Here is a 126,470-nt window from a genome sequence, read left to right as displayed (position 1 = left end):
GGTTATGCTGACACTAATTTGCTCTTTGAGAATTCACTGTAACTTCAGTGCAAACACTCAAGGAATAAAGCAGTTCTCAGTATGAATAGAGTTTGAAAATCTGCTCTAGCATGGGTACTTCTCAGAATAGTAAAAATGCTATATGAGAACTCCATTTCAGAAACCATCAATTTTTTAAAATATTCAATTTTTAAAAAAAAAATAATACCTAAATTAATTTCCTTTTGCTCACCTTTGGAGAAAACACTGGGAAGATTGTTATTTTCTTGGTTTTCAAAGGCAAATAACTGAAAAAGAAACTTCTAAATTTAATTTTCAATGAATGCCTGCACTGATCAACAAATAATGCCAATCTTGAAACTTAAATTGGACCGAATTATCCATTTTTTAATTCTTCAGAGAAGGCAATGGAATGAAGACAGAGAAATTCCATGGATATCTTCTGCAGTTTCATCTTGTTGGCTTTCCTTTCCCCTCTGAAAATTTATTTGTAATTCATTCACTGGCTGAATCTCTTCTGGAATAAACTGATGTAGCTCCAATTAAATGGAATTGGGTCACTTTACTCCAGCTGTGTATTTAGTATTTTACAGTTTTGAACATAGGAAGGTGTTGGTTGATGTTAACTTAGTTGCCTGTTAGAAAGTCTCTGGAAAAACAACTTCCCTTGAACTGATTGTTAGCAAACCCTCTAATTGAGGACTTCTACTACAAACCACAAAGAACCATAAGTACAATCTAGTAAATTATTCAAGCACTCCTATTCATTTTCCCAGAATTTCTGGACACTGTGACACAAGAGAATGAAAAATTGTCTTCCTCTTGATTTAAAGATTGATTTAAGATCTTTCCTACAGCAAATAAAACTACTTAGATTCATATATCTGTGAGTTTTCTGAAGTGAATGTTAACTTTACCACTCCATTCTTTACTTGTGCACTTCTAAATATATGCAGATGTAGCACAGCAAGGTGTAATAAATATGTGCATTTGAGCATATATTTTTAAACTCCTAATTAATTATACAAATATTTTATACCAGTTGTGTCCCTGGTCCAGCTATCACAGACATCTACACTTCAGTGCAGGTGCCAGTGGCTGCCACACCACACAGAGCCACAGCAGAAGAGCCTATTAACACAGCCAAGACTCAACACAAGATTTTTATGTTTATAAAGCTCAACTATCTTTCTTAGTGTAATTATTATTTATAAGCATTAAATATTTCTTTCAAATCTGCCTATGTTTAGCCTCTCCAGACAGCTTCTGGGCTTTCTGTAGCAGCAGAGTGCTTGAACAGATCATGGCAGTGCCACTGCTGAACTTTGAGTTCAATGATGCTATCATGTTAGGTAGGAGTGGTGATACTAAATAATTCAATGTCTTTCTGGAAGGTTGCAGCCCTATAACTTTCAGCTCTCCTCACCAGCCAATCTACAAAGAAATGTTCCTAGGAAAAACTATGGAGGAGTGTGGGAACACCTCATCTTCCAGGCATAAAAGTAACTGCTGGTATCAGCAAAGGAAAATTAAAATATGAAACATACATCTGTAAAAGAAAATATGCTCTACATGAAAGCACATCAGCAGTTCCATCTGTAAGTTTCTACTCACTCAACATGTTGGAAAAAGTATAGAAAAAGATAAAAGTGCATGTACAAAGACTTAGGCAATGTCTGAAGAGAGGGTAACAAATGTTCTGTCTTAATGAAGCATGGAAAAGAAACCAATCTCACAGTAAGTTTGAAAAGCCAGGCCACTCACCTGGGAAACAAGAGAAAAAGGCAAACCAAGAAAATAGGCTATCAGCCTGAGCCTCACGAAGCATTCACAAAATATAAGTACCATAGACTTGTAAGTTAGTGGTTAATGGGCTCTAAAATTATAGAAGTGCCTATAGCACACATGGAACCACAGGTGTGTGAGCCAGCCTTGTCACTGAAGATTACTGGAGCAGCAGGTTCAAAGCACATTGAAACGAACACCATTACAGGAGTTTCTAGATACCCTTCTCTGACTCCAAGGAGCAGTTTGGCAATGAGTTTGAAACAGCCTTTCCATCCTGAAGTTACAACAAGTAAGATTTCATTGCCATTTAATGGGTAGAATTCCTCATGCAGGAACAGTTAGACCTGTGCACAGTTGTTGTAGTGTGTTCATTAAGTTCATTTAATTCCTCCCCCATTTTATGTATCTGCTACCCCCATTTTGTGTAAAATGGTTCTGTCCTCCTCAGTTTTCCCGCCACAGCTCTCCTTACAGTTATGTTACTATGGTTACCCCTTCCCCCCTCGGTTGTCAATCTCTTAAGTTATGTAACTTCCCCTCCCCTCTCCTACCTTATAAGTAAGTTTTTCCTCCTCCCTGGGCCCAGTCAATCATCCCCCCACTCCTCCCTGCTTTCGAGAACTTTCTTCTCTCTGGGGGTTGTGGTTGGCTGGTGTCCCGGGGCCCCTCCTTTACTTTGCATTTATTGGATATGTTCATCTGTCAGTTGTGTTATGTACCTCCCAATATGTTCTCCCATTGGTTAGCTGGGTTTCCCCTCCCTTGTCCACCCCTTCCCTTCAAAACTCTGTCTCCCCCCCCCCCCGTGTTCGGGGCCATTTTTCTGGGCAGTGCCCTCCCTCCCTCCCTTTCCTCATCTCGTCCAGCGCGTATAATCCAGTCCGCGGTTCAGCTCAGCCCGAGGCCACGACGCCAAGGGGGGCTGATCTCAGGTGCAGCGGAGGCGTCGGCCGTTTATCCTCCAGCTAGCCGGACCTAGGGCCGCGTACGCCCCCACGCACACAGTTCTTTAAAATGGACCTGGACTGAGATGATGAACCTCCAGCTATAAGCAATAAGGTGCAAGACCACAACCAAAGGCAAGAGGAAGATTGTGAATCAAGGAGTGTGATTCCTCAGAAACAGTGGGAAGACCATCCCTGAATCAGGCTTGGGCTGCCTGCCACAAAAGGTGGCACAAGGTGTGAGGAGAAGGCTTGTGCCAGCTATATGGCAGTGCAAGTTCAGAGAAGCAGGCAGGTTTTTCATGAGGGTATTCCCTGACCCTAAGAGATCAGGGGAGTCTATTTTGCTAAAAAGCATGAGACACACAAGATGCTGACAAGAGTTTCAGATTGATCTGGAGAGCCGGAAGGGATGATGGACTTCTCAGGGAAGGAGTTGTTCGATTTCTCATCACAGCACTTTGCCCTCACTGTCACTCATTTCGCTCTAGAGCCTTATAAGATCTTTAACCCAAAACAGGTGGTTTTGTCCGACTAATGAGACTTAATTGGAAACCTATTGTTTTTACAGGGAGACTCTTAGGTCGTCTCAATAGGCAGATCGAAATAACATGAGGGAAAAAGGGATTTAAACTGAAAGACACGAGTGACATTTTGTCCGTGTTATTACCTCAGTATTAAGTAATTTATTTTTGTCTCTCTGTCTTGGGGAAAAATGGTTTGGGTTTGCCTTTGAATATGAAAGGTGATAGAGAGGTTTTAAACAGTTTAGATAAATAAATGGCAAAAATTACTCTGGAAACAAATGAGAATAATTTGAAGCTACACAATAAAAAAGATAGAGATATATAGAAGATTCTACTTTTCCGTTTTGAAATCCATTTAATATACTTCAGATTAGAAGGCTGGAAAAAGGTTTCTACTTCAGTCTCTTATCTGAAGCCAGGAGCAAGTGTACAATGCAGGAAAAAAGGAACCAAGGAAAACTTTTTTTTTTTTTCTCTTTGATGCCTTCACAGATCCATCAGAATAGAAGAGAGCTTCAGATACTTTATTTTTTTTAGTCTTGAAGAACTTCTGGAATAACTCAGAATTTTATATATTCTTTTTTTTTCCAGTTAACTTTTCTTTTTTATCTAGAAAATTTAATTTAACATCTCCCACCATCTCTAGCTTGTCTCTTGCTTTGTCGCATTGTAGACCCAGTGACTGTCTCAAAGTCAAATGAGGGCAACAATACTCCTCAGATGGCTTTTTGCTCTCTGAAAAAGCCCATCCTGCAGTTCTCTAAACTTTTCATTTATATACCTTACTTTTTGGGGGTTTCAGTCATCCTTTAGGTGCTGCTGCCTCCTCCTGTGGGGCTCTGACTATTCCTCTGTGACAGAGGTTTGGACACTGACCTTGCTCTCCCCTTCCCTCATTTGGGACCTCACACAAGATGTGGGAGGCTCTGGCTTCCCAGACTGCTCACAAAACTGGTCTTGTGTTCACCACAGGCATTGCTAACAAATGAGTAAGCAAAAAAAACCCCAAACTCAAAAACCCAAGCAAAGAACCCCAGAAAGACCAAAGCAGAGTTGCCTTCCATGAGTGTGTGCTGTGTTGATCAACAGGGATGTAAACAGCTGCCACAGAGATGCCAAAAGGCAAAAAACCCCAACCTCACCTCAGCATTATAGCACAAGGGATAAATGGAAAAGGAGTAATAACAAATATATCAGAAGAGAGCGCAAAGACCTGATTTATATGCTGGTGGTAATTCACGTGCTGTGGTGGGAGGAAGGTGCTTTCTAAGCAGGGGTGTGAGGAGAGAGTAGAATACTGACTTATGATCTCCACTCCTACAAATACATTACTGTTGGACTGTAAAGTACCAGAGACAGCACTGCTTGAGGTGTATCTGCTTGAAGGAGGTTAACAGGAATGCCATCTCTCCTCACATTTCTGTTTCTCCTTCTATTTCATCAGGTAAGATCTCTCTAGCAGCAATTTATCATAACCTCATTAGCAACCACTGACAACTGTGTTCTCTCCAGCTTTGTTTTCTCTCAATTCTTATGATCAAGAAATACACAGTTTTCTCTTCCCTGATTTTCTTCAGGTTTTTTTTTTTTTTTTTTTTTTTTTTTTTTTTTTTAAATGAAAGCCTGCAGTATGTAATGAAGGATTGCTGCCAGGAGCACATTGCACAGTGTCTATGTGATGATTATGTGAGTGGTTCACAGTCTTTCACATTCCATGGTATAGAAGTGAGCCTTTGGGGCAACTCAAAAAGTTTTAAAACACTTGATTTCATTCAGGGAAGAATCAAAGAGTTTCACTAGAAGAAATTGTCTTTACACATAGAAAAAATGAAGGTTTCTAAAGGGATCTTTTGGTTAGATGACAGAAAACCTGCATTTTGTAATACCGCAGGGGTTCTTTTAATAAGTCACTGAAAAGTTTCATTTGACAAGTCAAACCTTGAATTTTTTTTTCATACTTATTATAGCCAAGGAGGTGCTAACCTAATACAATGGGCAAAGGAGTGTCATCACAATACAATAGACCAGACAGAGTTAGTACAATGCTGGGCAATAAGGGATCTCACTATAATGAGTTGGAGGAGCAGTGTCTGCAGCATAAGAAGCATGCTTCAGAAAAGAGAAAAAAAAAAAGTGTTTGGTTTGTTACTGGTCATTTTATAGCTGCAATTGTAACCCAATGCAATGACGTGTAGATGCTTAAGAGTCTTTAAAAAGCAGAATGATCATTTCAAAGGTTCACAGGCCAAAAGAAACCATTATGGTACCTAACTGGGGGCCTCAGTAATACAGGCTTATAGATTTCTGCACAATGTTGTCTCTGTCTGACTTGATAATTCAGTTACATCAGCGGTGTTAGGCTGAGGCCCAGTTTGGCCCTCTTTATTGCTCTCATTGATGCACTGTGAGAGCTACAGAAGTATTAGAGGATGAGATGAGAGTGTTTTCTCTTGACTTCCATTTAATTACAAAAAAAAAAAAAAAGCATAAATTAAGTCAGAAATCTCTTCTTTTCCTGTACTTTTTTCGGTATCGGTTTCCAAAATATTTATTATATTTTTGGCCCTTAAATCACTTTATTACATTTATACTCACTTCCCAGCTCATATTCAAATTTCAAGGTGCTCTAGCTCTGGCATCAGGACAATCCTATAGCAAGTATGCAACGTGTTTGGCTAGAAAAACATTCCCACTCACCACATCTTTCTAAAGCACAACACGGGCAAAGGATGCTCAGAACAAATCCATACAATATGCTGTATGTAAATCTCCACAGGTTTTCAGCAAACTACACTCTGCAAATTTATGTGACCTACTTTTTCAGATTGCTTGGTGCATAATAGCATCCTTGCTGTCAATCACATGGCAACTGGAAGTATAATATATGCCCTTGATGTGGAGAGAAGAGAATGAGGTATAACTTGAATAAAACTTGGGCAAGATGTAGAAGAAAATGACGTAGGTATGAGTTCAAATTTACAGCACAACAATACAAATGCTTGGTGGGAGAAAAAGTGCTGCTCATTCTCTGGAGACCAGAATGAAATATATGGTGTAGAATGGAGTAATTGTAGTATACAGAGACACAGTTTGGATCACTTGGATATGCATGTGACAGACATCTGAAAGTCCAAGCAGCACCTTTCCTGATTACCCAGAAGCTCTAATGCAAAGCTTCATAAAAAAGAGTGACATTACAGAATCACAGAATAAGCTGAGTTGAAAGTGTGCCCAAGAGTGTTGTCCAAAAGCTTCTTGAACTCTGTCAGGCTGGTGCTGGGACCACTTCCCTGGGGAGCTTGTTCCAGTGCCCAGCCACCTTCTGGGTAAGGAAACTTTCCCTGACATCCAGTCTAAACTTTTCTGATGCAGATTTGAAGAGGGAGAACTCCAACAATATGTTGGAGTTACTTGGTGTAGTATAGGTTAAGGAGGAGTGCATTTCTGGACCTAATTTTTTAAACATTTTTAATAGTTTTATTACTAATGAAAAATGGCATTCTTATTTAGCACAGAAAAGCTGTAGTGGTGTATAAGCTTTAATTCAAACATGGCAAAACATAGGCAAGCTGGAAACATCACTAGAACACTTTTGACTTCAGTAAGACCCAATTTACAGCTACTAAGAAAAAGAAACTATGAAATATTTCTGAGTTCCAATTACTAAATGGCCTTCAGGAGTCAGAAAACTTGGTTTTGTGGTTCAAGCAGTAGATAAAGCCTGAGGGGAACTGGTTTCAATTTATGGATCCGTGTTGGTCTTGGAGCAAATCACACTTAATAGAAAATGTGGATAGTATGTCATGCCTGTTGCACTATAAACGTTTTAAGGCAGGGAAAATCTCTCACCAGGTGAAGACTGCATCTACCTCAAAGAAATATCTATCTTGACTGAGAGGATGAGGTATTCCTATATTAGAAATACTGATCAATAACAAAAACAAATATTGCTGTCTTTTCCCAACCTCCCCTGGTTGCTGAAGCTTATCTCAGATGTGAGATTGGGTACACAGATTTTCTTCTGCACTTAGCTTTGTTGGGGGCAGGCAGTTCCTGCTTGCTGATAAAGATCAAGAAGGCTGGCAGAGAAGAAAATTAACAAGAATTGTGAGGGAAAACAGAAAGAAGGAGGACCTGATGGAGGAAAATATACTGGTGGAGATATTTTGGTCTGCAGATGGTGAAGGACTTATCCCAAGTGCTTTCCACTTCACCATCTGGCACTAGCTAGAACAGAATGTTCTCAGAGAATTAGAAAAGGTTGCTTTCACCTAAAAAATAACCCAAATATAGGGCTAATGATTAAGGGGGAAAAAATGGTTATGTAGCCAAGTATCCAGAGTTCAGAAAGCGGGGAGAAAGCATAAGCAAATGAGGATGAGAGCTCTAAACCTAATTTTTTTTTCCTAGCCAACATTCAGGACAAAGACTAACCCTTGCTCTGAATTCTCTTCACCTTGTTCCTGTGTTTGATGTTTCATGCAGTCCTCACCATCCTACTTCTCTCATCCTTTCCTTTCAAAAATCCCTGCATCTGCAATATCGCTGTGATTTGCTTCTAGGCCATAACCTGGCATGTGGGATGAGGGTTAATGGTTTCAGTAGATATATATGCTTTTTGTTCTCAAGGGAGATGGCATAGGTTAGAAAATGAACTGCCCCCTTTCTATCAGTGTTATATTCTTGCTTCTCTAAGGAACATTTGGGATATAATGTGGTGGGAAGACATGTTACAGATGGATAAAACGTGGTGAGAAGTTGGTTTTATCTGCCTCAAATTAGACATGGAGACAGAAAGGACAGCAGTTTCTGGACATTAGGAGGAAGGTTTGCTTGGCAGGGTTTTTGAAACTCGGTCACATATTTTTTGTTTAACAACTTACAAGATAGTGTATTATAAGACTGAGTGAGTGTTTATGATCTGTGTTGGAAAAGGACTATGGGATGTAAGTTGCTGGTGAATGTTTTCAGCTTATGTCTGAAAGGCTGGCAAGGATGAAGGAGGCACTGTTTAGGGCCCTGAACCCTGGAGAAATGGATGCTGACCACCCCACATCTGCTCCAAGGCTCCTCCTGGGGAGGAACAGCAGTTGCTGCCATTCCATGGGGGGATTTCAGCACACAGTGATTACTTCACTCTGGTGTTTTTGGAGGAGCAAGTTCATACTAAAGTGTAGATATAAACTTCCTTCAGTTTATACCTACACTTGCATTTATTGCTAAGGGAATCTAGCTTCCCATTAAGTGCCTCTGAACTCAAATAGTTCCAAATTGGGCCTTCATTTTTGTGAAAGCATGTAAGGAAAGACCTATACTACCAAAGGCAGCTCTGCTTCTTATTCTTTAAAGGCTTTGCCAAATGTTCTTATTTTTATGTAGTAGCTGTATCTTTTCATAAGCTAATAGTTGTAAAGCACTGTCTACTTTGCTTAATGATACTACTTTCCCAATATAAAACAGGTCTAATGGGTGTCAAATGTGAAGGCAATATTCCTGCAATTTATCACTTAAGCCTTCTTTCACTCTTTTGGGGTGAATTGTTGTATTTTTAAAAGGAAATTGATTGCCTTGAGTGAATTCTTTTGTTCTTCTACATTAACAATTCATGAATGAAGCCAATAGCTGCAACACAATCTTCAGTTCCTTGTCCCACCAATAACCTCAGCTGTATCCTGGAGGGTAAACTCACACTGCATCAATCAGCTGTCCCCGTGCTCTGCAGCACAGCCATGTGAACTGTGCCTTACACTATGTTCTCCTTTGCTCCCTTGACTTTTGGCAGTAGGGAACTCCACAAAAATGAATTAACTGCTACAAAGTTTTCTGGTGTGCTGTACTTTATATGATTGGAAAGCTACGTTACTAGGAAGAATACAGGCATTTACTCTGAAGTTCAGAACCAAATGCCAATGGTCAAATGATCCTGTGAACCTTTCTTCTCTGCCCTGCTCTTTTCACTATATTTGTTAAGAATTGGGCCAGTCCAGTTAAAAAGATTCTGGGAGACTAAAGAGGTGTTTGTTAGGAAACATTTTGGACTAATTTTTTTTTTTAATAACCCAATGACAGAAGAATAACCCCAAACCAGCCCTATAAAAATGAGCTGGGAAAGGCAAAGAGGGTAGCAGTTTAAGAATACATTAAGATTGCACCTGCAAATGAGTTCATTCAGTTCTTTCCATGAGCAAACCCTGTGCTTCTATTCCCAAATGAGAAATAAACACCCAGGGCTGGTCAGGCAGACATCCAAATGCCCAGGCTCAGAGTAGCTGTGTGCCCACAAAACTCATATGGAGAAAATGGAAGCTGTGAATGTGGACTTCAGCCTAACTTGCAAAGCTGGAGCTCTTGTGCAGGAAAACTCATCAAAGTCTGCTGTCCTGGCTGGCCTTCAGTCACTAATAAAGTTTCTCTCTTGTGTGTCCCTCTCCTCACTGCTGCTGACTCCTCCCTTGGAAGACACCTGCTCTTAAGCACATTTTCCTCCTCTACCTCCTCCTTATTTTGGCTCAGTCTCCACATAAGCAAAAGGTATACATGTGCCTTTTGCTGCTTTAGTTCCTCTCCAGCCACATTTGCTGTCTCTGTGCAGCAGCCTGTACCCACACAGAGCTCTGCACACCCCAGGTTGGACAAGAGCAGGTTTCGCCCAGGAGTAACATCTTGGCGTTCCTGGACACACTTATTTCCACCTCAGTTTCATCATGGTACTTGGTGAGGCTGGCTATAAAAATTTGTAGTACAACAACCACCAAAAAACCACTGCTGGCTTACAGAAACCCAGCCAACCAACCAACCAACCAATATCGACAAAAGCCATCTATTGTGACCAAAACCCAATAAAACCTAGCAAACAGCTACTTTACTTCCTCGGGAAAACAATAAATTGATATGCAAACAGGTAGATCCCCCTTTGTCATTGAAACTATATTTAAGAGAAGCTCCTCTGGCCTAGTTGCTTCAGCATTTGACATCAGTGAGATAGAGGAGATACAAAAGATTATTTGTTGGCAGATTGCAAGATAACAAGCAGTACATCTGAAAATATAAACCTGAGATAACTCTTCTTATAAATGATCCTGGGAGAAGATGAACAAGTAAAAAAAAAAAAAAAAAGAGGCAGAGAAAGGAATGACAGACCTGCTGTAGGTAGTATGAATAAAGATTTAAGAAAAGACCAGTGACAATAATTAATTTTTCTGATTCACCACTTAAATTTCTTGAGAGTCCCCAAGAAATCTGATGTCCACATGAACCTAATTTTTTCCCCTATAATTATCCACATTTGAAACAAATATTGCCTGGGATTAAGTAAAAATGTTTATTCTAGCTGATGTTTTTTTTTAAAACTTTGATTTGATGTCTTCTCAGAGAATTTAGAAAATAAAATAAGTACTTGAAAATAAAGGGATTGACTCATAGAGATCACTGCTAAAACAGAAGAAAGAGAAGAACAAGTAATGATGGCACCTTTCACAAAATGGACCAGAAACAAAATCTGGGTTTTGGAATACCCAGGCTTAGATTTCACCTCCACCAAAACTGCAGTGCAGACAGAAATCCACCTTTCCTCTCCTATGCTCATGCCATTCATTCAGACAAACATTCAATAAGAGTTCATTTATGTGTTCATTATTCAACATGATATAAAATTATACCTATACACCCAAGTTCCAATCGGGGTCCCACGCACACCAGGAAGAATTAATGAGGTGACCTCAAATGGTGGAGACAGAAGATCTGCATCCTGTTCATAAGCTGTGGCAAGACACACAAATGCTAAAAGTCTCCTTGTTTGTCCAAAGCAGTCTGCGGAAAATGGGATCAGAAATTCCAAGTCCTGGTACAGTGATTTTTCTGAAAAATGTTCCCCAAGACACACTATGTAGACCCTCTCTAATGTCCCTGCACCCCTTTGCTCCCTGATCTGGTTGTGCTGAGACTCCAGGAGAGCTCTGACCAGATAACCTTGATCGACAGAACATTTTACAAAGACAAGGGCAAGGTAAACTTCCCTGGACTAGTCTGCAGTGTCATAAATGTTTGCAGAATTGACTGTTCCCTCCAGAGGCAGCCCCATGCTTCACTGTCCCTGCTGCATACAAATGAAGTCACTGCACAGCACAACCAAGTGCATGTGCTGTGGTGTGACCTTCTGTTTGGTGACATCCATCAGTGAATTGCTCTGTGCTAGCGGCTGTCTGAAAATCAGCTGGTACATGAATTTCTCCTCTGATTTCACTAAAACCCAATCAATAAGGGCACATAGCTTTAGTGTTCTCATATGCCTCCTCTGTGAATAAAGTAAATGAAATATTTGCACAGACTTTTGTGATTCTTTTCAAAGGGCCTGACCAGAAATTGGAAGATGTCAGGAGCTCTGAGAAGGGGACTAGAGACAAGCAGCATTGTATGCACAGGAACTGCAAAGTCCTCTCTTCTAGTTGGAGGAAAAGGAAAATCAAACCAGATATGAATAAACACTTACAAAAAATCCTGAAAGATTAATTTAGCATAAGTTAGTATTGCTAACTCTCTGATGCTGGACCTTGTGAACGGGTAATCCTGATGCAACTAAAGAAGCATTATAGATAACTGCTCAAATGCAAGCACATATCCCAGCTATATCTATATTTGCATAGAAATTTGTAAAATAAAGTGCTATTGACATGATGATTATAAGGATATTATGGGGGAATTTTGTTTTTCTGGTAAAAAAAACCCCAAACATTAACCAACACAATTATTTTGCAATTACGGAAAGATTAGGTAGGAAGTGGAAACAATGGCTCACCTTGCATTCTAATAAGAAAATTGGGGCAAAACAAACAAAAGTGCAAACAGCAGTTTCAGAAAAAAAGGAGATTCCTCTGTTCTGAGTGTGTCACTAAGCACAACATGCCCCAGCTATTGAAAAATATCCATGACTAATTGGAAATCTTCTGAAACAAATTGCTACTAAAGCTCAAACAGAGCTATCCCACTTGGACCAAAAAAGACTCAATGCCCCTGGTGGCAACACTGAGAAAATATAAATACTTGTTATTTTCTGAAGTTCATTCTTAGGTATTGTCTTTTGGTTGCAGACAGTACGTGTGGCTCTGAGAGTGAGAGCAGCAGAGCCAGCGTGAGACAAGGGGGTTATTATTCCTAAATGTTATGTTATTGTTCTTAAAACATTCTTCTCCTAAGAAACAGTGCAGCAAGATAAAAACAATGGTATTATACCCAGGAGAAAAAAAAAACCAATGGCTTTGGAAAAAACAACTCTGGGAAATGGAGAGGAGGCTTTGCAAAAGAGCTCTTGTTTTGCTTTTCAAGGCTTTACATGGGACTGAGCACACATAATGGCTAAGAGCAGAGACCAGAGCATTTAAATGAGCTTTTCAGAAGTCTGCTTAATAGATACATGTTTTACATCAGGGACAGATGATAGCAACTTTCCTTGCTCTGGGTTTTTGATTCTGATAAAGGTGTGGAAAAGAGATAAACATATCTGCTCATGTTTATTACTGCTCTAGTGAGAGAAAGAAATTTGATTAAAACTGTCATTTACTTTACAGCCACAGAAGTTATAAGCTAGTCTTTGGTGTTCAATAAGTGTTTGTTATGTCATCTCAAGCATTTAAACTGGTTGGTGCCCTGTCTTAAAATCCTTCACCCTCTTGCCAGTCCTCTTAATTTTTGTTCTTATTCCCTAACCCCTTTTCCAGCTGTCCACAATTATGAAAGTAAATGATTTCAATATGATGCAAAAGAGTAAACAAACCCTTACCCTGCAATTGTTCTAGGCACTGTGAAAGAACAAATAATCATTTTGACAGGTAGACAGGAGACAGGTCAAAGTGATCTGCTGAAAATCTGCCTTCAAGAAAGGGCAGCAATGCAAAGCTTCTTTCCTTTTCTTTTCTTCTACCTTTGTTTTTTTCCTTCCCCTCACTCTCCTAAATTTCAGGGTGACCCAACAGCATTCATAGATAATGACAGTGACTTTGTTCACAGCAAACTATAAGGCAGACACAGCAGAAATACGTGATCTTTTCTGCATTTTTAAAGTAGTACCATGAGATTCCTTTGCTTTTGCATAATGATATAGAGCCATTGCCATTTTCTCAATCTATTACAATAAAATACACTCTGAACATTAACTACTTAGAGAAATGGTAATAAGAAACTTTCTTTCAAGAGCAAAAGTTTGGACACAGGAATGGGAAGGGTACAGCTCAGAAACTTTTAATTTCTACTTGTCACTGCTGGAAGAAGAATTCCCATCCAGTTCAAACAAGCTGGGTTTGAAATAATAATTTGGAACCCTAAATTATGGACCTTCAAAAAATCATGCAAATTCTGCAAAATATTTCTAGAGAATCTATATATATGTATTGCACATCTATCTTTATGCGAGTAATAAATTTTAAAACTCTTTTTAAGGACCTCCTGTGTCTTTTTCTGAAAATCCATTCATGTTCTCCAGTTTTGGCCATCCCCCAGGCTATCGAGCTTAGATTTTTCTCCCCCTAATGGAAGCTAGCACCAATCATCACTTTGCAGCAGCTACTCTGGCAGGATGTGGACAGCCTTATCCTGATCTGGGGACAAAGGGCAGCTGGGACACCTGCCCTGGCCCTGTGGCCTGCTGTGACTCAGGGGATGCAGCTGAGGCTGGGGAGAGGCAGGTCCTGGCCACGGTGTCCTGGCAGCAGAGGGGGGCTGGAGGTGCTGGTGGCTCTGTGAGCAGGGCTGCCCGTGGCTCTGGAGGTGACAGAGGTGAACCCAGGGCTGGTGACACAGAATCACAGAATTTCTAGGTTGGAAGAGACCTTTAGGATCATTGAGTCCAACCCATGTTCTAACGCCCCAACTAGATCGTGGCACCAAGTGCCACATCCAGTCTTTTTTAAACACATCGAGGGATGGTGACTCCACCACCTCCCTGGGTAGATGATTCCAGTATTTGACCACTCTTTCTGTGAAAAACTTCCTCCTTGATTCTAGTCTGTATCTCCCTTGGCGCAGCTTGAGACTGTGTCCTCTTGTTCTGTCTGTTGTTGCCCAGAGAAAGAGACCGACCCCCAGCTCACCATAGCCACCCTTCAGGAAGTTGAAGAGAGTGACAAGGTCACCTCCGAGTCTCCTTTTCTCCAGGCTGAACAACCCCAGCTCCCGGGCTGCTCCTGCCTGTGCAGGGCTCCAGGAGGCACCACCAGCCCACACTGGAGGCCTTTGTGTGCTGGTAGCTCTCAGCTACACATTTGCTTGTGTTATTACTTCTCATGCTGGCAGGCTTAAACCACCAAGGGTAATCCTGGGACAAGCTACAATTACAACTTCTTTCTGTTGTGGAGACATGACCTTTGACTGTTTGATTGCAGCTGGCTTTGGATCAGGGCCTGCAGCCAAAGCTGTGTCGCTAGCATAACATGCAACACTCTCTGCAGAGCCCCTAAGTGTAAGCCATCACTTCTCTGATCTAAAATACACATAATTGCAATGAGCTGTGAGATCCTCCAGCATTTCACAGCATATACAAGAGATTTATTAACAAAGATTTTCTGTTTCCAGATAAAGAATTATGCAGAATGCCAAATTTTTAGCTTTCATGAAAAAAATGAAGCCCAGAGTGTGAAGAAGGGGTGAATTCTGGGGGATGTGTGTGTCCCCATGGGAAAAGGGACATACCTTTTCCATGTACCACTTGGTAGTTCTATGAGAACAGATCTTCAAAGGAGACAGGAAAATGTGACAGAATTGTTGCAGCTTTACAGTGTTTAGGTTAAAACACAACTACTAAAAAAAATTTGGGTTGTGCCATTTACATACTGTGATGGTAAATTCTTATTAGTAATCCGTATACACAACAGAATTATACTCTTGAAAGAACTGTGGTTAAGCCTAGCTCAGCAGTCAGACTGCTGCAAAGGTTGTGTGACCATCCCAGCTTTAGGCACAGACAGGGCTGTCTGGAGCAGGGGCACTCTGCCTGCAGCTCCCCTATGCTGTGCAGGCTGGCACCAGCCTACTCTGCCTCTGACAGCAAAGCAGGCCTGTGAGAGGAGCACTGCAGCCACCAGTGCCCTGAATTTCACTGAAGGTTCCAGCACCAAAAAACAACCCTAAAAAAGCAACTGCCCTGTCAACCTCTACATAATCCAGTTTATCTGTAACACATGCTTTGTAAGAGCATCAGCCTATTAAATTCAACAGAGTCGACTTCAAACTTGCTAAAAAGGGAACAGGACACCATGGATATATTTTGGTCAGGCACAGTACAATATTTATGGTCTTTCTTCCCCACTACAGTTATGCTACAGATGCATTTTATGTGAGTAGATCTTGTTAGACAAGCAGGCGTTTCCAAAATGTTACAAATGCAACGAACGATAATGAGTACACACATAATGAGAGGATATTCTGCTGTGCTGCTGGCCTTGATTGGGCAGCTTGTTTAAACATCAGGTTAAATCCTTTTTAAAGCGAAGTGCCTTATAGAGGTTTTGCAGCAGTGCTCTTAATGACTGCAAAAAAAAAAAAAAAAAAAAAAAGAAAAAAGAATAAAAAAGAAAAAAGGAAGAAAAAAGAAAAAAGGAAAAAGGGAAAAAATAAAAAAAAGAAAAAAAAAGAAAATAAGGGGAAAAAAAGGGAAAAAAAGAAAAAAAAAGAGTCAGAATAGGATCAATTCACATTTTCTTTCAGCTAACTACTCCAACAAACCTATCCCTAATTTTTTTCCACACACATGAATTTTGCATGGAATTGGAGGGAATACGTATTTTCTTCTTCCTCCCCAGCCAAGCATCATCCCGATGCTACCCCACCTGCCTTGCTCCTGCCCTAAACCTGACGCCCCTCGTTCTCGGGCTGTTTTGCGCCGGGCGGTGCCAGCGGTTCCAGCTGTGCGGTTCCAGCTGTGCGGTCCCGGCAGGTGGCACTCGGGCTCCGCGCCTCGGGGCTGCGGCCGCGCTCGGCTGCGCGGCACCGGGCGGAGCGCAGCGGCGCTTTCTGGCCTTCAATCGCGACAGCAGCGTCTGTCGCGAGTGTCCCCGGCTTTCCAGGGACACAATTTCCCGGTGTGAAGCGGCCCCGGTGTTGGGGGAGGTCGCACCGCGCTGCCGGGACAGCCCGCGGCGGGGGCGCCCTTAGCGGCTCAGGGCTGAGCATCCCTGCAAACCATCGTGGAAGGAGAATTTAAAGCACAGTTATTATCCCCAGGGGAAATGCCTGCATCAGGAGAGGAATGTATGTATGCATACTGTAACTCCTACTAGTGTTAATAGGAATTATATGTGTAAATCCCCAAATTTCAGTGCACAAAGATGAGAGTGTCCCTGTAAGGGTCTGAATTTATGCATTTGAATTAGATCTGGCTGTTGGGAAACTCATAATGCTGTGGCTCTTATTATAAATTTATACTTAGTAGGACTAAGTTTCACCTGAAACAACAGAGCCTGAAGTGTTATTTGTTCCAGTGCATTATTTTGTTAGATGTGATAATCAGCTCACAGCAGGACTGTGAGAGGCTACTCAGCTTGTTGACAATTCTGGGTCCCATTCAGCTTCTGAAGCAGCTCTGAAGGCTGCAGAGGGGGATCCCAAACCTGGCTCCTCAGTGAGACATGGCCTGAACCTTGCTGACTGTCCACAGTCCCTTCCCAGGACATCCCTTTCCTGGGGAAGTTACCTGTTCTATTTTGTGTGAACTCCCACCCCAAAGCCAAGACTACAGGTGAGGCTCAGCAGAGCTGCTGCTGTTTCCAGCCCCCAGTATTTTGCCAGGTGGATGAGATTTTTTTTCTTATGAGCTAAGTGCCTAAAAAAGCAGTCTGAGGTGGAGGAAGAGCTTCAAATCAGTTCTCCTTGATTAAGTGGGCTACTTTGTAGATTATTTCAGGAATTATGTGACCTAAGGGTATGACTTCCACTGGCATTACCTTTGAATTAGGAAGGTGCCTTTCACAGGAGCTTTTGTCCCACATTTATCATCTCAGCCTCAGATCTCTTTTAATCCCAAGGCATCCCTTCTCTCAAGGCTGCACGTTTTCTGTCTGGTCTGAAAGGAAGGAAATCCTGTTCTGACCCTCATGTGTCAGCAGCTGGATTTGGTGAGTAGCCATGGTGCTGCAGGAGGGATGCCATGGAACTGGGAGAGTTCCTAATAGGGAAACATGCCTAAAGAAGCCATGTCCTTCAGCCTGCCCTGTTTTACCTTCATCACCTTATTGTCTGGCCCAGCACCTACAGGGAGGAAAACAGAGAAACACACAGGACAGCTGTGGAGGCCTGGGGCAGCAGTGCATGTGTGGAGGGCCTGAGGCAGCAGTGCATGTGTGGGGGGCCTGAGGCAGCAGTGCATGTGTGGAGGGCCCAGGGCAGCAGTGCATATGTGGAGGCCTGGGGCAGCAGTGCATGTGGGGAGGGCCTGGGGCAGCAGTGCATGTGGGGAGGGCCTGGGGCAGCAGTGCATGTGTGGAGGGCCTGAGGCAGCAGTGCATGTGTGGGGGGCCTGAGGCAGCAGTGCATGTGTGGAGGGCCCAGGGCAGCAGTGCATATGTGGGGGGGCCTGAGGCAGCAGTGCATGTGTGGAGGGCCTGGGGCAGTAGTGCATGTGGGGAGGGCCTGGGGCAGCAGTGCATGTGTGGAGGGCCTGAGGCAGCAGTGCATGTGTGGGGGGCCTGAGGCAGCAGTGCATGTGTGGAGGGCCCAGGGCAGCAGTGCATATGTGGGGGGGCCTGAGGCAGCAGTGCATGTGTGGAGGGCCTGGGGCAGCAGTGCATGTGTGGAGGGCCTGAGGCAGCAGTGCATGTGTGGGGGGCCTGAGGCAGCAGTGCAGGTGTGGAGGGCCTGGGGCAGCAGTGCATGTGGGGAGGCCTGGGGCAGCAGTGCATGTGTGGAGGGCCTGAGGCAGCACTGCATGTGGGGAAGGCCTGAGGCAGCAGTGCAGGTGTTGAGGGCCTGGGGCAGCAGTGCATATGTGGAGGGCCTGAGGCAGCAGTGCATGTGTGGGGGGCCTGAGGCAGCAGTGCATGTGTGGCAGGGAGGGTCCCCTTTCCAGGGCTGTGCAGCTTGTGTGCCTCAGGGATGCAACAGTGCTGGGTGCCAGCATGAGCTCCTGGGCCACTGCAAACAGGGATGGCCACAAGCATGGTGCAAAACAGCTGCCAGACTGCCCCTCACCCCTCCCATGTGGTCATATTTTCTCCTCCTGCCTGTCTCTTTCTGTTCAGTGCTCAGACACTTCATTCCTCTCAGCTACGCCATGCGCGAGCAGCCGTGCGTGCCCTCTAATCCTGTGCAGTCCCAAGCTTAGGCTGAAGCAGACCAGCACTTAATGCCACCCTAGATTTAAATACCAATCATAGAGGCAAGGAATTGCTTTATTGTGAATGAATCCCTAATCTATCGAGTTATTTGGAACAGCACAGTTAATTATTTTTAAACCTTCCTCTCCTACCTTAAGCCTGGGTGTGCCTCCAACAAATTCACTTTCAAATCTTGTAATGGAATAGAGGTATTGCCAGTCCTCATTAGAAACACCACAAAAGCCACAGCAGCAGTGCTGTGTTCCTTGTAATGATTTGTTTTACTGATAGATCAAGCAGCCTGTTGACAATGGTTGACTGCAACTGACAGCCTCATCTAATAAGATAAAGAAGCTGTACATTTTATTGATTATAAAGCAAATTGGGTTTTTGTCTCTTTAAATTTTTTATTGGATAAAATTGGAGAACTTAGGCCTTTGAAACTGCAGCTTGCCATGACATTACAATGAATTATAATCCTAACCTATTCATGCTTCCTCAAAGGCCTGACCCGTTTGCCTGCCTTGCAAGCATGTTGTAAAATGCCCCACATTTACATACATATTTTCAGGAGCTTTTTATTCAAGAACTGCGGCAGACTGGAGAAAGAGAAAGAAGCTGAATGGGCAAGAGTTCTCAAGATCCTGGAATTTTAAGACTCTTGCAATATTTTGTCACAAGCAGAGAGCTTGAGGCAGACATTTTCAGATAAGGTTCTTAGTTTTTCATTACATAGGAGTGGAAATTTTTAATCCTTTCTGTCTCTGAAGATCTATGTTCCTGAATATCCTGGGGATGGAGCTCCTATTGCTGAAATAAATCTAACATTTTCTAGAACAATTTTTAGGGTCAGATCTTACCAAAGCTTAAGGCAAATCAAGATTTTTAGACCAACTCCCAATATCAGGGCCCCCAAATCTGCTCTCAGCACTTTCTTGCAACCCCAGATGTCTCCCTGCCTGAATCCAAGCTGTGCAGGCACCTTCAGCTCTGCCTGTGCACTTGCTCAGAGAGGAGCAGGTAGGTGGGGATGTGTTACTGAGGGGCACCCAAGTCCCCTGCCTGACACGGTTTGAAGGGGGAGGCCAGTGAACACCTGTGACCATCAGCACAGAGTGCCTCAAAAACATCACAGTGCCAACTTTACTCTTCTAGCAGAAAGAGAAAGGGAGGGAGAAGGATTGCTTGTGCCTTCCCTGACACATCTTTGTGGCTAAGAAAGCTGGAGCACCTGGCTGTCAGTGAAGCTGAGACAGCAGCAAGAAGCAGCCCTGACTCCTGGTCCCCAGTCTCAGGGCTGTTTTTGTTCTGTCGCTCTTCCTGCTCTTTTCCTGCTCACCCATAGCAGAGATAAAAGAGGAGATGGTGGTGGGGTGGGGGAAGTTTTGGAAGGAGCTGTCAGAGCACAGGCTTCCACCTACTGTCTTAGGTAGCTCCAAAGGGAGAGACATTTGGGCATCTCTTGGGCCCATGATTTCTTGCTTCAGCAGCTGAGATTTGTCAGGAAAGCACACCCCCACTGTGCTGAGTAGCAGCTCATGAGCAGGTTTCTGGCAAACACTCCCAAAAAGTCAGAGATTAAGATTTGAATCCTTACAGGAGCTGGAGCACATGCTACCTGGACCCACTGCTCTGGGTTAGGAGGCACTTCAGGATAAGTGGATCAGTGTCACCATTGCAGTGTGCTATGAATCAAGAGTGCAAAAAACAACCCTTGCTGTGTTATTATGCAACTGGATGTAGGTTAGCTCTCCCAGAAATGCTGAATCTAGCACACAATGATAACAATTGCCTTCCTTATCACATCTTTTTTAAAAGGACTGACTATTCCTGTGCTCCTCTTTTTATAAACTAGTTCATATATATGAGAAAAAAAAAATACAACATGTCAGGCACCACACCATCCTAAAAACATCACTCTGGACTGAGCATTTTGGCCATATGACCCTTTCCATGTTCTCAGCCTCAACCTCTTTCAGTAAGGAGGAAACAGACAGACAGACAGGCACACACACAGAGTCCACAGCAAGGGACGAGGGAAAAGTGAAACTCAGTTTCCAGTTGCTTTATGGTGGGCAATGTGAGTTGCTGCCCACAAAGTGATGAGGCACCTCAAACCCCTGCTAGTGGTCTGCAACCAGTGTGGCATTTTCACCTCTGATGGAGCTCTGCCTCCGTGTAAGGAACAGCTCCTAGATCTGCACATCTGCCCTGCCAGCCTGGGAACTGGATCTGAAACCCAACTCTTCCAACTGGCAATACATCCACAAATGGTGACCTACTGATTACACACACACTTTGGCACTTATCTTATTTTTTAATTATTATCTGAAGTGGTTTAGTGACTCCATCATTGATTTCAGTGGGGTGCTTGGGCTTAGGAGACTGGTTTGAAAATTTTGTCCCAAGTGTATGAGTTACTTGCAGGTAACATCCATTCACTCCCAAGGAGGATCAGTTAAAAGCAGCTTGCAGTGCAGCAGTTTGTGCTACTTCTGTCCTACAGGGATGAAAAGTCTTTGGTTTCCTATTTGTTGATCGGGTGCTTTCTCCGGTGCTCAAGTCAGTCAAAGGAAGAAAAAAAAAAATTAACAGAGCTTTATAGAAATATTACATTCTTCCCGGAGTGGAGGCAAAACAAACAGAAGTTTAAAGTAAACAATCTCTACCAGCAGATCTTTTCCCCTTTTATTGCATGAATTACAATGCCCTTCAGCCAGCAAAAGGCAGAGAAAGTTCTGCCAGGAAAGAGAGTTATTTGAAAAAGTTTACTTTAAACTTTCGTTTACTTTGCTGCACACACACATAAAAAAAAAAAAAGAAGAAAAGAAAAGAGAACCTTTCTTTTCCCACTTTAGTGCTAGGTAGAAAGAAAATGGATTTCTCTTTATCGACTGGCATGTGATTGGCAGAAGTAAAGGCAAGTTTCCTCATGGTCATGCCTCTGTGCTCAACCATGACCTGGAAGAACACTGTGAGAAATAAAGCAAGACTGTCCTGTTCAACAAGGACATGAAGAGCAGTGGAAAAAACAAAATATGAGTGCCTCTGATCAATCCACTTATATAAACAAGCACAAAGCTACCAAAGCCAAACAGCACAATTTTATTCTAATATTACTGCTCAATGAATCTTTTTCTTCTAAATCTCTGTCCCTTTTGTAATGAGGACAAAAATTGCAGTGTTTTCATTCTCACTCTTGTAAATCTGGAGTAACTGGGAAAGAGATAAAAAAGCTCTTTGTTGGCTAGGACAAAAATTCTGACTAAAAAGTAGATTGTTCTCAAAACAAAAACCATCACCTTTTGTGAAAAACGTTCCCATTTCTGATCGGTTCTAATGTTTTCATTTGAAACAGACTTCTTGATCAGAAGCTAATAAAAGTGTGTTGTGAAATACTCAGAGCATTTTATAAAATGTATAACAAAAATAAGTGGTTTCGTGAAGACTTTGTAATAGACAGAATAAGAAAAAGAGACAAAGGAAGATAAAAGGAGATTTCTAGCAATGTATAAGCAGAGGGGGATAAAGCTGAATAGCAGTTGGATTAGTGCAGCATGAGTTTGTTTTGAAAGTACATCCCTTTTCTGCACTTCCACCCTCTCCTGTTTGCCCCACAACCCTGACCTTGTTCCTCCCCATTTCAAAAGAGCCGTCCCTTCTTATTTCCCTTCTGACCTGCATTCCTCACTGCTGGCTGTAATGTGGCGATAAAGGCACCAGTAAACCCCGCCAGCTTGCCTAAGATCAGACGATATGGAGGGCGATGTTAGCAAATTAACTGATTGGTATAAAACAAAGGGGGGAAAAAAAGTCGTCAGGAAGCTGGAAACTTTTGAACCCATTTAAACAAATACGTGGCAGAGGAGCAGGCTTGTCTGTTACAGGAATAGCGTCTGCAAGAGCCAAGCCAGAGCTTGGAAACCACAATCAGATGCAGCTCAGAGAGCAGCCCCTGGTAGGGGAACAAAGCTGTTTAAGAAAGGGGAGTTCCTGCCTTGCAGAAGGTGGGACACAATGGGATGCTCCTTTCTGCCCTTGCAGAAGGTGGGACACGATGGGATGCTCCTTTCTGCCCTTGCAGACCTGTGCTCCATCCCCTCCACTCTGCAGCCCCTGCAGAGACAGCCAAGGCTCTTTGTGCACTCCCCCTGTGACTGTGTGTTCAAGGGCCTGGGCTGGCAAAGAAAGCTGCTCTACTGAAAAGAATTGCAGTTAAGGCTTTGAGACACACAGAGATTCACTTATTTACTACTTTAGGCTTTCCTGCTTCTCCACCAGCACCAAGAGGGTTAATACCTTCCTCCTGGGCTGGCCTCCAGAGATACTGCTCTCTGTGGCTCCAGCTGGCTTTTCAGAGGTTCTTGAAATGATAGCTCTCAACTATCTCTTTATAGCAGAATTTATTCATTTATTCGTTTATCTTCCCTCCTCTTTAAAAATGTTACATATTAGGGTTAGGAGGCATTCATGCCTCTGTTTTGCTACTCGCCAAGTGTCACTGTTTCTACCTTTGTTTCCCTATTGCAGCACGGCTATCCCTTGCTCACTCCAGAGCCAAATGTTGCATTCCAGCCTTCTCCACTTCACTGGGGGCTGGAAGATCTCAACTCAGCTCTCATCTGTTCTGGGAACTGCAGGTCAGCTCTGGGAGCTGGGTGCACCACAGAGGGAGGGTCTCTGGGTGGTGTGTCCCCAGCAGGACCTGCCAGGGAAGGGGGACACCTGGTCCTGCCCCATCCACTGAGAGAGTGAGTAAATGCAGCACTGCTTCTGAGAATGAGTCGTCAAACCCCAGAGTCTTTAGGAGTTGTATTATAGGTATTAAGTGTCAATCATAATGAAGACAAAGCAGAGCTGAGGATCAGAAGGGAGATTATCCTTCAGTAGGACACGCACTGTAATTTCAGCGAGGATATACTTTACTTTTTTCTGCTTCAATGCGACCCACCTGCCAGAGAGGAGTGCAGGCTGCCTCTCCCTAAGCTGGCATCTCTACTAAATGGGTTACAGCTGCTACTCACTTCATTTAGGGCCTAACCCCTTGACAACAGCAGCCATGACTTGTGCACAGGATTTTGATGAGTCCTAGCTGGGTATTTGCAATTGGTATTTCTGCAGATCTCTTACACAGCATGGAGCATATTTTCAGCTTAAGAAGTGTGACCTGATCTTTTATCTTGAGCATAAATGAGCTCATACTAACATGGTTAAGGTGGGCTACTTGTAAATGGAGAGAAAAACCCCACATATGTTAAGTGACAGGGACAAAATCAAAAATGTCTGAGGACTGGTATTCACAACAACTTGAAGTTCACAAAATAAAAAAAAGAAAAGGTTCATAAACATCATGGAATGAAAACCAGCTAAATTAATTCCACTGCTGATAATGAGCAGGAAGCCCAGTGCTTGGGATCATGAGTTTATGCAAATCTGTTATTACTGCAAATTGGCATCCTAAGACCCTGATCATACAACACTTGCACATATGCTTAACTTTATGCACATGAGCAGCCTCATTAACGCCAAAGACTTAGTCGTGCATAAAACTGAGCAAATACATGAGTGTTTGTAAGATTGGGATTTAAACACAAGGGAGAGAAAACAAATTTACTGTATCATCAACAATTATTTCTGAAACCCAGCAGAAGCCAAGGTGATGCCAAGAAGTCTGCATAGTGCAGAAACATTCAAAGAGAGAGAGGAATGGGATTTTGAAGATTGTTGCCTTTAACTCAATCCATTAGACCAAATAATGGTGGGCCAGACACAGGAGGAAAACATCCCTGCCCAGAATAAATATAACTTATTTTAACAAAGTAAACTGGATTGTCTCTTAGAAACATAGTTTTCAAACATAGTTATTATAAAGAAGAACAGTTTATAATCAACTTGGATTTGACTAAATTAGCACTGTCTCACAAAAGTCTTACAAAATTAATATAAATGGTGTTAGGTTTATGTGGATACAGAGCTGACTGCAGCATTTATATAAATAGTTACAATAAATACAAAGGCTTACATTGCAGAGAGGTGCCTATTGCACTGCAGTGAAGGCTGATGGTCAGTCTTGGAGCTAGTTTTAATTAGAATAATCAGCAATGCTTTGAGAAACAGAGGAGCTTCCCCTATGTTTGTTGAAAATACACTTTTTCCTTGTGAATCCAGAGGAGAAAAATACAATAAAATATGAGCACTTACCAGCAATGCAAGGAAAAACCCAAGGACCTGCCAAACAACAGCTGTAGAAGTAAAGCTTCTGCCAAATTTAAAGGGATAGTTCTGGAAAAGGAATTCTGGGAAAAATGCAACCCTGCATTGGGAAGATGTCAAATAGGACCTCTACAAAACATAATTGTTAAAGATGTAAAATAAGGCCTCTACAAAACATGAATATTACAATAAATAGAATCAGTAATAACTTATGTTTCATGATAATTTCAGTGTGCTTTTTTAAGCATTTTTTTGTTCCACTTGGGAAAAAAAGTACGTTCTCAAAAGCCAGTTTTACTGTTAGTTTTTGGTGTGTATAGAATTTTTTTCATACTTTCTGTTCTTCTGAGCCAGTAGGACTGCTGCTGTCAATATTGCAGTGCAGCAGTAAAGTTGGTGGAATTACTGTATTTCATATCAGTCACATCTTGCATCTTTGAAGTCGCGGTTCCAGGGCCTCCAGGTTCTGTGCCTGGCCATGGAACTGACTCCTGGCAAAGTCTGGGTGTGTCGAGGGCTCTTGGTTCTCCACAAGGTTTGTTCAGGAGCGTTGTCATGGAGATGCAGAGTCTGAGAGCAGCAGTCCTGTCCTTCTGTGGCTGCAGCTCCACGGACAGGCTGCCCACGGCGCCGGCCGGCCGTGGGGGCTGAGCTGGCAGGGAGCCAGGCAGCTTGTGAAAATGCTTCAGCACATTTGCACTTGACAGTTTGGCTGTTTTTAACTGGACTATCAGGGCGTTGCTGATCAGCTGTTTTCAAGTCTGCATCCATCTTAAAGGCTTAATTTTATATAAAAATTGCATGGGGATGACTTTGGTGAGGTGGCACCGTGCCTTCCGTAATCTCAGAGCACTCAGCACCGGATGTATGAGAACCAAGGGAAAAGAGTAACACAGGCTGGAGGAAGCTGTTGGCCAGTGGCTCTCTTCCTACCACCTCTTTTCCCAGAGCAAAGGAAGTTTTAACTTCATGGGTTTTGGCTTTTTTATCTAGTCTATAGATATTTCAAAGAAGGAGGTAGGACTTCTCCTGGGCTTAATTGGCACATGGCAAGAGTGTGATTATGAACAGGCCTTTAAGGAACTATGACGATAAATATATAAAAAGTGAAATTATTGATGAGAAAAGTGATGCTGGAAGTGTAGCAGCTGGAGGAAATCAGCCCTGAAAATATTTGTTCTGCTTCCCATAATCATAAGCAGCACTGCTTTATCTGTGTGGTCAACAAGGGGCTCAAGTCCTGGCTTTGGAGCATCCCCATGTTCTGAGCTGAAGGCCTGTGACTGCTGGGGAGTGGAGAGAAGTCTGAAATAAATTTGCACTGTATTTGTCTTGTTTTGAATGACTACCTGCTTCATTCCAATAGGTTAAGAGCACAGAAGTTCTGTTTATTAGCACAGCTCCAGCAGACTGAATCACCCAATGGCTATGGTGATAATATTTTTGCAATTTCTTTGAAATACTATTCTAATTCTTTGAGGGAATATTTATTTCAGAATAGATGAGTCTTTACCTTATTTATTGTATTCTGAAACACTGAACCTTGAAATGCAACACTGAACACAAATTTCTGTTTGGTTTAATGGAAAAAATTTCTTCATCAAGCATTTACTTTCAGAGGGAAACCTTAATATTTTACTTTTCATGTATCTGGTCAATCACTGATTTGTTTTTACTTTGTTATTTTTCCTGTTGGCCCCACTGGACATGTGGCAGGCCTCTAAAATGTGTAATCTTAAAAAGTGCTAAACAAAATTCTTAGTTTTCAAACCAGTCAGCTAGTTGATCTGATAAATAGATTACATGAATTTACTTTTGGAAAAACAGTTTGCTTAGCACTTGAGTGCAAGTTTGCATAACAAAATTGTAACTAATGCCTGATTATTATTTTTCTCATTTGATACCATAGACTAATAGAACAATCCAGGCTGGAAGGGATCTCAGAGGGTCATCTCATCCACCCTCCTGCTCAGAGCAGGGTCAGGTTGGGATCAGATTGCTGGAACTTTATGCAGTCTTAAAAACCTCCAAAGATTTTAACACAGTTGTATGAACTCTCTGAGCAATCCTTTCCAACACGTGACAGTCCTCATGGTGAAAAGGATTTTCCTCATATCTTGTTGAAACCTCTCTTTTTTCAGTTTACGTCCAATGTCAGCCCTTCTCTCTCTGCTGGATTTGGGTTCATGTAACTAAGGGCTGTGGCAAATAAACCTTTTAATTGTAGTACATCTGCATGTGCTAGGAAGGACAGTTGCAATATCCTTCAGGGTCTGAGGCAGGGAATCTAAAAAAAATGTATCTGCTCTTTATGTGCTGTATTAAAAGATGAAAACTCATCCTTGTATGTAAGGAAAACAGGGTTTCAATGAAGATCTGACCCAGAGACAGGAGAACAGTTTTCTTATAAAAGATGTTCTTTCATTACAAAGACTATTGTAAGCTAAACATTTATGATATATTTTCTTTCCAAGGAACTTTTTCAATCTCCCTGAGCATGCTGAAGTCATTATATAGTTACTAGAGATGCTTTGTCCAGATCAGCTTACCATAGGTTACAGTTCTGCAGGAGATTAAAAATGATGGGCTGGTAGATATCCTTCTAAAAATACTCTTTTAAGTAATATGTATCTGCATGTCCCAACCTCAGAAGAACATAGACAACAGCAAAGGAAATACAGCAAATAATTGAGGGCAAATGATATGTTACAATGTGAACTTTTACCACTGTATTTATTTAAATGAATGGAAATGTCAAAATGTGAAAGCAAAGCACTCCAGTTTATTCACATATTTTACATTCAAAGGACCAGGAGATTTCTTTAGGTTTTTTTTGAAAAATAGACTACTCTTTTTTCAAAAAGACTTGACACAGGCATGGAACATACCTAATGAAGCCTATCATTGCAGTGCATACAATGAAAACCTTGTGTGTAAGGAAAAAAGGATAAAAACCAAAGTTGACTAATACTAAAAAAAGATTTCCTTTAATATAAATAAAATTCAGACTAGTGCTTTATTTTAACAGACAACACAACAGTGGGATTTATTAACAACTACATATTTACAGTGCCTCACTGGCAAAAATACTGGGCTTCATCTGAGATCCTAGGACACTTCCTGAGAAGGCAATGTGGACAGGAAATTGCTCAGCACTTCACATAATTTGGGTGCTAAATGGGTGAAATTAAAGCATATTTTTCAAATAAGTCAGATGCCATGGTGGAATGGTTGATGCGTTGTGTTTATGCCCTGATCTGCCAAACTTGCACCTTGGCACCTTTGATTTTAGTGGTTCTATTCACACTCCTAAGGTTAAGTGCAGGATTGATTCAAACCCAGGAGCCTCAGAGGAAGACAACTGCTTGACTCAAAGATGCTGTGAGAAAACTGCTGTAATTTGAATTTTACATGGTACAGAGCCACATTACCTTGAATTTAAATCTGTCTTCTTCTGCATGGGTGATTTCTACCACTTTAATTTGATCTTACAAAGTCTGGATTCCAACCATCTATGAAGTGGCAAACCTGTGAAAGCATCTTCTTCCCACAGCCTCCAAAATCATAGTGCCAGTTAAGCAGATCTCAGTCTTTTTGGCAATTAAATAAAACGAGAACCAGATATTTTTCAAAGTATTCACAAAATAATCTTTCAGTTATAAAAGGACTGTCCCACCATTCTTGTATCAGATCTGACCTCAGCTCTTTAGATCTAAACAGTTCTTTAGAAGTTATAAAAATAAAGGATTGATTAATATACAAATATATATTTCAGAGTGATAAGAGAATAATATTAAACAAATTCCTTTTTTAATCTACTTTAAATTAAAAGAAATGTTTTCAAAAGTCTAGGCCGAAGCAGATCTTTATCTATTGACTCTTTAATGGAACCCATTCCCCTCAGATGGTCACGCACAACTTAATGTATGAAGTTTTTTACTAGAAAAGGATGGTGAATATGTTTCCACTAGCAAAGCACTTCATAAAATCTGCTGTGCCAGTTGGTTTTTGGTATCTTGCTTTCAAGAACTGCAGATATTTTTAATATTAGAAACAAAACCTCAGTCATGAGGTCTTGAGATTCTTTAGAAATTTCTTTCCCTTTTCTTTATTAATATTTGTTTTGCAATGATCCAGTTTGTTTTGTATACTGTTAATATACAGAATAATACAGATGTTCTGCACGAATGCACATGTATGTACAAAACCAGTAATTTAGTTAAGAGATATGCCTGCTCACTGAGTCATTTCAAACTTTCAAAATACCATATTTTGCAGTAATATCCATAACAACACCATGTAAGTTTCTTCTTTCTTCTGCTGAGATGCTTTTGAGTGTTTTCCTTCCATTTATCTCAAACAGCCGAAACAGCAAGGAACATTTTTGAACAATCTATAATACTCCTCCTGAATCTGAAATAAAAATATTGAATTCAATTATGCAATAGATTTATTAATAGGTCTATATGTCTTTGAATTAATTTTGTACTGCTCCTGTCACTAGATATTTTAAGGTGGGGCTGACATTTATGTTAGGACAGACCACTGAAGAAAGTATCATCCCAGGCTAGTGTGGGTGAATCTTGCTGCTAATTGAAAATACTGGAAGTTTTATTGCACTCATTGTATTATTCTGTCAGGTTAATGACACTGTAACCAGTTTTACAGTTAAAAACCCACATTTTCCCATGTTTCATACTTCAGTTTTTAAACTGAAGAAAATATGTGAGAACATAAAAACTGGACAGAGGTTCTGCCTCCACTGAAAGCAGAAGCTCAACTTCAGGGCTGGACACCTGGACAGTGCAGGGACATGAGACTGCGTCACTTCCCACAAGGAATAGGATGCTTACCTTCCTAGACAGCACACAAAGAAATATGAAGATGAACATCCCCTGGAATGCATTGAAGATTGTAAAGAGATAGGCAGTAACCACAGACCCTTGGACCACATGGAGGACCCCGAAAATCCAGGTAGCCCCAAGGAGGAACAGGAGAGCCAGGGCACCACGGGCACAGGATCTGGACAGGGAGAGAACATTGTGAGCAACACACAGGCACATGCTACTCTCCTTTCCCTCCCCTTTGGGTGGTGAGTGCTGCCTTGGAAATTCTTTCACAGCTGCCAAGGCCTGAGAAGTGCAAGTGCAGGGGCTGCTCTTCAGGGTGTGCTGTAGCACTGTAGCACGAACAAAGTCACACAACCACTTTGGAAGAGCAAAGGAGTAAAACTGGAGGGCCTTAAAACACTGGCTTCTTTAATCTTCAGCTATGTTTTCTCTGGTGTACTGCAGCACCATATGATTTGATTTAAATCTACTGTTAGTGTAATTCCCCAAGGAAAAACATATGTCTGTTATGAAGCATTCCCCCACTTTTCCTCCTCCCCCCTATCTTCCTCAAAAAAAAATAACCCAGAAAAATGTTCAGTATGCTCTTAGGTCAGTGCATGTGCATGACATCAAAGGATTCCCAGGCTGCCTCTCAGGTTCACTGCAGAGGACGGTGCCAGTTATAAAACCAGGCTCTTTTTAAAATTCTGTCTCTTAAAAATGGAAAAAAATTTGTTTTTAGAACACAAGTACCCTCAAATAGTTCCTGGGTCAGCATATTGATGCCTTAAAATTGTAGAAACTGATTGGCTAAATTTTTTTTTCCAAGATGCTGTAGAGCCCTGGTCACAGACTTGCACAAATTACAGCATGTTGTCTTGGAAATGAAGCCACTGATTACTTTCTTATTCATTTTCAGCTCAGTCATTGCAGGACTTCCTTTGAACAGCAGAAATTTTTAGCACTGTTCCCCTGAAAATTGATAATTTTCAACTCCATTAGAAACAGGTCACCACATGAAGCTATGAAAGGTGAGGAATAAGAGAAAGTAATCAATCAAACGATTGCTAAATCCTAACTATAAATCTAGTGCAATGCATTGAAACTGCAGGAGTGTTCCTAAGCAACACAAACAGTAAGTTGTTTTCAATGTTCCCTGTAGTACACTTCAGCTTTTCCTGCACAAACGGTTTTCAAGGTCCCTATAAATCAGTTTTAAGGAGAGTGAGTTGATGGAAAAATCATAGCAGCATGCAAAGTAAAGAATCTGCTCCATCCCCCAGTGCCACAGAAGCACAATGTCCTACTGCAGACTTTTCCCAAATAACATGAATGGCTCCAATCTCTTATCACTTGCTACTTCAAGGCAAATATTTTGGTCCCATTTCAGGCATAGATTTGAATTCGGCTTTGCCTTGCATAGAGGCTGTGGAAAGTACTTAAGAAAAAAGGACAATTACTTCTTTAACTTTGCCATCAGTCTTTATCTCTGGTTGATATGGGCCACTTGTTTTCTTTGTGCATCTTTCACACACACCCTATCATACAAGGTATGACTCAGTGGGAATAATGACTGCAAAATTTATGTCCAAATATATATAAGGGTAATAACAGAAAAAAGAAAATATTTTTCTACAAATCTCAGGATATTGAACTGTTACTTTTGAATACTCATTATCATCTCTGCCTGTATTTAAACCTACAGAAAGAAAGTAGCATTTGTACTAAATGGAAAACTTACCTTATGTTTTCATAACAACTGACTTCTGGCTTTAACATTGCAGTGTGTCGAAATACTTTATAAATAATCACTCCAAAAGCCAACAAATTAACCTGGGGGGAGTGAACAGAAAAACTTTTAGTTTAAACCAGGATACCTTGGAATGCCAATAACTGTTAAACATTTAAATGAAACAAGTCAGATAAAATTTTTGTGTATCTGAAATCTACAGAATCCCATGCCTGGAGGGGAAAAAATCCACCCTGTTCTGATTCACTTCTATTAAAAAAATATTAGCCCTGAAAAAAATATTGATCAAACAGGGATGTAACCCTACCTTATCTCAACAGTATCACTACCAACAGTCTGCAAATGTTTATTGATTTTATTGGTAAATCTCTTCGATTTCCTGCTGAGATTATTTTTCCTGAGTAGAGATGAAGGAAAGCAAAAGAAGGAAAGGAAAGGAAAGGAAAGGAAAGGAAAGGAAAGGAAAGGAAAGGAAAGGAAAGGAAAGGAAAGGAAAGGAATGGAATTTAAAAAAAGGAATGAGAAATTTAGAAACTCCTAAAAAACCCTCTACCCTATGGGTTTTCTATTGTACTGTATCATATTGATCTCAAAATATGTGTGTCTTTTATTGCTAAATAACATTAATAGCATCATACATTTTGAGGTCTTTGGGGTGTGAAAACTTTCAAGTGGCAGAAAAATCTTAGAGGCTTTCACAAATAATTTTAAAAATCTAGCTTTTACTGAAAGGTGTATTGCTGTATATCTTCTCTTTTATGTTTTTTTTTTTTCATAGATGAATAGTTTTAGTATTTTTTCCTTGATTTTTTACAATGGCATCGCTTGACTTGAGTTTGAAACAAAGAAAAGCAACTAAAATAAGCAATATTGCAAATGATGCTCAGTTGTGATTCTGATGCTTTCTTGCCTTGGCTAGGCTTCACTGATCTTTCAGTTAAATTTATACTGCATTCCTTTAAAAAGGTGGAAGGTTGCCTTCTTACTTTGCAGCATTTAACATCAGAATGTATTTAAAATATTAGTAAATTATCCAAATTTTAGCTGTGTGTCATTCAGGTACTATTTGTAAGTCTTTGGCTGCAATCCCTTGGTCAGTTCCTGTGGGGTTCCAGCTGTAGAATGAATAGAATTAATGCCTTCCCCAAACTGTTTCTCCAGAAAGACTGTATAGTTTTCCCCTGCTTCTTTTTCTTTAAAAAAAACCAAACCAAACCAAAAACCCAACCCAAACAAAAAAGAAAGTCTCTGGAATAAAAAACAAACAGCTGTTGGAGCACAGTACCACTTGAAAAGGAATCGTTTTCATTTGTTAACACTCATAAAGTATGTCCTTAGAACACTTTTCTTGTGTCAAAGGGAAAGTATCTAATATTAAAGCAGTCTCTGCTTTAATTAGCTGCGTGCTCATAGTTTAATGCAGCATAATATATTTACAATTTGATAAGACAGGAGATAGAGCTGATGAGCAGTTTTGGGAATTATTCCTTCACTGAATACCTTGTACTAGTGCTGATCATGAGAGCTATTCTGAAGCTCCTTATATTTAAAATTGTAATCTATGATATCTCCTAAACCAGCAATTTTTCAAAGTTAATTATGAGTCAGTCAGCAGTTGTGGATAATTATATGCAGATTTACTTTTTATTTTATATTTGTTGGCGAATAAGATATCAAATAACTTCATGCATGTGGGATCTCAATCTCTCAGAACTGGGGTGCAGGGTGAACGAGACCACCCCTGGGGGGCTCGGGAGTCCTGGAATGTTGCCAGAAATGTCTGGTGGCTGGACTTTGATCCCACATGGGAGATGACATCAGTATGAGGACGGGAGGATTTCACTGGGGTGAATGGTGAAGGGACAAGTTAATTGGAGTGTGAGATACAGGGTTTAAGATCCCTGTACAGGGGGGTCTAGAGAGGCAAGATGGAGGAATTGGGGCGTGCCCTTCTCCTTCTTCTTCTTCCTCTAGGCCTCCATCTTCTGTGGTGGTGTTGGCACTCTGGGATTGGACCTTACTAGGGGAACACTGGTTAATAAGGGTAGAGGGTATTGGAGAAAAATGATAAATATTGTATACGTAACTCCGGGTATAAAGATAGGTGACCGCCCCAGGGGCTTTCAGTGTGTGCCCATGGCTGACTGCTGAGCAGAACTCTGTCAGGCCAAGAGAAAATCTTTTAGATAAGCAATTAATAAACACCGAGACCGAGAAAAAATCTGAAGTTTCTTCTCGTCCTTTGGAACGCGGGCGACCCAAGGCCATCTTGGGCTTTTCCCAGACCATCTAAACAGCCCCCAAAATCCGACACATGCATACACTGTAATCTTCATAACTCACATAATGTACTTATTAATTTGAAAAAGGTAGCGGGCAATGTGATCAAGGTACCAGAGGTATGGAGAACACACTGCAACTTCTTTAAAAACTGCCAGAAATAGGTTCTGTGAGAAGCTCCATGGGCCAACCCCCCTTTCTCACAAAAGCAGCTGCAGAAGTGGCGAGGTTTTGCTGAGCAAGGATGGGGTGGGCAGCAGGCTCCATTTCTCCTTGTCCCAGTGGGGCTCCTTTGCACAAATACTATTTGCACTGTCCGTTTCACAGGATAATAGGATTTGGCCTCCTGCATTAAAGTAATTCCCATTAACTCTGATCTTTTCATTCACCAGCCCATTTGAATGGGAATAATCTGTATGTATCAGGGGAGCGGGAGAGGTTAACACCAGCTTCTTGGAGTCAGCTGCCAGAACACAATTATTGTACAATATGTCTCAGGTAGCCTCACAGGAGGTAGTGTTACAGGGTAATGAGGGTGAACTTAACTTCTGAAACACTTGGTCATTTTCAAGATTTATTAAAGTCTTAAGTTGGTCTTTGCCCCATTTTAAAGCACTCCATTAATAAAAATTTCTATAGCTAAGTGAAAGCACATATACAATGCTTCAACCTAAGTTAGAAACCTCTGGAACTGCATTTTTTCCTTTGAGGGGGGATGAAATGGATAGCAACAAAGGTTTAGTAACTACCCTGCGACACAGAAATGAAGCAAAACATGAGGGAAAACAATAGCATGAACTAATGGGTAAATCCAGGAGGAAAAAACCACCTAATGTAAACAATGTGTCAAGTGTGGCCTTTGGAGAAAACTGGTAATCCAATAGATATCCCAAAAGGTATCCTAAACTTAATGCATCCTGCTTCAACCTGATACTCTGCACGTTCTTTGCTATGAAAACGCCAATGGCCTCTATTTCTGGGAAATGTAAAGTAAAAAGTTCATATTGGATGACAGGACTGAGTATGAACACTAATAAGTTGAACTTATTAGGACTAAAGGGGAAATGGAACTGATATCCCCAAAGAGCCTTATGTGTTCCAACAAATGGAATAAGAAGTCAAATCACTTAAAATGCCCAGCCAAAGGTACAAGCACTTCAGACATTTGAATTTGTGTCCAAAACTGAGTTTCAAACAAGCAGAAATTGAGGTAGTAGGCTGCAGAAGTTATCTAAAATACAGATGTACACAAGAAGTCCTGGATCCCCAAATTTTCTGTCTGAGGGAGAGAGGCCTCTGCATGAGAGACTCTGAAACATCTAAAAAGTTTCGATCGCTCCTTACAGCCAAATATTGTTTTATACTTATTTTGGTTGTAATCATGTGTTTTCATTTTTGTAATTAAACCACAGTCTTAAGATCTTATTGACTAAACCTTCACTGGCACTATAATTAAGACTGCCTTAAGGTGACAGGCCAGGTGACTGAGAAGGAAATGGCAAACATAAGGCATGGTGTCCCCGGAGAGGGAGAGGCTGAGCAGAGCAGGATGTGCAGGCAGCTGTGACACCAGCTCAGGACAGGCTGTGCACAGGGCCAGCCTGGGGACAGCTCACCTGAATAATGAGCACAGTGAGTCTGCAGCTGGGGGCAAAGCCAGGGTGTGAGGGGCTGGGCACGGCCGCGGTTTTATGGAGTGAATAACGATGTCACAGTGTGACACGGTGGCTCCGGTGCCTTTGTTTGCAGTGCTATTACATGGCTGAGCAGGCAGAGAAACTGCTGTGTCCTGCGAGGGGCTGCTCGGCAAGGCTAATAGACTAGAGGGGAATTGCATTGGTTCCAGGCCCTGAACTGAATAATTTTTTTTGTATTTTATTTATTTAACAAACCACCCCAAACTGCTATTGGGCAAACAGTGCGCTCAGTCCTTACCATTTTACAAAGAAAACCTCTGACTTTCCCCCTACCAGGGCAATTCTCTGAAGTGCTGAGCATCCTCAGCTCTGCCTCCTCTGCAATTCAGTGAGAATCATGTTTCACTCATCATTGCTCAGGTGCACTACAGGACTAATTTTAATAATTAATCTATTCATTTTTTTTCTTTTTTTAAGTGGTTAATCAAAGTCAAGGACTGATACAGAAAAAGCCTCCACTCACAGCATCTTCAGGGAATCAAGTCTCCCTAAAGATATTTGTAAAAGTATTTTTAGCATTCTTAAATTCTAGAAATGTTGTGGTATATTTATGAACAAATGAAAATCTTAAAATATATTTGTGAGAAATAGGAAATGAACAAGAGCAATTATTAGGATGCCCATGAAATCAGGATTCTGTAGATATGGGCAACTACATTTATGTAGCTGTATAACCCTGGATAATGTCTAAGGAGACACAAACCTGCAGGAACTGGGTTGTGTTGTACACCTGAGATGGAGTTTAAAGGAAAGATGAAGTGTTATATCCCTCTCTGGGACATCACATATGAAAAGGGTCAGAAGGATTTAGGGTTTTAGAGGGAATTCTGGCCCCATTAAGCTAATATGCAGAATGCCAGTTAAATAGTAAAACTCCTATTTCCACCAGCATTGTCAAGGCTTTATCACTGCACACCACAGAGAATGCAGTCCCAAGACATTCACAGGAAACAGTGGGCACTGCTGCAGGTTTTAGCACTTAGAAGAGTCATGGATGCACACTGTGGTAAAGAGCAGGACAGTGAACTTTTCCTGCTGCTGTTTTGGGGATCTCCATGCTACAGTTGCCATGTTCAGAACTGTGATGTTGCTGGGGTAGGTACAACAGGCACACAAGGAAGAGTCCAGAGCAATCTGGAGTGGTACAACTCCTAGGATCAGATCTGACCCACAGCACTGATCTGGATAATGTCCTCTTGCAGGAGAGAGAAAGCAATTTAGAATTCAAAGAAATTTACTGGTGCTCTCCTAATCATCTGGTCAGCAACAGGGAGGCTTTGCCAAAGGAATTAGCCCAGGGATCTCTGTTCAATCAGTCATATGTATTTTAGAATAGGATGGGAAAAGAATGGAGCTAACCTACCTCCACCTGCATCTAGGATATCCCTGAAAGTCTGCTTGCAGGTGAGCATCCCTCCCTCTGTCTCCCTGCTACCTGAGCAGGTGCATCTGCAAGGAAGGAAAGCTGGGCATGGACAGATCAAGATGCTGCTGCTCTGGCTGCCACTCCTGTCAGGTCTGGGACTGCCCCAGCAGAGAGCACTGAGGAACAATCTCACCTATTTTCTAAGCGAATCACCAACCCTCTCTGTGGATTGCTAGTATTTGAGAAACTAAATAATAATATAAGAACGAGCATGTAGGTCCTAAAATCCTAAGTGTTCCAGGCTGCTGGAGTTCTGCTAATAGCACATTGCCTAGCAACAGCTATATTTAAAATAGGTCTTTAATTCCACTCTGAAATACACCTATTTTACATACTGGAAGAGTATTATAGTGTTCTGTCCTCAAGTAAATATGATGTTAGTGCTTCACACTGCATGAAACTCTCCCTGTGTAGACACAGAATGGTATTTTTTGTTAGTTGAACACTGAATAGGATGAGCTACACAAAATTTAATAAAACTTGCAAATAAAAATATTTGCACTCATGTTGAAGAGCTGTAATTTCTTTCATAATTAATTACAATTAAATTGTAAGACACTGAGTGAAGTGTTCTATCATCATTTTGCCCCATCAAGGTAGCTGAAAGCTGTCAGATTTGACAACTAAGACATCTTTTTCCTTCTTCCCCCCCTTCCTTTTTTAAAGCAAGACAAAGAGCACTTGAAAGCTCAGAGGGGAATGGTCTGTCTTTCATGGCAGTGGCTCAGTTAGCACCTGGACTTGTGGTGAAATTAAATGGATCAGGACAGGGCATTCAAAAAAATTTCATCCAAGACTTTTTTTCTTGAAAAATGTCAGTTCATTAGCACTAAAAGACATTTACTGTTTTAGACTGTGTTTTCACCAGGAAACGCTTCCTGACCAGGATGGCTTTTCTGAATAAAACCAGAAAGGACACTCCTGAACAATGAAAATCCCTGTGGACAGCACATTTATACAGGATGTTGGAGACATGGGGCACAATTTTCTGTTTTACTTAATATTCAGACTTGGCTATGACCCTTGGTTTCTTCAGCTCTGTGTAGTTATTCACTGCTACTGCTACTGCTGGATCTATTCCATGCCATATAAATAATTAAATATTCACTGGAGCAGAAAGACCTGGATTTCCCTCGACCCCCAGTTCCTCATCCAGGATTATCTAAATAGTTTTGTTTTTTAAACACTGCTACAATTGTTTAATATGAGGCTGAGGTTTTGAGAGTATTTCCAATGCACATTATTTATAGAATGAAAAAGGAATCAGTAATTTCATGTATGATATCTTTGTGTAAAAAGATACACCCCAGCCTTTCAAAAGTTATTAAAACATTTCAAATACCAGCCTTTAAAGGCTCTCTAGTGTTACAAAGAAGAGAAGGTATAAGAAAGAAGCAGCTAATTCTAAAGACTCAGACATACTAGTTCTGATTCAGTCTGAGCACTTTAAATTCAAACTTCAAAAATGAAACCCCCAAATCATTCCCTTTTCCTTTCTTAGTCTCTGTCTCAATAATTGATGAAACCATCTATATGCTGATGTCAGATCTCACAAAAAAGAATGAGAAAATTTCTCCTGCTGCTCTCTTAGGCATATACTTGAATTTTTTACATATATCATATTGAATTTGGCTCTTTCAAAAAATGTCTGAAGTTCAGAGCAGCTGCATCTGTATCAGCCTGTACAATGACCCTCATTACGAGTGTTTGAATTAATGAGCTTGTGATGGTCTGGGTTCTGCCAGGGAGAGCAATCCATGCCTGCCTCTCTGGCTGGATGGCTGATGGTGGCTAAAGCCACAGCGTTCAGCGGGTCATCGTTACCGCAGCCCGGGAGAACGGAATTAAGTTATTAACAATACAACCGTTTAAACTTCAAAATGAAAATGTATGCTGCATTAATTGCATAAAATTGGACACAAGCTGGCAGTCAAAGAGTCAGGGTTTGTCTCCTGACTGATTTATCTCATTACCATGTCCCCAGTGAATAGATCTTCTCGAAAGCTTTAAGTATACAACAGCAGTCTTATCTGGGAGTAGGAAACGGAACAAAAACTTTGTTCCGTTTCCTACTCCCCTTTAGGCTGTATTTTTGGGAAATATTTTCAATTATTCAGGGGTAGAATTTTATGCTTCTAAGATTTTAATGATTTCTCTTGTTTTAGAAGTTAAAACGTAGCCAAATGAGTTTATTACAAATCCTGACTTGGGGAAAAAAAAAAAAGTTCACATAGGATTGCTTTTTATTTATGAATATTTCAAAGTTTTCTTTTACATACTTCAAGCTATAGATTTAGACTCAATTAACTGTTATATTTATATTTTTATAACACTTAAAAGAAGACGTAAATTAAAAAATAAATGGGGTTTCCATGCTTTTCATCAGGGTAAACAGCTTTGCAGACTTGTGGATTCAATGTTATTTCTTATTGGATTGCAAAACCAAACACATTATTTACTGTCAGCTCTGCAGCCAAGGGCAGGAGGGATGAACCAACTGAGCTGTACCTGATCTCAGACATAAATGTTACCCCAGTTAGATCCAGTGGTAGGACTGGGGTCTATCTTGCTCACAGTGTAAATAATCCCTAGGTTTACTCTTTTCCAAGAAGCTTTTGAGAAGATGTATTGTCTTGTGAGTTTGGAGTGACATAAATCAGGCTGTTTAATGAACTGATTCAAGGTGCATCAAAAAGCTTAGACTACACATTGCTCCTGTTCCTATGGTTTCCTTGCATATATGGAAACCTTTCTTAGGCTGCATCTGGAGCCTCGTGTAGGAACCCTGCAGGAGTTTCACACAGCAAAGGGGAGTGAAATAGTTGTACATCATCTTTTAGTACAACTAGCTTCAGTGACTGGATGAGCTACCAAGAAGGAGAAAGCATCAGGAGCATGACTGAGATGTGAAGTCTGAGAAAAAGATGTATTTTCAATTTTGGAGGCGTGAATATTTGTCAGAAAGCTATCCATACCTTCCACAATTTGCCAAAGCCTCTTGAGGATTTGGCCTTTTGCTTTTTCAGAACTATCTGTGATTCTGTTGTGGATATGGTCACAAATTCCCATGGCATGATTTATTCAAGACCACAAAAACTTCTTTTAGTGTCCAAGTAAGATTTCCAAGCACAGTATTCCTGTGCAATTACTGTTGTGAATTTAAGTTCGCCTCTGTAAATGCCTGTCAGGAATGAATCAAAGGGGCAGTAGGATAGTGGAAGAAGATCTGATTCAAGTGAGATGTCATGTGGATGAAGTCATTATGTAATTGCTAAGAAAGTCCAAAAGACATCACCTATGGCTATGCTAACTAAAAGACATCTCATCAGTCTATGCTAACTGTCTAAAGCAAACCTATGGTGTCCTTTCAGTGAACAATTTAGGGTAAGCATATATGTTTATAGTAATTGTGTTTAGAACAAGGCACATAACAGAACCACCAAGAAGATATTAAACAATGAAAAAACCCTAAAACACAAACCAACAAAACTAACCTATTTCAGTCAGTTGTATGGCTTTCCTCAAAAAAACCCCACAAAAGCTGGTTATACATGGATCCATTCAAAGAGTCTTTCTAGAACTGAAGGAGGATGCGTGCGACATTAATCTGCTCTGAGCTGTGGAACATCTCAGGAAATCTGCAGCCAGCTGGCAGATGCAGGTGCTCTTCTCCTTTCCCTTGACATCCACCTGTGCTCCCTCCCCTGCTCTGTCTGCTTGGTTCACTCTGGGTGACAGAGGACATGCTCGAGTTTCGAGCCTAGTGTCCTTCCAGGGACAGCAAGGGAGAACTTAATTTACTTTTTTCTTACAGAACTACTAAGTTGATTTTTTAAAAATCAAACACTTTTGTTTGGAACATCCTTCAAGGACCCTTTAGCCTTATGTAATGAATTTGTTACTATGCAATAACACAGGATCAAATATTTTTTCTAATTACATTACTCTAAAATGACTAATGGACATACCCCTCTTTTTTCTAAGTATGTCCAGGGACCATAGAATTGGGGCTTTAATAGCAGAGAGAAGGAAGCTGAAACCTTGATTCATGTGAAAGCTCTGGTCTTGCTGAGAAATTGCATCCATTGGGTTTGGCAATATGGAAGCTGTTGATCCTGTCCACTGAACAGGGCAAGTATTTTCTGACTCGGTTATTATTTAGCACAGCAGGTATTGTTGCTGAACAGCACTGTGGTTTAAACTAATCTGTTTCAAGCAAAGTTTCAGACTCGGTCTTTAATGCCACTATATAATTAATTCTCTTCACTTTATCCACAATGGCATAAGAAATGCCATGGAGACACCTTTAACTGAAGCCACTGAGAGGTTAATGAAAAGGGGACTATTACTCTTTAAAAAAGAATAATAAAGGCATTGCTAGTCCCAGTAGGAATTTATTTCCACTAAAAAGGCAGACTGAGAAATAACAGTAGATGTAAAAAAATGTTTTAAACAGCTATTTTCTGAAAAACACACAGTTAACGGTGGAGTATATCTTTCACATCTATCTAAGAAACATAACTAAGCATTTATCACAAAAAAACCCATTGAATTTTTTAGAGCATAAATATTCACTGAAAAATGTGAGATGATGCTATGTTTTGTTGTGGTGGAAGTCAGAGGTCGAGGAACATTTTTGATAATAATTCTTAGAATATCAAGAAATGTCAGGAATACTGATTGTGCAATGTTTCACTGAAGAACAAGGATAATAAAGTGAGGAAGCCCAAAGAGACAGTGGACTTGATGACATCAGTGTGATGTGACTCACCTCAGAGGGGCTGCTTTTCTTTTCTTTTTTTTTTTTCTTTTCTTTATTTTTTTTTTGATGGTAACAATGGTCTGTCAGACCATGTTCTTTATTGAAGCTTGGGAAAATGTAATATCTTAAATTCTTTGAATATCTATTTTTCAAAGAAATATGTTCAGTTTGAATATTCTAGATTAAGTACATGAAATTTGTGAGTATATGAGAAAACAGCACAGTAATGGATTTGCCAGGAATTCTTCTGCATTGATTGCAGCAGTATTACTAATCCTGAATCAACCTAAATGTACAGAACTGAATAAGTATTAGAGCTGTCCATTAAGATTTGATAAATGCACTAATCCTTTAATTTTACCTTTTTTTGTTGAATAAATTATTTGACAAATAATGGTAAAATTCATCAAATAAATTATCTGATGAATGTATTTTTTAAGTAATCGACTACCTCTAATGAATATGCAGGCAGTTCCTTAATGACAAGCATTACTCTACTGCTAGCCTGCTTTCATCACTCATTCGTCACTTTTTTGCATTTTGCAACTGCAATCTGTATATTTTATTCATTTACCCATTCATTTATATAAGAAAGGTGCAAACCAGTATAGTTAATCAATCACTGAAATTCTTAGAATATTTTTGCTTTACAGTTGATTATTCATTACATTTATTAAAAAAAGAGCTTGGATTTTCTGGGGACACCACTCCAAGAATTATTCTTGGCTTGTACGTTCTAAGTCAAGTGCACAAGAATGCTCTGAAAATTGCAGGGTTCATGTATAAGCCATTTTTATAGCTGTAAACACTACAATTACCAATTGTTTCAAGAAACTGGAACTTGAAGCCAAGCCAGACACCTTCAAAGTCCCTAAAAACACTCATTAGAGAGGTAAAACAAGGAATAGCGTGCAGGAGCTACCTCCTCACTGCACAGCACTGGGATGTTTGGATAAAAGCCACAGAGAGGATTATTTGGATGATGTTCAATTTTGGAAATGTTCCAGCCTCAAAGAGCAAGTCTGTATTTTTTATTAGAGAGGTGATCTCAACAAATGATAGTGATAGATTTATACTGTCAAATGGCAAATTGTACCTATTAATGTTACAACACGTCACACTTCTGAGTCCTGGTTCCTCACAGAGGTGTGCCAATTTATTGTGACAGTGACAGCAGGTACAACAGTCAAGTCTGCATGACTCTGTCGATACTGTAAAGGCACAAATCATGTTTTCATGGGTGACTTTGAACTTGCTGCACAAAGCTCAGCTGAACAGATTTGATGGGAGAACATTGTGGGAGACAGGTATATTAGAAGGGTTGGCTGGAGCTGCACTTGGAATAGCAGTGATTCTTTTCCAAATTTTCCTTTTAATGTCTTGTAGACTTTCATAACTACAGTGTTAACAGCCCTTGGCCAACCCTTCCAGACATCATTTCTACTCCCAAATGGATAACTAATATATAACTGAACCTCAAATAGGTACAAGTGGAAGAACTTATGCTGTGTCTATAGAGTTTAAAAGATGAAGATTCCAAAACCACCAGGGGTACAGAATAAAGCCCTTACACAGGTCTACTCCCACTCAAAAAGCTATGATGCCAGAGGTGGGGAAAGCCATGTTGAAATGCTCCAAAATGGGAAGGAGTTTGTTGCTGAGAGAAATTACATGCTAATCAAAACTGCAGCCACGTCACCCTGGCGACAAATACTCATTTCCATTCTACACACTTATTACCAGGCAGATTATTACTGTAAGAGTGTATTACAATAGAAAAGAAAGTCTTTTAGGGCTTCTTTTTATTCTCTGGTTTTTTTTTCCTCCCCCATTTTCATATATTTTATCTCTGGTGTTTATATTTGTCTTTGCCTCAATCAGTCTTTGGCTGCCATGTGTGTGAATGTTTGTCCCTTAAAGCTTGAGATAAACTCACGTTCCTATTAAAAAGTTTAAATACTTGTTATAAATGATTTCTCCATACTTGTATGCTTTGATCTAATCTACTGCATAGTTTTAGTTAAAATGGTTGTGGTTCTAAAGATTACAAATATTAGGAGGAAGGAATAAATTGTAGAAATTATCTTCAGTTTGCAGCTTGTTTTTTAAAGGTTTAAAATGCTCTTTCTTTGCTAAGTCCATCTAAAGAGTTTCTGACCCACTTCTTTTCATGTACGGTCGCCAACTCAATAATAATAATAATTTTTAAATGGGATCAATAAGGCCATTACTTTGCACTTAAGACTTCTAATAGAACCTTAGTATTAATAAGCAAACACCTTCAGAAGTAGTGTTTCTGCTTAGGCAATCACAGAAGAACTTAATTTGTACTCCTGATACACTTGAGCTCCCTATGCTTCATTTTCACTACAGATTTACAGCCCAAGGACATGTCTGAAACAATGTGCCCTGAGACAGCTAACCATTGGTACAGGAGGGGTTCTGTTCATCGTTTACATGCTGTCTTAGAAGCATATTACAGTATAATCCAAACCACAAATCTCCTGGGTCCCACTCACAGAAAGGGAAACCACCATTTGGGTACATGGGCATTTGTCCTGACAATGTTTTTAATGGTTTTGTGCAAGAATTTTGTGGTGAGTAGCCCTCCAGAGAATTGGTATCCATGATCTCCTAACTGTCTTGGAAAATCTGCAAATTCAATGCTATTAGCAGATGAAGTTTAGGATTAAAGGTAAACTTGAAGCTGCCAGATATTTCAGCTTTGAATGATGGTTGTAGTGCCTTATCTGGTTATTCTAGAACAAAAATGATATTTTCTTGTCAGAGTTCTTAACTAATATTTTTAAAATTATTTCTCTTTAATTAGCTGTGGGCAGAATGGAAATATCGGGAAAAGATTGGCTCCTGTAATTAAAAGGACTGCCTGAGTGGCGCTACTTTGGAAAGAGTAATCTTTGTCATGTTGAGCCCATGTAGTGTTCTCAGCAGGACACTGGAAGGCTGGACAATGGAAACAGAATTGCTACCAACAATGTGCTTTCCACGGAGAAGACATCTGACACCAACTTCCTCTTCCAGTGTCAGTGCCTATTTTCATAGGGTTTTCCATATTTTCGTGTACTACCTGGATAGAGCACAAGCAAAATATCTAGATACCTACAATCTTAGAAAATATCCCTCTTGAAGTTCAGGCTTCATTTTGCTGTCAAAACAAGCTGTCAAAACCCTCAAAAAAACCCTGGAGCTGCTGAAGCACCTTGCTGAAAGCAGATTGCCTTTCCCCCCACAATCTAGGAGCACACTGTTATGAGGAGACACTAAATGAAAGTATGCAAATGCTGGGAAAACAAATTAGCACAAAATACTTCTATAACACACCAAAAGTAGCTGAACAACTACAGGGCTCTTTGCTGTTCAGCTACAGGTCTTAGGCAAAGGAATGAGAGAGAAAGAAACTGTCTGGCTGCTCTCCTCATCCATAGGAGGGCTGCACTGGCATACAGGCCTGGATCATCTTCTAACACCTCCCTTTTTCCTTTTAATTTGCAGGGATTGCTGGAAGATCTGGAGTGCTCAGAGAATGTCTACAGGCCTGAGAGTCCAGCTTGCAGGATTTGCTTCTGCAGCCAGCCAGATTTTCAGCAAAGCCACTGCAGACCTGCTCTGCCTCTGTGCTGTGTACCTGAGATCCCCACTGGGCACAGCTCAGCTGGAGCTGAAAACAAGGTTACAGATGCCTGCTCTTGGGGCATTTTGTATGTTTGATAATGCGATTTTCGTGTGCTAACCCTACAGAGATGCATCACTGTGCATAAATCTTTACTTGAGGGCAAATGAGGAGCAGCAATGAGAGAAATAACAACAAAACCCCAGCCCTGCTGCCTCCATGGAAGGAAAGATAAGGTCCAAAGAGGAAATAGGAAATTGTAAACATAAACCTAAGAATTGTAAGAATTTCCTAGTAAAGGATGATGCCTTGCCATAATTTTATTCATCTTATTAACCTGCTGGACACCAGGGCTATCTGACCCAGAAGCACTGACCCAAGGGAGGTCAGGGTGCTTTGCCTCTCAAAATCTGCTGTGCTCACCAGAAGAGTGAGATGGGGAGGCATACCCTTGCAGCTATATTGGCAGGTTGTTTCCAGCTGTACCCAATATGCACTGGGAATTTCGCGTGAAATTTGATCAGAATTATACCTGATACTTTATTAAGCTTTGAAATGGATAATGCCTTGAAATAAATCTGTTTCACTACCAAGTTGAATGCGTTATGATCTTCCACTTTTTTTTTTTAACAAATCCTCACGTTATACCAAATAGCTTAAAAAGGAACACAGCTGTAACTGACTTGACCATGGGTGTTGTGAGGCCTCACTATTGCACCTTCTCCTCCTGTTAGCTCAGCTATCACTGTCAGCACAGTCATACAGAATACAGCCCCATTACAGCCAGAATGGTTCCTTAAACTTTATAGCACTTAGGAATGCTCCTGAGACACCAAAAACATCTCGATTCAGAATTGAACATGTAATACCTGCCAAATTTGCAGGTTTGAAACCACTTCCAATGGGAATTAAAAGGGCCCTCTTCACAGCTGAAATAGGGCTATCAATACTTGACTTGTCTGCCCATGTGAAATAGCAGGTTCTTTTCTCTGACGTCGCAATTTAGTTTAAAATGGCTTTGATGATGACAGGGTACATGCGAATGATAAAACCACAAAGATGACAGTCTAATCTTACAAAGATGACCGATCACTGATAAGAGATTAAGTCACACAACATTTGAAAAACCAGATTATCTGTCTGCTGGGATGGTGTCTGTGTAACACCTCCTGCTGAGCCATGCTGAGATGCCAGTGACACACAAAGATGCTTCTCTGCAAAAACCAGAAATGCTTCACAGAATTTCACAAACCGTTAGGATAAAAGAAAGAGAGTGCGAAAAAACTCCTCTGATATTATATTGAACTTTTTTTGTCAAACATTCATTTTTCAGACTAGTAAAGTATTTAGATGTACAGCATATAAATAATTTAGAGGTACTATAAAAAGGTCTAAATTAGTCAATTCTGCCCTATAATTAGCACTCACAGCTATGCTGGCAGTGGGTGGGTGATTATTAAACACCTTTTATTATTGGCTTTATGTACTACAATAAAAAATTAAAATTATACTTACAAGAATTATTAGACATGCTGGTCCTATAAAACTCCATATAAAGTTATTCTTAGTGCTGAGCCAACATCTGAAAATTAAACAGCAGAAAATGCCTTGAAATGTGCTTTTGTGATTATTGTCTCCCTCTGTACGATGATTTGGACACAGAAACAGTGACTTACACTTCTGTGGTGCCATAGTACTTGTATCCCAGTGCAGCAGAGATTCCAACAACCACGGCTGGGCTGACATAGCCAAAGACATAGAAATTCTTGTGCAAGAAACCCTTGTTGTAGATGACTCCCACAACTATAAGGTAGAGGTGAATACCTTCAATGCACATCCATGCAAAAGCAGCTAGAAGGAAATAATGGAGTAGTCCAGCAGTAATTGAGCAGAAGAGCTAGAAATTCAACCAGAGAAAGCAGGAGTCACAATCCTATTAACAGGCTTTTGTCAATATATATTATAATATAACAGTACATGCACAGCGACTGAGTGACCTTAAAGTGGGGATTCAGCCCAGCTGTAAAGCTGGTTAACGAGAACTTGGCCTACACCCATTTGTACATTTGCTCATTAGTGTTTTCTGTAGCAAATGGTAAAATAGACTAATTCCACTTTTAAAATTAGTTTCTGTCTTCCCATACGTGGTTTGACTAGGTTGATCCTATTGTTATAGCTGAGTAGTCTATTGGCTTGTTCTAAAGAAAGTTAATTTTTATTATTTTGATAACATTGTAATTAGGTATCACAAGGAATTATTTCTGAAATAACTTTTGTTATACAAAGTGTTTGTAAAATGATATTTTTCAATCCATCAGTGCTGGAGTGCTACCTCAGGGACAGCAGCTCATATTTTTTCAAGTGATTTTAAATCCTATTCAGCTACATATAGTAGGATATTTTGATAATTTATGCATAATTTTATTTCTTGAAACTAACCTGAGATGCAAAATCAACCCCCCAGCTTTCTGAAAAGCAAAAGGGACAGGTCAAGACCTCACATTTGGTCCTCCAGCCTACAGCTCAATATCTCAGATGTCAGCTTGGGATTGCAGCTCTGGCCTGATTTTAGAGAAAACTGTTAACCTGGGGGCCACCAACGTGGCTTTATACAGCATCCTAAGTGAAGTGAAAATGCTAAACACATTGAGATCACAGTCTCAGTAAAGGTGACAAATTTTAAGTGAAATCCATGGAGCAAAGTCAATACACACCAGCTCAGATGAAGCCCTGCCTCTTTAAATGACCATTTTGTATTTCCTGTTACTGTACTGGGGAGGCAGGGTCACTGTTGTAGGTAGGAAGTGTGGGGAGTAGAAGGAAGATCTTATCTTATACTGTATATTTATTTTGCAATACAAAATAAAGGCACAAGTGAAAACTACCCACCTTATTATTGTTCATATTAATTCCAATCAGAAAAATAAGTTCTGCCAGGAAAAGGCTGCAGCAGAGGTTTTTGTGAATTGTCGTTCTAGTGCTTTGAATTTCACTGAAGAACCAGAAGGTGAAAATGCACATGGAGAGGCAAATCAACGAAATAATTATTCCTAGCTGAGTGATTCTTGTAAGAATGCTATAATTTGTACCACCCTGGGGGAAAATTATAATATAGTATTTAAAAGAACAGCTTTGTAACATCTCAAGAAAGACCTCATTCTATAATACAGCTCTTTTCTTCTTTTCTACAAAATATTAATCAAAACTGTTTGCAGAGTTTCACTGGAAATGTACACTTTGGATAATCTAAAAAGTATTGGGTTTTTGTGAGACAGATATAGTTCTAGGGGAAATTAGTAATAAACTGTATATATTCCTGCTCTTGCATTTTCTGATACTTCTTAACGAAACTTTTTATTAACATCAGTATCTCCTAATAAGATTTTCAAAATCAGATCATTTCAGTGAATGACAAATACACTGGCAGTAGGACATTTATTAATGTGACACAAATATTTTCTAATATAAAAGGACTTATCACAGCAGTGACTTAGATAAGCAAAACTGAATAACTGTCTTACTGAATTTGCAACATGATCAAAACAAGACTCTGAAATAACAATCACTTCAAGCAAATGCTATTCCAGATATTTAACATGAACTTTCTCCTGAGAAACACAAGATACTTCAATACTGGACGCGAATATTTTCTGTATAAGAATACAATTTCTTTTGCTGTTTGCTATTTGAACAAAGAAACTCTGAAATACACGACTGTACATCAGCAAAAGGATGGTATTCAGCTGACCATAAAATGTATCCCAGTATTTTTTTACTAAATAAAGGATGAGAGATTCTTCACCTCCCAGCCTTTCTTTTCAAAATAGCTATATAGGTACCTGCAAAGGTTTTAAATTTCAACTGAAGACTTAGGATGCTATTTAGCAACCAGGAAACAGCCTCTATCAGCATGAAATTCACAGTGTGAGAGAACTGTCTCAATACAGTATATTCATGCTAATATTCTGCTTGCTGTCAGTTCTGATACCTTATGAAGCTGCCTCCTGAGGCAGGACCTGAGCTCCCGCAGATCCCCACTGAGACCCTGGAAATCTATGGAGCTTCTTAATGTAAGAAGGACATAAATTGAATGGCCATCCTCCCAATTTTGTGCTCGTAGGGAGTGCCCATGTTTAATAGCCATAAACTTCAGAATGATTATGCTGCTGCAAACTCTCCAGAGAGAATTTAAAGCAGATTTTTAGATGCCAAGGTTAGACAAATGGGTGGCAAAATTTTGAGAGACAGAAATTCAGGGCCATATGGTTACTGACCACCAATGAATGGCAGATAAATCCCACAGCAGTATTAAAGTGAGATGTAAAATGAAATGCAATGCTCCAAAAATAAGCACAACAGACTGTGTTTTTGGAACAAGATACTTTGCTGCATCACTGCTCTGTAATACTACAGAAAGGACATAAGGAAATTCAAACACATATGGGAGGAATTTTGTTTGCTTTGTGCACAATAAATTGTGTGTTTGCTGAACAAAACCGAGAGACAACCTAAAGGGGGGCGAGTATGCAGGTTGCACTAAAATAAAAACACAAGGAAAGAAAACAGAATAAAGTATCAGGTAAAACACTAAATTAAAATAGCACTTACAACGGAGCCACCTGAGGACATCAAAACAGCAAAATGAGTCAGATGATTACATTTGCATGAGATATGAGTGGAGTTGGAATGTGTCAGCTCACAGCCTTCTGTAGCCCAGTTGCCATTCATTGTGTCTGAGTAGTTCCAAAATGCACATTTAATGTCTTTATCTGCAGTCTGGAACAGAAACAAGATGTTCTGCTGATGGCAAAAGGCAGGATATTTCCCATCAAGAGACCTTTCTTACGCTAGACCGCACAATTCATTAAAAAATGCTTGTTATCATTGGAAGGTTGGGAAACAAAAAACACATTCTGCAAGGCCTATTCCAAGCAATTAAAATGTGGCTGGGGATGGAAGCAATTTATTCACACAGCTAAAACCCCACCAAACATGTAGTCTAATCAGATTACTGAACCCTGCTGGCACCTGCAAAGATGTTGGAATTTTTACCTATTGAAAACATTGTTATATATATGCTTGCACCTGCTGAACATGGAGTAGACTCCAAGGTTACAGCCACATTGCTTATCCATTCCAAATGAGCAGTTCAAAAACTGAGACTTATTCCATGCATTTTACAAAGCAATCTGGGATAAAGCCAGGGTCATATCACACCTGCTGTATCACCTGCTACACAACAGTGATGAGTAAGACCATTAGTATTATTTAGTACAGTGAGTGCTTACGAAATCTAGTCAAAGACTAAGTCTCCACTGTAATATAGGCTTTATAAATACATGCAAATTTATATAAAGGTGATTTCTAACTCAGAAGGGAAGTAACAAATTTAAAAGCTGTGTAACCAAGGTTAGCACCTTGTTCCATTGCTCATCTCTCTACAGAATTGCTTTCTTGTTATGTTTCTGATGATTCTTTGTGCTGTGTGAGGTGATTTTTCACATATGATTCAAGCCAGCAAAAATCTGTATTTGCTGGAAGTAAACTTCTCAGTTTTAAGTAAATGTGTTCAGATTTCAGAAATAGCAAAGCTCCAAAACTATAGGTTCTGCTATTATCCCCTAATTCCAGGTTACCTTTTTTGCACAAACCTTGACACATTACTTCCCTTTTTTTAGTATACATGCTTAACTGTCTGATAAACTTTCAGAAACAAAACCCACCTAAATACAGAACAATCAAGATCCTGTTATATTCTCTGGTTCAGACATCTGCATTTTATCCATACTACAACCCAGCAAAGATGGCATCATTGCCCTTGCTTAAGCCCCACAGCAATTTTCCTCTGTACCATATTTAGTATATTGCACTTAGGATGTCACATTTGAGATTAATCTTATTAGACTAGTAAGCTGTAACTTCACACCAGCAAACAACAGAATTATGTCTTAGTTCATCATATGCTGCAGGTATGCTTACATCACATAAAATGATTGGCTAATGCTTTGTTTTACTTGAAGCTGATAATAAAAAACCTCCTTACCTTGGCATACTTTAAGGTAAATGTTATTTTCTCGAGCTCATAGAGCGTGGGTGGATTTGAGCTAATTGCAACAGCTATAACTGCAGAGCTCACTGTCTGTCTCTGCTCTGAAGGGTCTTTGGAGGAGAGGTTTTTGGGCGAGGAAAGCAGCGAGCCGATGTTGCTGTACCGCAGAAAGACAACTGCCACAGTGCCTATCAATCAAACACACCAGGGTTAGGAGTTTGGGGGCTTTTATGGAAGAACAAAATTGAAGGCATTAAGGAAACAATAAACAATAGACATTATTGCTGCTATTGCATAAAATATGCAAAACAGATGGAGTCTTTGTGGAATACTTATAAAAATGTTTTAGAGACAATGAAATATAGCTTTATTTAAAACAATGTAACTGGCATTGGAAATAAAAATGTGTGTTAGCACTGGCAATACTAATTAGATATATCCATATGTATTTTTCCTAGACTAATGTATGCTTGCTGCTGTTCTGCAACTGGTTACACATGTGGTGTCAACTCTTATAAACTGAAATGTCTCTGACTTGAAGTAAATACTGGACTTTTCTGAAGCACCTAGCTTGCTTTGACTTCCATTACATTGGACCCAGGATGGGAAAAAGAAAAAGATATTTTAGGGTTCAATGCTGATCTTAAAAAATGTGGAGACTTTCTCCCTGGTACCACAATAAACCACATTTTTAGATACTGATATGATTCGAGATACAGATTAGATGGAAGACGAAGATTTGAAAAATATTTTCCATGTTTACTAAATTATGTGGTATGAGTCCATAACTGTTTAAACACATGTATTTATATTTAGTGATATGCATTTATATTTAGTGGCAACAGTAGTTGCAAGCCCTTTCTGTAGCACTCTGAACTACAAGCTATATCTGGGTCCTGCTGGTTTTGGTACTAAAGATTACATGTTCTTTCCCCACTGAGCTACTCTCTGAACAGAAAAATGCACCAAATTTTGAAGGAGAAGTTGCACAGAGAGCTGAGGGGGCTGGCCCAAAGTCATACAGCAGATCTATGGCTTGAGAAATGGATAAAAGCTCAGGTCTGTAGTACCAATGCCCAGTGTGAAAGCTCATTTGACACTGTGCCACCGGATATGTTAGAAATATCAGTCTTAAGACAATCAAGGAGAAAGGGTGACAAAAATACCTTGTCTTCTCTGTAGTTAGCAGTGGGGAAGTTCAGCCTTGGTAAACTGCACGTTTGGCTGTTTTCTAGTGGGTAAAAGTCTGTCTAAGGTGTTTATTAACCCACCTACTCTCCAACCTTTGTTTCTTACCATTTGGATGAGGTTCCTTTCTCTTCTTTGGAGAGATCTTTACGTAATCTCCCCCTGTGTATACATGAGGGTGGATGTGTTTCATGTGGTGTGAATCAAAAGCAAAAACCTTGAGTGCTGTAAAACAAGAAAAATACTGTACAAATCACAGCTCCATTATGGCCTGCCATAATTTAGAGTTGGGTTAGTAAGTGTGCTACTGGATTGCGTAATTACTGTGAATTTTAAGACTCTATCCTTGTGCAAAATATTTCAAGAAAAATGCCATTAATATAACACGTTTGTTTAAACATCTATTTTTTTTAAATTTTCATGCATACATTTTGCTCTCATACTTTTTACTCTTTCTATGAAAAATATAGTCTCTTATTTACCTTGCCTGAAATTAGGTACTGGAAAAACAATGTAGGTTACTTTAGGAAGAGCTATTGCTTTATTAAAAATGTATTTCTGAAAGGGGCTACAAATCACAATTATAAAAAGGAAAGCTCAAAATTCTCCACTGAATAATAACATTTGATAAAAGCCAACTTTTGAAAAGTATATATTTTATGGTTATCCATCCACCCTACCAAATACACATTGCACCATGAACTAATGATGTGTCTTGTCAAAAAGCAAACAAGCAAGCATCACCCCTTAGGACAAAAACTACATTAGAGACTATTGAGCTCTTTACTTGCTTCATTACAGCGCTGAGTTTCAATCACCCAGGATGGGAATAAAAAGAAGTCAATAGGGCTTTTTTTAAAAACAAAACAAAGTAAAGCAAAACAAAATGAAACAAAACAAATCTAAAACTTGACTGACGGAGGAATATCACTAAGCTAGACCATCTGCATTGCTTATAGCACAGCACACAAAAATAATATGAGCTATTCAATAGACCAGCTGTCAGAAAATGTTTGTAAGGGCATAAGAAATTGTTTTCTTTGGCTGGAGTTTTGAAAAGCTCATAGTTCAAGAGCTTACACTAAAAAAAGCAGCGGAGAGAGAGGGGTGATGGTGTAGGTCTTAACCTAAAATTGTTTTGTCTGGCACATATGAGACCTGTGAAAAATTTATTCATGCTGAAAAACAGTAACAAAAAATTTTAGTGTTTAGGTCCAATTTGGGAATGGGCTCATCCAGTTTACCATTTTAGAACAAAACCAAGGAACACAATCATTAACCTTTCACCATAGGGATTCCTCTCCATTCTCTTTATCAGCTTTTTCTGTCACCTTGGTGACTGTCGCCTACAGTTCCACTGGAGACTGCACCCAAATCCTCCTTGCTGGCTTTCATGGCCCTGTGGTCATGAGAGCCTCTGCTTTCGAGCAGGGGAGGTGTGGGAGGGAGCACAGGGGCTGTAGAGCAGCACCTGGCACTGCCCTGCACCTGCTGCAGGCCCAGAGGGGCTCTGCAATGACGTGAGTCTCATTCTACAGAGTCCATGTCGAGGAAAAAATCCCTCCCTTCTTTTTCATCACTCTAATTTATTTTCAGAAAGGCGAGGGAATAACGGGTGGTTTGACCTGACTTGAGACCACAGTAGGAATCTTACTCATCAAGTCATCATATAAAACAGCAAGCTGGTGAGAGACACTGAATGACTGTACTAAATCTAAAATAACAAATCAGATCACATACAGTTTGGGGACATTCAGAAAAATAAAGATGAAGGAGTGGCCATTGGCAAAGGAATCTGCCATGCTTTGTCAGGATTTGCAAAAGTGGCTGGTCAGCCTTACTCTGCTCTCAGTAGAAGGAACGGTAAAACTCTTATTCCCACAGCAAAATCAGCAGGTATTGGTGGGATGACAGCAGCACACAGGGAGAAGGTAGGTGAACAAAATGGTGCAGCTGGGACTAACCAATTCTCCTCCTGGGGAATTCCTCTTAAAGTGAGAAATTCCTGTTGAGATTATGCCACTCAAGATTAAACTCACTAGGTACAATCCTTATTCCAAGTTCATTTATAAGAACTACACTGAACCAAAAAGAGTCAAAAAAATCTGTAGAAAGTAACTCCAAATTTTGTTCCACTGGCGTTTTTTATACACATAAGATGCATAGGATAATTTTGTGCTTATAAAATGAATTTAGACTGTGTGAATATGGCCATAATGAGAGATTTAAAGAGAATATGAAAACAAGTTCCTTCCATCTCTCAATTTATTTTTTTGCTCCGGACTCAAAGGTTTAGTCTTTGAAAATTATGATACCTACACTGAAAGTCAGGTGTTAGTTACAAAAATCATACAAATTAACACCTGTTTCTTTCACATAACACCATTTCTAATCTTTATAATTGTGCTGAAAAACTCCTCAGTTTAATCCACATCTGAAGTATACCTTAGAATAATTTTCTTTATCTTACCTATGTCATTTGCATTAGCATCCAGCTGGGCTGTCCTTTTGAAGCTCTGTGACATGAGAAGTGTTGCCTGCTCTGCAGTGTGCAGCAGCTTGGTCAGGCTCCTCCTTTGGTTATCTACAGGCAGAGCTTCCCAGGCTGTAATTTTGTCTTTTTGTAAAAAATTGTTCACAGTGTTGACCAAAACCTGTAAGTAAAACGTGTTTGAGAAGAGTCCCATGCTATCTTTGGAATAAGGACAAACCCCACAGCTCCAAGGCTTGATCCACTCACGTTAATGGTGGTGTTCTGGAGGGCTTCACTGTCAGAGACAGGGTCACTCATGGTGTTCCACGGTGAATGGGACAGTGCTTCAACATATGAAATCACTTCTACAGGTAAAAGGGGTCCCAAAGTATTTTTATTAATTTCTTGCAGCTTCTCCAGAGGTGTTTTTAAATGACTAATCTGAAAAATGACAGAATTCATATCTCAATGAAACAATTAAAACCATATTTCTGCACGTGAAAATGAACCCAATAGACTGATTTCTGTTAATTAACATACTGGTTTATAAGACACTTGTGAATAAACACTCCTACCCATTCAACACGTTGACCTACAAATTATTGATATTACACATGTCTAGTTATAACCCTCACAAACAGCCACAATTAAAAAAATGGTGTGCTACCATTGCACATTTTTTTTCCCTACAGCAGCTAAGTTTTGTTTATCCTGATGATCTAAAGTGAACTAGTAAATGTTCTGCAAAAAAAATTAAATATCAATGATATGATTACTCTGCTTCTGTATTAATCTATTGACTTTTCTTTTAAAATTTAACTGAAGAGGTGGGAACAGATGGGAAGTATTTGTATTTTTTTAGTTGTTTTTTCTCAAATGCAAATTATAAAGCATGTGGTTGAGTGAACTGTTCTGCCTATTTCTCCTTCAGTGCTTCAACTTATAAACTGCTAAATGCACTTACATAAAACAGCTAGTTTAAAATATAGGCAGGAGAGTGTGAGATGAAGGTTAACCTTCCACATTTCAGTCTCATGGCTGAATAAGAGAAGGATTCTTATTTCACAGTTCTGGAATCTAATTATTAAAACACCCAACATCTGATTTTGTATGATCTCCACTCTCTGCTGTTGAACAGCTTTTATGGGGCTTGCTTTATATTTGACTGTAACTGAACAGAACTAAAAAACAGGCTAAAAATCTGACAGTTATTTACAAGAAAGTATTTTAAATTATTAATTGAAGTTTAGTTTGAGTATATCTTTTAAAAAAAATCTCCCTCTAAGATTCTGCTGTAACATTTATCATGCCTTTGCACCCAAGGTATTATATTTGATATGATGCATTACATTGCAGGTAAAGATAAAAACTATATTAATACTACATATGTATATGCAATACTAGGTTAATAAAATCCTTTAAAATAATATCTTTTTGAATCCAGTAACTGAATCAAATTGCTTAATATCAAATGCAAACATATACAATTGCTTTTAATTTATTTATGCTTGTGCTTCATTTATCCTTTAAAATTAGACAATACTGTAGCTGTAGAATAACGGATAGTGCCTTCATAAATATATTTTTAATTAACTTCAGGAATCCCTGTTTCTGGTGAAAAAAAGGAATTTTCTGGTGAAAAATACTCTGGCCACAGAGTATTTTTTTCTATAAGTCCTGTATCACTTTACACACTTGTCTTTGAGGAGTAAAATAAAGCAGCATACCAAGATGCTATGGCTCCCTTTTCTATTTAGTCACTTGTTGACATTACTTTTGTAAGCCATCTTGCCTTCCTTCTGAACAAGCAAATAATTGCACATCAGTAAATGCAGCAGTGTGTAACTCCAGAAATTACAGAAACAGCTGAGTGATTACCACACTTCTGAATTTTTCATGCATCAAGACTCACTTTGCTGGAAAGAGAACACGCAGATTCCCAGCAAGTTATTATCATGAGTAGAACATACAACTCAGTTCAAATAATTTGAAATTATTAAAAAGCCTTCTGTCAACATGCTTAAGTTCAATTGTATGCTTCAAGCCTTTGTTAAAAACTGTTTAAGAACTATTATAATTGAAATAGCAGTTTCAAACAGAAACAATTAAAGGATTTGAAAATTAATCTACAAACCAGTGCTACTTACCCTGGCTAAAGTTCTATTAATATGTTCAGCTATACAGTCTTTGAATAACTCACACTTGGCCCTTGGATTTTCTGTAAAAACAAGAAGGGAAACTAATTATACATTGCAGTTCAATCAATATTCAATACATAATAATTGCAAAAGCTCTTGTCTAGGTCATTCCCCACACCACCAGCATTCTGAATTTATGCACAGAAAACACAGCATTCCATTCTCAGACTACAATTACAAAGAATTTATCTCCGCCAAAATTATAGCATTGGGTTGGAATGAGCTCTTAAATTCAGGTGGAGAATTTGGTCCCTTTTATGGGACTTCCACAGGTGGGGCAGAGAGAGCTCAAATTTACAGAGAGCAGTACAGATCTGACAACTGTGAGGAGGCAACCATTATTTCAGATGGATCTCATCACACTGTTTAGCAAAAATACATTTACAAAATTATTCTATTCTCAGGAATTGTAGATGCCACAGCCTTGCCTCTTTTTCATGTCTTGCTGATTAATCTAACTGAAGATAAATAGGCACCGGTGGGTTTCCCAGAAGATGTATCTCTATAATAACACATAAACCTTTATAATATCGTGTACCTTGGCAGGAAGTGCCATCATTTGGCTTAAACTGCAATTTTCCTGTGGATGGTTGATAACCTTCCTTACAGGAGCAGCTAAACCCTCCATCCACATTTTCACATTTTGCATGATCTCCACAGGCAACGCTTCCTTCATTGCTGCACTCATCTACATCTGCAAATATTGTGAGAAATTGAATTTTTATTAAGTATGTACAGAATAACACCTTGCTGCTTTGTTGATAATAGCCCTGCACACTACAAGCAGTTTCATAATAAAATTTCATGTAATAAAAAAAAGCAATAACTAAACCCACAGTCTCAATGGCAAAACCCCTGCCAATTATAATACTTAAGGATTAGAAGGATAAATCATAATTGATCATATTTTTATACCACCACTTTTATTGTTCTATAATACTACACTACTCGTGTTTTAAAACCATATTAATTCTATCATAACAAAATGGTTGACATGATGCAAATCATCTGAAATCCATTTTTCAGAGATTAGACTAAATAGATTTTCTCTGCTCAGTTAGAAAAAGAAAAAGACCCTGCAGACTTGTCTTTTAAGTTGCAGCTTTAAAAAGACACTGCAAAAGCTCACTCTGTCCATCTTGTTAATCTAAGAATTAAACTCTGTGCCCTTTAAAGTGCTTGGCGTATCCTTTTCTAATTTTTTTAATCCACATTTAAATTACATTTGCCTAAAATGTCTTTTTTGCTTCTAAATAAATTGCCATTAGGTAGACAAGTTCAGTAACTGGGTGGAGCATAGTCCAAGACTAAAACCAATGAATTCCAGTAAGGCAATCCATGAATTGATCAGTTTGGGAGAGCTGGGTACTAAATCCCTGGCTGGAGGAGTGATTATTTTGCATTATTTGGCTGGCTAAGGATAAAGATCAAATAACTCAATGGAGAAAGCAAACTGGGAACTATACCAAATAATTCTGGAGAATGAAGTAATGGACTGTGAAGTGCTGTGCTGGAAAGGAGAAAAACATGAAGAGCTTTGGGACAGGTATACCTGAAAAATGAAGTGGTACATGAGTGGGTTTAAGTAACAGCTGAAGGAAAGGGAAGGCAGTGCAGGGAATGGAGGAGAGAGGATGGCAGCTCCAGTCAAGAAGTGGAATGATGCTTAGTTTTGGGAAGAAATTGGTGAAAAAAGAGAAGTGGTTAATTGATCAGTGGAAAAGAAGAGCTATCTGAATTGATAGGCAGCCTCTGCCCAGCCAGAGGGCATGTTAAAAACAGACAAGCAGAAAGCAGATTATGGGGATGGCTGGAAATACACTATTAGCATATAGAAACTAGATTGACACTCTGCTTTTGATACAAGAATCTTGGTGGGTTTCAAAATGGAGCATGAAATGAAGCAACAATACATGTGAAATAATATTATTGAAAAATGGAAAGATAAACTGCAAGCATATGGATATATAGAGGGAATGCAAAAAAATACATGAAGGATACTTGAGGGCCATCTGTCTATTTGGACAGAGGTCTCCCTGTTGAAGTCCCACCTTACTTTCATATATCTCTTTTTCCCAATGAGCCAATGCTCTGATTTGAACCTGATATGCTGTGTTTTGAGCCTGAAGCTCAGAAGCTTCAGGAAAAGCCATTCAGACTCCTGCACAGACAGGAAGGAGATGTGGCACTGGAGGAGCATTTGCCCTCCCCAGCACAGCCACCACTGCCCTGCAGGGAGAGCCACCAAGAAAACTCTGTGTTTAAATGGCTTGGTGCCAGCATGGAAGTTTAAAGCAGGAAGTTAAATGATGATTTTCTGCATTAGGGCAATAGGTTATTTCCATATTTAATGTCCCAAACTGCTAATGTTTCTCTTTAAGGAGCTGAGTTTTTCTTTATGAGTATTTGTATGGTTTCTGTGACCTCAGTATTCATAGTTATGGAGCTAACCACATTGTACATGAACCAATCTGGCAAAAGGGAAGGAAAATAGCATGATGTAGTGCTACACACAGGATACCTCGTAATTAAATGCTGTCATTTAAAGACACAAGGCTAAAGTTCTTACTCTTGGCATTTAAATAACCTCTCACATCAGTAAATTATAAAGCTCTGCTTGAAACAAGTGAGTGTCTGTCAGTGCCTTGTTGTGTGACTCTGTAAGACAGAGAGACTTTGAATGAAGTGGCAGGGGTGAAAATCATGACAAAGCCAGTTTGTCTAACTAGAAACACCACCACCCTCAAACCAAAGATTTCTTTGGCCTTGTCAGCTGCATGGAGGGCATGTGCATCTGAACAAGCCATTCATCATGTAATGCAGTGCTAAAACACCAGCAATCGACAACAATCTTTGCCAAAACTTACAGTAAAAAAGTGATATTTGAATGCGTTTCAGAACACTAAGGATCAGGTTTCTGTATGATTTACTGATACAAATGTTTCAAAATTGTCATGACACTTTTATAAACTTTTAGATCAGTAAATAATTGATTTGTTATTATTGGACAGTCATGCAAATTCTTTTTGTAATTATAGAAGATATAAAGTGTAATGGAGATTTTACTGAGAAGAGAGGATTATCGAAAAAAAGCAGAAATTCAAGTATTTGGCACATGCCTGGCAACAGGATTGCTATTTAAAGTCTGATAGAGACACCCTGTTGAGTATATGCAAATAGACTTTCTGCAGTTGAGTTGTCCATATGGAATGGGTCCATATCATGCCTGTTTAATTCACTGTTTTCAGAAGAAAAAACAACTCCTGGATGACAAAATTAAAAGGCAATATGCCTGAACTTGCAAGGTACTAATCAGCTTCGTATCCCTTTTGAATCAACGAGATTGTCAGGAGCAGCCAACAGTTTGTGACAGTTGCAAGAATGCAGCTTTCAAGTTCCAGCTTTGAAATGCTGTGCACAGTAGCTGTAGGCTTTTGTTTCTTTATAGTTTGTAGTTATGCCTTTTTAACCAAATATGCAATTGTTGGACCGCACATGGACCACAGCTTGTCAGTGCTTTCAGCAATCCAATTTTAGTGGAGTTTTGGGGTGAGGATCCCAAACTCTCCTCCTTGCTGTGCTGTGGGAGCAGGAGTGGGCTGCCAAGGCTGTGTGAGCAGTCTTCACAGACAGCATTCCTAAGCAAAGGTTGAAGAACAACAGCTTTTTAAACAGAAGAGCATTTGCCATAGGTCTGTGAAAAGCCCTGGCCTTTCAGTAAATATTCAAAACAAATCCTGCAGCTGAACTTTGAAGCTTTTATACTAGCTGCGATCAGAAAAATAATATCACCCACACCACTTAGGCTAGCGTGAAAATAGATTTATAACCTTTTATTTTATTTCTTTGCTTTGTCACTCCTCATCTATTGCAGCAGGCAAGGAAATTCCAATTAAATTAAAAGTACGGAGAACAGTTATTATGTTCAGTCCTGCCAATTACAGGATTGTACCTACATTGCTTTGATTCCTCACCAGCCAGTCAAGACAGCTTGATGTCTACATTATACCTTCTGCTTATTAGTAGCTTGCAAGTGATTGAAAACTCCAATTGCAAAGGACTGGATGTTCCCTCCCCGGGTCTCCACACTGTGGAAGGCAGCAGCACGCACAAAGTAGAAATGTAAAAGGCTATGAATGGCAAAGGTAAAAGAGAAGTTAGCAACGCGGCCCAATGCCAGATTCCATCCACTGTACAGCTCCCTTGTCACAGCAAAGGATGGGATGGAGAATGGGTGCCTTCCCAGTGCTCTCAGAAATACCTGAAGGGAGCTAATAGCATGTTCCCAGAAAAAGCAGAGTGGCGTGGATGTCACTTTCATTTCACAGATGGCCATTTTCATGTTTTTACTCTGTTGACTGGGGTGAAAAAAGTAGGTTTCTATTTCACTTTTTTATCTGCAGCTGAACATTCAATAAATTGTGAAGTCTAAGGAAAAGTATGGCTTTTGCACAAATCAAAAAGCAGATTTTAATAGCTCACTTTCAGGACAGCAGAAAAATGTCTTCAGAAATGTCACATCCCTGCATTCTTATTTTTTTCTTCTCCATTTCCTTTATCCTTTTCTTCTCCTCTCTTTCCCTTCCTACTGTCCAGTTTTTCCTCTATCTGTATCTTTCTTTGTCATCTCTTCAGCAATTCTACCTGATAACATGGGTAAAATACTTTTGACTCTCAACTCAAAACCCAGCATTCTGGATGGATTAAGGGTGAACCAACATTTCTCAAAGCATTTTCCCAAGATTTCTTTTGATCTACGACCTTGGGGAACATTATCACTTGTTACTTGGGAGCTCATTGTGGCTTCCAAAGAGGGAACACAGAGGTATTTTCATGGACTTTGAAGGTGACTTTGTGCCACGCTTGCACTACTGGAAGCTCAGGTAGGTTTGAGGGCATAAACAAATAGGATTCATAATGGCATACTCTCCAAAATTCAAACACTAGTTATAAAGTTACTGCCATGTACATATATACATATATTAAAAAGAAGATTTAAGACTTTGCAGAATCTAAAAATATATTGTGGGGCCCCATAAGCTTGTGTAGGATGGATACCTGGTAGTTCTGTTCTGTGATTTGTACTAAATAACTTGCACTCTATTTGGAATGAAATGTTGATATTTGCTTCAGCTGTCACCCTGAATACACAAATGTCAGCTGCTTGTGTGCAAATCATATCTGCTACCTGTAGCAGGAGAACCACTGGGTACAAAATGTCCCATTATGGTTTCCCTGATGGATAAGGAAAAAAATTAATTGTGGATCAAAAGGTTATGTTTAGGACTCACATCTTGGTAAAGTAATTGGTACAGTTGTTTAATGAAAAAAGGTGCCCACAGGTAATTTTTTTTTCATTTCAGTGTGCATTTTAAAAGCTCTTGGCTCCTCCATGTGGATATTCAAAAAGAAGAAGTACTCTAGTAGAGGATAACAAAAACATCAATCTGCCCAGTAAAGAGGGAAAAAAAGGAAGAAATTATCAAGCTAAGGGTAAGAAGTTAAAGTGATATAAAGACAGTCTGAGAAATAAGTTTGAAGACAAACTCCCAAAGCTGAGGAAATATCATAATGTAAAAATCAAAACCTGGAGCAGAAATGGTGAGAATATTTACAGCTCAATGTGCTAACTGTCTCCATCCCAGCTAATTTAAGAATGATTCATAGCAGCTGGATAAAGCAGAGCACTTTTAGATGGATGTGAGCAATGGGCAAGAAATGTCGATTAGATCACTTTCTGGCTTAATATGCAACCACTCTGCTGATATTAAGAGCAGTGAGAAGAGAGGTTGTCAGCACTCACAAGCTCACAGGAGACATACCTAGAATGAGACACAGTCAGCATAAAGGTGTAAAGGGCAATAGATTTATTTCTCATTTTCCCATTCCCTGAGGACTTTTGCAACATAGAGAGAAAATTACCAGGAGTTTGAAAAAGAGAAATAGTTGCAGTTCTTCCATTCAGAGGAAATCCTAAAGGATTGCATGGTTGTTCAGAAATAACATTTTTCGAGAGAACTTCTCCTCCCCTGTAATCTTGAACATGTTCCATACAACTGCTACAGAACCAGAGGCTAATGAATGGCACAGGAGGTAGGATAACCACTGATCTTGCTTGTTGCTTTTGATTAGACTTGAAAAATAACAAAAGTATCCTGAACAAGTTTCCAAATAAAAGATATTTGAAGTATATTAGTTCAAACTTATAGAGAAATTTGTTGATCCAGATCTGAATGCAGAATATTTTGTCACTTTTTCTCCTGAGAATGTGATCACTTTGCTCACACATCAGTGAAACAGTGGCACAAATGGGTGAATTGGTGATTTCTGTGCAGCCTTAACTATATATTTATTGTGTAAATCTGTGACATGTGGATTTAAATATATTGCAGAGTTAAGATGCAAGTGTCACTGAAAGCAATGGCAGATGCTCTGTTGTCAGGGAGAAGTGTGTGCCTGAACTGGAATATTAAGCAAGCCTGTTCCAGTCCAAAATGTGGCAATTTTATACACAAATTCCAAACTTCACAAATATGAGAGCATTTTGCTAGATTTCTATAATTAAGAGAAGCAATAAGAGAAGAGTGACAATGTAAAGCTCTGTGGCAGACAGTAATAACTTACCCACGCAGGAGGTTCCATCATTAGGAACAAAAATTTGTTGACCATTGCTGGGTTTGAAACCAGACATACATGTGCAGTAATAACTTCCCTCTGTGTTTGTGCAATTGGCATGCTCTCCACAAGGCTGAGTAGCATTTTCACACTCATTATCATCTGCAAGACAAATTATGGAAAAATATATTTACATTTGATGATTGAAGAAAGCAGTTTTCTACAAGCTTAATTTGGCGCTGGTATTTCACTTGCATAAATCTTGAATGCTGAGCTGGCAGTCTTGGTATTTGTCTATAGAGTTTTCCCATTGCCAAGGAAGTAATCAGGTGTTCAGCAGCACTCATCTGCCCTTGTCCTGTGTGAATCAACAAGTGAGAGATCCGTGGGATGCTGAAATGAATGGTTTAATTTGCTATACACTTGGAATAAAGGATTGAGATAAGTGTGTGTTCTGCCATGGGTGTAATTGATAATATTTTTTTTCCTATCCAAAAATCTACAGGTAGAAGCTCACTCGGAGGATGTGTCTGGGAATTCTGAATTATAAAAAACAGAGGTCAAAAGGCTATAAAGAAATCAGCCCTTAATTCTCTGATATCAAAGCAAAACATCTATAACTAAATGCACATTTTTTATGGCCTGTTTTAAAACAACTTCTGTGGTGTCTCAGCATTACTGTAAAAACAGACTTACAAATTCATCCTGCTGACTGGCCTGAGTCTTCAAGTATATTGCTTTTTCTTAGTTATTCCAAAGGTCTCCACAAAGAGATCAGCAAGATTCATGTCTTGAGCCTTTCCTCTTAGCAATTGCTCTGCAAGTCATAATTTTTGTACCTGAAAATTCACATGAACAATTTCACAGGACTAACCCCAGGCCTCCAATGACACAGTGAAAAGGAGTGATATATACAAGTCTGAGACTGTCATTATGAGCATGGGGATCCAGAAATCTTTATCAAAGGTCAAACAAAATCATGAACTCGTGCTTTGAACTGCATAGTTGATCTCCTGCAATGACTCAATAAAACCATTTCCTCTCCAAAATCTTCCAAGGTTTCTGTTGTCTATTGAATAATTTTCAGACCAAACTTGAAAACAATTTCAAAAGCTTTCTTATCCAGGCCCACTATTTATCAAACTGAGAAAAACACTCACAATACTGATAAATCCATCTTTCCAAAAATAGCCCATTTTTTTGAAGTACCCCAAAACTTTGAAACAAGAAATCAATGAAAGTGTCCCAAAGAAGGTGGCACTCTTGAGTGGAATTCTCTATTTTCTACATCATGAGAAAGGAAAAGAGTTAAAGACTTCCTGAAATGTACTGGGATTTTGTTCCTGTTCTCAAGCAAAAGGTACTCATAACATGATGAATGACAGGAAAGGGTTCTAACAGGGAGAGAAATAACAATTTATTGCAGAAGAGAAATGATTTAGGAGCATGACAGCGAGAAGAAATATGATTTCAGAAAAGACACCCAAGGATGAGCTTTACAAAGGTGCTCCTGCTTCCTGATGGTCAGTGCTCTCATAAGCTGTTTACAGAGATAGGATGCAGATAAGGAAAGTGGCACGCAAGCTGGGGCAGTGACAAGATTAAAGTACAGCAAGAGCCACAAAGCCTTGCAGGAATACATTTCTGGAATGAAACTTCGTCACGACCCCCAGCATAACTCAAACAGGACACATTTTGATATTTGAAGTCTGACATGATTTTCAATGTGACTCAGTTGACTCAGACATGCAAATATCAATTCAGAGCTGCAGTTTTCCTCAGGAGAATTTGGGTCAACAGTATCAAATGGATTATGCTCATTAAAACTAAAATGTAATGTAATTTAATGAGGAATCCAAGTATAAAAGCACTGTGCCAACACACGTCAACAATATTTATTCCACAGCCTTGGTATTCATGAGAATACAGCAGAGGATGTGTATCATTTGGATCTTAAAGAATGCCAAAATAAAACCTAATTAGTATAAGTGGAATTATGATAGGGAGGGAAAAGTGTGATGTTGATCCCAGTTCAAAAAAAAAAGCATGAGAATATGAAAAAAAAATCTGGTTTGTCATGTAGCATTGCAGAGACCAGGTCCCAGAAAACTTTGCAACCTTAATTACAGGGTGCACTTCTAATGTATTTTGTGTGTGTCTGACTCCTTTGCAACCAAAATTTGCCTAGCATTTAGTGACAACAAAAAAAGAGTGGAATACCCTATTACAGTTAGTTGTAAAATTAATTTGGTCTTGGGAAAATATTACAGATTCTAGAAAAGAGCATGTGTTGACTTTGGAAAGCTCATGGGATTGTAGTCTTGGAAAATGAGAAGTAGAATACCACTGATAGTGGCAGGACTAGATTTAAAGTAGAGGAATAACAGAGCTGAGGAGTCTAAAGGCTACATGCAAGAACATTTATTTTTGATTTTTTTTCTAGGAGTTCAACTGCAGTCCTTGATATCCAGCAATATTGCCTTTTTTCGGTGGGCCAAAGGATTTATAAGCAGTATTAAAGTGACTCATACAGTGGTTATCAACAAATTCTCTAGAATTATATCGAAATAACTTCACTGGATTATTGGTGTTTTTCCTCAATATTTATGATGTCTGCAAGGGATTTAATGGTGACTGTATGGCCTTGGTAAGCTTTCTTATTGAGAGATCTTTCAGATCATTGCAGGAACATTTTGAACATTGAAGAACAGCAGTAACTTAGATTGCAAACGCAAGAATGAATATTTTAAAGAGTTAAATTCACATGGAGCTTTCATTTCCCTATTCCCATGGTCTAAAGTAATACTGAGCAGACTGTGCAGGGCGATAATTTACTGGACCACATCCTGCTTGCATTGAAATTAATGACGTAAAAGTTACTGATGGAAGTAGGCTATGGAAAAATACTAGGTTAATGACGAAGGCAAGAGAAGAAGTTTGAAAAAACAGAAAGGATTTTCTTATACAGCCTATCAAAACATTCCTTTTTACACAAAATATTCTACAAGATAAAAAATGATGGCAAAAATAATATCGAGTTCTCTGTGTAAACAACCTGAATTTTTTATTCAGAAAGCACTCCAATGAGGAGCCCAGGGGCTTAAAGTAATATTCCAAATTTTACATGATTTATAATGTCATTGGATTTGTGATTTAAAGGATGTCATGAAAAAACAATGGGATTTATAGATGAAAAAAATGTTTTCCTAACAAAATTTCCTGTCTACGCAGAAAGGATACTTTAAATGACAGCACTCATAGAGTCCACCTACTTTGTTGCTACCTAATTTAATTACAGCACGTGCATTTAATGCTGCACAGCTACTCACTGAACACTGCAGGCAGTATTTCGGGAATATACATTGCTTTAAAGATTTTTTGTCTCCAGTAAATGATGAAAAATTTGGAGACTTTAGAGGCATGACCAGCCAAATGACAAGGTTAATTATCATGGCTAAATGGTAATGTTACATTCAAGTCTGTTAGATACAGAAGGCATTTCCTGAATAGCTGCACTGTCTTGAGAAATGGCAGTGGGGGCATGGAGCTGGTTGTTGGGATTGGTTGGTTGTTTTAGGTTGCTTTCCATTTTTGGCTAGTTATTTTTTTACATGGCAGTTCTATGATTTGGATTGCTCTAAAATCTCATCATTACCAATCAAAATGTAAAGAAGGTTATACATAATTTCCAAGGGAATTTGTGTTGAGTAACTCAAAGATATGTGGGAGATATAGCAACATGTACCTGAATACTGGTAGGATGTTTCCATGCTAGAGTTGTATAATAAAATCCATTTTCCATTTTTACCTTAAAATTACAGCAAGCATGTATTTTGTTATACATAAATGTCATAGTTAGATAGAATCAACTACTGTTATAGTAATCAATGTAATGTAATCATACCTCTACTAGTCTCTTGAGAATGTATTATAGATTTTTAAAAGCAAAAAAAAAGAAAAAAAATATGAAAAACTGGTATACCCCTCAAGAGCTCCATTTTGATCTGAGCTAGTGATTCTGTTATCAAACACTTTTGCTTATTAATATGAGTACATTTTTGCATAGAGAGCATTAAATTATTTTACAAACTTTAAAACATAACAATACAAAAAGAAAGAATGATTTGTGGATTTTGGGGGCATGATGCACTTGGAAGCTAGAGGAATCTGATAAGATTCTAGGACGAGAAAAACAAACCTGGAACATTTCCTTTGTTGTATTCTATGTCCCTTTTAAAGTGCAGGATTTACCATGTCATATATGGTAAATATATGGTATTTTAATAATGCATGGTTATGAAATTATAACCTACAATTGGAAAGCAGCTACAAAAGTACATAATCTGCTTTTCTTTGGTGGCAAGAATTGGAAAATTCTTTGAGTTATCAATTCTGGTGAGACGATTTTTGTAATACTGCTTGTGTATTTACATGAAAAATATCATGAGGAAAAATCTTTAGGTAATGGATTTATCAAAAAGCTATGAAAGATTTTCATTGCACTGGGCACATCTCTGTGATAGACTTTTTGATGATATGATGACATATAATATGAAGAGTTAGTTGTGGGGTGAAACTTGTCATATTGATTCACAATCGCACAGAAGTTTTTCTTGTTTTACTTTTTATAAATTTCTAAATAAATTGTTCCTCCGTTCAAGTAACAAACAAGGCGGAAATCCAAAGTTATACAAAATGATTTGTGCATTTTCAGTCCTCCCCAATCCATGCAAAACGAGATTTTTGTAGAAATGAAGAGAATATTAAAGACACCTGACCAGAGCTTGAGTTTGTTAACCTGAGCCTCACTGGAACAAGCATAGGCCCAGTGCTGTGATTTTCAGGAGTTTAGTTAAGCCTGATGTTACTGTGGACTACAAGCAGCTCTTACACCACAATATGTGCATGTTCTATTTCCCCATGTGAGATAAAGTTAATGCAATTAAAACATCAACAATTAATTTTCCCCTAATCCACGCAAACCCATCTGTGGAAAGCAAGGCTGGAGGCCTCTGGGGCACACCCATCTATCAAGATGGACCCAGTATCTCCGGGACACAGCAGTGTGAGCGCTGGACAGCAGTGGGGAGGAAGGAAATGCAGCCAGGCTGGCTGGGGAATTCATTGATGCATTGCATCCGCTGCTTTCTGACAGTAGCCTCTGCTGCCAGAGCTGCTGTGGAGCCCCTGGGGGAAAGGAGAACTACCCTTCCCTAGTGTAACCCTCGTGGGAGAACAGGGCTTGAAGTGCCTCACTTAACCCCTCAAAAGCAAGGAAATGAAAGGCTTCCTGTAAAACAAATTCCAGTGCTGCTGCCCCCGCTGTGCTCAGCCTGTCTGGAGGTCTCAGAACAGTGGGTGATTTTACATACATTACTTCTGTGCTGCAGGACTGCATCCACTGCCATCAAAGCCCGAGTTAAGAACAGCAACACCATTAGCAACCTTGCCTTTCCTTTCTTGTGATTTGTATCCATTAATGGCAATTTAACACAATTTGTTTATGATTCTCCAAAGATTCAGCATTCGAGCTTGGTCTAAATCAGCATGAAAGAGCAGATGCTTAGAATAACCACTAGAGACTGTAGAAACTGGGCTGGAAATCTCATTTAAATATGAATTGCTTTCATAATGTGCCTGATTCATCTTTGTCCTACACCTGGGCAGGGAACCATGCAGTTGCTGCATAGGAAATCTTACTGCTGGAAGCTCTGCCTTGCTAAGATTTCACATCTCCCTGCCACCTTCAAGAGCTTTTCACAATGCCTTCTTGGGATGTTTTTGTAGCTTTTTGGGACTTTTTAAGCAGTTTTGACTTGGTGGCTCTAAAACTAGCTCCTATAAGGTCTTAGTGCAGCAAACAAATATTTTCTCTCACATAGGCTACATGTGTATGAAGGGATGATTTCAGATCAGCAGTTCTTTCATGTCTGGATGAACTAAAGGGCCTCACAACAGAAAATTCCCTTAGTCCCAGTTTAAGGAACGGGACAGTACAGTCTAAAAGAAGGAGGAAAGGAAAGTTTCCTACATATTAAAGTCACACTCAGGTTGAGTTTCAGAGTATAGACAAGGTTTGGAGGGGTTAATATATTGTCCAAACTGTTTCCCTCATCTCTTGCTGATATTTCCAGACATTATAAATTAAACATGGACAGCATTTGTTATCAGGTAAGTGCCAGTGATGAAATTGTCATTTTGTTTAGCCACACAGAACGTCCTGTCTTTTGAACACTTGTGAAATACCAGAAAAAAGAAATAATTTGTGATCACTCCTATGTGAAGAATGGGGTATATATCATTAAAGGTAGTAGTGCTTGACTGGAAACAAACCGTTTACCCAGAGAGGCATCTGCAAGAATTTGAGAACAAAAAGGAGCAAGGCGCTTAAATTAATGGAACAGAATTAAAAGGGGGCTTAAAAAATTGAAGGAGGGAATAAATATTGAGTGGCCCTGTCACAGTTTTCCCCATCACTTCCTCCCCTGCACCTCTGAAGAGCAGAGGCCCACATGGAGTGTATCAACATCACTCTCCCAGAAGAGACCTCATTGCTGTACTGACCAACAGAGATTCAGCAATAAACTTCAGAGCTGCAAGTGCAGAGCATCAGTTTGGGTGTCCAAACCACAAATTAGTTTTTTATTGTCTGACTGACATCCCTTCCCTGACTGGGTTGTGAGGGTCGTGGGAGTGCTGTGAGGATTTTCTCCTGCAGGCAAAGCTTGTAGCTGGTCAGGCATCCCCTGTTGTGGAGAGCAGGGTCTCAGGAACCTGTCAGGGTGTGCGCGTTGAGCACAGCCCAAGAAGCAGCCCAGGCACAAGGGACAAGGAGCTGCCACTCACTCTTCAGGGTAGCAGAGCACGACCTCCTTGTATCTGGGGGACTCCAGGATCCCCTGCTGTCTTTCTCTCAAGAACACAGCATTAATTTACCAGCAAGGAGCTGGTCTGATGAGCTGTTACAATGCAATGCTAAAGAAGGGGAGAGATTTTAGCAGAGTAATGTCAGAGACAGTATAGTGTGAAAAAGTCCCTGAACAGGCTGAGGATGGTCTGCTGGAGTTCCAAGGCTGGTTTTTGAGGTGAGAAGTTGTGACTAGGTGAATTATTTGGAAAACTGGTTAATAGATACCAAAGAGGAATGGATAAAAAATAATCCCAATTTCAGTTCCAGTCACATGCAGCTCCTTGTTGGTTATATTGTGAACTCAAACAACAAATGTTCCCATCAGACAGGATGTGAATAAGTGAGATGTCACTCAAATGCAAACATTCTGGTCCCACGCAAGAGATTAGACAGAAGGAAAGCAGCTTAGGAAACAGTCTGATTAAGGGGGAATAAAAACTTCCAGGCAACATTGTCCTAAATTTCAAAACAAAAAAGTATATTTAGTCAGAAAACACAGCCAGGAAATGCATCAGCACTTTACAGCTTGTATATGAAGTCCAGAGTGGGGCCATCATGGTGTGGGTGAGCAAGATATGAAGAAGGCGTAACTGAGAGAAAACACAGCTTGACTGAGGCAGTGGAACATTGAGCATTATCTGATGAGCTTTATCAGACTTGCTACAAACATGCAGCAAAGGCTATGGGAAGAAATGGTGCTGTTCTATGTCAGGACATGGGCTTATCATCCTTCAGTCACTCAGGGCTGCATCCTGGGGTCTGGAATGACACATGGCAGCAGCAGCATCGTGCTCCCACTGTGCCCAGCAGCTGGGGCTGGAAGCACACAAAAGCACCTGCGCTGTTCTGGGAGCCTCTGCAAAGCACAAAGGGCAGAATCAAATATTTAACATCAGTGGCCCTGTGAGGTGTGTGAGCCCATGGCACAGGTGGCACACAGTGATGGGCACAAATGAGCAAATACATGGGGCTCTGCAATGATTCATAAAATAACTGCTCAGGCACAGAACTAGCTGGTAAGGGTAGTTTTAATTGGAGTTGATGGGACACATTTGTTTGGGGTGGTTCATATTATACATTTGGGAGCCAGAAATTAAGGCCAGGCTGCTGAGTTCCTCCCTGGAGTGGGCAGGCAGGTGTGTTTGAGCCGCAAGCTCAGGTTCATATCTAATTCTGAAGCACGCTTTCGCTTAGCTGACTTGCTCCATTGCTCCTTGTGGCAGGCTCAGAAATACCAGGGCTCTTTCTGCATTTCCTTCCAAGTGAATATGCTCATGTTTGGTTTAAGTGTGTGAAAGGTCTGTTTCCATAAAAGAGCCTGACCTCAAACTCACAAATGCCCAAGGAGTGGCTCCCATTAACCTACATCATTGCTGTTACAGGAGCAAAGGGGCAAAACCTGCCAAGAGCAGAAGTCAAGAATCAAGATCACATTGCTCTTCCTCACCCACACTGATTTAATTACAAAACCCAACCTCAACATCCTGGCAGACACCCTGTGTCAAGCTCGCTACTTCAGGATTAGACAGAATGTAATTGAGACACATCATTAGTTTCTTGGTTCACCTCCTTCAAAAACAAGGAATTAACACAAGGTGGAGTGCAGCTGAACGGGGATATGCTGGATTTGAACTGCTGGCAGTGTGCAGGTATATATATATTTTCAGGGTTTTTCTGAATGCTACCAGCAAAAGTGTTTTACAAGCTTCACCGTTATTAAATTACATAATTTCCCATTTAACTTTAATTTTTGTTGCTAACTTGTTTGTTTTCACTGAAAAACATCCTTTAACTGAAAAGTAAAACAGGACATGCACAATCAGAATATTTTTCCTTAAAGGAAAGTAAGCAGCACAGCAGTCCCCTACTGAAAGGGATTTGCCAGTAGATAACCATGACCCTCCTGCAGAACTGAATGGGAGCCCAAGTAGAAATTCTGTTTCAGCACTGCAAATACAACTGCATTAAAAAAAAAACAACAAAGAAAACCAGAAATACAACCAAACCCAAACCAAACTACAGCCAGACAATATTGGCATTCTAATTTCTTGCAGATTTCCCAATGCACTTTCCATAATTCTGGTATAGAATCAGCACCATCCATGAAAGTAGATTTATCAGAATGTGAGAGTGAGGTCTTGATTATATTAACTCTCTTTTCAGAGTATTTACTTATTCTGTGTACACATATCTGTCCAATACTCCAATAGCCACTGTATAATAGTATTAAGGAAAATAAGACTCAAAGTTGCTCAATTATCAATGCACCTGGTTCTTGTTATTTCCAGCACTAATTTCTAAAAACTCTCCTTGTAGAACTTTCTAGAACACATAAACTCAGTTTGACAGAATTTTGTGCATGTTACATCAGAACCAAAACCACTCTTGTAGAGGACATAATTCTCCAGTAGCTGCAAAGAGGTTGTACATTACCATGCACCAAACATCCCTCAACAATGACCCATCAAGCAGCAAGTGAAACACTAAAACAGAGGTCATGGTGAAGATGAATTCCTACATCTCACATTTCCAGACTACCTTCCTGGTCCGTGAGAGGTAAACTCTGTCCTTTTACATTTCCCATTTTAGCATCATTTTTTGCAAGAGAAAAGAGGAACTGAATTTACTTGGAAGGTTTTTGCTAAATCCTAAATTTAGAATCATAGCATTAAGACTTTCTTTGGGCAGCAAGGACAGCTAGACATGTAGAAAGGACAACTGTGCTACTCAGTGTTCAGCTTTTGAATCTGCTGCTTAAAAGCAGGTAGTACATTGTGAAGCCCAGGTATCACTGTGTTACATTTTTTCCAAAGGACAAATTTATTGCAAATAATTTCCTGCAACATATCAGAAACCATATTAAGAACATTTCTTGATTTTGAGATATCTGCTATGTTCCATTTTGGATTTAAAAAGCAGAACACAATAAAAGATGTGGTAAAATTTCGTTGAGAGAAGTAGTAACTCAAATAACATGGAAGGCCATAAAACAGTGACTACAAAAGCTGGGTTTTTTTCCATTGTGGAAGAGTGCTCATTGATTTCTGAAACCACAGGGTAATTATGCTCTGAGTGGATGGAGAAGGAGTCTGGCCTGGGCATCAGACATACAGGGATCACTGTTTACTTTTGTCAAACCCAATTTGCAGTACTGAAGACAGGAGTATCTTGACAAAATCTGATTGCCACTCTTCAGGAGATTAGATGAAGTGACCTAATCCTACTCTATGAAACACTTTGATCTATATTGCTCTAAGCTGATATTAGGGTTAGGCGATTATAAGAAGATTTTACAATAGTGAATAGTGGTTTTATTTATTTTATTTTTAAAGTAAAATATTACATGTGAAATAGTCATCTTCCACAGTGGCCCACAAAGCTTTCATGTGGCTTGATGACTGTCCTTTTTATATTATCCTATTTGTGAGTTATCCCATTTAAATGTTCTGGAATTCAAGAGCTTCGCTTCTGGATAATAGACTAAATCACAAAAGGAAATAATTTCAATCTATAACTGAGAAAGGCCATTAATTGCTGGAATACATCCAGTCTCCAAACCTGAAGATATCAAATATGGTCTGGCAAGGAGGAGACAATTAGGCTGAGGAATTCTACCCAGAGGGAAAACATGCCAGCATTATTTCAGCTGGACTAATGACTACAACAATAACCACTGAAGTATTTCCAGCTACTGTCAATGCTGCAAGTATTTAACTCCATGGTCAAAGCGTCTTAACTACTGACAGTGATATTCTCAGAGACTGACCCCAGTGGATGATTTCAGAAAAAAAAATCACTATAAAATCATACAGGTTTTAATGTTGTGTACACCCCATAGCCTCCCCCCTTCTTTTTTTTCTTCTGATGTGAATTAAAGCTAAATGTAGTGATAGAAGTGGAACAGGAGGTTATAAAACTTAGGAGGAGTTAGGTCTGTGGTACTGCTTGGCTCAGTTAAAAGGTTGCAGGTATTTGGATGATTATAATAGTTTTCCCATATAATGGCCAAATATCATCTTAGTGGAATTCGCTACTTTGAAAAGCATCTAGCTCTCCTCCTTTCTGTAGCAACCTCTTCCAAAAACCAGACTGGTCTTAAGGCCAAATTTCCTCTTTCATCTCTCCCTCCTGAAACATACAGCTTTGAAGGGATGGAACTCATGGTCGCCTCATGCCAAATGGTCTGGGTAGCTCTTTCTGGACCTTTTTTCTAAGGCATGAAATCTGGAAAATTTTAGCTTCATGTCAAACAGCAGAACGAGTTAACCTACTCAGATCTCTTAATGAATTTTGAGCATGAGAGGAGTACATGGCATCCTAAATCAATCTAAAGAGACTTTTCCCTTGCTGACTATGCTAACAACTCTACTCTTCATTTGTTAATACATCCTAGCTTGAAATAGTCTGTTGATTCATAATCACTGTTGTCTACATGAATTTGTAATTTTCTAGTGAAGGTTTTTATTCTTAGAAACAGGGGCTAAGTACTCTATTATCCCAATGATACAAAACACTGACTAGGCAAAAACCAAAATTCCATTAAAAACATATCTGAGTTTGGACAGAAGTAATACTTATACCATGGAATAAAGTTGAAATGTGGCACGAGTCAGAGATAAAAACACTTAAGTTTCTCCACCATAATACCACCTGCCACACAAAGTGTTATTATGTCCATTTTATCCTGGGAGTACTGACAGGCGGGAGGGTGTGGAAATGCTGTAAATGTTCTGTGTACCTTTTGGCAATGGGAGCCAGGCTGTGTGCCACACTGTGGGGCTGCCTGGGCTCAGAGGTGTGTCCCATCACAGGCAGTGGTGCTGCAGCAGTGCTGCCAGGTTAATTTGCCCTTTAAATCCAGTCTCTGTTAGCCTGGCCCAGGCACCACAGCTCTGCTCTGACACTTGGAGGAAAATTCCCAGTTACACAGCACAGAGAAAACACCCCTGCACTGGTTAAAGTGAGGGGTATAATTTACATTCTGAGATAAGAGAAAAGGAGGATTGTCATAAAGCACTGAATAAATGCACATAAAACACAACAGGTCTCCACAGACTGCCATGCTGAGGTTCCATCTGAGAGGGAGGCACTGCAGAAACTTTCACCAGTATTGTTCCCTGAGTATTACTCAGCTTCAAAGTTCTCAGTTGGAAAGGCTAAAATCTTGCTTCCCAAGAAAATCACTCAAAAATACAAAAAGAACCTTCCCTTCACAGATTGAAATAAACTCCTCAAAGTAAGTGCCTAAACCTAAGTTCAAGCAAAAATAATCAAGATAAATATTACAATTACTGAATCAACTGAACTCGTAGAAGCATTGGGTAGATTTCTGCAGCATGTTAAGTATATCTGAAAACTGAGCTGTTTAATTGGAAATGTGGTGAAATGCTGCAAGTTGCAGTAAAGATGGTGACTTTGTTTTCAGTCTAGGAAAGCCATTATATCATGTATGAAATGTTTTATTCATCAAAAGAAGTCATTGCCTTTTGTCTTCTGCACCTGCCTGCGAATGCATCAGTACAGGCAGTTCTATAGGACAGCCTCAACTTTGCTCCAAAAGTCCTAACACAATCAACATACTGAAAATCCCAGTTTTAGTTTGGTGGGAAATGTTCTCTGTGCTTGAAATTGTTGCAAATTTTACATTATTCTAAGCATTAAACATTTCACTTAGAGTAGGTTTACACCTCAAATCTAAATTCAGACTACGGACATAAAAATAATGTTTAAAAAGACATTTATTTTCAAATGGTCAAGCTGTTATATAAGAAAATAATATATTAGAGCTCAAATTCTTCCACCAGCTGCCTTGGCTCCAGATCAGGCCCTGTGAAGTTAACCTCCAGGACCTCCTCCAGAGACTCACTGAAAGATCTGGGATACAGAACAGCTGGAGCCAGGGAAAAGGGCATGTTGGGGATGGGACAGCCTGCCATGCTTTGGGAAGGCTGATATTTTACAGAGGGCTGACTGTTGCTCAGAGGAGTGCTTTACCAGTCCTAAAATCTACACAGGGATTTGAGTAAAGGAAGGGCATGCCTTTCCTCTTAGCCGGTGACATCCATGTTACAGCTGCTGGAGACAACTGGCAGAGTCACCCTGTGACTTAAGGCTCAGGGAAGAAGGAAAAATTGTTTTCTAAGCAGGCTCCACTTTTAGGCCATTAAACTGCAAGATAATGATGGGTTTTTTGAGGAGCAAGAAATTCTTTAGAACTTCATTTGGTGCCTGCTCTAGCCAAAGGCTGCCATGTTGTGATATTTTATGTTTAAACGTACCCTACTCTGACAAGCCACCAAAGTCTTTAAAGTCTTCTCATCTTTACTGCAGACAGTGCTTTGATCTCAATGCCAGAAAAGGTCAACACAAGAACTTCAGAATTAGACTTGTTTACATCCAAAATAAAACACAAATAAATGAATGTGGCAAGGACATCTCAGGCAGATTAAATAAGGCCACATTCTCCTAGTTCCACTCAAAATGTTTTTGTTTTTGCCAACCATTGTGCAAGCAATATCTTCATCAAATCCAATGAAATTCACTTATTGAGGCACTTTCCCCCTCAAAATGTTTCATCAATCATAGCCTAGAAGGGCTCTGTCATAGGATAATTGCAACTTGGCATACCAACAAAGAGCATCCCAACATCCTCAGCTTCCTTATCTATACAATAGGCAGGGATGACAGCCATTTTATTAGCTGAGATATTGTTACCCCCATCAGATAAAATGGCATGTTTTGTTGCTTTGATGTTTTCTGTCAGCAGAGCAGAGCTGTCGTTTCCAGCATGTTTAGAGAATGGCTGTGGTAGCAGCCCATGTTCCCCCACAACACTCCTGCCCAAAACACCTCACAGAGTGAGTCTAGGGATGTACTAATTGCACTTTATCAGAAAGGAATGGGAAGACCAAACAGAGCTTCTGCCACAGTAATTTCTAGCCAAGACATAATTGTGGAGTCATTTCTCGTCTGAATGCTTTTCTTTGAGGGAGAAAAAAAATCACCAGAGAGTGAATTCCCTCTGAAAGCAGCCAGCTGAGAAGCCACACAGAAATTATTTCAGCCATTCCTATTCCACTGTCTCCACATACAGTATTATTAATCCACAGAATATTTAGTGAATTAAAATAACATTTGGGGTAACTACTTACCTTTAACAATTTTCCACAGTAACAAAAATTATAGCACTCAGAAATTTGTATCTTGCTTCCACATGCTTGGTTAGATCACGCAGACTTTGAAGGCTAACAAAAAATCTGTCATGCAGAGCAATATGCAAACCCATTTAATTTTCTATTTAAATTCTTCCTGAGAGAGTGGACTTTTCCTGAATTTCAAAACAGCAAGCCTGTTAACCAAACTCCAAAGGTGGAAAATTCTGCTTGTCGACACCAGGCTTATCTCGCTGTACCATCACTTGGGCAATAATTATATGAAGTGCTGTAGACATAATTTAATAATTCAACATTAGCCCACTGCTACTGAAGACTTCCCATCTATACTAAGCACAGGAAAGTGCTCTGGACTGTCGAGTGGACTGCATGACAAATACTGTCTACATCTTTTATGACAGCAGGGCTATAGCACGCCACTTTGTGATGAGGGGTGTTGTTGGAATGATAACAGGAACAGCACAATTAAAAGTCATTAACCCAGCAGGAAATTTCATCTTTGGTGGATACTCAGCAAGGGGTTGCCCCTGAAAACAAAGAGCAAAGTAAGCAAGTGTAGACTGTTCTGACAAATACCAGCATCTCTGTTGACCTTCACAGTTGCACACATGCCACGTGCCTCCAGAGAGGCAGGCATTTCCATTGATGCTCCATCCAACAGCCCCGACATAATGACACCTCTCTCTGCCTCATCTCCACCTCCCCCAGCCCCTAAGTAATTCCCAAATGCAAAAGGTGTGTTTCTTCCTTTACACAGCAGTGTCCTTTCCTGATTTTCCACCTCCACACATGCTCCTGAAGCCACGTCCACAACCAAAGGTTGTGAGCTGGATGCACCCTTGGTAATGTGACTTTGAGAGACTCACAGATTTCATTTTCTTTTATTGACTGTCCTATAGACTGTGCATGGAAGCCTGTGGAATCACTTAGCCTGCCTTTGTCTCAGTTCCCCATCTACCAAATCCTTCCATTTACCTTGTCTGTTTTGATTTAAACAAAATGAGCTCAAACCCTTAAAGGTCACATTTGCTTTGATAGCAATATGAACTCATTTGGTACCTTGGTCTTGTTTGGGTAAGCTTAAACCACATAATGAATCTTAAGAAATGAAACAAACTGAAACTTCCTTTCAAACACTGCTCTGCAGAATGTTTTTACTTCTAGCAAAGGACGGTGCAAGATTAAGTTGCACAGTTAGAAAGGTACCTTATTACCCCATTAAAAAGCAGAGCTAAAAAGGAAATTCTGCCATGGATTTGAGTGGTTGGGAGGTTTAACCCCGAATATCCTTTTGGTATTACAGAGAAGGTACATGTTCCTCATGCTTGTCTTTAAGCCCTGTGAGCCCAGTCAACAGATGCCTCTTTGCACCAACCTTCTCAAGCAGACTAAACCCTGCTCTCAAGAAAAGTTCTTCTCCTATTGGAAAAAAAATGTTCTAATGTAGAATCTAAGGTCAAAATTGCAGGTTATGATAGTCTACTTTGAGCAGAGTTCCTTGTTATTACTTGTTATTTTTACACATCAATGGGCACCTAAAGGCTAAACTGCTCAGTCTTTAGAAATGTCCCCAGTATATGAAATTAACACTTCTACATCATTCAGTATTTTTTTTCTGCTTAAAGCTTTAGCTCCTGAAATCACATTAACAACGCCAATACTGAAAACTTAAACAAAAACCCCCAAAACCCAAGTATCAGCAGCTCCTAGCAACAGAAATTTTAATCTATTTTAAATGAAAGAAAGTCAAATCTTTTCACGGTTCCACTTTCCTGGTTTGCAGGACAATGCATACATGAGATCTGATTCACAGATACATAACTTGGCAAAAAGGTTTTACAAATCCAGTGATCCTACTATTCATCTTGTTTTGGTATTTGAAATGTTGAAATGTTTTGGTATTTCAATTTTTCAGACACACCCTGGGCACAATGCCTATCAAATCTCTTGAAAATTCATAAAATATTGAGTTAAATAATTGTGCCTCCTTGTTTTGTTGATGCATTTCTGAAAACCTCTTCAGAAGAATGTGACAGATGATTAACAAAGAAGACAGAGACCAGCAAAAAATCAAGGCAAAGCCAACGGCAGGGAATCACTCATTTCATTACCAGTACATATTTCTTCAAACAGCAGCTTCTGACACACTTCAGTCTTGCAGCTCTGACTAACACCTGCTGACAGACTTAGCTCATACCTGTCTACCTGCTTCACAGAGAAAATAACTGTATAAGGATCCCACCTTGCTTTCTGCATTTAAAAACACGGGAGCACTTACCCTTCCTTCTTTTTTTCTTCCTTCTGCTGCTGCTCTCTGCCATGTCTGCCTATGCCCTGAAACAGACTGTCAGTGGAAATCTCAGTGCTCTTTCCACTTCCTTCCCTTTTAATAGCTAGTTCAGGAGCGAGGTAGCAGATTGGCATCTGGAGTATTGGGGCCCAGGAAACTACTCAGCTGCAATTGAAACCTTGTGTGTGTCAGGTGTGATGAGTTCTGAGAAAAAAAGTCAGAAACTTCCACGAATGAACAGCGACTGCCTGAATCACAGCATGGAGGTCAAAGGGGCTCTTCAATGAACAAAGTGCTACTTGGACATTTATCAAGGATTATTCAATTATCTAATAATAAACCTTTAGCTAATGAAATATTTTTTGAAAGGTGGAGGGAGAAAAACAACAACAACAAGGACTTTGCTGAAGCAGATGTAAAACTGACACATCTGCCTCCCTCGACACCACCAAATTGGCTCTTTCAATATGTTTCATTTGTTCTTCTGCCAATTGCTGATCTCTTGTCAATTTACTTTCAGACTTGGAAGAAAATTAAATGGTTTGATGACATATTGGTATTTTATCTTTGAAATGCAAAATATGTATTTCAATGATCTTAGAAATGTTTCACTTCTTTGAAATGTTTGCAATTGTATGGTGTTGGACTTGATCTCCATCTGGAACAAAAGAGTATAACTCCATCTAACTAAATGAGTCTAGGCAGTTTATCACAGCTGGTGATCTTGTCCATAGTTTTCTCATTGATTAACAAAGAATATATCATATACTTATTTAGAAATATGCAGTGTGAAAGGTGATGACACCCAATATGCTTTAGGCATGCTTGAAAATACCTGTTCTAGATGATTATCCAAAAATGCTTCCTAATAGCCTTAAATAGTCAAAATGAAATGACAGAACTGTCATCACAGCAAATCACATAGGGAAAGAAAAATGATGCCAGCATTAACTGCATCAGCCACCTGCTCTATATAGGTTATTAAAATGATGGAAACAGTATGTTGGCTGTTCCATATATGCAGGCTAAAACCCCCCGCAGGTCCAATGTTTCATAATACTAGCTGTAATTTACATGCCTGTAATTTATACAGCATTTCTCAAGATGCTGGCTGGAAAAGACTGGCTACTGACTGGGGTACTCTATTTCCTTTCTCTGTGATTACTTCCTTCTTTAATCACAACTTGAAAAAAGAATTTTGGCACCAAAAGTACTTTGACAAATGTCGTGCTGTGATTCTTGATATGGTCAGGACTGTCTTGACCCTGTCAGCAATAAGTGGGGCAGTCTTCATTTCGTAATGATGCCTCAATTCCACTGAAAACTCATTTCAGTGAGTTCAGGGTTGGGGTTCTATAAACACCTATGGGAGCTTGTGCTATGATTAGCACAGTTGCAGTCACTTTTATTCAAACACAGCAAGAAGAAAAGGAGAAAGACATGGAGGTAATGGCAATGTCCTCTTCATTAGCAGTGTTTTAGCAGGAAGGAGTTTGGAGGCAGTCCTAAACAAACCTGCCCTCATCCTGAGAAGCACACCAATCACCCAGCTGCAGGCAGCGCCTGAGCAGAGCTTCACCCCATCCCTCCCTTGCTGCTCCAGGTGCCAAGAGCAGCTCGATTCCCCCGAGCCCAGGAGAGCATCTCTGCAGCTGGGCAGGCACTGCCTCGTGTGCCACTCTTGATTTCAGGTCCCTGCCCTAGGGACACCTAATATATTTTATCCAAGAATTGTTTAAAGTAAAATAATCTGTCATATAAATGAGTGGAAAGAGGCTCATTTTAGGAGCCACTGCCACTGTGACTGACCAATATAGATGAAAGTGCTCACATTTAGGCTTTCTTAACTCAAAGCAGAGGCTTTCCTCTCTTTATGCTAAGTTTACCCATCTGTAAAGCAGACACATTACAGTTTACCTAACTCAGAGAAATGAGATAATACAACTTTGGCAAAAGAAAGGCTCCATCACATTGCTTTACTAGACATAAAATGGTAATATGAATATATGATTTTAAATCAACATTAAGATAGTGTAGACTCTGGGACATTTCTGATATTGCTTTGGCTGGATAATGTAATTTATTTTCAAACAGGTTTCTAGAAGTGCTTGATATTCCACAAAGTCAGCCTGTGTTACAAGATGTACATAGCTAATCTGCTGAGAAAAGAAATCATAAACAACACTTTATTCCATATTATTTTATTTATGAGAGCATTTTCCAATTGGTGCAATCTTGAAGTTTGGATTGGATCTTGGGATCACACAGCCATGCCAACACACCCCTAAGTTAGTGTGGTTTAAACATTCTTAATTTCCTGAGGAGGAAGGTGCTGCAAAATATTTAAGGCTGGCATATCTGGTTTAAAACACCCTTTTATTTTCTTTTCTTTCTTCTTTTGTTTTTGCATATTTTCATAAGGGAAAAAAGTCTCATGACACTATTACCCATACTTTCCTATGTGAGTATTCTGTGCAGGGTATTAACTACATTAGCAGTTAGTTTCCAGGGTGGAAATGACAGCATTTGCCTCTGATTGTCCCAGCACAGGAAGTGTGACTCTTGGGAGCTCTCAGAACAGGCACCCACCACTGCCAGAAACAGAGCAAGATTATACTGCTTCTTGCAAGAGGAAGAGCTTCTTGCTCTTGAGCGAGATTATATTGCTTCTTTTTTTTTCCCCAGGAACTGGACTGAAATTTTTGTAATATGCATTAAGTGCCCACACATGACTTGCAAATCAGCCATCACATATCTTCAGTAGTATTGTTTTCACAAGATAATCCTTGGTGATGTACAAAACTAAATCTCTTATCTCTTTGATGAATGCATTTTAAAGCCCAAGGAAGAACATGGGTAAGTGACACAAAGAAGAGAGTGAAGATTTGCAAGCAGTGACAAGAGTTGACAGGAAGGAAAACTGGTACGTTTGTAAGTGGCTTCTCAGAAGTCATCTCCCTCAAAAATGTAACTCTTCTTATCCACACTTGTGCAATACATATAAATTAATACAAAAGCTTCATTAGATATTATCCCTATAAATAATTTAAGAGAGGTAGATCCCAAGGTCTTGAAGACATTGGCCAAAAGATCCTGCTGGATTGGATGCTGAGAGCTGTCTCCCATCACAGTCCTGGATACTAAGCCACTGTTAAATGTCTGTCTTGACGGAGATTTATTTTGTATGCACTTGAAACTGAACCATGTCACATATTTGGCAGGAAACGTAATCCCTTCAGAAAGAGGATTTGATCCTCAGTGTGATCTTGCCATTCTCAGGCAGGAATAGCTCTTGGTAAAGCCAGTGCAAGGTCTGTCCATGTATTTCTGTTTTGACTACGGGACAAGTCCCAAACTTGGGGCTATGAGAGCAAAAGCTCCTGTCCCCACCAATCCACATGGCCCTGATGGCATGAGAAGAGATGTCCTGCAGATACAAACTGCACAGTGCACACACAAGATGCCTCCATCTGAATTCATCCAGAGAATTGCTGGATATTTTTGAAATTGCTTCCTAAACCTCCAAGTAGCATGTGATGCAAACAGCAGCAGAAGAATTATTATGAAGGAGACTAAGGCATGGCTCCTGGTTTGAAGAGAATCAAACAAAATGACTGAATGAATGACAGCTTAGAGATCCTCCCTCAGAGCTGACAGCTCCAGTATTCCCCCATCAAGTTGATTCCCAGTTTTGAGACTCTTTGTCTTACCTTTCTCTTTCCTTCTGTTCCACCATGGCAGCCCTCCCCTGCTATCAGCTGTGCCTTTCTGTCCTTTCCTTCTGGCTGTATGTCCTAAGTGCAGCTATTCCCACCTCTCTGCCATTCCTTGTTTTCTGGTGGCACTTCTCACATGAGATTCCCATTGCTGAAGTGTAGGAGTTGGGATTTCCTACTCCCTTTTCCTGAAAACCTTAGGTGTGAATCTCAGCAATGGCTGAAAGTACAACATCTCTGGGATATAGCACAGCATTTGATACAGTGGCTCACAAAATCTTATTAGAAAAATATCTTATGATGTCTTGGGTAAGAGTGCTGCCATGGGGATTGCAAACTGGCTGCAGGAATGTAAGCAAAGGACAATGGGTGATGACAAAGAGCTCTGCGCTGAGCTGTGGAGGGGTACCCAGTGGGCTTCCCCAGGAGCTGGTGTTAATCCCAGTCTCATTTTACATATTTCTTAATGCTCTGGAAAAAGAGAAGAGCATTCTGAGAATTAAATTCGTGGATGATACTAAATTACTAGATGCTTTCAATATCAATCAGGACAGAGCTATTCTATGGAGGGAAAGCAGAGAGGATGGGAATGGGGAGAGTCTGTGACCACACTCAGCTATAAAAATATGTGAGGAAGGGTTTTATGCCCCAGCTGATAATAATGGGAGGCCACTGAAAGTCCAGCCAAAGCAGCTGGACTGTCAAAGGCAGGAACAGAGAAATAACAAAATCAGCTAGGAGGCAATTATTAGTTGTAACATTTCTCCAAAGATGCCAGATATTGTTATTTTCTAGTCTCAAGAAATTTCAAAGTTTGCAGTTTTTGAAGATTTTGTGTGGTTTCATGCTACAGAGTAGCACGTAGCAATGTAATACAGAGGCATGTGTCTTCATAAAACATCTAACATATATATAACATATAACATCTCTTTTCTGAGGAGAAACCAGTGGTAAAAATCTGACCATTTTCTTTGTATGATTTCTTTGCATATACTATCAACATGATGAGAACAGAAGTAGTAAAAATTGACACAGAGGCCGTTTTAGGAATTTCACTCTCCACAAGCAAAACAATGCACCCAAATGGAATCTGCCAAGAGGGGTAAAAGCAAAAATTAATTCTGCATGTGCCCCATAGGTCCTATGCTACAGAATCATAGAATCACCAGATAATGGTTTGTGTTGGAAGGGACCATGAAGATTTAGCTGTAACCCCTCAGCTATGAGCAGGCTTTCACTAGACCAGGCTCCTCATGAAAAATAAGATTTTTTCTAAGCACTGCGCTCTGTGTGCTATGGAAACACCTATGAAAATATTGCACTGTCCTTATCTATTATCCTTATTATATTATCCTTAGTGACAATATGTGCAGAGTGCGTAACTATATGACACCATTCCTTAACAGCTTGTGTCCTGCTCAGCATGTGTAGCTGGAGGAAGAAGGTGGAAGGGGGGACATTCAGAGGGATGGCTTTTGTTTTTCCGAGTTACAGACGAAGGAGCCCTGCTGTCCTGGAATGACTGAACACCTGCCTGCTCAGGGGAGTGGTGAATGAAGCCCTCTTTTGCTTTCCTTGTGGGCATGACTCTTGCTCTTCTTGTAAAACTGTATTTTTTTCAACCCCCAAGTTTTCTTACTTTTACTTTTCTGATTCTCTCCCCTGCCCCACTGGGGAAAGCAAAGCAGCTGCTGTGTGGGGCTGAGTCACTGGCTGGAGTTAAACCATGGCACACCAAAAACCTGAACATGTCAGCTAAAACAAAGGTGTCCATCAGAGATTGTACTATTCCCTACTTTCTTTCCTGAGTGGTAAATATGGAAAACTAGAGCAAAATCAACCTAAGAAAGTGTATGTAACACACAGAAAAGTAACTTCAGGCTGCTTTAAGTCATGGCAGGGGACAACTTCAGCAGAGGAACAAAAACCATGCCTGGCTCCAAGCACAAATCCCAAATGTTTGAGGACCTGATAAGAGATGATTTTAATCCACCTTTTGAAATGCCTATCACTGCTAGTGGCTTCTATTTTTTTCATGTAAGTATTGCCAAAGAGACTACTTAGGGAGCAAGGTTAAAAATTTCCAGGAGGAGTTTAGTTGTAGTACTTTCCAAGTAAATATAAATTTTGCTTTTACACAATGCAATTATTTGCATGACATAAAACACTAATGTGTGGATGCTTTATTTTAAAGCAAATGCTACACCTAAAAATTCTTAGGACTGGTAAGGACCAGGACCTGAATCTCATGCGATAAAACTTGTATCGTGACTTTAAATTTAGAGAATGCCTTTCAAATATGATAAAAAGTGTTTTTAATGGGTTTTCCATAATTTTATCTCTTTTCTCAAGAATTTAACGCATCTTTTCAGTCAAATATTTGTAAGTACTCTTCCTTTCTCCAAAGTTTCTACAGAAGTTAAACACAAATTTGCCTGGAAAAGTTATGTTGAGCTAGTTTCTGGCAGCAATCTGGCAGCATCTTTATGTCTGCGCAACATTGTGATTATCTCACAAATTCACAATACTTTAATTCTCAACCCTACTATTTTCCATAGAGGCAATATCTTCAGTGCTAGTCTGAATGCTCTGAATGTTAAGTGTCTGGCTCTGGCTGGATTCCCTACATTTTTTTGTCTGTGAACACGTAGCACGTGGCTCTTGATTACTACTTTTAAATTGATCTGTGTCTGCTATGAAAATATATTGCTTCATAAAAGTCTTTCGGGGTATCCGCTTCCAAATTAATGATTTTTCTCTCAAGCTCTGACTTTGAGAGCTTACAGTACAGAATCATGCAGTCCAGCTACTTGAATCAAATTGAAATCCATCCATCTGCAATTCAGATCCAAATTCTTTCAGTGCTCTTGGCTCATCTCTAGGTAAAGAGCAGCTGTTGTCCTGTTAAAGTGACTGTAAATAACTCTGACTTCAAGCTCCGACAGTGAAATGCGCTGGGGACCACTCCATCCCCAGGATGTTCCTGACCTGGGCTGGTTTCACACGGTGCTTGCACCCCTGCAACACAGGTGAGGAGGGGAAAAAAGCCAGGGTTTCTTTCTCTTGCTGTTCTCTCCTTTTCATGCCAAAAAGCCTGTCACCGTGCTTTTTAGGGGCCACATGTGTTTTGCAGCACAAACAGTACAGCACCAGAGGAAGAAAGGCTTGTTTACAGCAGAGGTTCAGTAAAGTGTTTAAAGGAAGAATTTTCCAGTAAAAAGACATGGGCTCTAACTAAGAAGGAAGGTACTTGTTAAAGCAACTCTATCAGAATAGCAGATGAATCACAATGTGATATAGCACTATTTGAAAGGATGTTTTGAATGGAGCTGTCAGTAAGTATTTTAATAGCAAGTCTTCAATTTCTGCTTTATGGGGTTTTTAACCACCAAGAAGAAAACATAAGTAACGAGGAGGGATTTAGGAATTGTTTAGTGTTTGGCTGTTCAAAGAAAGAAAAGAGCCCTCCACATGCATTGCAGCTAATGAAAATTGCCATTATGGGGTTTTTTACTCCATTTGTGAATGCTAAACACTGTAATAATGCAAAGTCCTTATGATTTTCTAAATCTCCTCAATAAGGAGGATATTATCTACTTATTTAATGACCCAATCTCTAATGGCAATGAGCTGCTACCACCAGCAGCTCCAGCTCATTCACATAGTTCCTCTCCCTAATTAAAAGGTCTTTACAGTTAAAAATAAAGAAATAAATCAATCAAAAACCCAAACTGCCATCAGATGGTAGGAAAATAAAAGGCACTTCAGGGACAGATTTTCAATTGCTTGGCATCCACAACTGGGAGTATTCTTTTGAAACAACTCAGTCCTCCTTTAGGCACCTCAGATAGAGCCAGACAGTTCAAAAATCCTCAACATATATTCCTTTGGAAAATCCATCCCTAACTGTGGCTTTGTGTCCAAGAGCCATTGTGGCTAGCGAGACTCAATCGTGAGTCACCTACCTCCCTGCTGGAGGAATGTCACCAGCATCACCCCTTCTGCAGGAAACCCTGATGAAACACCTGACTGTACTCGTCTGTGCTCCTGCCTCTGCTTGCTGCTGCAGGAACAGAGGCAGCAGCTCTATTTTTACCACACTGCCAGTGAAGGCAGCAAAAGCCCTGCTCTTGAATTTCCCTTGCATCTCTCAAAGCCAGGTGTCCACATTGCAGCACAGACTCCTTACTGGCTTGAATATCAAGCTCAAAATGGGATGTGGCTGTCTGCATGGCATTCCTTGAGGGTAATGTGCCATTGCCAGGTTTAAAGTTTCCTGTAGGGTGATCAGTCCAAGGTCAAAACTTGAGTAATAATTCAAGAGCTGTTTACAGCTAATGAAAGCTGCAGTAGCTTTCTGTAAGAGCAGAGAATAAAGCTCAGAGATTTTATAGCACATCCCTCTGCTCAAACAAAAAACATTTGGTGGTATTAACATACTACCTGTTTATTCAGTAGGAAATACAAAAAGTTCAGTTAACAGTTCTTTTTTTCTTCAGCCTACAGCTGTGTAAATATTATTCCAGCCTCTCCTTTGACATCCACCTAAACCCCAGACCCTGTGTGTGCAAAGTGGTATAAATGGAGTTCAACACTTGTGTAACCCACTGCTGAGTCCCAACATACCTAGGATTGAGTATGTGGCTTCTGTGAGACCAGTGAGGCTGTATGATGCATCCCTGAAGTGACCTCATTTTCTAAAGGCAGCTTCACTATGAGTTTCCCAGGTTTTACCCATAAAGCTGAGTATGATGAAAGAGTTGTGGAATCACCATAGCAAGATTTGCATGACAACACTGAAAAAGAAGCCAAATTGTAGTTCTGCATAGTTTACAACTGCTGCCCTGCACATTTTGTATTTTGATCTGCTCATATGAAAAGCTGCGTTAAGTTTTAGAAACTTCTCCTCATCTCTGCTTTTGAGTCACTTTTGAAGGCTGTTTGCCTTTCCCATTTTCTCTGTGGTAGCTAAGGAGATGAAAGTCTTTCTGTATGCACCAGATATCCCTGACACAATGGGAGAGAAATATTGATATTTTTTATATTGCACAGTGGGTCATATTTATGAATTGATGCATGCTTCATCATAGCTCTAAATAATGGAACATTTTGGATAGGAACAAAGGGCCTGAAACTGTCTGTCTGAGTATCTTCACTTTCCTCTGCCTTCTGAACTCCTTGCAGGCTGATTTTGGAAAGGTAGAGCTTCCTCAGGATCAATGTTCCCCATGAAAATGATTTATTCAAGAGAAAGAGTAAGGCAAAGCCTTCATTGTAATACAATTTTCCACCTACTCCTTTCTCATCACCACAAGCTAAAAATGCAGGACTCAGAGCTCCTATTCAGGCCTGCAGAGCTTAACTGAATTTCTCTTTCAGCCCATGACAACACCCTGAAGCTTCTCTGGAGTTTCTTTGGGGCCTCTGGTGTTACAGGGATCAGAGATAAAGACTGTCACGGGATGCAGAGATTATTGCTGCAATATCTCCCTTGCCTGCCATCACACTCTGTGAGCCAAGGCTGGGTTACCCTCAGCCCTTCTGAGCTTTGGGGGTACCCAAAACTCACTAGAACATTCGGAGGGCAGTGAAGATGGCTGTGCTCTGTCCCAGCTGGGGACTGAGCATGACAGGACAGGACAGTGGCTGTGGGAGCAGACCCACAGCTCATGTGCACAGACGGGGCAGAGGGAAGCAGTGGTGTCCCAGTGTAGGATGAATTCACCTTTTCTCTTCGTCTCCCACCGGTAAAATTCTGGGGATAAAATCTGCAATACCTCAGGCTAATTTCACATTTTTTTAAAATTGAGATTCAGGCACTTTGCAACAAATAAAAAGTAAATATATAAACATGCAAGTCACCATCCAAGCTTATGTTCTCCCTCACTGTAACTTATGTAGATTGCTGCCTATGTGCCTAGCTTTCATTACAAATAAAACATAAAAGCCAGTGCATATCCTGAAGAACTGTTTTTCTTTATTGCAACACCATTACATGAAGCCTAGTAACATAAACAAAGATTAGACTTGGCTGTTTTGAACAAATAACCATTTATTGTCAAGGCTTTTCAGGAGCTTTCATTTTCCTTTTTGGAAAACAAGATCCTGTGCCAACCTAGCAAATGTGTAACATTAAATAATAAGCAAAATAATGGGACACCCTACCACACCATTATTTAGACAATCTCAGAGTGTCACAGTTGTACATGTCCAAGCTAAGGCAGAAACCCAGTTAAATGAAGAATATTCAACCAAACCCCTACAAAGAGAGTCCCCTGGGACATGGCTGCTGTTCCTCAGTGCTGCAACCAGCCCTTAGAGCAGGAGAGTACACAGCAGGAGCCATCCAGGGGCAGAGTGCTCCATGCCATGGAACAGCACACACAGGACACAGCCAGAGAACCTTTTCCCTGTTTCCTGTCCCGGCACGGAGGCAGAGAGCACAGGACAGAGGTGTCTCACCCCAAGGAGCAGCCAGGGCTGTGGTGGGCAGGTGGAAGGAGAACCCCCTGCACTTCACTGTGTCTGCTCCAGCTGTGGCACCACAGCTGCTGGGACTCTGGCCTCTGGCTCTCCCTGAACGTTAATTGCACCAGAATTCTCCATTTTAAAGTAATCGTGAATCTCCCAAGCCCAGCCAGAAGTAATCACACAAGCAGCTATCCCTTAGACAATGAGCAGAGATTATTCAGCTTCCTTGTACCCCAGTGAAACAGCAGCTTCCTTCCTGGCCCTGATTGGGGCTGTGATTAACCACGCAGTTCAAGGTGAAAGGAGAATGCGGCTCCAGGCATGTATGGCTTCCTTTAACCTCAGCAAAACACCGTGCCAGATATTTCAATTAGTGTGCACCAAGGTCACAAAATCAATTTCTTATCGCCGAAAAACACACATACTGTAAATTTCATTTTCAAGCCATAATCTCTAAATTAAATCTGTGTACCTAAAAAATATACAGTGCAAAATTGCAGTCCTTCAGCCCCCTCCCTCTCCTGCAGCCCAGCAGCATTTTCACAAACATCACCTGGCTTTGTGCTCTATATTTAGAGCACAATGTTTGGTTAGATTCTAATCTTCTTGGAGAACGTCATTATCTCTTTCTTTGGCAAATAGAGGTCCAAAGTGTCAATTACCTTCTTAAACTCTTTCATACACACAGGGCTGAGCTGGGTTTGATATTCGCTCTGCCAGCAGCTCAGTCGGCAATTTTTCACAGTCATACACAGAAAAATTGTGCACCAGCATATCATCCTAGATAAATTACACATTTCAAATGTGGTTACATACAACTTCACCACTCCTGGCCAGCATGTTTTGGCAGAAGAAAATAAAAAACAACAATTAAAAAAAGGCAAAAATAAAATCCCAAATAAACCACTTTTCTGCAATTGAACTCTATGAGTTCAGTATAGAGTTACAGAGAAAAAAGTAAAATGAATATAGGAGATTAGTGCGCTATTATTACATGTAAATCAGTGGAGGTGTACAAAACTGACTTCATGTCATGTGTGTAATTCCTGACGATGCATCCCTTGCTCTGTGGGTGACACTGACTTCACAGCCCAAAGGCAGCTGCACAGTCTGATGGCTGCAGCAGCCTCTGCCATGGGCAAGCCTAGGCTGAGAAGTCTAAAGGAAATGGAATTTATGGAAGCAATTTCTTTACAATAAATCCTGTTCTTTCCTTAACAAAAACTAAGTTTGACTATACAGCCACAGAATGAGTAAAACTGACAATTTTGAGATTACCTTACTTTTTTTTCATAGAAAATTCTGCTTTTATTCACATGCCTACTTATACACAAGTCCCTGTGTACATGGCTGTGTGCATTTAATATACATGTATGAGTATACATGTTCAGGAAATACTTTTCATCCTTTTACTTTAAAACAGCAAGTGAGAAGAACATATTGTTACCGTTGGACCTCCTGGGACTACTTCAGATGTTAGAGACACAGGAAGGGAATCATATCTCTGGTAAACACAAAGTAAGCAAACTCTGAAATAACAAGTTTATAGCTCCTTAAATGAGTTTTCCCACATCCTCTGAACATGTAACATATTGATTCTTAGTACCATAAAGCACGATGAAAGGGGTATTTTCTCAAGAAAGGAAATTAGCGTTATTTGGCAAGGGTTAAAACACATTTTGAATTAAACAAGTAAGAAACCATCCAAGTGCAGATAATCAGCCTAAAAGTTTGGGTAAATTTTTGAGAGAGACAAATTACTCTTTTCTACCTCATCATCTGCACACATTTTAAAAACTTCTTTTAGATGCAAACAGGACTAATTTAAAAGAGAGTCTGGTTGTGATTAAAGATATAACAAGAGGAAGTTTTTTTTCTTTCTGGTTCTTTAAAAAATGCATTACTGTATTTTAGTCATGCTCAAAGTACCATTTCAAGAAAATGTAAACAAAACACATAAAAGAAATAGAGAGTTTTTTTTTTTATTTTTTGGCTCAAATCTGAGAATGTAATGAATCTATCTAAAAAGTCCCTAAAATGGACTTTGTCCAAGGCTTCTAAAAGTTAGGGTCAATCTTAAAAATGGTTGTTGTGGGCTGTGTCTTTGGCCCAGGTGAACTGTGTTTTCTGGCAGTAGGAAGAAGATCTTAACTCTCTGAAGATCCTCTGTCTCCCATTTGAGTGGGAAACTGGGAGTGATTTCTTCATTTTTGGAATTGACATTTTGGATGCATAAAACGCTTTGAGTCAAAATTTGATGGACTCAGCTATCACCAAATGGGTATCAGGGACAGCCAAAGGTGATCAGGAGGCATGAAAAGACACTTTATTATTAGAAATCTGCAGTTCCTATAGAAACAATGGTGGACCTAAGACCTGTTTGGCCTTTAGGAATCTTCTCTCCCACTATTGGTGAACTATGAATATCACACTCTGGAGAACCATAGCTATAAACAGTGGTTGCAGAAAGACAGATAATAGTTGTTTGAATTCTTTCCTCTAAGTTTCCCACAGGTCCTACACAGCTTCCCAGGATTTTCCTGGGAGAACCATGTCACTCTCTGTGATTCCACACTCAGCCATTTACAGAGGTAAGACAATTGGAGCAAGACAGTCCCCACCATGCCTTATTCAGCAGGGTTGTATTGTTACTCCAGACATCCTGCACTGCCTTCTTCCTGACTCACGTTCTCATGCATCACCATGCGCTGTTGTAACACATGCTCCCCTTTCAAATTTCTGACCTACTCTTAAAAAATTCAGCTAAAAACTAATTTGAATATAGCTATAAAAATAAATTCAAGGCTACAGAAGCTGTTTTGACTAATACTGTTAGCCAAGGGTATGGTTATTTTCAAGAACATAAACATAACTCCATCCTTTGTGGCTGGAAGGCAACCATACAACAGCTGGTTAGTCCCCAGCAGCCCATGGACATCACAGTCATCAAGCCCTTCCCAAATTCACAGAAAGTGTGACATCTTGCACATGAAAAGGCAAAAGACATGCATAAAGCCATAGGTCCCCAAATGGCCAGGAGCCTGCTATGTTAATGTTAACACCAGCACTTTCCTAGGCAGGTGGATTGTTATGCACCAGAAAATCAAATCCTCCCAGTTAATTTATCCAGACTTTTCAATTCCATGATCTGCCTACAGGTTTAATCTGGAATGTGAAATCAAGATACCTCAGCTGGGTAACATCTCACAGCTCAGCAGGCAATCTCTGCACTTCATGAAAAGTAAAAAACCATTCAGCTGCATTCTTCATTACCAAAGAAGACACAAGGGAAGAAAACTTTCTGGCCCCTCAAGAGGAACCCTGAAGCCATGGGCTAAGTTAAATATTATACCTAAATATGTAACAAACAGAATGGTGCCTCCCAACAAATCTTGGGGTCACCAAAATGCCCAACACCTAAATCTGCAGTAGGAATTCTTAATTAGACGACAACTCCTGCTTCCTCCCTGAAACCATGTAAAAGCTCCAGCAGAATATAGAGGCAAAGAAGAAGAGATTGGGAGGTGCAGGAGGAGAAGGGGAAAGGTAAAAGGGTAAGGAGCAAGTCAAAAGGGCTGGGAATTAGCAATCCTCTTTGGCCCCCTGTATAGCACATCCCAAGTTTTCCAAGCTGTCACACGCTGAGTTGAGCCCTGTAAGTGTTTGGCCAAGGCATATCTTTCTCCTGCTGTGCTATGTTAGAGCAGCTGCAATTTGCCTTTTTATAGCTTGTGGTAACTGATAGCAGTGAAATGAATTTAGGAAATGTGTGGATTGGATCTTCCATATCAGTGATTTCAGACTATTTGGTAAACACAGAAGTGACATCCAGTGATGTATGCCTGCTGTTTAAAAAAAAAAAAATTCTCCTTTGGTGAATCCACATTTGAATTAAATAATTTTCTATTGATGAACAATTTTGGATAGAATAAAATGATTATACACAGTGGTTTTACAGGGTCATTTTAATTTGAAAGCAAAAATTCCCTCCATAAAAACTAAATACAAATTCGGTACTGCAGAATGGCAACAATGACACCAGTGAATCCAAACAAATTCAATGATTGCTATAAAAGTCAATGGTGGGACTCAGCAGCATCATGTTAGGACAAGGAACGGAGGTCTCACAGGAAAACTTCTTTTTATAGACAACAAAAGCCAGAGAGTTGGTATTTTGACCCTCCATAAAGCAAGAAAATATGTTTGTGTTCAGATATTGAGCATGTTTTCAATTTGATTCAGCTGGATTTACACAAACTGCCCTGTGTTCTAACAGGGATTCTGTATTTTGATACAAAATATCACTTTGCACTGATGTACTTTTTACCTCTGTAAAATGATAAATCCCCCTACAGTGCACTTCAGAAACAGAGTGACTGCCTTGCCCCAATAGAAAATTTCTCTGACAGCCTAAGTCCTTGCTCAATATTTCTGGAAGAGCTGTAACTATTTTACAAGTAACACTGATTAATCTTGCAGTATAATTTGCAAGTGACATTTACAAGGGAATATTGTGTAGGGATATCTGGGAGGGATATTGTGTTCAGGCTTTTCCTGCTTGCCTGCCTACCCTCCTGGAACAAACAGCGCTGCTTCATTTTCCTTCCGTATTTTACAAAGTTAAAGTAAACACTGTGATCACACTGTTTACTTTAATTTCCTGCAGTGTGCCAGCAAAGCAGCAAATTGGCAGTCAGCAATCAAGAAGCAGCCAGCATTTGAAACAGCAGAGCTGCTTAGGAAAGCATCACTGATGCCAACTCATTTTCCCCTTTGTTTTAAAAATAAAATATTGGCTTCTATGAAGTTTTACTTCTACCCTTATCTTTTCAAAAGGATCAAAAAATTTTGTTAGTTTCCTTTAATTTTCTTTCAGAAGAAAGCTGGAATTATGAACAACACCTAATTTATATGTCCAACTCTTCTTACACAAATGGCAAATATATACTATTTATCTGTAAAAAACCCGTGACATTTTTGCATGAGAGGAAGTTAACTTGTCTATAAATCAGTTGTTTCTGGGTATATCTTAATTTTTTTTTGCCAAGAGCTTTAGCCCATGTTATTTCAATTATGTGTATGATATTGTGAAGCTAAAGCCTTGTGAATTACAAGCATAATACACATCTGCCCAAGAACAGTCCTAAAACGCAAATAGATGTACTATCAGAGGTCATTCTCTCTTATTTAATACTACATAAAGCAAGGAATATAAATACAAAAGAAGAGGTAAGGAGACTGGGATAGTATTTTGTACCTCAGAGGTGTAAAACTTGACAAGGTGACTCATTTATGGCCTTCTGGAAGATACTGTACAGAGGGAATTTATTGCTCTGTAAGTTATAATTCCAGTACATAAAAGAGGCCAGATACCACAATCAGTTATTCTCCTGACTATGTGCATTCCTGCATATATTCTTGCTGAAGACAATGAGATTAGGAAGAGGATTAGCTTTTTGTTAGAGTGGCCAAAGTATGCCTTCAGAAAGTCCAAAACATGACCTAATTTAAAGTGGTTGAAACCTTGTGGGAAAGATTGTAAAAGGATAATTATTTTAAAAGCCATGACTTTGACACCAGGAAATTAAATTCATATCTATGTGTCTTTATCTATACACAGCAAATCCAATAATCTTGAGCTCTCTGCAGTCACTTAGCCAGCTGGCAAAGGGAGCAAAGTCAAAACTAACAAACCCCATTCCTAAGGTATGTTGACATCAGTGATTCACGATTCATCAATAATTGTGCTAGGAAATAAATGTAAGAGGGCATTATTGCCTTTTGCAGCACAGAAAACTCAAGGGAAAATGTCTAAGTGTGTCGCAGTGAGAAGACAGGGCTAGCAAAGAAATAACTTTTACAAGTATTTAAGAGGTGTTACAAGCAAGTGAAAGTAGAGAAACAAATGTAAACCTTTCACTGTAAGAATGTACCTATAAATAAAAATGAAGAGTTTCTCAGCCATGAAAGCTTAAGAGGACTAACCTGAAAACTAAGATTTTCTGTTCAACATGTTTATAAGGAGGAAGAATTTGAATTGCTTGTTTCAGAATAAAGTCTCAAAACAATGACTGTTCTGGTTTAATTGTCTACCAGGATAACCACAAAGAAGAAGTTGGTTCTGCATTATGCAAAATTACTAATGTTGTTGACAGTAATTATGACTGTCACAGCCTATCTAAATAACAAAAAGGGCAAATATGTAAACATAATGTACTACATAGGCTTTTTCTAAAATGCCTGTATTAGCACATAATTGATGATCTCCTTTGAAGGTGACTGCACTATCATTGTGAAAACCTAAGATTATTAACTGAATGAAAATGGGAATCTATCTCTAGAACAGCACACACACCTGCTGCTTTTGCCACACAGAGCAGCAAGATCTCATACATCATTTAACAACTGAGGCTTTGCTTTACGTCTTCACAGCTTTAAACTATTCATGATAGGGTGTAGCCTACATTTCTAATCCTTTATAGAACCTACCCAATTAAAATTCTGGTTAATTTTTTATGCTATTAGAGGACTACTGCACAATATTAGTAATGCACTGTGTTTCGTACTGCCCTAGAGAAACATTGCCTCTCTTTCAGGGCCAGCAGCCACACTGCTCTGATATGAGCTTTGCTGGAGGGTAAGTGACTTTGGTGGCTGTTGAGGTATTTTACCAGAGAAAATGTTGGTCTCCAGACATGAGACTTGCTTCAAACCATTGCCACTTGACTGCAATGCACCACAAGCACATCTAGTATCTTGTTTGCCTGGACTGACTTTGGAAACTTTATTTAAAAGACTGAGTTTTTAAACACTGAGTACAATTCTTAATAAACAATTAATGGATTTACAAGATTTGTGAATGCATATTTAACTGCACAGAATTTTCTTTAAGTACTCAATTAATGTTTTTTATGAAATTTGAATGTAGATTTCTCTAAGAAAATACGAGTCAAAGGGAAAGTAAGAAAAAGGTATTGTATGAGAAAAAAAGAGCATGGAAGGCGAGATAAATTTGTCCTCACAAATTTGGATTTAATAACATTATAATAGGTGCATGTATAATGGATGGGTTTAAGAACATCAATCATGGCAGTGAGAACAATAGGTATCCTTACTCTAAATTGATTTTTCATAATTTCAGACTTTCTAGACCAGTACAGACAATGTAGTGGGTACCAGATGATGCCAGGTAAGTAAATGCTAGTTTGATTTATGCCAGGCAGTATTGTTAAAATTGACTTGTTTTTCTTCTTTCTCTGCATTATTCACAAGTGTAGGCCCTTGACTCTGCAAACATGATGTGCACTTATTATTCAAACCAACTGACTTTCATGGTGCTACAATTGAACTAGTGCAAAAACAAAACCAGTGTTGTGAAGGCCATTTCTTACTTTCTTTTGTCCAGATTGATAGACAAATAATGATTAACCTATCACAGCAAGGTTAGCATTAAATTCAAGCAATTTATTTAGAAACTACATGAAACTTGATGCAAAGAAGAGACTGAGAGAAGAGTGTTTGCTCAGACTTTAGGAGGGAAGGCAAAGGGCAAATAATAATGCTGCCTACTCTACTTAATGGGAGGTCATGAGGGCTTATGGAGGAGATGAAGCTAAACTATTACTAGACATGTACAGTGGTAAGTGCACATGGGAAGGAAAAGTTACAAGCTGCAACCAGAGAAACCTCAACTAGATATCAGAAAAAACATTTTCACAATTGGTCAGACACTGAAACAAGGGCCCAGAGAGGTGCAGGTTACATCCTTGGAGATACTCAACACTCAGCTGGCCAAAGCCCTAAGCTGCCTGCTCTAGGTTGAACCTGCTCTGAGTTGGGAGTTGGACCAGTTGATCTACAGAAGTCTCTTCCAAACTAAATTATTCTATGATTATGTGATCCCTCATTTTTTGTTATTTTATACATCTATATTTCTCCTAAACATTCCCACCATATAAACAAAAAAAAAAAGAAAGCCTTAGAAAAAAGGCTTTTGCATTCTAAATCTTCATAAACAAACATACTTCCAAGCACAGCATGGCAAATAAGGTACAGAACTCTGAAATACCTGCGGGCTGCTTTCCTACACTCATACCAAACCAAAGGGTTACTACTAAGTAATAACTGCTAAATTTCCCATGATGCTTGAAACACAAAAACTGACCTGGTAAATGGTTACTTCTCCTAACTGCTTCTCAGGATACTGAAAACTTACAAGATTCATTTCAGCCTGTCTGCAGCTAGACATAGCCATACCTAACAGGGAAAATAAATATTAGAGCTATTCATAGTGGAAGACAACTCAAATATGAAGGTGGGGAAAATATCCTTTTCTTTAGCTGAAAGACAGTCATCCTAAAGTAGATTGCTTAATAGGATTTCTGGCATATTTCTCTTCAGGAGAGAAATCAACACTGGCATGTCTCTGTGGCACAGACACCTCCTTGTTTTCCTAGGGCAGCCCAGGAGCTGTTACTTGATGGTGACCAGCTGCTGGGAAGCGTGGCCAAGTGCTGTGTGTGTGAGGCGGGGAGCTGAGGGCTGTGCAGTAGCCACCACACCAGCCCTAACTGCAGAAATCCTGAGTCACAAGGGAAATTGCTGAAGGTAAATCAGCAAAGATTAGTCAGCAGCTCTCATGGAAAAGAAAAGCTGGAAAACAGGTCATACTCAACTGAGATACAAGGCAAGCTGGATGAAAACACCAAGCTGAGCACAATTTGTACAATTTCTCAGAAAATATTAAAGTTTTTGGCTTTGAAGACATGTTAGTGTAGGATACTGCTGTGACATAAAGTTTAATCCTTGAGCTAGTGGGCTCTTGAGTAAGTTTTTCAAGTGAGCACATAAAAAATGTATAAGTAAAATCTGTTTACCTTTACAGACTGTTATGCCATTTCCTGTGTATCCTTGGGAGCAGTAGCAGCCTGTTGTCCCACCCTGAACTTCACACCTGGCATCTTTGTGGCATGTCATGTTGCAGCTTGGAGAAGTGCAGCCATAGTCCAGCAGACTGGAAATCAAAACTGGAACAAAGGAAAATCAGACTTCTTTCATTATCTAAAACCTTTATTCTGAGCTCTAAAATGAGATCTGGGCCAAAGGTTTCCACAAAATGGGTGTATTCCAGTAAACATCATCACAGACTGTTGTACTGCAGGATAGGGCAAGGGCCACCAGCTACAGGGGCATTTTTGGTAGAACAGCAGACACCACAGATAAACAACTCAAATGTGTTCTCAACCAGTAAAAAATTGGTAAACAGCATAGAAGTCACTCAGTGATTGGGGGGAACCATTTCAATGGCTTTCAAAGCTCTCTAGTAGTTTCCAGTAAAGCCCAGCATTCATTTGCACTCTGAATTAGGTATGGAGCGAAATCCAAACTGCCCTCCATGTCCCAGGGAAAAATACCAAAGAATGTTTCCCTGATCACACTTTTTGTTCTTATAAGCACTCCCATACTTCTGAAGCTAAAACATAGGCATGGTTTGGTAGATTAAGATGAAATATCACATATTTACATCATTATGATAGCAGGGTTTAAAAGTTATTTACGGCGCGGCAAATTATTTAAATTTAATCTCTCAAAACACCATAACTACTTTCCCATTGTATGAATGCATATGGTTTTCAACACAAAGAAAAAAGGGAATCTCTTCTTTTGAGAACACTTACAGATCACTGTACTACCACACACACCCTACAATTGGTAGATATAAGGCATTTAGCTCAGAAAGGAAAGTAAATTTTTTTACTTTATAGTTTACAAATTGTTAGTGGAACATAGTGAAAGTTGTAGAACACAAAGATCATTCTGGTTGTTGTCTTTCCCTGCAGTTCTGCTTTTCCCTACCTAAATATCATTCTGGATATTTGCTAGCCTAGTGTTACTGCTTCATTGCTGCAAGAAATCTCACGGACGTGTTGTTTTCTTGAAAAAATTAAGACCTCATGAAAAATTCAAAAGACTTAAAATTGCACACATTTTCAAAATAATTATATATAATCCAAGTCAATTTAGATATCAACAAATTTCACATTCTCTCTGTGTTTCTGAGAGGAGAGACTGTCTTCCACAGGGATTAAAACAGAAACCTGTTGATTCTGTTGTCATTTTACTGTTTTCAGCATGTGAAATCTAAAAATTTCCCAAGCAGATGGAGAGAGAGAGAGAGAGAAGGAAAAAAACATAAAAAAAATTGCACAGAAACTCACAATGTTTCTGGGTTTTTTTTTCAGTACCAAAGCCACAATGAGATGAGGACTGGTGTTTTGGATTTGGTTGTGGGATGATCCTAACCATGCAATTACCAAATCCAACAGCAGCACTGACCAAAGCTGCAGGGATTTCCAGTCCTGTGTATCCAGCAGGTTTCAACCACCCCCAATATAATAATTTCTCCTTGTCAGATCCCACTCCCTTCTCACCTGCCACACACTCCCCAGAGACAGAGGTTTCACCTACCTAGGAATGGAAGCAGTTTCATTGGTGATGCTGTTGCTGTGCAGTGCCTGGTGCAGAGCCCCTGTGTCAGAGAAGAAAACTCCCTGCTTTAAAATATACGACCATGTGCAAAATACGCACATAGGACTGTGGGGAGGGCGATGTCCCGGTACAGGCACAGCCCTGGCTCTGCCCTCTGTGCCAAGCCTCACGCTTCCAAAAGTTCCTGAGGCTCTCAGGCAGGACAGGAAGGGTCAGGAGGGGCTAAGGAGCTGGTCTGCTGGCAAGCAGGAAGGCAGTGAGAAAGCAAAAGGGAAACGAGAGGCTGTGTCTGGCAGAGGATATCGGAGAGGATTCCGGTGTTAGAGGAGCATGGAGCTGTTTGGGAGAGTGGCAGGGGCAGGGGGAAGGTGAAGCTGGCAGGGGTGGCTGCAGCCTGCTGGCAGTGCAGGAGCAGCAGGTGGAGCAGAGGAGGGAGGGTGAGGAAGAGGTGGGGGAGAACAGTGGCTTGCTGGGTGTTTACGGGCTCAGAGGTAATGGTCTGCATGCTTCCTTCCACCTTTTCCTGCTGACATGAGTACATGTGAGCCCTGAGACTCATCTTTGGAATCAATCTTGGCTGACTGCTGTGGTTCTTACTGCTTTCTTCAGTTTTGAGATGGACCTTTACTGCAGTCAAGCAATGTTGCTTTAAGGGTAATGGGATGTTAGGGAGGTACAGGAAATCACTGAACTCTGCTTTGTGAGGAAAACAAAGACGTAGGCAGGGTGGAAAGAGGCAGGAAGCTCAGGAACTGAAGGAGACCAAATTTCTAGGAGTTCATGGGTTGTGTAATAAGATATGTTCAATACAGCATTTGGCAAGTCATTGTGTTTAACTTGAGAGCAGCTCTATTCTCATTACAGCATCCTGAAGAGACTTCAGCATCTACTTGTATCATGCATTGATATGCCAATATTTTCTCTAATCTTGCCAGGGACAATGTGCCTACAGTCATTTGCCAGCTTTCTGGAGATGATGACTCTCATATTGAAGCACTGTAAAACTGAAGCAACGACGTGTGCCTGTCCTTATAGCTGCAAGCTGAGGGATGTGCACAAACAGCCATGCTGCTGGGAGAACGGAGAATCTCGCTAAGGTAAATAAAACACAAGAGGCTGTGGAAGGTCACTGTCACAAAATATGTCATGTCTGACTAGAGGCTGGGGCTTTGGTGGGCACCTGACGGGAGAGCATCAGTCTGCTCTTGGGAATTATCTCTAGATCTGGCAACATTTTTTTCTAAAATTTTGGGAACTATTTGCTCACCACCATATTCCAGCCTCAGTGAGTAAGGCTCTGCTCAGGGCAGGGAGGTGTGAGGCATGCAGGAATAGCACGTAGGTGTCTGGTTGGCACAAAACACTTCTGGAGCACCTTGGTAAACAGAGAGGAAGCTCCAGGAACCGGATGTTAATTTCTGATGAACTGCAGAATAGCGAACAAAGGGTCCAGGTGTGGGAAGACTTTTTCCCTCCTGTGTTTGACTTTGTGATGGGGGGAGGACTTAAAGGGCATGAGAGGAAGGGACTAGGAATTTGTTTGTTTTCTCAAGTTTTCCCATAATCTAATGTATGGGGCCACAGAGGAACACAAAATCAGATGACCTGAGGACAGCTTTGATCTGCACGTCCTGTCCTGTCCCTGGTGCTGGCATGTACTGTAAGCTCAGCTGGTCTGTACTAGCTTCCAAATTCTGCTGCTAAACTTCAGTGGAATAATAGGGGATGGAAACCTATAATGCAGAAAATAAATGTTATTGTTCTGTGTCTTATTACTCCCCAAAATCAAGCGAAAAGATTTTGACAGGAAGCAAGAGAACAAGAAGTTACAACCTAAGATTCAGGCGTTAAGAGCTGGAAACACATTTTTACCACTCAAGGATGTACATTTTGATTTTGTCTAGACATCAGCATTCTGCAAGGAGTGTCCAGATAGACTTGAAGAGAAATTTCATAACCCCAATGATAGTAAATTTATAGTAAAAAACTTTAACTCCTTTTCTGATTAAAGGTCTTAGGATACAGGAGAAATTGTGGACGACTCAGAAAAATACCCCATAATCTTACTATTGGGAGGTGAATGCCTCCTTTTCTTTTTGCTGAAAAGGCACATGCCAGCACCTTTTCACTGGTCAGCGATCCAGACCTGCAAGGGGACTGTGCCAAGCAGGTGAGGATGTTTCCATCTGGAGTGGGAGCAGCTCCCTGCTGGCACCCACAGGCACCTGGGTGACGTGGAGGCAGGGCACAGGCCCAGCTGGCCCGGGCTGACACTGTGCCTGGCACGGGGTGAGCAGGCAGCACGTAAAGAAGAAAGATGAGGAAGAGCAGAGCAAGGACAGGAGAAGGTAGGCTAGGTCAAGAGCAACTCGGTGATAAAAGGAGCTTCGATCAGATTTAGAAGGCAATAGGGAGACAGTGAAGAAGAGGGATTTAGGAATATCTTAATGAGATCTCAATACTGGGAGCAGTGGATTACTTTTGCATTACACTGCTTTAAAAACTGGCTAATGTGAGTGTCATTTAGAGGCTGAAGACAGCAAGGTCACAATAGGAATGGATGTGGAGAAGGATGGACTTGACAAAGATTTTATGGGGAGAATGAGGAGGAAAGAAGAGATTTCTGAGACATTTTGGAGATTAAACCAGAAGGATTTACCGATAATATCTATTGGCATACAGGGACTGGAGTTAAACAAGTGGAGATGAGCAAGTGAACACATGAAAAGGAGACACTTTCAAATTTGTGCTGTCAAAAATTTCAAAAAATGTTGAGAAAAAATATTGAGGTGTCACAAATCTGAAGTATTGATGGGTACCTGTCTTTATAGGCAGGGAAGAGGGACATGCACAAATGTGCATATTCCTGAAAGCGTGGAGAATAGGTCTAAGCTAAATAAAATGGTACAAGAATGTGGAATGCCAGTACTGCAGAATCCATCATTAAGAAACATTAGAAATAAATGGCTTGTGGAAATATTTCACAAGTCAGTCTTTCCATTCTTATCCATGGAGAGCAAAGCCCCAGTTCTATACTTAACTGTGTTGCTCATTTTATAAATGGGCTCATTTGTCTTTGCAAGACTGAGTTAGGAAGGCATAAGTAAATGAATATACACAGGTTAACATGCTTGACTTCAAACCACACATTTCTGATTACTGATCACTGTGATTATAACATCCTACATGTGACTGTAGAATTCTCAAGCTGTTGTTTTTTGCTGATGAACTGATGGGAACATATCAGCCTGCTTTTATAAATTATTTGGTACTTTCCAAGCTTTGTATCATGAATAAACCTATTTATTCCTATCCTTGTTTTAAAGGTAATTGGAATGCTGATTGTGCAGACAATGCTGTGAAAATAACATGCACAGCTGATGGCTTTCTAGAACTCAATCACATATAGCTTTCTAAAGATAAATATAGATGAATACAGAGCACTGTTTCATTCCAGAAACTGCCTATAGTGCCAACAAAGGAGCAAAAACTGAACAGAGCTAGCATTAGGTGTGGCTTTTAAAATAAGCAGCAGCATGATCTGCTGTATTAGATATTGTTTGGTGTGATCAAATTTGGACTACTAGCTGAATATGCAAGAAAGGATCTCACCAAACTTGCAGTTTGCCATAGGTTGCAGGCCCCACTTTCAGACCACAACAGGTCATGCTCAAAGGAGATGGAGAGAGGGTGTATGAGATTGAGAGATCCTGAATGCCCCAGGTATTGTTTATAAATCCTCACCCTCCTTGGTGTTGAGATCTGTGCATTTTCAGCACCCTCAAATGCCAGTATCTAACACTCACAGTGTGCTCCAGCATAATCCACCCTGAATGTGCAGAATAGCCAAAGGCACGTGCATGCAACACAAGCATTTATCACATAAGTACCTACATGTATCAGTTACGAATTGGGATAATATTTAATGCAAATAATAAAATTATGCTAATTGTGATCGTGATCTTTCATGCTTTGCTTTTAATTTTTTTTGACAAATGACTGTTGAGTCACCCTGTTTCCTGCCAAAAAGAAAATATGGTATAAAACAGACAGAGGATGTACAAATGCACTCCATAAAGCTTTTTCTCTGATGCTTGCTGTGGGTTTTTTTATATCAAATTTATTCATTGGTTTCAAATCAAGTCCTATCACTTCAAAAATTTAGATGGTCTATATAATACTTCAGAAATGTTTCATTTATCCTTGTCACTAGGACAGTTATGGAGTTTTTTCTTCTAGTCACGGAAATCTGGATACAATTGAAAATGCACTTAAATGTCAGATCAAAATAATGAATTTCCATTATTGGTTAAAATTATTTTCAAATAAAAAAATCCATGGAAAGTATTTTTCAAACACAGGCCACTCAATCACAGGGCAGCCTACCTCAGAGGGTTCTAGCTCAAAAGTAGTGTCAGCATCTGTTTTATAACTGTCTCACCTCACCTTCCTGTCTGAGTGCTTTACAAATCCTTATCATTTTATGTGCAAACATCATATTCCATCTGAGCATACAGGGCTGAATAGATCTCTTGGGATGATGTAACTCTAGGCAATTCTGAAGCAATAAACACACAAACTCACATAAACATATGCATGCACACATCCTCCTAAATCTGCGTAGCTATGTCCATCTGAAGGAAATGGCACATTTCAGTGCTCAGAGCCAGTTCCTTTCTTCTCTTTGTTTTAGCTTGGATGAAGTAATGAAATAAGGGAATTTAAAGTGAATGCAATGTTTCTGAAAGCCAGATTAACTGCCCTGAAATTGGGCTCTGTTTCTGCATCTGCTATAATACAGCAGGGATGTACAGATTGAGTATAAAGTTCCCCACGGCTAAAAGGGATAAAGTAATTCAGTTTCCATGTCTGTTTGTGTTCTCCTGGTCATGCTACAGTGAAATTGTAACAATAGTCTCATTTCTGCAGGAGAAATAGAGTGAACTCCATGAATAATTACACCAATGAAATGCCACACTACCAGTTTCCTTTAATACACTCATTTTATCCCAGAGCAGCGGAAGCGAAGGGCTCTTACACCTGAACCACCAGATGACCAGGCTGTGTCCTACAGGCCCATGATTCCATCTTTGTGATTTTCACATGGGAGAGGAGTTCTGACACTTCTTGTTTGCCTACCACAGAGTCCCAGAGTGGCAGTCCCTGTCCTGGCCTGTCCAGCTGTTTACCCTCTCAATGCTACAGACAACCTCTCAGCAGAGAAATACCCCACAAAAGCCATCGTGGATTTTTTGTCCTCAGGTAACACTCTGAAAACTGGTTAAATTATGACATAGGTTTGGGATCTTACCAATTAACTTCAATACCTATTGAAGGATGACATGATCCTAAGCAAGGATATTGGGATTTGGTCCTGCATTCCCAGGAACCTTGATGTGCCATGAGTGTGTATCTTGCAGAAATGAAGGTCAAAGGGAGTAGAGGAGGAGGTGTGACCAGCTAGATATGGACAGAACTGTGGACAGAATGAAGTACGCACCATACTGGAAAAGAAGATGCTCTTTTCCATCCTCTCAGTCCCTCACAATTCCAGATGCCCTGGATAACAGTTCATGGAAGTTCTGGCTCTCTGCTGCTGCTGTGTTCTGCCTCACTTCTCACAGTCCTGCCAAGGCCAGAGCCCTCCTCCCCCTGCCCTCTTTCCTTCCTTACCCCTTCATCCTTTCTCCCAGTGACTCCTCAAGAATTTGTGCATTTCCTATCTGAGAACTCTAGCAGAAGGAAAAATACTTGAGGACCATGACAGGAAACAAAATAATACTCAGAGGAGGAAAATAATGAATGATCGTTTAAGATCGAGAGTGGAAAGTTCATCGTATGAACTGCCAAGAGTGCTTTAAGTCAAACCCAAACATCTGCATTACAAACAACAATCATATAATCACTGACTTCTTGCATTATCCCTTCCCAGGCAGAAAATACTCTGTGGTGCATGGGCCAACAAACAATTATTCTGTAATATTCCTTCTCTGTGATATCATCTCCTTCCTTGAAGATTTCAGGAACATGAGAATTTGCTGGGAAGTTGAAATGTTTGGAGAAAAGTTGGCTGTAGCACACAGAGTGTAAGTGAAGCCTCTCCATTCAATGACAGATGGATAATGCTTTGAGAGAGAGCATGGACAGAAGGGACAGGTCCTCAGCAACCCTGCTATTATCCAATTGCTTTTCTGCCACACCAGTCACTTAGTAAAGCATGTTCTTCATGTGCACTGACTCCAGAAAAGGCTTTCTCTGGACCCCAGTACTACAAAGCAGAGAGTTCATAGCAACTACAGAAAAGTTCAGATTTTTTTTTTTGGGCCAGTGACTTAGAGACATATTCCCTCTCACGCTACAGGGTCGTGTTTCTCTGGTGTTGGGGCACTAGTGGCTGAGTGCTGGCAAATTCTGTTGGACCAGTTTAAAATTAAACCCTGAAGTGTGCTGAAATGGTCAGCATCCTTATACAAGCCTATAAACTCATTGCTAAAACTGTCTGTTCTCTCATGCTAGGCATTGGATTGTGGTGTGTCTTGAAGAAACTCAAAATATGCCCCTCACAGAGTTGCATATTTTGTATGGTGCTGGAGCTCTTGATGGTCTCTTGACTTTGAAAGTAAACTTGCAAGTTTATCTTGCATCCTTCAGACACCTTCTCACATGTACTGGCCATTTCACCTGAAATTGTTTGACTGTTCTTTCAGAGTCACCTTTTAGCTTAAATTAATGTAATTTTATCCCCCAAAAGAGAAATTAATTAATTATAAATAAATAAATAAATCTAGTGATTATTGTTTCCCAGCTTGGACTCCTTCTTATGGGTCAAGAGGTCACTATTTCTATATTACTTTAGCCCTGCTCATGGCTGGAGTAGGACTGAAGGGATATTTCTGGTGTGGACTTACCCTCCCCCCTGGCTTACAGCATGTTTCCTTCCTCTCTGCTGCTGGCTAGTACATCCATCCTAACCCAGAGGTTAGGGCTAATTCACACCCCATCAATAGGCACAAGAAGTTTAAATGATTTCTTACAGTGTTCATTATCTTGCACCTGTCTGCAGCGAGCTTCATCTGGTATCTTTTTAGTCACTCAGGTTTTATTAGCTCCTCCTGAAATTCCTTACTTTGCTCCTTGGTTTATATTAACTTAAATAATTGTGTGTTGTCAGCAAATTTCAGCACCTTGTTATTCATTCCATTTCCCATATCATTAAATATGAGTGGTGAGCAAATAGCGGAGGAAATTATTCATGAATATTCATTTAAAGTTAAAAGCAAATTCCATTTTCACAGCATTCGTGACCAGTCCTTGTTCACTTTCTGCAAACAACTGAGTGCCAAAGATTTACTCGTGTAAGTGCACGCAGAAGATTCACATTTTATTCCCATACACAAATAATCCCCCCAAAAATTTCCACCTGCATGTTTCTAGACAAAATTCACATTCTGTGAGTAGAGGAGATATCTCTAGAAAGGGGACAGAATCCCAGAAGAGTATATTTGAGTATATTTGAAAGACCTACTCCTTTCTCATGCAGAGACAATCTGACACAAGGCAAGTGAAGAGAGAACTGCATTTCTGACACATCCCATTCAACATCTGCACCTGCATTCACCCAACGCCAAGCAGAGACCTGCAGCCTTCTGCTGCCATCTGCATGGGCTCCTGACCATATTTCCAGCTGGTCTGGCTTATGGATTGGCTGTTCCATGCATCCTGGCACTCTGGTCCAGGCCTGTCTGGCATCATGGGCTCCCTGCCAGTGTTGGTACTGCCTGGCCATGGTCAGCTGAGCCATTCACAGGCTGCTGGCCCTGGCCCTGCTCTGCTCTGCAGCTGCACCCAGACCAAGCTTTGGGCAGGACACTGCACCTCGTGGGTCCATGGCCACCTTCACCATCCCCAGGAGCAAGCCACCTTCACCATCCCTCACCCGTACAGCAGAGGTTGCACTGCTTGGTTACACCAAGCACAGCTCCTTTCTAAACATCGCCCTGTGCATTTCTGAAACAATAGTAATGAGATGTGTCATAAATGAAGACCATAAAAGAATGAGCTGTTTTTATAATAGCAGTTAAGAGCCCATCCAGTCTGTTAGCAATTGTGTTATGAGTTGCACAGCAGCGCTAACCTAGATGAAGGTTATCTTTGGAATCCATGAAGATGCTGAAAAGAGAGAACGAGAAGCAGGACTTGTGAGTGAGGTAGGCAATCTGCAATACTGTGACACTGTGCATGAGAAACATCATTGCAGCCAAGTGACTAAATTGATTTGCCTTCCAAATGGCAAGAAGAGGTTGAATGGAGGTGGCTGGTGAGCAGTTTGATTGCCCCCATACTTTATTCCTTACTTTTTAAAAATGGTATCAATACTCTGTTAAGTGTGCATATAAGGAAAAGAACCCCTTCAGTTGCTTCAGTAAATTCAAATCTATGCTCCACATTTAGCTCCATGTGAACACAATGTCACACACACATACTCATGGTGGACCATTTGGCCTTTTGGGTGATCAGCCAAAATTGTTTTGAGGTCTGCTCCATGCATTAGTATAACGACAAAAACAGGACAGAATGGTTTGCAGAACTTACAAAGCAGCAAGAAATATGTGCTTGCCTCAGTTGTAGGTAATCCTGCCTGTGAACACCCAGGTGTGGCAGGCATTTCCTGAAGAAACTCCTGCCTGCAAACTAAATTTAGTGGAAATTTTACTCATGCATAGCTATAGGACTCGTTCTTTAAAAGAACTGGCATACAATAAGTCTGCTCATGAACTGCTTTCACTAGTACACTGAAGTCTTCACTTACTAAATCAGATATTTTCAGATTAAATATTTAAAACATTTTCAAAAACACACTGCTGCCGTATTTATGTGGCCCAGTGAGCGCTGATTATACCATATGATACAGCTTTTTTCATAAGATTGCAGGAAAGGAGACGTGCAGATAGTCATATGCAACTTCCTTCACAGAAATGCCTGTATTTAAAGTGGAAAAAGAAAGGAAATTAAAATGAGAGTCCATTGTTTAGATGAAAAAGTGCAAAGGTTCATGACTAAATTAATGTAATTCTTACTTTGACCTTTGGACAAAGCATTTAAGAGCTTTCCAATAATGACATCATATTTACTTGGTGCCTATGCCTTAGTTTGCAGTTTAATTACTGAAAGATAAACCAACTACAGATTTATAGTATATGCATTATATGGTAGATATGTTATAACTCTTACACTCATCAAAGTTGCTTTAATTAATTCAAGTGATGGTATGCTGGATTTCAGCTCACAAAGCCCTTCCCTATAGCCTCATTGCCATGATCCTAGAAACATCTGGGTACACAAATTGATGCTTGTGAGAAATTCCAGTGTGTTTCAGGGAACTACAGGGATGCAGAAGATGAAGGTATACATTTGCTATTCTATATTTCACACTGTTTGCCAATCTTCATTTTTAAAAACTCTCCTCTAGGTATCTTGAATTATCTTTTATTTCAATATATTTGAACCTCCCTATCAAGAAGAGAGTTTCCTTGGAGATTTTGAGATTCTGAGTTCACTGAAGTCGAGGGAACTATGCTGCTTTATGCAAGCTGGGGATTTAGTCTGATAGTCTCATCTTAGTGAATACAGAGCAGATTAAGTTTATCCAAACTTAAGAAAGCCACATGAATAAGTTTGTTTGAACAATTCTGTTGTATCTCCTCTGTATTTACAGTGCAATTTAGCAGGCTGAAATTAATTTTTCTTCTCTGATTATGTTTTCTACAGACACTGGAAAGGTTGATGAGTACAATATAGTTTTAAATGATGTGCCTTATTCATGCTTTTTTCTTTATGTTCCATTACTGTAGGATTTGAGTGGAACCACATGATTATAGTCTTAGGCTGTCATGCAAATGGACTAATTTTGTTCCATTTCCCATTCCCCTCACCGTCCTTGTCAATGCAAGGGATAAATCTTGCTCTGTGTTCTGTTCCTCATAGACTTGCAGGGCTGTCATCAGAGTGGATTAATCTACTGCCTGTGTTATCACAAAATTCTCTGTCCTAACAATGACTTATCACCGAATTTAAAGCTTGATATACTTTATATTCAATCTGAAGACTTAGTCTTGCAACAAAAATTGTAATGAGAGCTAAAAACGGTACAAAAATAATCCATTCTTATCGCAGTCTTTGAATTGTAATTTCATGGATTTCCTTGAATACAGTATTTTACTGAACAATAGCAAGAGAGAACATGACAGAATAACATACTTGAAATTTCAATTTTAAATGTCACCTAAATTAAGCTTCCAAATTGTTTAATTAAGTGACCACAGCTCTATTAGAAGTTATTGTCAGCACAATCTCTGTGCAAGCAGTTCCTTCGATAAAAGCCAGGGTGTGGACAAACTATTACTCAACAGCGTATAAAAACACCACTAAAAACAATTACGATGGTGGAACTTAAACATAAAATATTACAAATTGCAGAGTTATTTCTTCCACATATAATCCTTTAACTCCCTCCTTCATGCTTGGCTATTGCAAGGTTTTTAAACTGACATGTGGTTGTTATACATGCTTGCAATTTATTCTTTTCTCAGGGTTCTCACACTGGTCTAAATTACCAGAAAAAATGATTTAAGCATTTTTTTAAAATATGTATTTATCTGTGTGCTCAAGATACTGGATGAAATAGCAATTTTTTTTATTATTCTTCCCTCTGATGTTAGGTATGAAAGGCCAAAAGAAACTAACTTAAGCTACTCTACATAAAAATAATGCCTTCTAAACTTTAAGCTATCTTGTTATTTTTTTAGCCTATAAGATTTTTCTATATGGGAATTTCAGAATGAAGCAAAGCAGTTGGTCCAAGATTATGTTAAATGGAAGAGGGAGCTTCCACTCCACAACCTAGAGCTGATTTACAGAAATTCCTATGTTAACCATTTCATTTACAGATTCTGAGTTTTTCACTTCATAGTTGGCAATTTTGGCAAGGAACCCAGCGCAAATTTTTGGGTGTCAGCTTTGTGATTTTTCTCACCGTGCTTTATGAGATGCCTCCCACAACTGGCAGTAGGCCTGAGACTGGCTGTGTTAAACTGCCACAATGCTTTTCCCATAACTCAGCTGTGTTTTGCCAGCTCCATTTCTAAACTGCCATGAGAGCAGCCTGGAAGACACACTGCTCACTTCCAGCAGTCTTTCAAATAAACAGGATAATGCCTTGCATTGGCACTCATGCAGTCAGATGGATTTGCCCATGTAGCTTTGGAGGAGCGACATTATGATTTCAGAAGAAAGAAATCTGGAGGATGAAGTAAAAAAGCAATGTGTGGTTTGTTGTGTTTTTGGTAGTTTTGATTTTGTGTGGTTTTTTTTTTTCAATTTGTTTTTTCGGTTTGTTTTGTTTTTCTTTGAAGGCCTCTATCTTCAAATGCCTTCAGAAAGTGCAACATTGCTGCTTTCCTTGGCAAGCTGTCAATGTCTGGTAGGAGGAATTCCTGGGAGGAAAAGCACTGCCGAAGAATTTTATACCAGAGAAGGTGATGATCCTACCAAGGTTTTTGGTGCTCATTTGAAGGTACAGAATCCATGTGAAAACCTTTTTCTCTACATAATTTAATACCCTTCATGACTTAAATACTGAAGAAGTAAAAGCTTGAAAAGCTGCAGCAACAAGTGGGGAATGTACTGGGCATTATGGATGTCCCCTACAGACATTAAGGACATTTGGCTAGGTCTGTGTCATACTGTGCTGCCCCAGGGTGAGAAATGACTGCCTCAGAAATGGAAGAATACCTGGACAATTCACAAGATAAAGCCTGTCTTGAAATGAGCATGCTAAAACAGACTGTCTGTTTTGCCATGAGCTGTCCTTTATCACACACACTCCCGTATATCTTGCTTTGCACCCACAGTATAAAGAATGTTTCAAAATTATTAAAATTTCTTAAGAAGTGTTCCTACTTCGAACATTAGCCCATCAATGCAGCATTTCAGATCCATTGCTCTCTGCCTGCACTATAGCAGAGATCCACAGTTCAGTCTTGGAAGTGAAATTCCAGCCCTGACTTTTACAAAATCCACAACACATACACAGAAATGATGTGCACAGAAATGATTTGCATGAAGAGCTCTCATTGTCTTCAAGGTCATATAGTTTATGAGCGCTGTTAAAAGTCTCCTCCTGGTAAAATCTCAGCATTTATGTAGAAAGGTTTTTTTCCTCTCATTATGGTATCATGGGAATTTTTCACCTTTTCTTGGGTTCCTGTTTGGCTTCAACAATTTTTAAGAAAGTTTCCAGCATGTTGGTAAGCACACTGGAAGTGTGCAGTGATAGAACCTCTTGCCAAAGTGCTCTCTGTTTTCCAAGAAGGTATTGGGAGCACTGACTGAGCCTTGGTCCTCTCTTGTCTTCAGTCACTACCAGAGAATATTTTTTCCTTTGACTTGGCACAGGGAGTAGGAGCAGAAATTACCATCTCAATTTTATTTATTCCAACAACATCTTGTAGACATTTGCTTTTGTGACACCCTTCCAGATGGGACTGAGCATGCAGCTATTTGAGTCCCAGAGCTCTACAGATGTCCAGATGGGAGACTAGAGTGCACAGCAATCAGTGAGTAATTGGGTAAGTGATAGACCTGCTGCAAAGCAGCATTACCTCAGCCTTAAGGAGGATTAATTACAAAAGACCTATGATGCCAATTAATTCTCTTTAAAAAGTTGTGTGTGGATTCAAGGCACTTTAAGTCAAAGAAGCTGTACTTAATTCAACATAATATGCCTACATAAATAAGCAAGTGTTGAAAGATATTAAGCACTTTATATAGCACACTAGCAAAAGTATCTGAGTTTTTTTTTTTTTCCCTTTTTTGTAAAAGAATTCTGGAAACAGTAATAAACTGATCCCCCTGTCACCAGAGGTGGTCTTCCTAAATCATAATGTAACCTCTAGTTCTGTCTCACACATAGCACCCAGTGCTGAATACTGAACATGAAGTTTGATCCCAAAGTGCTGATAAAATACAGCTGATTTCTCAGCTTAGGCTGACAAGATTTGTTCATGCTTAAAAAAATAATGCCTCAAGTGACAAGCCCTCAAGATTTCAAAGGAACCCTAAGAGAGTTTTGTTCAATCAGAAGGTAACAGAGATGCTCTTCCTGACACATTGCTGCAGTCTCAATGGAATAAGACAGACACCAAGGAGGGGCAAATACTACTGATCAGGTTAACATGAAAACTTTTTTGCAAGCACTAATTGGAATGCAAATCTTTGTACCATAAAAAACCCGAGCTATGAATAGAGCATTGAAATTTAATTGATTAAATCTGTCAGTTTCTAAAAAAGCCAGAGATACACGTTCTGATGTGCTTGACTCCCAACAGTTTTATTAATAGCTATACTGTGCTTCAGCTTGCATGGAGATGCAGGTATAACACACTGTATATTTTTACACTTAAGCAGATTTCCTATGAAGGCACACAGCAGAGTGTGAGTCACAAGGTGAGCAGGAGCGTGCCTGTCAGTGGGGCTGGCTCTGCTGGCACAGCTGAACTGCAGAGCTCTGCAGCAGCAGGAGTGAGCCTGACAGTCACTGAACACCAGGCACATGTAGAGGTGTGCCATTGCTCCAAGAAAGAAATTACAATAAATTGTAACAAACACAGGCTGTAAAATCAAAGAGAAAGAATAAGAGAAAAAAAAAATGAAGTCCGGCTAATTGCTGTTTAAATTTCATTGCCATTTTTCCAAATTTCTGCTCTAAGAAGCTAACAAATTTATGAATCCTGCAGTGAGAGATGTGCTCCCTTTTAGATAAGTATGACAGAGTGCATGGGTGTATGTGTGTGAGGAGGGTATCAGCCCTTCTTCTTATCAGTATGCTCAAGCTTAATGCTTAACGTGACAACTTCCCCCACAGCTGCTTTCTCATTATAACTCAAGTAGGTTAGGTTCAAAATTATATATCCAGTAAGTCACTCTACAGAGGATCACTGTCACCCTATGAATCCTCTGTCTTATTCCCTCAATGTGAAGTATATTTTTCTCAAATCCTGGACCAGCATTTATCAGAACTTATATCAGAACTTTTTAAAATTACTGTAATTAATTGAGAGTCTGTGAATTCCTTACCTATCCAAGGGCAAGGATAAAATCCTAAAATTAAATGCCATTAAAAATTATGGTATAAATTAAAGCCAAACTAGAATGCTTTTGTTGCTCTTCCATCATGCCCCCAAACTTTAAAAAATAAAAAAAATTCTTCATGATCCTATGATCTAAAATAACAATACCCATATATACAGCATGGCACATAGTATCATGCTGTTTCATTAGTGAGACTTCTCTATATGGCTTGTGTTTTATTACTGCAATAGTATTTAATAGATAGTTCTTGCCCTTTGCATTGCATACCTGGTCTCACATTGTGGCTCAAATATTTAGTCTTTAAAGAAGAGAATATGAAAAGAGGAAATAAAAAAATTAATTCAATAGGCTTATATTTCTACTCTGTGTAGAACCGCATGAACTTTTTCTGATTTTCCAGCAATTCCAAAAAGTCTGAAACAGTTCCAAACCACCTGAGTAAGAATGAGAAAGCATGAACTACCTGAAAACATAAGATAGCAGTTTAAAAATTAAAATAGTAAAGAAAAAAGACCTTCAAGTAGAAAAATCCTTTCAATTTGGAATACTGGAATATCAAGATATTGAATCAGAGCAAAGCACTTTGACTTCTATTTCAGTTTTTATTAAATTTCCATCAATCTCTTCTTGACCCAAGTAATTCAGAAAAATTGTTATGGAGCCAAGGAAAAATTCATTGCCACCACCCAATCAGTATTTTCCAACAAATTTGACCTACCCCTACTTTCTCCTGATACTCGGCAAGGAGATTATTTATGAATTTTTCAACTTTACTTTTTATGCTTTTCCATAGAAAAAAATAAACACAACTGGGGAAGAGGTTCCAGCATAAATATATTTGACAGCTCATGGAGAGATAACATGCTGCTTTTAATCCTGCTGGCTAATAACAACATAAACACACGCTGCACAGAGTGCTCCTTGTGCGGTATGAGCGCTGCGGCTGGGAGGTGCTAAATGAGGAGTGGGTGATGTGTCAGGGTGCATTGGGCTGGCTGGGCGTGGGCTGGGTGTGGCAGCAGCACAGCAGCAAAGCCCAAAGCCATGGTGGGGCTGTGGCACCTGGGGCTGGGGACGTGGGCAGGCTCCAGCCGAGGTTTCATGGCCAGAGCAACAGCAGCAAGAGAAATTTGGAATGGCCACAGCCCCAAGAGCCCATCAATGACCTGACCCAAACAAACCCTGAGGGGTCAGGGAAGAGAAATCGCCTGGGGAGGTGGAGGGCAGCAAGCAGGGCTGTCACCTGTCCTTGCTCGGTGCAGCAGAGCAGACACAGGGCGTGCAAACCTCTCCTCCCATGCAGAGGAGCTGGGCCTGAGACCTGCAGAGTGTGGCTTTGGTCAAGATGCCCTAGCAGCCAGTTTCAGGGTTCAGGGCATTTCAGTGGAGGAGCAGATATCACAAATGGAGCCCTTTAATTAACACTGTACAATGTGTTTCCTATACAGGCTGACATAACTGCCTATATTTCAAGTGGTAGGTTTATGCAGGAATGGTTGGAAATGAGCAGATTTACTGCAAATACCACCATAAATAAACTTTCCTGAACCAACATCGGTAACACAAACAAATGATTATGTCTGTTGTCTGAAATGCAGCAAAAAGCAAAATTGTGGCAGGTGTGACACCTGATAGCTAAATTGAAATTTATAGAATGCATATGGCAGAACTTCATTTTTCTTTTTCATTTAGTGATCAAAAACTAGATGACAGACAGTGCAAAATGAAAACAGATGAAATGAATTTCCGAATGGATCCTGCCAAGTTTCATTTTCTCCACAAGTTCTTGGAAAGCCCAGAACCTATTCCCATGTGCACAGCCAGAATTTGCAGATTCTGCTCTTTACCTCTTCATCCTGCCATCTGACAGTTTGCCAAGTCCTGTGTGCTGCAGAATGATTGTGAAGAGAGGTCTGTTTATTATGGTACCAAGATCATTCTGTCAGACTTGATAGCATAATTTTTATATGGAGTGTAAATAAAATATAATAATATATAAATATATATGTACACATGCACACGTTAATTATAAAAGTTTTCAAAGTCACAGTCATTATAATGCTTCCTCTGATGAAAGTAGAGAGGCTGGATAATAAATGAAGTGTAATGGAAATTTGATATGAGTTTTTAAATGTGGGCTGAGGTAAAAGGTGAACATAAGCAACAGATCCTTTTACTCGTCCGATATGAAACAAGATTCTCTGTGGAATAAGTTTCAGACAGGCATGGAGAATTTATTTTTAATCAGCTTTAAAATACAGTCTATAATAAGCATGCCCTTAGGCAGTTATACTGTGCATGCCATCATAAAAACAAGAAAAAAAAGAAGAAATCTTACAATGAGGCTTAAGAAAAATGGTCAACTGGATGCTGGATTTTTAATCTATGATTGTCTTTGCCCCTGCTGAGGATTCCTATATCATCTTTTCATCAGGAGAGTTTGGCAAAGCCACTCAGCGGGTGCTGTATGTTGGGAGCCACAAAAATCAATATAGGGAATGTGAAGGCAATTTTTAAAAGCTAATGTGTGAAACATTAAAAATCCATGCAGTATAAACCATGTATAATCTTAGCTACTCCCTGGCTCAAACGGATCAAACAGCAGAAATTGTGCTATATTGCACACTAAAGTGAAATAACCTTTAAGGCTGAAGATTGATTCTTTTGGGAAAGTATTTACAATATGGTATATTAAGCACTTTGGATAGAAATAACATGCCTTCTAATAACAGGGATATACACTTGTGAAAGAAAACAACTGGACAGTGATCTCATGAGCTAAAGGAAAGGATACAAATTTATGCCTTTTCATAAGAAAATTATTGGATAGTTTTCCTTTCAGAGCGTAACATCATTCAATTACAGCTTTTAATCAGGATATACTAGTTGCAAATTTATGTAATGTTTTCTTGGAGGCAACATATGTCATATTGCACTAAAATTATTTTGGCTAAAGCTTTATAAACCTCTTAAGCATCTAATGAGGTCCAGTGCTAGAAAAAAAAAAATTGCCTTTGGCAGAGTTTCCATGTATCAAAGATATCCCACTAAAATCAAAGTGATTGTTCTGGGGAAAAAAATTGTGCAAAACACCAAAGCACGCTACAGTCTACCCCAAAGAGATGAGAGATGGGGAGTATTTCTGTCTTGGCTGGGTAGCTGGAAACATGAAGAACAGAGAGATGAGGGGACATGCCAAGGTTATGTACAAAGTCTTTGTCAAGGCAGGATCTAAATATACATCTTGAGAGTCCTAGAGGGCACAATATTGTCTCATTTTGAATCGAAGTACTCTTTCTAATTCAGTGCAATCTTCCAAAACAATTATAGCCTACAGCATATGCACAATATCATTGAAAAAATTTGCATGTGTTTTGTATAAAATTCCCAGCACAATTATCGTCCTAGCACACTAGTATGAAATCAAGAGTAAAGAGGTAGGTAAAAGAAAACAGCAATACACAGAAAACATTGAGAAATGGAATAAATGGAAAATCTCCACCAAACCCCAAACAGAGAGCTGAAGCAGACATTCTTACCCTCAACCCTACTTGTCCCTGTACTGGCTGACCAGATTAAAAGGGCATAGGAATCAAAATGTGAGCCTAATTGGAACTTGTCTCAATTTCTGTGCAAATACCTACAAAATGTCTCCAAAGAGCTGTACTTTGCTACTTTGCCATAGGAATAACATATTCCATGGCTCCTTAATTATTTCTTTGGGACCTATGGAAGTCCCTTGTTAAAACTCTTGCTGTGATGCAAAGTCACACTTTTTATTATTTAACATTTCTGTGTTGTGGGTTTTGTATTTGAAGAATTTTAACTGGAACATTAAAAATCTTCTTCAGAACAGAAGCATATTAAGTACAGAAAAGATTTGCATAAGGCTTCTTAAGAGAGAGAGCATGATTAAAAATGCCCCTACAACATCTAAAATACCTGCTAGCAGTCAAGAACTGAAGGAGGAAAAGGAAATTCTTCAAAATATTATCAACTTCTGTGCTGTAATATTAAAGAAAAAAAGAACAGAATTTTCAAAAATGTCCAGAGGAAAGAAAAACAAAAGACTAAGTAAAGCTTTTGAATAACAGAGAAGGAGAAACAATCACCAAGGACTTAGGCATGGCAAAACTACTGTGTAAACACTTCTCTTCATACTTACAGTAGGAATTAATCAGTAGCAAAAATGTATTGGATACAAAATCCAAAAAACCAAAGGGAAGATGTTAAACTGATCTTCAGTGGAGGGAATGTAAACATGTACTTAAGTTAACAAAGAATACTTCAGGATCTGAATGGTTTTGCTACTTGGGGACAAGGAACTAGCAGATAAGGAACTAGCAGGGGGCATCTGACTAATTTTGCAGATCAGTCTCCACCACCCAAATATTAAACAAAATGTAGTGCTGGAGTTTAAACAGAGAGGAAAGAATGAGTGACCAGGATGTGTAAACTTTTAACCTGGCTTTTGTTCCCGGTGAAGAACCTGAAAGGATCACAGACGAATTAATTTATGAGAACTGATGGAGTGGAAAGCATCTCAGCAGAGTCAGCTTGCGTTTGCTGAACTCAGGCTAACATCACCCATCGACTTTTTCCACATACTGAACTGGGCAAAAAGGGATGAGGTAAAATTAATCAGGACTGCAGCAAGATGTTTTGATCTAGTTGCAATCAGAAGAGCCACTGAGATAATGGAGATGAATTGCTGGCTCAAGATGATGATATGGTGGGTGGTGATTAGTTTTCAGATAGAGTATTATCAGGCTGAGTCATGGTTCAGCTCAGCCAGTGTTGTACTACATAATCTCTAGTGATTTTAAGGCAGTGATTAATTTAGTCTTGGCCAGATCTATTGTTGGAATTGGGAGCAGCAATAAACATTTTCCTAGAGTTACTGTTATATACATTAAAAGCATCTGAGGGGGATGCTGGGTATTGATGGAGCAGCAGTTATGAGCTCTTATGTCAAGGAATGGAAGAGATAGCGAGCCACAATTTATAAAACAATTTTTAAGTGTTACTTAGAAAATGATTACAAATATAGTGATAGGGGAAAAGTAGTGAGTAAAGAAGGGGAAGAATGCTCATAAAATGGCCATTGAAAAGGCAGTTTTCTCCTGGGATGAATTCAGGGGGACATAAGCTATGCTTATTGCATAGTAATGTGTATTCAGCTCGAGCTGAGTACAAAGGACCTCCAAGCAGAAACACTTGCAGTTTCTCACCACTTCCAGGAGTGTGACAGGCTGTGTGTGATACTGAGTGGACAATTCAGGTCAGCAGCGTTCCCAATTCAGAGAGAAGCTTCAAAGCAATTCTAAATGGCCTAAATTACATTTAGAATACCACAAAGTATGCATTTTATGTCCAGTGGATTTTTTGTAAGTGACATCACAAAGGGAAAAGTGGTTCCTGAAATGGAAATTTAGCATGAAATGCAGATTTCCCTAGTCAAGATGCCATTGAGCCTCCATCTCCACAACAGTCTTACAAAGGCTCTACTTTCCCTGCCAGCAGCACCATTCCACATAGTCCTGTTCTTTGTCCTCCACTTTAATGCCCAGGCTGGGATTTAGGGAAGAGCAAAGTACATTACTTTGGAGATTGAAATAAGTAATTTGCATTAGGTAGGGGGAACATTCAACAGCCCTGACATTTTTACTTCTGCTCTGAGCCTCAGCTGCTTCTCCCCAGGTAGGGAACAGCCTCTGGACTCTTTGTCTTACTATTTCCCATGCTGGTCACCATTCTGGTGTTCAGGATACTCAGCTCATAAGAGAGCAGATCACCTTATGAATGCTCTGTACCAGCTCTACGTTCTTACAACTGGATTGGTTTGGTGGGTGAAGAAAGATTTCAAACCCAGAAATGCTGGCAGTAGCAAAGCTGTGCTGATTTGCCTAAGCACGTTCATTCAGAAATCAGTCACTCCAGTTCCAGTCCAGATCTGCTGGGATTGGAATAACAGTTTCTGTTGTTCAGTGTTTTCTTGATTTTTCCTTTCTACATACCAAATTTTGTGTTCCCATACCTCTAACAGGATGTGTTTTTACTTTTTCCTGGCTCCTCTTCCTGGCAGGAAACTGGATCAGCCTCTCTGTATTTAGTGTAAAAGGAGATAAAAGAGTCATGACGGTGACTTTGGACAATATTTTGCCATTATTTATTTCACAGAATTTTCTTCTCAACAGTAGGTACTATTTCCAGAGTATTTCCCCTGCTTTTTTAGTGTCTATTCTCTGGGAAAATGAACGAAATAATAACATTTTGGGGGGGTGTCAGCCATCCTGACAAAAAAAGACAAAGCTTTACTTTAGCAAATTAACCATATGCCTTATATCAGTGGGAGATGCACCCCATTGAGAAGAAATAATCACCCCTGATTTTATGGAGATTTATGCTAGGTTGTGGGCTTGGCTTCTGGTCTGCACACACAACATTTATTGATGCTTACAGGTTTGTTGGAATTGTTCCTCCATGCTTATGCTGACAGAGACCAAAGTGGATGGGAAAAAGAAGAAATATTGGTTTAGCCCTACTTTCACAGAAGGGACTTATAGCATAGCATACCACAATGTGAATGCAATAATATAAACACTGTATTGCAAGATTGTGGTCCAAACACAGTGGCGTTCCCATGTCTTGATACAGTTTAAAGAGGAACTTCTCCTTTTACTATCCATTGGAATAGAGAGCACAAAGATTCTGTCCCATAAACATTTGTGCACAGGTTCAATTTTCACTACTAACAGTAATCAAACCTTCTCACTGGCCTCATCACATATTTAAAGTTGAGTATAAGACCTAAGAACTCACAGGGACAGAATTATGAGTCAGGGTTTACACGGAGAGAATTGAGGTCCAGAGGGATGCAGTTGCCAGGAAGTGACAATATATCAGAAGAAAAATTGAATTCAGACCTCTGAGATCCAACTAAATCACAAGAGCACATTTCCTCTATTTAATCATTAGATAAAAAGTGAGGTTGAAGAAAAACTTCAATTTGTTGGGAAACATTTTGCCTCCATTTTGGGACCAGATTTCAAAAACAGTAGCTTTATCAAATTCAGAAGGGTAAGTGCCCATAGAAAGTGCCAGTGGGAGACTGTGATTTCACATTTGTTTGTTGTTCTTTTTTCTCCCCTAACAAGAATTCCTAAAATAATCTAAAATATCTGTTGTTTATATCTGAAGAAGACAATAGTTTAAAATATGCATACCTGTTTCTAGTGAGTTGAAAGCACAATGCAACTATGATTTTATTGCCATATCTTTTGTTCTCTGGGTTTCTATTTCAAGGGTTTGATCAAAGTTAATGTGGTTTCTCTACCCAATGGCATTTATTTTGGTTATAAGATTAGAAATGTAAATTTGCAATAAAAGAAGAAAATAGGAAGCTGTTTTTAATGAATATTTTACACATGACTAATTAACAGAATCCCCTACAGGAATTTGGAAGTAATAAGGAATTGACTGAAAATAAATTAAAAATTAATAAAGGGGTCTCCAAACAACTTTGTTTATGAGCATTACCAGTTGCATTCTTAGTTATGAATATTTCAAGCTGCTTTACTATTCAGGATGCTTTATTCTTGGAGTGTTCATAATTTTAGAGGTGATTAGGCAAAAAAAGAAAAACAGCACAAAACAAAATGTCTGGAAATGATAAAGCCTACCTGGGGAAAACTAGCTAATGCACAAATAATGGCTTAATATCCATTGTTTTTGTCTGATAATACCTGTGGTATGATGTTCCCCTTAATCCTCATCTTCTAAATGGATGGAACAGAACTGCTCAGTAATGCATTGATAAAAATGAGAATCTTCTCCCAGACATTGTCTTAAGAGCTGCAGTGCTGCAGCTGTGCATAGTCAGTAATGGATGTTGGCTGAGCCTGAAGAGGGCTTTGTCCTGGGTTGGGCTTTGCCCTGGGTTAGGCTTTGCCCTGGGCTTGGGCTTTGCCCTGGGTTAGGCTTTGCCCTGGGCTTGGGCTTTGCCCTGGGTTGGGCTTTGCCCTGGGCTTCGGCTCTGCCCTGGGCTTGGACTTTGCCCTGGGTTGGGCTTTGCCCTGGGCTTGGCTTTGCCCTGGGCTTGGGCTTTGCCCTGGGTTGGGCTTTGCCCTGGGCTTGGGCTCTGCCCTGGGTTTGGGCTTTGCCCTGAGTTGGGCTTTGCCCTGAGTTGGGCTTTGCCCTGGGTTTGAGCTTTGCCCTGGGCTTGGGCTTTGCCCTGGGTTGGGCTTTGCCCTGGGCTTGGGCTCTGCCCTGAGTTGGGCTTTGCCCTGAGTTGGGCTTTGCCCTGGGCTTGGCTTTGCCCTGGGTTTGAGCTTTGCCCTGAGTTGGGCTTTGCCCTGGGGTTGGGCTCTGCCCTGGGTTTGGGCTTTGCCCTGGGGTTGGGCTCTGCCCTGGGTTTGGGCTTTGCCCTGGGCTTGGCTTTGCCCTGGGTTGGGCTTTGCCCTGGGCTTGGCTTTGCCCTGGATTTGAGCTTTGCCCTGGGCTTGGGCTTTGCCCTGGGGTTGGCTTTGCCCTGGGCTTGGCTTTGCCCTGGGTTGGGCTTTGCCCTGGGCTTGGCTTTGCCCTGGGTTTGAGCTTTGCCCTGGGCTTGGGCTTTGCCCTGGGCTTGGGCTCTGCCCTGGGGTTGGGCTCTGCCCCGGGTTTGGGCTGCTGCAGCCTCGGAGCTGTGGTGGGAAGGGGCTGCAGCCCCAAGCTGAGCTGGGTGCCAGGCAGAGTGTGACCTGCTCAGAAGGACTCTGCTCATGGCAGAAACATGAGCACCACCCAGCTAGTCTGCTCCCATTTTCTCTGCTAAACCCATGCGTTAAAGCGCATTGCAAGATAATGGTGCAAATAATATACCTTTGTATGTTTACAGTGTGTCTTCATTTATATCAGTATGACAGAAATATTACCTGGGGAGGGTGGAGGAGAGGGAGAAACACACAAATGGCACGTGTTCTCATATGCCTACTGTTATATTTTATCTAGGTTAAAAGTTTTTGAAATAAAAGTGATTTAAATTCTCTGGCATTGTCTTTGATACAAAAACTGATATAAAAAATTCCTCAGAGAACTTAAGCTAAACCATCCAACACCTTTAGCTGAGGATGGTCAGAACATAAACCTGAAGAAGAGAAAAGAAAAGGAAATAAATGACCAATTCAAAATAAATAAATAGGTCCCCTTCCCTGTTAGATGATCTGAGATGATCCAATCAATCTAGGTATCCTAATATCAAAGATAAATTACAGCAAAACTAGAATAAAACACAGTGGATTTTTTTTTTTTAAGCAGAAGTGCTTCCTGCTGATACCAAATATTGACAGAGAAGACATTTGGTATGTATGTTCAGAAGTAAGGAACCAATACATTCAGTGTTATCAGTGAGACTATTTGATGATTCCCTCAACAAGAGCTTGATGATTACTGCCCAGAATGAAATGAACAGCACAATATTTTTGTAAACTTGTCCTGCACAAATAAGAATATAATACTGCTGCTACTAGTAGTAATAAAAGATAATACATTTGGTCACATATGGAAAGAGAAGTCACACACATTAATATAGGAACTTCTAACTCTTCACTTCAGTGGCACAATAGAGCAAAAAGCTCTTTCCTAGCTAAGTGTTTGGGCAAGTATCATACCCATTTTGTTTCAGCTTCGAGGAATATATGTCTCACAGAGGGCTCATGTCGCCAGTGTTTGATGGCTCTTTTGAAAGGCTATATCAGACAAGATGTATGTGTCTTATTCTTCTGTCTCCCTGCCCAGGGAGGAAGAATAACAAAAGAATTCTACTACCTGCCATGGTAGTAGAAAATTACCCATAGAAAAATGAGATTAAAAAAATATGAAAACTCAATCCCACCTTTTAATGCACTAATTGCTTTTACCCTGTCACTGCCACCTGAGAAGTTTAAGGCATCTTAAATAATAAACTAACATTTTGGGTGTGACCTCCTCCTCCTCCCTTGGAAAATATCTGCAGATCTCTTGGGAATAAGGAAAATGATTGCTCCACCATCATCAAATGCAAAATCCCTTAAAGAAGAAGTAAGAACCCATTACACTTCAGGCCTGGCAGTTCTCATCATAAAATTACAAGTTTCTGTTCCAATGCATGGAGAAACTAGAACTTCTCCATCACACAGAGGAAGACCACAGGAAGACCACATATTTCTCTGATCAACAGCACAGACTAATTAATTTTGTTTTTCTTAAACAGAAATATTCCCCTGTGTCTTGCAGGACCCTAAAAAATTAATGGACAGATTTGATCTTAGGTAGACCTCAATAAAACCTGGAAAAGCACCCAAGTCTCTGAATTCCTATCTGAACATGACAGTCTTCAGATATCCTGTGCTAGTAATTTAAAACAACAATAGGTACTCTTGAAAAGTCAAGGAATTGTCTCTGAATGTGAAGTCACTCCTGCATTTTCAACTCTGATCTTTTTTTCCATTGCCCTTGTCTAACAATGAACCAACTAAATAAAGCTTCAAACAGTTTTTACCAATCTGTAAATGTGATGTGTTTCTTAAAAATAAGTAACTGATTACTATGATTTAGTTATCAGTAAAAGCTTTTAAATAAAACCCAAAATATATCCACATTGTAAAAAGAAATTGTAGCTTCTGAGTTTTATTGATAAGGCCATTTATTAAGCACTTTGGAGCTGATTTGCTCATTTGAAGATAAGCTTCGAACAATATTTGTTGGATATTCATTCAATTCTTCACAGCCTTTGTTCATTCCCCTCTTCCTAATGGAAACATGTTTTTTTTCTTTTTCTTTTTTTTTTTTTTTTTTTTTAAGGTGGAAAATCACCTTGTGTGTTTCAGAGTGGCCTGGAAAGACTAGACTGAGACAATGGCTGACACTGAAACATCAGCAGCTGCCAGCAGACGCGGGCAAGGAGCCCAACTATGGGCAGAGAGGTTTTAGAGGGAGCAAAAAGGCCGTTCTTGCTGTTGGGAAGGATTTGAGCTGTGCCTGGGAGCGCTCCGGGAGCGCGGTGCCAGCGCCAGCCTAGGCCTTGGCAGAGCCGGAGCGGCCGCGGGTGCGCCACCAACACCTGGAACAGCTGGACTCACGGGTGCTCCAAGGCTGCCAGAAAGGCTTGAGGTGAAATTCATGGATGTTTTACAAAACCACAGCTATTCCAGCTGTGAATAGGCGAGTTGCAAATAATAGTGTGAGGTTCCAGGCCCATTCTCCCCAGCGCGACAAGGCGGTGTGGTAGATTGCTGTGTGACTGCGGTGCTTCTTGCCCACAGGAGAGGCGAAGCCTCTCCTCCCCTCCCTGTAGCACTACAGACCATGCACAAAATTCACCACCAAATTCAGCTGTGTCTTTACACAACCAGCTGCCAGACTGTAAACATTTTGAACGTCAAACCGTTCTACCAAAGAAGAAAACTGTGCCTTCAGAAAACTAGAAAGATCAAATACAGACCCTGATTGACACTCTGCAAGAGTTTTGCTACAAAGTGAGCCCCAGAAACCAAAAGAGCAATTTGTATATATTTTTTAAGGTTTTGTTGTGCTAAATCTTTAGAAAACTCTGGCAAATCTTCCTCACAAGACACACGTAACAAGTAGAC

The 126,470-nt window shown here is 39.9% G+C and overlaps 1 protein-coding gene across 1 annotated transcript; it reads right to left on the bottom strand.

Moving 5' to 3' along the window:
• Positions 1–27,509: 27,509 nt before the first annotated feature.
• ADGRL4 (adhesion G protein-coupled receptor L4) lies at positions 27,510–101,027 on the bottom strand. The gene is made up of 16 exons (XM_054285813.1): positions 100,696–101,027; positions 99,105–99,254; positions 63,679–63,831; positions 57,593–57,748; positions 57,004–57,074; positions 55,124–55,297; positions 54,854–55,037; positions 52,492–52,608; positions 51,190–51,383; positions 49,755–49,922; positions 48,036–48,239; positions 46,823–47,043; positions 46,662–46,728; positions 31,342–31,433; positions 29,622–29,790; positions 27,510–29,181 (listed from the first exon to the last, which is right to left on the bottom strand). The coding sequence occupies exons 1-16, from the start codon at positions 100,715–100,717 to the stop codon at positions 29,119–29,121; spliced, it is 2,205 nt and encodes a 734-aa protein (XP_054141788.1). The 5' UTR covers positions 100,718–101,027; the 3' UTR covers positions 27,510–29,118.
• Positions 101,028–126,470: the final 25,443 nt, after the last annotated feature.

The sequence above is a fragment of the Melozone crissalis genome, unplaced genomic scaffold (assembly GCF_028551555.1).
Source record: "Melozone crissalis strain CALT ecotype California unplaced genomic scaffold, PUWL_Pcris_2 ptg000045l_1, whole genome shotgun sequence".
Classification (NCBI taxonomy): Eukaryota; Metazoa; Chordata; class Aves; order Passeriformes; family Passerellidae; genus Melozone; species Melozone crissalis.
This window is presented reverse-complemented; position numbering and strand designations above follow the sequence as displayed.

What these genes read in the sequence shown, in the direction of transcription:
- ADGRL4 (XM_054285813.1), bottom strand. Translation starts at nt 100,717, where the DNA reads ATGAAACTGCTTCCATTCCTAG. An exon ending in AGTTGTTATGAAAACATAAG is followed by an intron (nt 29,791 to 31,341) that starts GTAAGTTTTCCA and finishes CTCCCTGTCCAG; the next exon opens with ATCCTGTGCCCGTGGTGCCC. An exon ending in TTTGTGTGCTGTCTAGGAAG is followed by an intron (nt 29,182 to 29,621) that starts GTAAGCATCCTA and finishes TTTTTATTTCAG; the next exon opens with ATTCAGGAGGAGTATTATAG.